This window comes from Amphiura filiformis, chromosome 1 (genome assembly GCF_039555335.1).
Source record: "Amphiura filiformis chromosome 1, Afil_fr2py, whole genome shotgun sequence".
Classification (NCBI taxonomy): Eukaryota; Metazoa; Echinodermata; class Ophiuroidea; order Amphilepidida; family Amphiuridae; genus Amphiura; species Amphiura filiformis.
Window position 1 is genome coordinate 38442201 of NC_092628.1, and position 138418 is coordinate 38580618.

Consider the following 138418-nt stretch of genomic DNA (forward strand, 5'->3'; position numbering starts at 1 on the left):
TGTTATATAGACATGTGATTGAATATTCTATACAAGCACCTGGATCTTAGGTGAATGGGCTAAATGTGTTCCTTTATATAATTGTAAATTCTCAAAATTAAATATATCACAATTTTTATTTACGATTTAAAAATTGTTACTTATAAAATGCAGTAAAACATATCCACATCAAACAGCAATGGCCGCTAATTAGTGTATTTAATATCAAGTTAGTGTAATAAAAACAAAACCTGGGTTTTACCTGAAAACAAATCGAATTTTCTTGTAATAGCAACATCATATGGGGTACTAGAGCATACGCAATTCGTAATAATGTGTAGAATAGAAACTTGGTGGTATCTCATATGATAGTCGTATGGTGTAAATGGTATGCTTAGCCTGAGTCGCTCGGCCTATCTCGAACAAAATCGCCATGCGTAGCTATTGAAAAACGAGAGGATTCGCCATACTATCACGGCAATTTTTGACACGAAGATATAGGGATGATACTGATGATGACGCTGTGCCACGACCTCTTACCTCCAGACCTCATCGACATAGACTTCTGTAACACTCAAATGCCATCCCATGATTACAATACCAGACATGCTAACGACCCCATCTTCAAAATCACTAAAACAGTCCTCGCTAGGTACATGTCTAAATCCCAAGGCCCTCTCCTCTGGAAAAACATGCCAAAACATCTACTCACATACCATTCTCTAGCTTCAATCAAAAATAACTTGAAGAAGACTCTTATTGGTTTATATGGTACTGATATGCCCCCTTAATTATATTAAGTTTCTTCATAATATATTAATTCATTGATTCCATTGTAATATTGCTGAATAAAATTGAATTGAAATTGAAATTGAAATTGAAATCGTCAACTTTATGTGATGCGATCAAGCAAAATCAGTCAGAACTCGGAAATATTAAATTTTCAGGTTCTTGTTGGATAGTAAAAAGCATTTACAAAGCTGGATTTTGCAAAAAATAACAATTGAAATTGAACAACCAGTTCAAGATTTTCCAAAACAACAGGTAACAAAAGAAAATATTTCTTTGTTTGGCTATATCTCAAAATCTATATTTCCGAGTTCCGACTGATTTTGCATCACATATAGCGCACCCACCAATGACAGCGTTCCAGGCAGTTCGGTCAGAGATCAAGAACTCAATACATTTCTTTCCGTTGGTCATTCATCTGTTTGATCCATGTTATCCAATTCCAGAATTGTTATGTATCTTTAATGCGCCGATGCGATATTAATTTGTAAGGTTATTATCTTGTTATTGCATGATAAGCCAATATCCTATTACATGTTTTGCTTTATAAAATTAATTTCATGATTAATGATTGAATTAAATGAATAAAAAGTAGGTATGTAATGACAGTGATGCTATTGTTAAAACGTTATCTTGTTGGAAACGCTCAAATAAAAACATCAATTTGCTGTTGATGTTCAAAATGGGACAAGTTTCAAAAAGTGAGCCGCGGTGGGGGCTTTTTAAACTTGCTGCTTTCTTTACGTTGTTAACGTTTTTTTGTTTGTTTTTTGTAGATTTCCTTTCTTTTTTTGAATGTAGCCAAGCAGCTCCAAGCGTGGAAAGTCATCAGGTGACGAAGTACTTCACAAAACGAAAAAACCGAAAATTAGATGTTTGAAATTATGTTATCCTTGATTTAAGACAATAAATAATTAAATAAAACTTTATCAGTCGTTTATTTTTAAAAGCGTGACTGTGATGTTAATATGGATACATGATCAATATACATTTTAATATACTTTAATTATTCAAGGCTATTCAAAAATACCAGTATTATTTTCCAATAATTTTGGCTATAATACCGCGAGAAATGAAGTAAGAATGTCCGTTTATTGTCAAACAATGATTGACTGTATGATGATTGGTGTCACTTTTTGAATTAATGAGTTGTTAAAATATTACACTTTGAACAGTAAATAAGATTGAGCATGGTTTTAGATATATTTTGTACCCAGCGAAAAATATCATAGAACAATAGAACTGAAGAGGTTTAGTGTTTCGTGTAAATATGTGACCATACACCACGAATGAGCCGTAAATGTCCTAAATTGTATTCTGAGTTACAGTGTAAAATGTGCATGAAGGATGTATTCATAGGTATCTCAAGTTAGTGTTATTATACATGTAGCTCATTTTGATAGCGCTAGTCAAACACCTTTTAAACCAATCAATCATCCTATTGTTGCTGCAATCCAAGGGTCGCAGTACAGTGCTGTTAGATCGTGACACGTACAAAGATAAGGTCAATGCTCTTTTGAATGATGGTAACACCTACTCTCGGTTAGATAAAGACCCAACACAACAATACAAAACTGAGTTGAAAGATATCCTGAAAGATCTGAAGGGTGAAGGTGCTATTGATCAATCGTTATATTATAAGCTGCTTTCTCCCACTGCTTGTGACAAACCCAAGTTGTATGGTCTGCCTAAAATCCATAAAAAGGATGCCCCGCTTAGACCTATTGTGTCTAGCATCGGTTTAGTGACCCATGACATTGCTCGATTTGTAGCGGACATTATTTCACCACTTGTCGGAAAGTCGGAACACCACGTTCAGAACACTCAAGATTTCGTTGATCTAGTCAATGACTTACATGTTGATGAGGATGAGTCTGGTTTCCTACGATGTTTCAGCCCTGTTTACCAGCATCCCGATTGATAGCGCTATAGTTGCCATCAAACGCGCACTCGAGGAGGACGACACATGGAAAAAGCGGACTTATTTGAATATTGATCAAGTTCTTCGACTGCTTGAATGCTGCCTCTCCACAACTTACTTCGTGTTCGACGATCAATTTTACAAGCAATGTCATGGCGCGGCAATGGGTTCAGCGTGCTCGCCCTTGGTTGCGAACCTGTTCATGGAACGTTTTGAGAAGGAAGCTTTAAAATCCGCTCCTTGCCCACCGAAAATTTGGCTTCGTTATGTCGACGATACTTTCGTGGTGTTAAAAGACATAGACACTGACATCAAATTCACCATCGAGCCTGAGAACAATAAACAACTTCCGTTCTTATACACTCTCATCACACGAAAGGAAGACGGTAACCTAAAGGTACAAGTATATCGCAAACCCACGCATATGGACCAATATTTGCACTTTGAAAGCCACCATCCACTTCAACACAAACTTAGTGTGGGCAAAACACTGTTCCACAGAGCGGATAATATCGTCACCGAGAAAGAGGATCGCGATCAGGAACTTTCGCATATAAAGGGTGCTCTTTCCAGATGTGGATACGAGAACTGGACTTTTTCTAAAGCCAATCAGAAAAAGAAACCTAAAACCAACAGCACTGCCACATCTGGTTCTGGCTTTAAAAGAAAGTCGCCCCTCACGCTTCTTCCGTGTGTGAAAGGAGTTTCAGAGAAACTTAAGCGCATTTTTGGCACTTATAACGGTCAGACCGCTTTAAACCGCTCAGTACTCTCCGTCAACAGCTTGTTGCTCCTGAGGACAAGTCCAAGATTGTAGGTCAATCAGGTATGGTGTACCGGATTCCGTGCTCGGACTGCAACAGTGTGTACATCGGGGAGATTGCACGGGCTCTGGGTGATCGGCTGAAAGAACACACGTCACAGAGCAAAGGTACGGTTAAGAGTTCTACTGTCGCAGAACATCTTAAGAACACGGGTCACAAATTGGACTGCCCCAATATCAGGATTGATTAAAAGGAAAGCAAGTTCCTAAATCGCAAGATAAAGGAATCCATAGCCATCAGACAGGAGAAACAAGTCAAGCTCAACAGAGACGGGGGCCGGGATCTTCCCAGAATTTACGACTGTCTTCTAGAAACACCAAAGTCATCTAAGTGTGAAGAAGACAGTCAGCCAGTCATTACTGCCTGAGGATGGTAACAGTCGGTTACCGAAAATATTAGCAGGTAAATATTTATTTATTTGCCTTTAAAATTTTCTTGGTTAATCCTATTGTTGTTTGCTTTGGCTAAATCAAGTGGGGGTTACAAAGTATTGTATTTTGTCTAGGTATGTATAACCAACAATGAACAATGAGAGGACATTCCTGAACCTCGTTGACTTGGGGATGATTTGAAATGACCGCCAATTATAACTGTTTGATATTTATTACCAGCAATGTGGGAAAAGAGACACATGTAGAATCGAAAAAGGTATACCATTTTGTTGAAGAAGCAAATTCCAATAAACCATAACCCCTTACCCCGCTTCTAGATTTCGTTTGAAATCAAATGATATACCATTTTAAAGCTTATGATATATCATTTTTAAACACGAAATAAAACAAAATTGACCAGGCGGAATTTACGGCTCATTCGTCGAGTACGGTCACATATGTGCTGCGATCAAGTAAAATCAGTCGGAACTCGGAAATATTGATTTTCAGATATAGCCAAACAAAGGAAATATTTCCTTTTGTTTTCTCTTGTTTTGGAAACTTTTTAATTGCTCATATCTTTGGAACTGGTTGTTCAGTTTCAATGGGGTTTACTTCAAAATCCAGATTTGTAAATGCTTTTTACTATCCTATAAGAAAATTTATATTTGCGAGTTCCGACTGATTTTGCTTAGTCTCGCGGGAGCATCTGTTCATTTTTCTTTATCAGCCGGTTTTTTTAACTTGCTGGTCACGGCTACCGCGTGACTTTTAAATAAGCGCAAACCTTCATTGACTTTCATAAGATAATGACGTTTCCTTGCAATCTCGCATTGCCATAAAGCACTTAGTAAATATTTGAGAGCAACTTGTATCTAAAACACGGCACTTGTCAAATAATGACAATATTATGTTTTATTCAAGAAGGCCATTTCCTCCATTTCTTAGTTACGCTTCTCATAATACTTCCTTACGTGATTTCCCATTGCATATGTCACCTTCTAAATTGTAAAGAACTACCTGACAAACTTATTGATTTATGCTTCGTAATTAATCGGCAGACATGAATTTATTTATTAAGAAATATTTTTATGTTGATATCAAAAAAAAAATATAATAATAATAAATAATAATAATAAAATGCATTTATAAAGCGCATAAAACTAAAAGATTACTATGCGCTGAACAACTTAATTACACTTAACTTACTTTTAAAAATGCATGAAAGAGCAATATATAAAACAGCAAACAAAATAAACGAGTGTCCAAGTGTCCAAGAAATTAACGTTTATTTTAGGGCCATAATCGATTAGTCTCCATCAAACAGGTCAGCAGGTTAGCAGGTCAAAGGAAGTTACAACTATATACTGCCCAAAACTATGCGTCAATATAACATGTTTTCTTCAATAAACCCCCCACATTAAATTAATCAAATGTAACATATCGGTCTAGGTGTCATATTTACTCATTTTATTTTAAATCTACGGTATTGTGTGAAACTACCATATCTAGTCACCTTCACCCATCTTCACACATACTCTCTGGGCCAAATTTAGCGTATTTTGGTATTCTCACCAATAAATGAATACCACCGTAGCATAATATCACATAGGCGGTTAGCTCAGTTGGTTAGAACGTCGTGCTAATAACGCCAATGTCATGGGTTCGAGCCCCATACTGGCCAGTAACGAACGGATTTTTTTTTTTTTTTTAAATTGTCACTTCTGTTTTTCTACTTATTTATGTATTGCAATGAATTTCTGAATGGAGTTACTAAAATGAATATAAGGATTAATTATATATTTTCGGCTGCAAACTTCATTATTTTAACTTCAAAGAAAAGTTTTAAGCAAGGAATAAATTTGAAAAAAAAAATCCCCGCGGCTCAAATTGTCGAACCAGGGAGAGCTTTTTATTCTACATTGAATCCAGACTATACGATCTAATTGACTTGCAACTTGAGATACATGTCACCCAAGCATTTGCACATTGCTTTACGCGTGACCTACATTCAGCCAGTAGTTTTACACGTTCACTTTTCTAGGTAACGGTATACTATCCTATGGAGACTTCGGAGAGTTCCTAAAAACACCAGATTAATTAACGTGTTCTGCTGACCATACTGATATGTAGTTACTGACAGTCCAATACACTAATACCAAGTTATGGTTATATGACTGACAAATGAAATAATATGTACGACGTATGTCCGAGTGACCAAGTCCAGAAGTTAGGCTTGTGTCGGCAGCGTAGTTTTCATGCCCCGGATGCTCGCGCAAAAATAAACCATCACAATCTCAGGGCAACTGTGATCAAAAATGGGATTAACCCAAGTAAAGTCACTAATCTGGATTAAAATCTAGAGTAGTCTGACATGAGATTTTTCTGGCCTTGGTGAGCATAAGTACGAGGGGGTATCCAAAAGTTTTTGACATCACCAAGAAGCGAAGGAGCTATATCGATGAAATTTTGTCAGTGTAATTACTGGTCCTTCTCTACATTATGGTCCAAAAAATGGTCTCATAAGTATGTTTACTTTTTTTACATGTGGCGCTAGATGGGCAGTAGGCGCATAACCTGTAAAATGGTGAAAATTGAGGCACGCAGCGTGATTAAGTTCCTGCATTTGAAGGGTTAGGCCTACAATGCTCAGAAAATCTATGATGAAATGAAAGCTATCCGCTACGGTGATGATTGCTCATCATATGGCACTGTTGCTTTTTGTAAAAGGAATTTCCAAACTGGCCACATGTCCCTCACAGATGAGCCAAGAAGTGGACGTCCATCACTTTCGGATGATGCGGCCACAGTGAAGAAATTCAAGAAAGTGGAGGATCTTATCATGAAAAGGTTATGCGCCTACTGCCCATAGCGCCACCTGTAAAGAAAGTAAACATACTTATGAGACCATTTTTGGACCATAATGTACATAAGGACTAGTAATTACACTGACAAAAATAGTTGGGTATGTTGATTATGATCATCAGGTGGTGGGTAAGTTGAATCCGGAGTCATAGCAAATACCGACATTTTAATGTAGTGACATTTTTCAAACTGTTAACTTTATTTAGATACGCCCTTTACATACGATGAGGTTTTTAATTCCACTAACATATATACCAGATTATGAATGACAAAAGAAACGAGCTCAGTCACAACTAGCGTCCATCATGACCAGTTGACTAGCACCAAATGTAGTTAGGCTTGTGTTGGTAGAGTAGTTTTTCCATGCCCGGGATTCTCGCCCAAAATGAACCATCATTTTTGTCAAGGAAATTGTAAAGCCAATCTCAGAGCAAACATATGCACCGTGACTCGTGAGCTTCAGCAGCAAACATTAATGGTTCGTATTTAAGATTTTAAACTATTCTTAGATTCACAAATCGAGGTAGACCAAAATAGAGTTCGTTTCAAATATATCTATCATTAAGCTAACTTAATTTGCGCAACATCCTTAGGCCTAGAGTATAATGAACGTATTTCTGAGGCTTTGAGTGTCTAATTTTAGACTCAGTGCTATAATAACGACCTAAATGAAGGTAGCGCCGTACTCGTGGAACTTGGGGCTGGCATTTTAGATGAAGATTTTGTTATCACATGGTATTTTCCTGATATTTTGTACTCAGCTCGATCAAAGTAAGACGACAAAATGTAATTCAAGTTCAGTGCCAGGAAAAAAAGGTTTTTAAGAATGCAAAAAAAGCGCCATAAGCTCCCACAAATTATCTCTCCCGTTCGAGTTTTAACATAGACCATCAAAATCCTGTCAACAGAACTCGTATTCAATATCGTCAATGCACCACGTTGATCAATACATGCTCTATACAGGAAATGTGAAAGGTAAAGTAAGTAAGGTAAGGTATGTAACCGTATGTTCACCCCGCAAACATGCCCAACCGATTCAAAGAAGAACTTTGACATGTTGTTTCCTTTCACGATATGAAGAGAATTAAATTGACGATTGCCTGGAGAGGACTGTCACATTATAGTTGTAGCATAGAAACAAGTTTGGCAACAAAAATGAACCTTCCTTGTGGGCTTCTATGCTTCCCAGGGTCTACTTTAACTTATTTAATCTAACGTTGTAAGCTGTTGTACTGTGTCATGTGACAGATGATATTAATATCCAGGTATGTGTGGTACATATACTATCACATCGGTGTATTTATGTCATATAATTTGTTTCATGCACACTGATATTCCTTGTTATTTGCAATGTGTGTATTTTATACAAACCTTAAACACTATTATAGTTTTTTTGTATATACTTACATGATAAGCCACTGAACCAATAATGTTTGGCAGGATATTACAGAACAAATGGGAACTAGCTCTGTTTTCCAAAAATACATTGCATCCCGTAAAAGATTCCGTTACGGAATGTACGGTCTCCATCAGATCAGGTCAGTGACTCAGCTGTGCACTTGAACAATAAACAACAGACACGAAAACTTTACAACTACATATCTAATAATTTCTTTGATACTCTCTTTTACGAATTGTGGCTGAAATTTCAATTCGTCAAAATCTAGACAAGCCCAGTTTTAGTATTGCCGCTGTGTTATATTATTCCTATGCATGGTCTGAATAAAGATTTACTATATATCAGGCAATATACCAAATTTGTTAAGGGGTGCTACACCCCTGTGGTAAATTTGTGACTATTTTGCATTTTTCTCCAAAAATAATAAGACACTGGTAACAAAAGTTATGTATATTATTGGGGCAAGGAATTCAATTACTACACTGAAATTTCAGTGACTCAAGACAAGCGGTTCAGTATATATGATAGAAAATGAGGTACATCGTAGCGGTACCTTATTTCTTATCATAAATATCGAACCGATTGTCTTGGGTCACTGAAATTCCAGTGTAGTAATTGAATTCCTTGCCCGTATAATATACATAAATTTTGTTACCAGTGTGTTATTAGTTTTGAGAAAATGCAAAAAATAGACACAAATTTATCGAGGGTGTAGTACCCCTTAAATCTTTCACATGGAAAAAAAATAGTGTCGCAATTTATATGACTCAGGAGTGCAATGTAGATCTAGAATGTCAAGGCGATGAATTTATAATGTATGTATGGATTACTTCGGGCGTACAAGGGACTTCAAAATCAAGAGACATTTAATACAGTAAAGTACTTAGAGTAATGATAGAATTGTTATTATATTTCCAGACTGGATCATGTCTACATAATTCAATGCCAGACAATTAATCTCAGCCAAGTTCAGGGCAACATGAGATACGAAGAATCTGTAAGACATGGTCAAACCCGGGGTCAAACAAAGACCAGTAATGATATCTTATTAATCAAACTCAAGATCATGTCTACCCAAGTATATTAGAATAAGTACCAGACGACAAAACAGGCTAGGTTCAAGGCAACATGATAATATGATGACAGCCTTTAAGACATTACATCATGAATTAATTTTGCTTCCAGGAAGCTGGAAAGTAAAGTTGAAGTTATAGTCTAGTCGCTAGCAACGAGCGATTGGTAATTGATCAATGAACTAAATATCTCTTTTTAAAACCCAATGAACAAACATTGCTCATTGGTCGAACCCTAGTATTCGAGAGCGACTTGTGTATAAATTTAGCTTATAGATTTGTCTATACATTGAACTATGCACACGATACTTTCAGATTCAGATCGATGTGGATCTGTGATCAGTGATCTTCTTTGTCCATGGTGGGTTTATACGATATCGCTTGGTGAATAATTACATCTCACATGGGCACTGGCGTACCGTGGTTTTAGTAAGGAAGGGCACAGCACGCGGCACGGCATGGCCTGCAAAATTCCCTGTGTAAATCGAATGCAACTTTTAGTGACTATCACTCACTTGTGGACCGCTCTCTTCCGAAGGGCATTAAAGTTAAACCACTTGACGGATATTTCTTGTACTTGCTGTCAATCAAGAATAATGTATGGGTTGGGGGATTTCAAGTGGGTGATTATTGATTGGCAAGTGTCATATTTGGGCATAAGTGCAGTTCACAATTCAATGTGGCGGATGGGTTAAACTTTATCGATTGATTTCGCTGGAGTAATTTCCTGTTAACCAGGTTTAAGTACTGCAAAGGTCGAATCATACTTGCTCTGCAGCATAACTGCACTATGGGCTGAAAATTATGAGGAACAAAACGTAGGGTTTTAGGTTTGGGTTATATAGGGTTAGGGTAGGTATACTGTTAAGATTATCATTCAAGTTATGGTTAGAGTGACTTATAATGCGATAAAAGGTATGGTTAGAGTGTGGGTTGGGACACATATCGCTCTCTAAAGATCCATGGGATGGATTAAAATCGAGATTAAGACTAGTGCCAAAAACAAGGATTAGAGATAATATACATGCTACGTACGTTCACAACATCGCTTGCTCATCGCTTGCATTTGATGTGGATTATGAAACCAAACTGGGGTGGATTTAAAGGCTTTGTATGGATAGTCCATATGATTGAATTTCTTGGGTAAGCTATCATAGATCTATAAATTATTACTTGTTGGAACAAGCACGCTCCTTGCATATTATATAGGCACAAACTAAATTATGGCATAGCCATATTACTTACCGGATACCTATTTTTAAACGCGCCGCGAGCGGAGTAAGTTATAAATTAGAAAAAGAAAATATCACTGAACTTTCTCTTTATATTTCTAATTTACTAAATAATATTCTGTACTTAATTTCCAAGTCATGTTTGTTATTCTTTAAATATGAAATTTAATTATGAATCATATTTTTAGATTTCGTGGTTAGATTTGCAAATTAAAGAAAACATATTTTTATTATGTCGGTTATATTTTCCAAGAATCATTTAAACTCCCGTGAACGGGTATTTCATTTTAAGTCTCCGCAATATTTTGCAGTAATCACGGTAATGGAATTCAGAGTAGTGCCGAAGGATTTACAATCTTAGAGGAGGATGGTTCAAGCAACAGCCGCATCTCATATTTAGCTCCATCAAAATTTTTCTTATTCATCCGCTGATATTTTAGGGTTAAGATATGTCTTGTTTTGATTTTTAAGTAAACGTGGGTAAAGTGACTTTCAAGTACTGGTATAAACCTCCATAAGCGTTGTTGATGCCAAGGAAATCAAATTACATGAAAAACTATATTACATTATTAACAGTGGTGTAGGGGCAAGAGGTAGGAACTTCCCTCCCCATGATAGGTCTTGTCCTCTTTAGGCCCTTTTTTGTACTTTTAGCTACTACACTTTTCATCAACGTTTCCCCCTTGAAAATTGCCTTACCCCATGCCCCCCCCCCCCCCCCGCCCTCTTCCCTCCCCTCTGAAGTGGTCCTGGCTAATGTCACGCCACTTCTCTGTAGGTTTTTGAACGTTCTTTTGTACGTTTCAAAATCTCTTCTGTTTTGTTTCAGAAGCAAGAATGGTTATTGAATGTACTTCCGTATAATATATTGCTGAACTACTCAGATATACCAAGACCAGGTACATACTATACAGAAGGCAGACAACAAAAAAGAAAAACAAAACGCTTTAACCGGTATATGATTGAAATGTTTCCAAAACATGGATGATATCAATATTGCACTTCGTGTGGGCCCTATACATGTATTTTTCCTGCTGATTCGAAAAGGCGTTACGTCTTGACACTTTGTGTCAAATTTAAGTCCCGATATTCCGTTCAGTTAAAACATACATCAGGTACAACAAGAAACGGGAAAGCCCCATATCACTTATATGTATTCTCCATGCAATTCACGACCTCACTACTAGCTCACAGCTCACCTAGCAATAAACGACTTCAAGAGAACGTGACTCTGTATCTATGCATCAATGAACTAAAATCATTAATTATTTAACAATGACGTCAGAAACTTAACTAAGTGAACACGCTCAGTTTTAACAATTAAAATACATGTTTTTTCTCTTAACAAGTTCTGCAAACTTGATTAGCCAATATTTAGATTATGTGAATTAAAACAAGCAATTGCTTGTTTTAATGAGATTTATGCGATCAAGATCAATATACCTTCTTTTAAAAGTCATGTTACTTGCATTTATAAGGATACTGTATCTTGTTTAATTGATCATTATGAGTTTAGACTTCACATTGTAACTTACGCAAAAGACATTTTTCTCAACCCAAAGTCAATATGAAGAAAAAAATTAAGCATTACAATATTGCACCATTAAAAAGCTTGGGTTTCTTTTTAGAAAATGAGCTATGCGATATGCGATTTTTTTACAGTCAAGGCACAATGCTTATGTCCTTTTAGATATTTAAAAACAGAAACAAAGTAAAATACATATACACAATGAATGCTTTTGTTTGTATCCTTCACAATCATGGCGAAATATGTAGAAAAAACAACCAAACTGCAGAAAAAGACACAAAATAACAACAACAACAATTGAACATATGGAGGAGGAGAATTTTACTGCCAACGCGTAGCGTTAAGCGCTAATTGGAGTTCATATCGAGGGCTTAGAGCCAGAAGCAGCTATGTCCATTTGTTTTCTCAATTACATATTACTCATTTCGGCAACAAATGTACGGTTAATTATGCCCTCCATAATAAATGCAAGTGACTTTGGGGTATATGCATGGACACTTGAACAGTTAGACGCAAGTGACCATGCATATACCCCAAAGTCACTTACATTGTCTTATGGAGGGCAGAATTAACCGTCCATTTGGTACCGAAATGAGTAACATGTAATTGAGAAAACAAATGGACATAGCTGCTTCTGGCTCTAAGCCCTCGATATAGTGATGCGCGCGGGTGTCTGAAAACAGACTTTCTTTCTCTCTTTTTTGGCCTTATTTTCTTCTATATTCTTCTATATATAAAATCTCTGTAAGTGCATCGTTTCCGCTGTTTTCTGTGTGTAAAACAACACGAGCATTATAAAAAAAGTAACAAAAGTTAGAATATCGCTAGCAGGCGAGTGACCTTCCTTGTCTCGTACAAGACAGTGACGTTTCCTTGCCATGCTTACTATCTCGACTTTACTTGCCTAAAGCATTGAAAAGCACTTAGTAAGATATTTGAGTACATCTTAAAACACTGACAATGTCAAATAACAGCATTATACATAGTACATGTTTTAATCAAAAAGGTTATTATGCCATTTCTTACCAGAGCCGCAACATTCCATCACGCCAACAATCAACATATTTTTACCTTTTGTTGCCGCTTGTCAAAGACTTCATTACGTGCTTTTCCGTTGCATATGTCACGTTCGAAATTTCAAAGAACTGATTGACCAGCTTCTGCATAAGTAATCTTCATGCATGAATATATTCATTAAAATACATTTTCATGTTGAGATCAAAAGTGACCAAAAAATTCACAATCAGATGTTCTTTTAATTTATGGAGATGATTGAGCCCGTCTTCAGCAGGTCGGTGGTTAAGGAAGTTTATAACTCCGCGCTACGCTCTGCGTTAAGGGGGTACTACACCCCTGGCCAATTTTGAGGCTATTTTTGCATTTTTTTCAAAAATTATAGCGCATTGGTGACAAGTAAGATATGTATATTATAGGGGCAAGGACTACAACTACTGCACTGACAATTCAGCAACTCAAGGCAAGTAGTTATCGATTTATTGATCAAATATTGGTTTTCCCTCGTTTTTGACTGTAACTCCACAACTGTTGTTGGTGTTGAAATAAAATTACCAGTGCAGTGGTTGTAGTCCTTGCCCCTATAATATACATCTCTTACTTGTTACCAACGGGCTGTAATTTTTGAGAAAAATGCAAAAATGAGCACAAAATTGGGCAGGGGTGTAGTACCCCCTTAATACAGCATTTTTCCTTGAATAAATTCCACGCAAATAAATCAATCAAAAATTATTATTTGACATGTTTGATGTTGGTCTTTATTTCAAATTACTCATTTTAGCAGCAGTGGGAGGAACTGTCATAACTATTCTATTCATCTTCACCCATTATATATTTTCGTATTTTTTCCGTTTGTATCATCTTCTCTGTTTTCTCGGCAGGAGGATTCGTCTATATCAAAGTGCTTTTTGTTGTTGTTTGTTTGTTGTTTTGTGTTGTATTTTCAATTTGATTATTATTTTGAATGAATACCATTGGAGGTATTCGATGTAATTATGGGTTATTCATCTTTAGTTTTGCTGTTTTGATATTTTGTTGTAATATGTGGGTGTGTATGTGTGTATGGATGTATCAATTTATTTTGTATGAGCACTCATGAATGAAATTTTCTCCTGTGGATCAAATAAAGTATTACTTGACTTGATTTGTGGTATGGCCGGTTAATTCAATTGGTTACTTATTTATTCATCTTTTTCATTTTGTGTTGTATTTTCTGTTTGTTTATCTATTTGAGTGAATTTCAGTTGGTTAATGTCATGCCTTGGTGTTTTTAAGCCATGACGGGCTGGGTGCCAAGTTTTATTTTTATGGGAGTCTCCACAAACCGTCAAGGCTTAAAAAAAACACATACAAGCTGCAAGCCTTACAGTGCTGGGGCAGTCGACTTCCATAGCAAAGACTTGCAACTAATGGAGTTATACCCTTCAATCTTGCTATCATCATGCCCTGATAAAAAAAAGTAAATGCACAAATAATTGGAAAAAAGACAATGTGTGCTTTATATGAACAAAATGAGTCATTTATGATTATCATTATCCTTTTAGATTTCATTGCAACAAACTCAGTTGGTTAGAGCGTCGTGCTAATAACGCCAATGTCATGAGCCAGATGAGAAATAAACATTTTGTGTATTTTTATTTTTCATTATATCGCGCGGCATGAAATGCCGCACTGACATAGTTAAGCAGGCGAATTTGCTGCTTCTTCTTCTGATTCTTTCGTCAAATCATCTTTTAAAATGCTAATAGTGCCAGACGCTTGCATCAACCTAGACCTAACTCGGTCCCAAGAAGCACTGACCCAAGCTCCTGCTAACTTTTGTACACAGTTAGGGGTCATAGGGGTTATTGGAGGTCATTGTGTGAGAAAAATTTAAATGCTACTAGTTCCAGGCGCTTGGTCTAGGGAACACGCGCTATTAATAGCGTATGGTAGCGCCGAGAGTTATATTAGATATTATTATGATAATACCATTCTGTGCGATCAACAAATCGATTACAAATCAATGAAAGATAATAGAACAGCACGACAGTTCAGGGTGGTACGTCTTTGAATAGTTTTCATGATATTAATGTGATTTTTGCGCTTAACAAAACAAATGGGAAACAGATATCAATAATAGGTAAACAAGACAATGAAACTTGAGTGGCCTCTCAACATGCTCTTTTCTGATATCACCTCATTCAAAATCAGTGAGCAATCTGACTAGTGAAATCTAGTGGTTTTCAATATACAATCAGTGCAGATATATTGGCACATCGCAGTCACACCGACAAAATGAAGTTCGCAATATTAGTGTGTTTCAATTCAATGCTTTATTATTTGTGGTTCACAAAATACCATCCATTACACCGAAGAGACGGGATAGTGTTAGTAAGTTTGTGAAAGAGGCAGTGGAATGCGATTCACCCGATACAAACAAACTTTCATTTTTTCAAACCTTTCCATTGGAGATGGACGCAAAATTGTTAATTTTTGTGCAACACCTAACGGATGCAAAGCGGCCTGGAATATCATTTCTAAAGATCATCTGTATGTTCTGAACATAGATTACAACGAGGTTCTGGATTCAAAACATCGCTCACATGGTATCATGTCCATAATGGCCACTAGTGGAAAACTAGTATTACCAAACTCATCAGAGACTCAAACTGGGACACATTCAGAGACAGAAGAACCGCCAATAGAATGTGTATTCTCCACAAAGCCAGACAGGGCCTCCTGGCCTTGCCGGTGGAACACCTACTTAAACCTAGCCTTCGTCAATCTCGGCACTCTCATCCAGACTCCTATCATATCATCACCTGTGCCAAGGACTGCTACAAATACTCATACTTTCCCAAAACGGTAATAGACTGGAATCACCTACCCCATTCAATTATTCAAATACAAGACTCAACCAGCTTCAAAGCAGCTGTGCAAGCACACCTAAAGCAAGACTAACACAGAGCAGCAAGCATCTTTTCATGCGCACACCAATTCCTGTTCGTATTATTCCACTTGGAGCGTTGTACAGTATTTACACAGATACAGATACAGATACAGATACAGATAATTTTAGTACCATCGCACACAGTTTGTCCTGAATGTCATGGTAACATTGTCGTAAGAAACCGCCCATCATTTCCTGTTGTCTAAATTTTATACGGATGTAGGACCATACGTTGGGGCACTCTAAAATGGTCAGTGTGATAATGAAGCTTGCATAATGAAATAAACACAAAATGGCGAGACCTTCTTCTACGATCCAGATGAAAACAATCGGCATTTTTTTTCACGTAACCTCAACAACGGTGTTTTCAACAAACTATCACTTATAACATAGTGTTTAGTGGGGTATCCTTCCAGTCAAGAGCGGAAGTCTACAACGCGCAATATGCTGACATAATAAGGTCTTGCGTACAGAGAACAACTGCTTAGCAGCACATTGTACTACTGGCCATCTCAATAATATGAGAGTACAAGAGGTTTGAAACCAAATGTAAAGAAGCATGCACTTTCATAACAGATCAACCAAATAAGTAGATTAAGCATGTTTGTAATGTGGGCGGTTGTAAGGAAGGTTACCTCACTGTAGATGGCAACGAAAAACTGAAAAGACCAATGTGCGCTGCTCCTCATGTAGCTTCATGTAACCGAAAAAGGGTATGCCACAGACTGGCCTGTTGTCCGAACACACCAGTGTATGGAAACAAACAAACAAACAAACAAACATTGCATGCATCACGCACATCTTAAAAAGACAAGCAACCAACATGAAAATCAAGGAACCACAGAATGTGGAAGTCACAGCGATAAACAACACGAAGCTGTAGGTGGTGAGTGCAGTAGTAAATAACAGCTTACCTACTGCAGACGTCCAAGTGGGCTACCTAGTTGAGATTCGGGAGAAGACACATCTTCTGTATATAGTTGGCTGTAAGAAAAACAGTAACGTCGCAAAATATTATATACCACAGCTGGAATTTTGGCACTCATTCGCCCTTGTGGTATAGACTTGGTCTATCTGTGTGAACTTCAGGGAGAATTGTGAATTAGACTCGCTGGTTTTACTGGGTGGGACGATCAAGCTAGTCGAATACATAATTGGACCGTGTTCTTTTCATCATCGTCCCCTTGAATCACTGAAGAATGAAAAGGTCATTCATAAACCAGGTAATTGAGATGAGCGGTAAATTAGCGGTATTCGATGCTATTGTTATAAAATCAATAACATGGTTTATAAAAAAACCTAATCCAGTTACGATCAATGTAATCGGTGACCAAAGTAACTGACCACTTGAGCAAAGCATTTGAAATTGGCCACCACAAATTGCTTTTTCAATGCACGATCGATCGCAGGGTCAAGCTTCTTCCGTCCAGGTCTATGAATTTCATCGGGTAGCTAAGGGAGCTAGGCTTGTTTCGTCCAGGGTCCAGGCAGCTGTATCGGGTCTAAAACGCAACTGTCCCTTACACATGGGAGTCAGCCACTCAGGTGTTTCTGTTCTTGTTGAGAACATTCTGCAAGCCTCCACAAGACGCATCTTATTTCCAACGTCTGCGCTATCTTGGCTATGACCGATCATGTGACCTCCACCCATACCTAAAAATCAGGTAGGGCCTATGTAATGGAAGTGCCGGGGCAAAGCTTTTAGTAGATAATGTGGACTTTGCGACATTTCAAGTGTATAAACGCCCATGAAATTTGTGGTAACCGTGCTTTGAAACGAAAACTGCATGGTACGAGAGCACAATCTCATATTTCTTGCTACCAGTTTGTGATTCGTTGTTGAAGTGTCATGTCTTTCTGCTAATTTCAACCAAATACGGTTAAATGCCGACTGCAATCCGCACAAGAAAAAGTCCTCGCTTTATCTGACGTTTGGTTTTCTACTCTGGTTTTCTACGGTATGCAAGGCTATTGTGGCCGGATTTATGGGATTTCGGACGAAGATACAAGAGTGGTATAAACCTGAAAAGGAGAGAAGAAAACCCAGCTTGCTCGCGTCTCTTGAAGCTCATTTTTCAATATCCAAGAACATATGCGGGAGGCGGCAAATGAGGGCAAACCTCATTTGAGGAACTGCACACTGTACTCACTAACAACGGAGGGCTGGTAATGGCTATGTACGGTAAGTTATTTTGGCAATCCCTGGATGTTAACAAACCAGCTGGTTGTAGCATGGACCGTAAGATACTACTGAAGCTTATGGGTACAGCTGGGAGATAAGCTATAGATCCGTCAAAGGGATTTCTCACCAGAACGTGTTTGAACATCGCAGGCTTTAGTCAACCCCTTTTTGTCATTGAGTTAATAAACAACAACGACGCTGATGGTTTCACCCGAGGGTTTCACCGAGGTATGTAAAGATCAAGAAAATTTGAAAACATTGAAAGTATTTACGACTATGGACCCAATTTGAGAAGATTTTGAAACTATTAAAATAAGGAGAGGCCGGTGATTATGCGATGTGCAGTTTTCAAAATTTCGTTTCCACTGAAATTCTTGAATAATTTCAATTAGTTTAAAAGTGTCATGTTTTGTTAACAACGATTGGTGACTTTTTGACCAAAAACAAAGAAGAAAAACTATAAGAAAGACCATAAAACAAAAACAATGAAACAAAATCCGGCCTTCAAAGAGGAAGCGGCGGGGACGTCAAACATTTTGTTCTTTTACTTGGCCTTATTTATAATGATATTATAGATTGCATTATATATATAGTTGTATTTTTTTATTTATATTTTGTTAACATTACAGGCAAGCTACAAATTCGATGACCTGCAGATACCCGTTCCTGATGATATAGCCCCATAATTATTACTTGCAATGCATGGGTGCGATAATGAAGAATACAAAGATCTACCACCTGCCATATACACGTTCAGTGCAGAGGCTCTCGCTGTCTTTGCCTCACAGCACGACGAATATATCCAGCGTAAAGATGACATCCCAGATGATGATCAAAGACGTGAAATTCTATCTAAAGCAATTGGGCAACTTGCCCGTATGTGTGGGGTGTTACATGCAATGGAACGAGCCTTTGGAGTTGCTGATGACAACGAAGACTTGGACGTCAATACTTGGGAATTTGATATAGACGAATCCTCCTGCCGAAAAGCAGTACTAATTGTGGATTACCTTGTTGTACAAAAATTCTGTCTGATGCCCCCTGAGATAAAATTCATATTCAAGGATTTCGGTAAAAATCAAGAAGACGCTCGGGCTCGAAAGCACAAAAGGGCTCAAGTGTAAAATAACTCCAAGTGCAACTGTTCAAGCAAGATTGTTGATAGCACCAAAGAAAAATGGAAAGGGGGAGAACACAACTTCAAATGTCACGCAGTTCCTTGCGAAGCTATCCGATGTTGGGTTTGGTCACATGGAGATGGAGAAGAATAGGAAAACTAATATGTTCTGTAAAAGAAAGTGGTAAGATTTGGAGGATAAGCAGCTAAGTATAATAAAGAAATTGAAAGTAGATGAAGACAAGTATAAATTGTTCTTTGCTTAAAAAGGACAGCATGATGCAGTCATGTCTACAGTAGAATTCATCTCGACCTTTGCAGGACTTAACCCCATTAAAAGCTATTAAACCAAGATAACACTCATTGAAACAGCTCAACTGATTAAATCGGATCTTCTCTGGTTGTGCACAAGTGACTGTTTTCATGTGCGATATCGCAATAAAGCTGGTATTCATAGCTTCAGTTGGGTAACCGATTATAAAGGAAACGAAAGGAAACAATGTTATGTGTGGCTTTGTTCACGAAATCAGACAATGGCGTGCTTTTTGTAAACCAGCATTCTTGAAAATGAGCAACATAATGATTTTTGACTTAACACGGTTTGGAAATAATTTCTTCATATTTTTGGTGTTATCTGTCGTTTACATGTCCTTCCTAAAACACAAAAGTACGACCCTCTCCAAACACCTAAATTAGCTAAAAATTTAGGACATGTTACAAAACTATATTGTCTAGAATTTTAGAAGAGTACTTTTAATATTGGCCGGTTATTTTTCACACAGCGACGTTAACTAGGCAATGTACTATTACCTATAACATTAACTAAAACACCAAAGTACGAATATTTCCAAACATCTAAATTAGCTAAAAATTTAGGACATGTTAAAAACTATATTTTCTAGAACTTTAGAAGAGTACTTTTAATATTGGCCGGTTATTTTTCACACAGCGACGTTAACTAGTCATATCCCCATACTGTTAACGTAGGGCTATTTGTAAAGGTCACGCGTCAATGGGAGAGAGCACTGTGTATTGTGTATAGGAAAACGGACAGTAACTGCAGTATGGGGAGAATAATATAGACATATTATACAGGTGCATCAAAATAAAGTATACAATTTAAAAAATGCCAATAGATTGTAAAGTATAGGGTGCGCAGCTATAAGTTTCCCCCTACAGGCTAACATTTTTAAGTGCAGTTTTAAAATCTTATCACATCCTTTCATCATTTTCCTTGGGGAAAAGGGGGAAGTTTTGCTCTAACGAAGGCTCTTTTATAGGGCATGGTACACTAATTGCATCAATGAGCTATCACATGACCGGTTAGCTCAATTGGTTAATGGTTAGAGCATCGTGCTAATAACGCGAATGTCGTGGGTTCGAACCCCATACTGGCCAGATGGTAAATTAATATTTTGTGTATTTTTATTTTTTCTTGTCTTTTTCTGTTTGTTTATTATGTTTCAATGTTAACAGGTAAAAACCTTTTAAGTGCAGTTTTAAAATCTGATTTAATCCTTTCATCATTTTCCTTGGGAAAAGGGGGAAGGTTTGATCTAACGAAGGTTCTTTTATAGGTCATGGTACACTAATTGCATCAATTAGCTATCACATGGCCGGTTAGCTCAGTTGGTTAGAGCGTCGTGCTAATAACGCGAATGTCGTGGGTTCGAGCCCCATACTGGCCAGATGGTTAATTAACATTTTGTGTATTTTTATTTTTCATTTCTTCTTGTCTTTTTCTGTTTGTTTATATGTTTCAATGAATTCTAACGGAGGACGTTAATAACGCCTATTACCACATCATTTCCATATACTATCGAGGATTAATAAATAAATTTCGGATTTATATAGCGCCTTTTTCCATCTAGATCTTGAAGGATTCAAAGCGCTGTAATTTCGCTGCCATGGTGAATCATCACAATCAGATCGCATCATCTAGGCCAGTTGCAGCCGAACCTTAGGCGCATACCTATCCGCACTTAGATTGTAACATCCACCAATTATATGTGCAGCTCCCCAAATTCCATTGGGTGAAGGAAGTTTTTGATAACCAAACAACATTACTAATCACCGATTTTTTGAAAGCAGGAGGAAACCGGAGATCCCGGAGAAAACCTGCGAGAGCGAGCATGGAATCGGGATAAAGCAAGTGCACATGAGTCCTGAACGTGATGAAACTTTGAATTCTGTTTTATTTTCTCTTTTGCTGACAAAAGACAAAATGCTGACTTTCTGTTTAAATTGTGACCCTTCATGTACATTTTGTTAACAGGTTAACCTTTTTAAGTGCAGTTTTAAAATCTGATTACATCCTTTCATCATTTTCTTGGGAAAAGGGGGGAGTTTTGATCTAACGAAGGTTCTTTTATAGGGCATGGTACACTAATTGCATAAATTAAGCTATCACATGGCCGGTTAGCTCAGTTGGTTAGAGCGTCGTGCTAATAACGCGAATGTCGTGGGTTCGAGCCCCATACTGGCCAGTTGGTAAACTAACATTTTGTGTACTTTTTATTTTTCATTTCTTCTTGTCTTTTTCTGTTTGTTTATATGTGTCAATGAATTCCAGGCGTTATTAACGCTTTAAATATTACCACATCATTTCCATATAACGCTCATTAGCGTGAAATGTATCAATAAGGTCTTTAGCACGTCATTTAAAAAAACTTGTTCAAAACTGAAAATGTTCTTGGTTTGAAGCTATTTTAAAACATAAAAATATAAATACACAAATGTTTGAAGAAAAAAGACAGTGTGTATTTCATATTATGCACAAAGGAGTTATTATTATGTAATTGTTCTTACGTGACAAATAGGGGAAAAAATAAGTAATAGTCTCCCCGACGGGGAATTGAACCCCGGTCTCCCGCGTGACAGGCGGGGATACTCACCACTATACTATCGAGGATTGACGTGATTAAACTTTCCTACAAAACTAGTGATATAACTATATAGTATTGTAATAGACAAGTTAATCTTTTTAGCTCCTTTGATTTTTTTTGTATTTTCTCTTTTGCTAACAAAAGACAAAATGCTGACTTTCTGTTTAAATTGTGACCCTTCATGTACATTTTGTTAACAGGTTAACCTTTTTAAGTGCAGTTTTAAAATCTGATTACATCCTTTCATAATTTTTCTTCGGAAAAGGGGGAAGTTTTAAACGAAGGTTCTTTTATTAATTTTATAGGGCATGGTACACTAATTGCATAAATTAAGCTATCACATGGCCGGTTAGCTCAGAGGAAGGTGCGGGATTGGCTCTTAGCAGAATTAGCGCTATTTTGCTAAAACTGCTATTAGCACGAAATTAGTGTATAGAGTCTATGAAAAATAGCGCTATTAGCACTATCCAAAAAAGCGTTAATTCTGCTAAGAGCCACTCAAGAATTAGCATTAATTAGCGTATTATTAGCGTCATATGCAATTGTGCTAAATTTGAAAATAATCTAACTATAGGGAAAGTGCGCTATTAGCGCTAATAGCGCTAATAGCAATTAATAGCATGTCATATGCAATTGTGGTAAATTTAAAAAGATTCTAAGTCTAGGAAAGTGCGCTATTAGCACTAATAGCGCTATTAGCGCTAATAGCGATTAATAGCACGACATATGCAATTGTGCTAAATGTGAAAATATTCTAGCTCTAGGGAAAGCGCGCTAATAGCGAGTAATAGCACGTCATATGCAATTGTGCTAAATTTAAACAGATTCTAAGTCTAGGGAAAGCGCGCTATTAGCGCTAATAGCTAATAGCGCTAATAACGAGTAATAGCACGTCATATACAATTGTGCTAAATTTAAAAACATTCTAAGTCTAGGGAAAACGTACTATTAGCGCTAATAGCGAGTAATAGCACGTCATATGCAATTGTGCTCAATTTGAAAAGATTCTAACTCTAAGGAAAGCGTGTTATTAGCGAGTAATAGCACGTCATATGCAATTGTGCTAAATTTAAAAGATTTTAAGTCTAGGAAAAGCGGGCTATTAGCGCTAATAGCGATTAATAGCACGTCATATGCAATTGTGCTAAATTTGAAAATATTCTAACTCTAGGGAAAACGTGCTATTAGCGCTATTAGCGCTAATAGCGAGTAATAGCACGTCATATGCAATTGTGCTAAATTTAAACAGATTCTAAGTCTAGGGAAAGCGCGCTAATAGAGATTAATAGCACGTCATATGCAACTGTGCTCAATTTGAAAAGATTCTAACCCTAAGGAAAGCGTGCTATTAGCGCTAATAGCGAGTAATAGCACGTCATATGCACTTGTGCTAAATTTAAAAATATTCTAACTCTAGGGAAAACGTGCTATTATCGCTAATAGCGAGTAATAGCACGTCATATGCAATTGTGCTAAATTTAAACAGATTCTAAGTCTAGAGAAAGCGCGCTATTAGCGCTAATAGCGATTAATAGCACGTCATATGCAATTGTGCTCAATTTGAAAAGATTTTAACTCTAAGGAAAGCGTGTTATTAGCGAGTAATAGCACGTCATATGCAATTGTGCTAAATTTAAAAGATTTTAAGTCTAGGGAAAGCGCGCTAATAGCGATTAATAGCACGTCATATGCAATTATGCTAAATTTGAAAATATTCTAACTCTAGGGAAAGCGTGCTATTAGCGCTAATAGCGCTATTAGCGCTAATAGCGAGTAATAGCACGTCATATGCAATTGTGCTAAATTTAAAAGATTCTAAGTCTAGGGAAAGCGCGCTATTTGCGCTAATAGCGATTAATAGCACGTCATATGCAACTTTCTGTTTAAATTGTGACCCTTCATGTACATATTGTTAACAGGTTAACCTTTTTAAGTGCAGTTTTAAAAACTGATTACATCCTTTCATCATTTTCTTGGGAAAAGGGGTGGGGTTTTGATCTAACGAAGGTTCTTTAATAGGGCATGGTACACTAATTGAATAAATTAAGCTATCACATGGCCGATTAGCTCAGTTGGTTAGAGCGTCGTGCTAATAACGCGAATGTCGTGGGTTCGAGCCCCATACTGGCCAGATGGTAAATTAAGATTTTGTGTATTTTTATTTTTCATTTTTCTTGTATTTTTCTGTTTGTTTATATGTTTCAATGAATTCCAACGGAGGACGTTATTAACGCCTATTACCACATCATTTCCATATACTATCATTACCATATACTATATGTGGCCAGATGGTTAATTAACATTTTGTGTATTTTATTTTTCATTTCTTCTTGTCTTTTTCTGTTTGTTTATATGTTTCAATGAATTCCAACGGAGGACGTTATTAACGCCTATTACCACATCATTTCCATATACTATCGAGGATTAATAAATAAATTTCGGATTTATATAGCGCCTTTTTCCATCTAGATCTTGAAGGATTCAAAGCGCTGTAATTTCGCTGCCATGGTGAATCATCACAATCAGATCGCATCATCTAGGCCAGTTGCAGCCGAACCTTAGGCGCATACCTATCCGCACTTAGATTGTAACATCCACCAATTATATGTGCAGCTCCCCAAATTCCATTGGGTGAAGGAAGTTTTGATAACCAAACAACATTACTAATCACCGATTTTTTGAAAGCAGGAGGAAACCGGAGATCCCGGAGAAAACCTGCGAGAGCGAGCATGGAATCGGGATAAAGCAAGTGCACATGAGTCCTGAACGTGATGAAACTTTGAATTCTGTTTTATTTTCTCTTTTGCTGACAAAAGACAAAATGCTGACTTTCTGTTTAAATTGTGACCCTTCATGTACATTTTGTTAACAGGTTAACCTTTTTAAGTGCAGTTTTAAAATCTGATTACATCCTTTCATCATTTTCTTGGGAAAAGGGGGGGGAAGTTTTGATCTAACGAAGGTTCTTTTATAGGGCATGGTACACTAATTGCATAAATTAAGCTATCATATGGCCGGTTAGCTCAGTTGGTTAGAGCGTCGTGCTAATAACGCGAATGTCGTGGGTTCGAGCCCCATACTGGCCAGTTGGTAAACTAACATTTTGTGTACTTTTATTAGTCCAGCCGAGCAACGGCTGGACTCTTGAATCCCAGTGGTTTCTTCTTCTTTCTTTCTTTCTTTCTTTCTGTCAACATTTAACATAATTGGCTCTAGCTCCCTAATTATTTGACCGATTCTGACCAAACTTGGGCAAAGGCTCCACTACACCAGGTTTTACATTTGACATGGCCAATTTGGGGTCAAATGTCTCGCATGAGTAATTTTGGCTAAAAATGCGATTTTTACCAAAAATGCTTCTTCTTTTACAGATTACATGGTAGCGCAATGAGACTTGGTCATCGGCATCGACTATAGTTGGAGTCTATGGGGTAAACACAGATTTGGGGTCAAAGGTCATTAAGGGATTTTTTCTGCACATAACCAAATACTTTCAAAATGCTTCCTTTCCTACAGATTACATAGTACAGAGATGAGATTGACACATATGCACTGACATTAGCTGGTGTCTATAGGGTAAACACGGATTTTGAGTTCAAGGTCATGAAGGGGTAAAATAGGGTTGATTACTGAAAATCACCTTAAAGTTCACTTCTTCCTGCATATTAAGTTCTGTGATCATCAGAATAATGCCAAAATGACTATAGCATTGGGTGCATATAGGGTTATTATCAGATTTGGTTTGAACATAGGGAGGGGTCTGTTTTGGGGTCAAAAGGGGTAATATTTAAAAGTTTATCCAATTTGAATAAAAATTGTTATTTGTAATTCTAGTATGATTCAAAATATAATGGAGGTCTTTTCAAGGTCACCAGAGGTCAACCAAAGGTCAAAAGGGGGTAAAATTGAACATTTTATCCAATTGGAATGATATAAAATGAAAATTGCAATTTCGCAAACCAGACACTTTCTAACGGTGATTGTAAAACAATTTGCCTAACTTAACAGCCAATATAACAGAGTTAGGCACTAATGCAGGCTACTCTACACACCGTTAAAAATCATAAGATGTATAGTTAGGCAAAAATGTGAGAGCATACTGCACTAAACGACAGAGTAGATCACAAGTTATTGATACTGTTACATAATCATCTTATAGACAGCTATTCATAGAAGATAATCTATGAATGTAGATTGTCCCGCTTTGGTAAACAGATAATTGTCCTTTCTATTCAGAGGTTCTATTTACTCTTGGTCAGTCATGCATGTTAATAATACTAAAGAAACTGACTTGATGCACTTTATTTAAATCCATACAGAGTGCTTGCACGGAAGGTCATTAGTTCAAATCATCCTCCAGACACGCTCCAGAAGATATGCAAATGCATGGAGTACAAAAGAATTACTTTGATCAATACCAGTTACACAGGTGATTGGTATTGTGCTGCATGCATTTGCATGTCTTCTGGAGCGTGTCTGGAGGATGATTTGAACTAATGACCTTCCGTGCAAGCACTCTATAGCACTCTATGGCACTGACCGATTACCATCACATTATTAATTTTCTAAAGTCGGACGCCATGGTACATTTTTCTATTGCAACACATTGCTATATGCTATGAGCTCTCGTATAAGGTATGTACATTTTTGCTGTGTTCTTTTTATACCGTCTTTCAAGGAAAACAACAACACGATTACGCCTTATTATATTAATGTTAGAGATATGTATGTTATAAAAATCACAATAATTAACTTCATTATGACTAAAGAATTAGCGTATATGGGATCGGAGGCACCAATTTCAAACACTGCATGTCAGATAACTGTGAAGTCACTTCAAGGTCACGGCTGGACTTCGCAGCCTTCTGAGGATGCAATATATCTAGTTTTTCATTTCTTCTTGTCTTTTTCTATTTGTTTATATGTGTCAATGAATTCCAGGCGTTATTAACGCTTTAAATATTACCACATCATTTCCATATAACGCTCATTAGCGTGAAATGTATCAATAAGGTCTTTAGCACGTCATTTAAAAAAACTTGTTCAAAACTGAAAATGTTCTTGGTTTGAAGCTATTTTAAAACATAAAAATATAAATACACAAATGTTTGAAGAAAAAAGACTGTGTGTATTTCATATTATGCACAAAGGAGTTATTATTATGTAATTGTTCTTACGTGACAAATAGGGGAAAAAAAATAAGTAATAGTCTCCCCGACGGGGAATTGAACCCCGGTCTCCCGCGTGACAGGCGGGGATACTCACCACTATACTATCGAGGATTGACGTGATTAAACTTTCCTACAAAACTAGTGATATAACTATATAGTATTGTAATAGACAAGTTAATCTTTTAGCTCCTTTGATTTTTTTTGTATTTTCTCTTTTGCTAACAAAAGACAAAATGCTGACTTTCTGTTTAAATTGTGACCCTTCATGTACATTTTGTTAACAGGTTAACCTTTTTAAGTGCAGTTTTAAAATCTGATTACATCCTTTCATAATTTTTCTTCGGAAAAGGGGGAAGTTTTAAACGAAGGTTCTTTTATTAATTTTATAGGGCATGGTACACTAATTGCATAAATTAAGCTATCACATGGCCGGTTAGCTCAGAGGAAGGTGCGGATTGGCTCTTAGCAGAATTAGCGCTATTTTGCTAAAACTGCTATTAGCACGAAATTAGTGTATAGAGTCTATGAAAAATAGCGCTATTAGCACTATCCAAAAAGCGTTAATTCTGCTAAGAGCCACTCAAGAATTAGCATTAATTAGCGTATTATTAGCGTCATATGCAATTGTGCTAAATTTGAAAATAATCTAACTATAGGGAAAGTGCGCTATTAGCGCTAATAGCGCTAATAGCAATTAATAGCATGTCATATGCAATTGTGGTAAATTTAAAAAGATTCTAAGTCTAGGGAAAGCGTGCTATTAGCGCTAATAGCGCTAATAGCGCTAATAGCGATTAATAGCACGACATATGCAATTGTGCTAAATGTGAAAATATTCTAGCTCTAGGGAAAGCGCGCTAATAGCGAGTAATAGCACGTCATATGCAATTGTGCTAAATTTAAACAGATTCTAAGTCTAGGGAAAGCGCGCTATTAGCGCTAATAGCTAATAGCGCTAATAACGAGTAATAGCACGTCATATACAATTGTGCTAAATTTAAAAACATTCTAAGTCTAGGGAAAACGTACTATTAGCGCTAATAGCGAGTAATAGCACGTCATATGCAATTGTGCTCAATTCGAAAAGATTCTAACTCTAAGGAAAGCGTGTTATTAGCGAGTAATAGCACGTCATATGCAATTGTGCTAAATTTAAAAGATTTTAAGTCTAGGAAAAGCGGGCTATTAGCGCTAATAGCGATTAATAGCACGTCATATGCAATTGTGCTAAATTTGAAAATATTCTAAGTCTAAGGAAAACGTGCTATTAGCGCTATTAGCGCTAATAGCGAGTAATAGCACGTCATATGCAATTGTGCTAAATTTAAACAGATTCTAAGTCTAGGGAAAGCGCGCTAATAGAGATTAATAGCACGTCATATGCAACTGTGCTCAATTTGAAAAGATTCTAACCCTAAGGAAAGCGTGCTATTAGCGCTAATAGCGAGTAATAGCACGTCATATGCACTTGTGCTAAATTTAAAAATATTCTAACTCTAGGGAAAACGTGCTATTATCGCTAATAGCGAGTAATAGCACGTCATATGCAATTGTGCTAAATTTAAACAGATTCTAAGTCTAGAGAAAGCGCGCTATTAGCGATTAATAGCACGTCATATGCAATTGTGCTCAATTTGAAAAGATTTTAACTCTAAGGAAAGCGTGTTATTAGCGAGTAATAGCACGTCATATGCAATTGTGCTAAATTTAAAAGATTTTAAGTCTAGGGAAAGCGCGCTAATAGCGATTAATAGCACGTCATATGCAATTATGCTAAATTTGAAAATATTCTAACTCTAGGGAAAGCGTGCTATTAGCGCTAATGGCACTATTAGCGCTAATAGCGAGTAATAGCACGTCATATGCAATTGTGCTAAATTTAAAAAGATTCTAAGTCTAGGGAAAGCGCGCTATTTGCGCTAATAGCGATTAATAGCACGTCATATGCAACTTTCTGTTTAAATTGTGACCCTTCATGTACATATTGTTAACAGGTTAACCTTTTTAAGTGCAGTTTTAAAAACTGATTACATCCTTTCATCATTTTTCTTGGGAAAAGGGGTGGGGTTTTGATCTAACGAAGGTTCTTTAATAGGGCATGGTACACTAATTGAATAAATTAAGCTATCACATGGCCGATTAGCTCAGTTGGTTAGAGCGTCGTGCTAATAACGCGAATGTCGTGGGTTCGAGCCCCATACTGGCCAGATGGTAAATTAAGATTTTGTGTATTTTTATTTTTCATTTTTTCTTGTATTTTTCTGTTTGTTTATATGTTTCAATGAATTCCAACGGAGGACGTTATTAACGCCTATTACCACATCATTTCCATATACTATCATTACCATATACTATATGTGGCCAGATGGTTAATTAACATTTTGTGTATTTTTATTTTTCATTTCTTCTTGTCTTTTTCTGTTTGTTTATATGTTTCAATGAATTCCAACGGAGGACGTTATTAACGCCTATTACCACATCATTTCCATATACTATCGAGGATTAATAAATAAATTTCGGTTTATATAGCGCCTTTTTCCATCTAGATCTTGAAGGATTCAAAGCGCTGTAATTTCGCTGCCATGGTGAATCATCACAATCAGATCGCATCATCTAGGCCAGTTGCAGCCGAACCTTAGGCGCATACCTATCCGCACTTAGATTGTAACATCCACCAATTATATGTGCAGCTCCCCAAATTCCATTGGGTGAAGGAAGTTTTTGATAACCAAACAACATTACTAATCACCGATTTTTTGAAAGCAGGAGGAAACCGGAGATCCCGGAGAAAACCTGCGAGAGCGAGCATGGAATCGGGATAAAGCAAGTGCACATGAGTCCTGAACGTGATGAAACTTTGAATTCTGTTTTATTTTCTCTTTTGCTGACAAAAGACAAAATGCTGACTTTCTGTTTAAATTGTGACCCTTCATGTACATTTTGTTAACAGGTTAACCTTTTTAAGTGCAGTTTTAAAATCTGATTACATCCTTTCATCATTTTCTTGGGAAAAGGGGGGGGGAGTTTTGATCTAACGAAGGTTCTTTTATAGGGCATGGTACACTAATTGCATAAATTAAGCTATCATATGGCCGGTTAGCTCAGTTGGTTAGAGCGTCGTGCTAATAACGCGAATGTCGTGGGTTCGAGCCCCATACTGGCCAGTTGGTAAACTAACATTTTGTGTACTTTTATTTTTCATTTCTTCTTGTCTTTTTCTATTTGTTTATATGTGTCAATGAATTCCAGGCGTTATTAACGCTTTAAATATTACCACATCATTTCCATATAACGCTCATTAGCGTGAAATGTATCAATAAGGTCTTTAGCACGTCATTTAAAAAAACTTGTTCAAAACTGAAAATGTTCTTGGTTTGAAGCTATTTTAAAACATAAAAATATAAATACACAAATGTTTGAAGAAAAAAGACAGTGTGTATTTCATATTATGCACAAAGGAGTTATTATTATGTAATTGTTCTTACGTGACAAATAGGGGAAAAAATAAGTAATAGTCTCCCCGACGGGGAATTGAACCCCGGTCTCCCGCGTGACAGGCGGGGATACTCACCACTATACTATCGAGGATTGACGTGATTAAACTTTCCTACAAAACTAGTGATATAACTATATAGTATTGTAATAGACAAGTTAATCTTTTTAGCTCCTTTGATTTTTTTTGTATTTTCTCTTTTGCTAACAAAAGACAAAATGCTGACTTTCTGTTTAAATTGTGACCCTTCATGTACATTTTGTTAACAGGTTAACCTTTTTAAGTGCAGTTTTAAAATCTGATTACATCCTTTCATCATTTTTCTTCGGAAAAGGGGGAAGTTTTAAACGAATGTTCTTTTATTAATTTTATAGGGCATGGTACACTAATTGCATAAATTAAGCTATCACATGGCCGGTTAGCTCAGAGGATGGTGCGGGATTGGCTCTTAGCAGAATTAGCGCTATTTTGCTAAAACTGCTATTAGCACGAAATTAGTGTATAGAGTCTATGAAAAATAGCGCTATTAGCACTATCCAAAAAAGCGTTAATTCTGCTAAGAGCCACTCAAGAATTAGCATTAATTAGCGTATTATTAGCGTCATATGCAATTGTGCTAAATTTGAAAATAATCTAACTATAGGGAAAGTGCGCTATTAGCGCTAATAGCAATTAATAGCATGTCATATGCAATTGTGCTAAATTTAAAAAGATTCTAAGTCTAGGAAAGTGCGCTATTAGCACTAATAGCGCTATTAGCGCTAATAGCGATTAATAGCACGACATATGCAATTGTGCTAAATGTGAAAAGATTCTAGCTCTAGGGAAAGCGCGCTAATAGCGAGTAATAGCTAATAGCGCTAATAACGAGTAATAGCACGTCATATACAATTGTGCTAAATTTAAAAAGATTCTAAGTCTAGGGAAACGTACTATTAGCGCTAATAGCGAGTAATAGCACGTCATATGCAATTGTGCTCAATTTGAAAAGATTCTAACTCTAAGGAAAGCGTGTTATTAGCGAGTAATAGCACGTCATATGCAATTGTGCTAAATTTAAAAGATTTTAAGTCTAGGAAAAGCGGGCTATTAGCGCTAATAGCGATTAATAGCACGTCATATGCAATTGTGCTAAATTTGAAAATATTCTAACTCTAGGGAAAACGTGCTATTAGCGCTATTAGCGCTAATAGCGAGTAATAGCACGTCATATGCAATTGTGCTCAATTTAAACAGATTCTAAGTCTAGGGAAAGCGCGCTAATAGAGATTAATAGCACGTCATATGCAACTGTGCTCAATTTGAAAAGATTCTAACTCTAAGGAAAGCGTGCTATTAGCGCTAATAGCGAGTAATAGCACGTCATATGCACTTGTGCTAAATTTAAAAATATTCTAACTCTAGGGAAAACGTGCTATTATCGCTAATAGCGAGTAATAGCACGTCATATGCAATTGTGCTAAATTTAAACAGATTCTAAGTCTAGGGAAAGCGCGCTATTAGCGCTAATAGCGATTAATAGCACGTCATATGCAATTGTGCTCAATTTGAAAAGATTTTAACTCTAAGGAAAGCGTGTTATTAGCGAGTAATAGCACGTCATATGCAATTGTGCTAAATTTAAAAGATTTTAAGTCTAGGGAAAGCGCGCTAATAGCGATTAATAGCACGTCATATGCAATTATGATAAATTTGAAAATATTCTAACTCTAGGGAAAGCGTGCTATTAGCGCTAATGGCACTATTAGCGCTAATAGCGAGTAATAGCACGTCATATGCAATTGTGCTAAATTTAAAAAGATTCTAAGTCTAGGGAAAGCGCGCTATTAGCGCTAATAGCGACATGTATGCTAATAACGATATTATATTTTCTACGGATGGTAGGTGCTATTAGCGCTATTAGCGCTAATAGCACTAATAGCACTCATTAGCGCGAGGTGCGCTATTAGCGCTAATAACGTAAGGTGTGCTACTAGCGCTATTAGTGCTAATAGCGTAGTGTGTGCTAATAACGATATTAGCGCTCATTAGTGTATCGTTTGCAAATTTTAAAATTGACCATTTTCTACGGATGGTAGGTGCTATTAGCGCTATTAGCGCTAATAGCGCTAATAGCACTCATTAGCGTGAGATATGCTATTAGCGCTAATAGCCTAAGGCGTGCTATTAGCGCTATTAGCGCTAATACCGACAGGTATGCTAATAACGATATTATATTTTCTACGGATGGTAGGTGCTATTAGCGCTATTAGCGCTAATAGCACTCATTAGCATGAGATGCGCCATTAGCGCTAATAGCGTAAGGCATGCTATTAGCGCTATTAGCGCTAATACCGACAGATATGCTTATAACGATATTATGACTCATTGTATTATGTGCCAAATTGTTCATTTTCTGCGAATGGTAGACGCTATTAGCGCTAATAGCACTCATTAGCGCGAGGCGCGCTATTACCGCTAATAGCGTAAGGTGTGCTACTAGCGCTATTAGCGCTAATAGCGTAGTGTGCGCTAATAGCGATATTAGCGCTCATTAGTGTATCGTTTGCAAATTTTAAAATTGACCATTTTCTACAGATGGTAGGTGCTAGCGCTAATAGCACTCATTAGTGTGAGATGTGCTATTAGCGCTAATAGCGTAAGGCATGCTATTAGCGCTATTAGAGCTAATAGAGACAGGTATGCTAATAACCATTTTACAACTCATTGTATTATGTGCCAAATTGTTCACTTTCTGCAAATGGTAGACGCTATTATCTCTATTAGCGCTAATAGCGTAGTGTGTGCTAATAGCGATATTTGCGCTCATTAGTGTATCGTTTGCAAGGCCGCAGGGCCGGCAGGCCAGAGGCCGGAGACTCCCATACGACAACTAAACACTCTAAGTGAGTTCCAATATAAAAGGGCCCCGCAGGGCAACAAAGCTAGTGTGACCACTGTCCCCACCATCAACAAAAAACATCAAGGCCGCAGGGCCAGCAGGCCCGAGGCCGCAGACTCCCATACGACAACTCCAACACTCCAAGTGAGTTCCAATATAAATAGGCCCCACAGGGCAAGAAACTTAGTGTGACTGCTGTCCCCAACATCAACCAAAAACATCAAGGCCGCAGGGCCGACAGGCCCGAGGCCGGTGACTCCCATACGACAACTAAACACTCCAAGTGAGTTCCAATATAAAAGGGCCCGCAGGGTAAGAAAGCTTGTGTCACCGCTGTCCCTACCATCAACAAAAACATCAAGGCCGCAGGACCGGCAGGCCCGAGGCCGGTGACTCCCATACGACAACTAAACACTCCAAGTAAGTTCCAATATAAAAGGGCCCCGCAGGGCAAGAAATTTAGTGTGACCGCTGTCCCCACCATCAGCAAAAACATCAAGGCCGCAGGGCCGGCAGGCCCGAGGCCGGAGACTCCCATACGACAACTAAGCACTCCAAGTGAGTTCTAATATAAAAAGGGCCCCGCAGGGCAACAAAGCTAGTGTGACCGCTGTCCCCACCATCAACAAGAAACATCAAGGCCGCAGGGCCAGGAGGCCCGAGGCCGCAGACTCCCATACGACAACTTCACATTCCAAGTGAGTTCCAATATAACTAGGCCCCACAGGGCAAGAAACTTAGTGTGACTGCTGTCCCCAACATCAACAAATAACATCAAGGCCGCAGGGCCGACAGGCTCGAGGCCGGTGACTCCCATACGACAACTAAACACTCCAAGTGAGTTCCAATATCAAAGGGCCCCGCAGGGCAAGAAATTTAGTGTGACAGCTGTCCCCAACATCAACAAAAAACATCAAGGCCGCAGGGCCGGCAGGTCCGAGGCCGGTGACTCCATACGACAACTAAACACTCCAAGTGAGTTCCAATATAAAAGGGCCCCGCAAATCAACAAAGCTAGTGTGACCCCTGTCCCCACCATCAACAAAAAACATCAAGGCCGCAGGGCCGACAGGCTCGAGGCCGGTGACTCCCATACGACAACTAAATACTCCAAGTGACTTCAAATATAAAAATGCTCCGCAGGGCAGGAAACTTAGTATGACCGCTGTCCCCGCCATGAGCAACAAACATCAAGGCCGCAGGGCCGGCAGGCCTGAGGCCGGTGACTCCATACGACAACTAAACACTCCAAGTGAGTTCCAATATAAAAGGGCCCCTGCAAATCAACAAAGCTAGTGTGACCGCTGTCCCCACCATCAACAACAAACATCAAGGCCGCAGAGCCGGCAGGCCCGAGGCCGGTGACTCCCATACGACAACTAAACACTCCAAATGAGTTCCAATATAAAAGGGCCCCGCAGGGCAACAAAGCTAGTGTGACCGCTGTCCCCACCATCAACAACAAACATCAAGGCCGCATGGCCGGCAGGCCTGAGTCCGGTGACTCCCCATACGACAACTAAACACTCCAAGTGAGTTCCAATATAAAAGGGCCCCTGCAGGGCAAGAAAGCTAGTGTGACCGCAGTCCCCACCATCAACAATAATATTAGAGCCACAGGGCCGGTAGGCCTGAGGCCGGAGACTCCATACGACAACTAAACACTCCAAGTGAGTTCCAATATAAAAAGGGCCCCGCAGGTCAAGAAATTTAGTGTTACCGCTGTCCCCACCATCAGCAACAAACATCAAGGCCGCATGGCCGGCAGGCCCGATTCCGGTGACTCCCATACGACAACTAAACACTCCAAGTGAGTTCCAATATAAAAGGGCCCCGCAGGGCAAGAAAGCTAGTGTGACCGCAGTCCCCACCATCAACAATAATATTAGAGCCACAGGGCCGGTAGGCCCAAGGCCGGAGACTCCCATACGACAACTAAACACTCCAAGTGAGTTCCAATATAAAAAGGGCCCCGCAAATCAAGAAATTTAGTGTTACCGCTGTCCCCAACATCAACAAAAACATCAAGGCCGCAGGGCCGGCAGGCCTGAGGCCGGTGACTCCCATACGACAACTAAACACTCCAAGTGAGTTCCAATATAAAAAGTGCCCCGCAAATCAAGAAAGCTAGTGTGACCGCTGTCCCCACCATAAACAAAAATATTAAGGCCGCAGGTCCGGCAGGGCCGAGGCCGGAGACTCCCTTACGACAACTAAACACTCCAAGTGAGTTCAAATATAATAAGGCCCCGCAGGGCAAGAAACTTAGTATGACCACTGTCCCCACCATCAGCAACAAACATCAAGGCCGCAGGGCCGGCGACTCCCATACGACAACTAAACACTCCAATTGAGTTCCAATATCAAAGGGCCCCGCAGGGCAAGAAATTTAGTGTGACAGCTGTCCCCAACATCAACAAAAAACATCAAGGCCGCAGGGCCGGCAGGTCCGAGGCCGGTGACTCCCATACGACAACTAAACACTCCAAGTGAGTTCCAATATAAAAGGGCCCCGCAGGGCAACAAAGCTAGTGTGACCGCTGTCCCCACCATCAACAAAAAACATCAAGGCCGCAGGGCCGACAGGCTCGAGGCCGGTGACTCCCATACGACAACTAAATACTCCAAGTGACTTCAAATATAAAAGGGCCCCGCAGGGCAGGAAACTTAGTATGACCGCTGTCCCCGCCATGAGCAACAAACATCAAGGCCGCAGGGCCGGCAGGCCTGAGGCCGGTGACTCCATACGACAACTAAACACTCCAAGTGAGTTCCAATATAAAAGGGCCCCGCAGGTCAACAAAGCTAGTGTGACCGCTGTCCCCACCATCAACAACAAACATCAAGGCCGCAGAGCCGGCAGGCCCGAGGCCGGTGACTCCCATACGACAACTAAACACTCCAAATGAGTTCCAATATAAAAGGGCCCCGCAGGGCAACAAAGCTAGTGTGACCGCTGTCCCCACCATCAACAACAAACATCAAGGCCGCATGGCCGGCAGGCCCGAGTCCGGTGACTCCCATACGACAACTAAACACTCCAAGTGAGTTCCAATATAAAAGGGCCCCGCAGGGCAAGAAAGCTAGTGTGACCGCAGTCCCCACCATCAACAATAATATTAGAGCCACAGGGCCGGTAGGCCTGAGGCCAGAGACTCCCATACGACAACTAAACACTCCAAGTGAGTTCCAATATAAAAGGGCCCCGCAAATCAAGAAATTTAGTGTTACCGCTGTCCCCACCATCAGCAACAAACATCAAGGCCGCATGGCCGGCAGGCCCGAGTCCGGTGACTCCCATACGACAACTAAACACTCCAAGTGAGTTCCAATATAAAAGGGCCCCGCAGGGCAAGAAAGCTAGTGTGACCGCAGTCCCCACCATCAACAATAATATTAGAGCCACAGGGCCGGTAGGCCCAAGGCCGGAGACTCCCATACGACAACTAAACACTCCAAGTGAGTTCCAATATAAAAGGGCCCCGCAGGGCAAGAAATTTAGTGTTACCGCTGTCCCCAACATCAACAAAAAACATCAAGGCCGCACGCCGGAGACGCCCATACGACAACTAAACACGCCAGGTGAGTTCCAAAAAAAAAAGTGCCCCGCAGGGCAAGAAAGCTAGTGTGACCGCTGTCCCCACCATAAACAAAAATATTAAGGCCGCAGGTCCGGCAGGGCCGAGGCCGGAGACTCCCATACGACAACTAAACACTCCAAGTGAGTTCAAATATAATAAGGCCCCGCAGGGCAACAAACCTAGTATGACCACTGTCCCCACCATCAGCAACAAACATCAAGGCCGCAGGGCCGGCGACTCCCATACGACAACTAAACACTCCAATTGAGTTCCAATATAAAAGGGCCCCGCAGGGCAACAAAGCTAGTGTGACCCCTGTCCCCACCATCAACAAAAAACATCAAGGCCGCAGGACCGGCAGGCCCGAGGCCGGAGACTCCCATACGACAACTAAATACTCCAAGTGACTTCAAATATAAAAGGGCCCCGCAGGGCAGGAAACTTAGTATGACCGCTGTCCCCGCCATCAGCAACAAACATCAAGGCCGCAGGCCGGCAGGCCCGAGGCCGGTGACTCCCATACGACAACTAAACACTCCAAGTGAGTTCCAATATAAAAAGGGCCCCGCAGGGCAAGAAAGCTAGTGTGACCGCTGACCCCACCATCAACAAAAATATTAAGGCCGCAGGTCCGGCAGGGCCGAGGCTGGAGACTCCCATACGACAACTAAACACTCCAAGTGATTTCAAATATAAAAGGGCCCCGCAGGGCAAGAAACTTAGTATGACCGCTGTCCCCGCCATCAGCAACAAACATCAAGGCCGCAGGGCCGGTAGGCCCGAGGCCGGTGACTCCCATACGACAACTAATTACAAAACGACAAAACTAGTGATATAACGAGTATTGTAATAGACAAGTTAATTTTTTTAGCTCCTTTGATTTTTGTTGTATTTTCTCTTTTGCTGACAAAAGACAAAATGCTGACTTTCAGTTTAAATTGTGACCCTTCATGTACATTTTGTTAACAGGTTAACCTTTTTAAGTGCAGTTTTAAAATATGATTACATCCTTTCATCATTTTTCTTGGGAAAAGGGGGAGTTTTGATCTAACGAAGGTTGTTTTATAGGGCATGGTACACTAATTGCATAAATTAAGCTATCACATGGCCGGTTAGCTCAGTTGGTTAGAGCGTCGTGCTAATAACGCGAATGTCGTGGGTTCGAGCCCCATACTGGCCAGATGGTAAATTAAGATTTTGTGTTTTTTATTTTTCATTTCTTCTTGTCTTTTTCTGTTTGTTTATGTCAATGAATTCCAAGCGTTATTAACGCTTTAAATATTACCACATCATTTCCATATAACACCCATTAGCGTGAAATGTATCAATAAGGTCTTTAGCACGTCATTTAAAAATTTGTTAAAACTGAAAATGCACAAATGTTTGAAGAAAAAAGACAGTGTGTGTTTAATATTATGCACGAAGGGGTTATTATTATGCAATTGTTCTTACGTGACAAATAGGATAAAAATAAGTAATAACCTCCCCGACGGGGAATTGAACCCCGGTCTCCCGCGTGACAGGCGGGGATACTCACCACTATACTATCGAGGATTGACGTGATTAACCTTTTCTACAAAACTAGTGATATAACTAGTATTGTAATAGACAAGTTAATCTTTTTAGCTCCTTTGATTTTTGTTATATTTTCTCTTTTGCTGACAAAAGACAAAATGCTGACTTTCTGTTTAAATTGTGACCCTTCATGTACATTTTGTTAACAGGTTAACCTTTTTAAGTGCAGTTTTAAAATCTGATTACATCCTTTCATCATTTTTCTTGGGAAAAGGGGGGGGGTGATCTAACGAAGGTTCTTTTATAGGGCATGGTACACTAATTGAATAAATTAAGCTATCACATGGCCGGTTAGCTCAGTTGGTTAGAGCGTCGTGCTAATAACGCGAATGTCGTGGGTTCGAGCCCCATACTGGCCAGATGGTAAATTAAGATTTTTGTATTTTTATTTTTCATTTCTTCTTGTCTTCTTCTGTTTGTTTATGTCAATGAATTCCAAGCGTTATTAACGCTTTAAATATTACCACATCATTTCCATATAACACCCATTAGCGTGAAATGTATCAATAAGGTCTTTAGCACGTCATTTAAAAAATTTTAAAACTGAAAATGTTCTTGGTTTGAAGCTATTTTAAAACATAAAAATATAAATGCACAAATGTTTGAAGAAAAAAGACACTGTGTGTTTAATATTATGCACAAAGGGGTTATTATTATGTAATTGTTCTTACGTGACAAATAGGATAAAAATAAGTAATAACCTCCCCGACGGGGAATTGAACCCCGGTCTCCCGCGTGACAGGCGGGGATACTCACCACTATACTATCGAGGATTGACGTGATGAAACTTTCCTACAAAACTAGTGATATAACAAGTATTGTAATAGACAAGTTAATCTTTTTTAGCTCCTTTGATTTTTGTTATATTTTCTCTTTTGCTGACAAAAGACAAAATGCTGACATTCTGTTTAAATTGTGACCCTTCATGTACATTTTGTTAACAGGTTAACCTTTTTAAGTGCAGTTTTAAATAAAATCTGATTACATCCTTTCATCATTTTTCTTGGGAAAAGGTGGGGTGATCTAACGAAGGTTCTTTTATAGGGCATGGTACACTAATTGAATAAAGTAAGCTATCACATGGCCGGTTAGCTCAGTTGGTTAGAGCGTCGTGCTAATAACGCGAATGTCGTGGGTTCGAGCCCCATACTGGCCAGATGGTAAATTAAGATTTTGTGTATTTTAATTTTTCATTTCTTCTTGTCTTTTTCTGTTTGTTTATATGTGTCAATGAATTCCAAGCGTTATTAACGCTTTAAATATTACAATATCATTTCCATATAAGCGTGAAATGTATCAATAAGGTCTTTAGCACGTTATTTAAAAATTTGTTAAAACTGAAAATGTTCTTGGTTTGAAGCTATTTTCTGTATAAATTGTGACCCTTCATGTACATTTTGTTAACAGGTTAACCTTTTTAAGTGCAGTTTTAAAATCAGATTACATCCTTTCATCATTTTTCTTGGAAAGAGGGGTGGGGTTTTGATCTAACGAAGGTTCTTTAATAGGGCATGGTACACTAATTGAATAAATTAAGCTATCACATGGCCGGTTAGCTTACGTGACAAATAGGATAAAAATAAGTAATCGCCTCCCCGACGGGGAATTGAACCCCGGTCTCCCGCGTGACAGGCGGGGATACTCACCACTATACTATCGAGGATTGACGTGATGAAACTTTCCTACAAAACTAGTGATATAACGAGTATTGTAATAGACAAGTTAATTTTTTAGCTCCTTTGATTTTTGTTGTATTTTCTCTTTTGCTGACAAAAGACAAAATGCTGACTTTCAGTTTAAATTGTGACCCTTCATGTACATTTTGTTAACAGGTTAACCTTTTTAAGTGCAGTTTTAAAATATGATTACATCCTTTCATCATTTTTCTTGGGAAAAGGGGGAGTTTTGATCTAACGAAGGTTGTTTTATAGGGCATGGTACACTAATTGCATAAATTAAGCTATCACATGGCCGGTTAGCTCAGTTGGTTAGAGCGTCGTGCTAATAACGCGAATGTCGTGGGTTCGAGCCCCATACTGGCCAGATGGTAAATTAAGATTTTGTGTTTTTTATTTTTCATTTCTTCTTGTCTTTTTCTGTTTGTTTATGTCAATGAATTCCAAGCGTTATTAACGCTTTAAATATTACCACATCATTTCCATATAACACCCATTAGCGTGAAATGTATCAATAAGGTCTTTAGCACGTCATTTAAAAATTTGTTAAAACTGAAAATGCACAAATGTTTGAAGAAAAAAGACAGTGTGTTTAATATTATGCACGAAGGGGTTATTATTATGCAATTGTTCTTACGTGACAAATAGGATAAAAATAAGTAATAACCTCCCCGACGGGGAATTGAACCCCGGTCTCCTGCGTGACAGGCGGGGATACTCACCACTATACTATCGAGGATTGACGTGATTAACCTTTTCTACAAAACTAGTGATATAACTAGTATTGTAATAGACAAGTTAATCTTTTTAGCTCCTTTGATTTTTGTTATATTTTCTCTTTTGCTGACAAAAGACAAAATGCTGACTTTCTGTTTAAATTGTGACCCTTCATGTACATTTTGTTAACAGGTTAACCTTTTTAAGTGCAGTTTTAAAATCTGATTACATCCTTTCATCATTTTTCTTGGGAAAAGGGGGGGGGTGATCTAACGAAGGTTCTTTTATAGGGCATGGTACACTAATTGAATAAATTAAGCTATCACATGGCCGGTTAGCTCAGTTGGTTAGAGCGTCGTGCTAATAACGCGAATGTCGTGGGTTCGAGCCCCATACTGGCCAGATGGTAAATTAAGATTTTTTGTATTTTTATTTTTCATTTCTTCTTGTCTTCTTCTGTTTGTTTATGTCAATGAATTCCAAGCGTTATTAACGCTTTAAATATTACCACATCATTTCCATATAACACCCATTAGCGTGAAATGTATCAATAAGGTCTTTAGCACGTCATTTAAAAAAATTTTAAAACTGAAAATGTTCTTGGTTTGAAGCTATTTTAAAACATAAAAATATAAATGCACAAATGTTTGAAGAAAAAAGACAGTGTGTGTTTAATATTATGCACAAAGGGGTTATTATTATGTAATTGTTCTTACGTGACAAATAGGATAAAAATAAGTAATAACCTCCCCGACGGGGAATTGAACCCCGGTCTCCCGCGTGACAGGCGGGGATACTCACCACTATACTATCGAGGATTGACGTGATGAAACTTTCCTACAAAACTAGTGATATAACAAGTATTGTAATAGACAAGTTAATCTTTTTAGCTCCTTTGATTTTTGTTATATTTTCTCTTTTGCTGACAAAAGACAAAATGCTGACATTCTGTTTAAATTGTGACCCTTCATGTACATTTTGTTAACAGGTTAACCTTTTTAAGTGCAGTTTTAAATAAAATCTGATTACATCCTTTCATCATTTTTCTTGGGAAAAGGTGGGGTGATCTAACGAAGGTTCTTTTATAGGGCATGGTACACTAATTGAATAAAGTAAGCTATCACATGGCCGGTTAGCTCAGTTGGTTAGAGCGTCGTGCTAATAACGCGAATGTCGTGGGTTCGAGCCCCATACTGGCCAGATGGTAAATTAAGATTTTGTGTATTTTAATTTTTCATTTCTTCTTGTCTTTTTCTGTTTGTTTATATGTGTCAATGAATTCCAAGCGTTATTAACGCTTTAAATATTACAATATCATTTCCATATAAGCGTGAAATGTATCAATAAGGTCTTTAGCACGTTATTTAAAAATTTGTTAAAACTGAAAATGTTCTTGGTTTGAAGCTATTTTCTGTATAAATTGTGACCCTTCATGTACATTTTGTTAACAGGTTAACCTTTTTAAGTGCAGTTTTAAAATCAGATTACATCCTTTCATCATTTTTCTTGGAAAGAGGGGTGGGGTTTTGATCTAACGAAGGTTCTTTAATAGGGCATGGTACACTAATTGAATAAATTAAGCTATCACATGGCCGGTTAGCTTACGTGACAAATAGGATAAAAATAAGTAATCGCCTCCCCGACGGGGAATTGAACCCCGGTCTCCCGCGTGACAGGCGGGGATACTCACCACTATACTATCGAGGATTGACGTGATGAAACTTTCCTACAAAACTAGTGATATAACGAGTATTGTAATAGACAAGTTAATTTTTTAGCTCCTTTGATTTTTGTTGTATTTTCTCTTTTGCTGACAAAAGACAAAATGCTGACTTTCAGTTTAAATTGTGACCCTTCATGTACATTTTGTTAACAGGTTAACCTTTTTAAGTGCAGTTTTAAAATATGATTACATCCTTTCATCATTTTTCTTGGGAAAAGGGGGGGGTTTTGATCTAACGAAGGTTGTTTTATAGGGCATGGTACACTAATTGCATAAATTAAGCTATCACATGGCCGGTTAGCTCAGTTGGTTAGAGCGTCGTGCTAATAACGCGAATGTCGTGGGTTCGAGCCCCATACTGGCCAGATGGTAAATTAAGATTTTGTGTTTTTTATTTTTCTTTTTTTCTTGTCTTTTTCTGTTTGTTTATGTCAATGAATTCCAAGCGTTATTAACGCTTTAAATATTACCACATCATTTCCATATAACACCCATTAGCGTGAAATGTATCAATAAGGTCTTTAGCACGTCATTTAAAAATTTGTTAAAACTGAAAATGCACAAATGTTTGAAGAAAAAAGACAGTGTGTGTTTAATATTATGCACAAAGGGGTTATTATTATGTAATTGTTCTTACGTGACAAATAGGATAAAAATAAGTAATAACCTCCCCGACGGGGAATTGAACCCCGGTCTTGCGCGTGACAGGCGGGGATACTCACCACTATACTATCGAGGATTGACGTGATTAACCTTTTCTACAAAACTAGTGATATAACTAGTATTGTAATAGACAAGTTAATCTTTTTAGCTCCTTTGATTTTTGTTATATTTTCTCTTTTGCTGACAAAAGACAAAATGCTGACTTTCTGTTTAAATTGTGACCCTTCATGTACATTTTGTTAACAGGTTAACCTTTTTAAGTGCAGTTTTAAAATCTGATTACATCCTTTCATCATTTTTCTTGGGAAAAGGGGGGTGATCTAACGAAGGTTCTTTTATAGGGCATGGTACACTAATTGAATAAATTAAGCTATCACATGGCCGGTTAGCTCAGTTGGTTAGAGCGTCGTGCTAATAACGCGAATGTCGTGGGTTCGAGCCCCATACTGGCCAGATGGTAAATTAAGATTTTTTGTATTTTTATTTTTCATTTCTTCTTGTCTTCTTCTGTTTGTTTATGTCAATGAATTCCAAGCGTTATTAACGCTTTAAATATTACCACATCATTTCCATATAACACCCATTAGCGTGAAATGTATCAATAAGGTCTTTAGCACGTCATTTAAAAAAATTTTAAAACTGAAAATGTTCTTGGTTTGAAGCTATTTTAAAACATAAAATTATAAATGCACAAATGTTTGAAGAAAAAAGACAGTGTGTGTTTAATATTATGCACAAAGGGGTTATTATTATGTAATTGTTCTTACGTGACAAATAGGATAAAAATAAGTAATAACCTCCCCGACGGGGAATTGAACCCCGGTCTCCCGCGTGACAGGCGGGGATACTCACCACTATACTATCGAGGATTGACGTGATTAACCTTTTCTACAAAACTAGTGATATAACTAGTATTGTAATAGACAAGTTAATCTTTTTAGCTCCTTTGATTTTTGTTATATTTTCTCTTTTGCTGACAAAAGACAAAATGCTGACTTTCAGTTTAAATTGTGACCCTTCATGTACATTTTGTTAACAGGTTAACCTTTTTAATTGCAGTTTTAAAATATGATTACATCCTTTCATCATTTTTCTTGGGAAAAGGGGGGGAGTTTTGATCTAACGAAGGTTGTTTTATAGGGCATGGTACACTAATTGCATAAATTAAGCTATCACATGGCCGGTTAGCTCAGTTGGTTAGAGCGTCGTGCTAATAACGCGAATGTCGTGGGTTCGATCTCCATACTGGCCAGATGGTAAATTATGATTTTGTGTATTTTTATTTTTCATTTCTTCTTGTCTTTTTCTGTTTGTTTATGTCAATGAATTCCAAGCGTTATTAACGCTTTAAATATTACCACATCATTTCCATATAACACCCATTAGCGTGAAATGTATCAATAAGGTCTTTAGCACGTCATTTAAAAATTTGTTAAAACTGAAAATGCACAAATGTTTGAAGAAAAAAGACAGTGTGTGTTTAATATTATGCACAAAGGGGTTATTATTATGTAATTGTTCTTACGTGACAAATAGGATAAAAATAAGTAATAACCTCCCCGACGGGGAATTGAACCCCGGTCTCCCGCGTGACAGGCGGGGACACTCACCACTATACTATCGAGGATTGACGTGATTAACCTTTTCTACAAAACTAGTGATATAACTAGTATTGTAATAGGCAAGTTAATCTTTTTAGCTCCTTTGATTTTTGTTATATTTTCTCTTTTGCTGACAAAAGACAAAATGCTGACTTTCTGTTTAAATTGTGACCCTTCATGTACATTTTGTTAACAGGTTAACCTTTTTAAGTGCAGTTTTAAAATATGATTACATCCTTTCATCATTTTTCTTGGGAAAAGGGGGGAGTTTTGATCTAACGAAGGTTGTTTTATAGGGCATGGTACACTAATTGCATAAAATAAGCTATCACATGGCCGGTTAGCTCAGTTGGTTAGAGCGTCGTGCTAATAACGCGAATGTCGTGGGTTCGAGCCCCATACTGGCCAGATGGTAAATTAAGATTTTGTGTATTTTTATTTTTCATTTCTTCTTGTCTTTTTAAATTTGTTTATGTCAATGAATTCCAAGCGTTATTAACGCTTTAAATATTACCATATCATTTCCATATAACACCCATTAGCGTGAAATGTATCAATAAGGTCTTTAGCACGTCATTTAAGAATTTGTTAAAACTGAAAATGTTCTTGGTTTGAAGCTATTTTCTGTATAAATTGTGACCCTTCATGTACATTTTGTTAACAGGTTAACCTTTTAAGTGCAGTTTTAAAATCAGATTACATCCTTTCATCATTTTTCTTGGAAAAAGGGTGGGGTTTTGATCTAACGAAGGTTCTTTAATAGGGCATGGTACACTAATTGAATAAATTAAGCTATCACATGGCCGGTTAGCTTACGTGACAAATAGGATAAAAATAAGTAATAACCTCCCCGACGGGGAATTGAACACCGGTCTCCCGCGTGACAGGCGGGGATACTCACCACTATACTATCGAGGATTGACGTGATGAAACTTTCCTACAAAACTAGTGATATAACAAGTATTGTAATAGACAAGTTAATCTTTTTAGCTCCTTTGATTTTTGTTGTATTTTCTCTTTTGCTGACAAAAGACAAAATGCTGACTTTCAGTTTAAATTGTGACCCTTCATGTACATTTTGTTAACAGGTTAACCTTTTTAAGTGCAGTTTTAAAATATGATTACATCCTTTCATCATTTTTCTTGGGAAAAGGGGAGTTTTGATCTAACGAAGGTTGTTTTATAGGGCATGGTACACTAATTGCATAAATTAAGCTATCACATGGCCGGTTAGCTCAGTTGGTTAGAGCGTCGTGCTAATAACGCGAATGTCGTGGGTTCGAGCCCCATACTGGCCAGATGGTAAATTAAGATTTTGTGTATTTTTATTTTTCATTTCTTCTTGTCTTTTTCTGTTTGTTTATATGTGTCAATGAATTCCAAGCGTTATTAATGCTTTAAATATTACCATATCATTTCCATATAACACCCATTAGCGTGAAATGTATCAATAAGGTCTTTAGCACGTCATTTAAAAATTTGTTAAAACTGAAAATGTTCTTGGTTTGAAGCTATTTTCTGTATAAATTGTGACCCTTCATGTACATTTTGTTAACAGGTTAACCTTTTTAAGTGCAGTTTTAAAATCTGATTACATCCTTTCATCATTTTTCTTGGGAAAAGGGGTGGGATTTTGATCTAACGAAGGTTCTTTAATAGGGCATGGTACACTAATTGAATAAATTAAGCTATCACATGGCCGGTTAGTTTACGTGACAAATAGGATAAAAATAAGTAATCGCCTCCCCGACGGGGAATTGAACCCCGGTCTCCCGCGTGACAGGCGGGGATACTCACCACTATACTATCGAGGATTGACGTGATGAAACTTTCCTACAAAACTAGTGATATAACTAGCATTGTAATAGACAAGTTAATCTTTTTAGCTCCTTTGATTTTTGTTGTATTTTCTCTTTTGCTGACAAAAGACAAAATGCTGACTTTCAGTTTAAATTGGGACCCTTCATGTACATTTTGTTAACAGGTTAACCTTTTTAAGTGCAGTTTTAAAATATGATTACATCCTTTCATCATTTTTCTTGGGAAAAGGGGGGAGTTTTGATCTAACGAAGGTTGTTTTATAGGGCATGGTACACTAATTGCATAAATTAAGCTATCACATGGCCGGTTAGCTCAGTTGGTTAGAGCGTCGTGCTAATAACGCGAATGTCGTGGGTTCGAGCCCCATACTGGCCAGATGGTAAATTAAGATTTTGTGTTTTTTATTTTCATTTCTTCTTGTCTTTTTCTGTTTGTTTATATGTGTCAATGAATTCCAAGCGTTATTAACGCTTTAAATATTACCATATCATTTCCATATAACACCCATTAGCGTGAAATGTATCAATAAGGTCTTTAGCACGTCATTTAAAAATTTGTTAAAACTGAAAATGTTCTTGGTTTGAAGCTATTTTCTGTATAAATTGTGACCCTTCATGTACATTTTGTTAACAGGTTAACCTTTTTAGGTGCAGTTTTCAAATCAGATTACATCCTTTCATCATTTTTCTTGGAAAAAGGGGTGGGGTTTTGATCTAACGAAGGTTCTTTAATAGGGCATGGTACACTAATTGAATAAATTAAGCTATCACATGGCCGGTTAGCTTACGTGACAAATAGGATAAAAATAAGTAATCGCCTCCCCGACGGGGAATTGAACCCCGGTCTCCCGCGTGACAGGCGGGGATACTCACCACTATACTATCGAGGATTGACGTGATGAAACTTTCCTACAAAACTAGTGATATAACGAGTATTGTAATAGACAAGTTAATTTTTTTAGCTCCTTTGATTTTTGTTGTATTTTCTCTTTTGCTGACAAAAGACAAAATGCTGACTTTCAGTTTAAATTGTAACCCTTCATGTACATTTTGTTAACAGGTTAACCTTTTTAAGTGCAGTTTTAAAATATGATTACATCCTTTCATCATTTTTCTTGGGAAAAGGGGGGAGTTTTGATCTAACGAAGGTTGTTTTATAGGGCATGGTACACTAATTGCATAAATTAAGCTATCACATGGCCGGTTAGCTCAGTTGGTTAGAGCGTCGTGCTAATAACGCGAATGTCGTGGGTTCGAGCCCCATACTGGCCAGATGGTAAATTAACATTTTGTGTTTTTTATTTTTCATTTCTTCTTGTCTTTTTCTGTTTGTTTATATGTGTCAATGAATTCCAAGCGTTATTAACGCTTTAAATATTACCATATCATTTCCATATAACACCCATTAGCGTGAAATGTATCAATAAGGTCTTTAGCACGTCATTTAAAAATTTGTTAAAACTGAAAATGTTCTTGGTTGGAAGCTATTTTCTGTATAAATTGTGACCCTTCATGTACATTTTGTTAACAGGTTAACCTTTTTAAGTGCAGTTTTAAAATCAGATTACATCCTTTCATCATTTTTCTTGGAAAAAGGGGTGGGTTTTGATCTAACGAAGGTTCTTTAATAGGGCATGGTACACTAATTGAATAAATTAAGCTATCACATGGCCGGTTAGCTTACGTGACAAATAGGATAAAAATAAGTAATCGCCTCCCCGACGGGGAATTGAACCCCGGTCTCCCGCGTGACAGGCGGGGATACTCACCACTACTATCGAGGATTGACGTGATGAAACTTTCCTACAAAACTAGTGATATAACGAGTATTGTAATAGACAAGTTAATTTTTTAGCTCCTTTGATTTTTGTTGTATTTTCTCTTTTGCTGACAAAAGACAAAATGCTGACTTTCAGTTTAAATTGTAACCCTTCATGTACATTTTGTTAACAGGTTAACCTTTTTAAGTGCAGTTTTAAAATATGATTACATCCTTTCATCATTTTTCTTGGGAAAAGGGGGGAGTTTTGATCTAACGAAGGTTGTTTTATAGGGCATGGTACACTAATTGCATAAATTAAGCTATCACATGGCCGGTTAGCTCAGTTGGTTAGAGCGTCGTGCTAATAAATCGAATGTCGTGGGTTCGAGCCCCATACTGGCCAGATGGTAAATTAAGATTTTGTGTATTTTTATTTTTCATTTCTTCTTGTCTTTTTCTGTTTGTTTATGTCAATGAATTCCAAGCGTTATTAACGCTTTAAATATTACCACATCATTTCCATATAACACCCATTAGCGTGAAATGTATCAATAAGGTCTTTAGCACGTCATTTAAAAATTTGTTAAAACTGAAAATGCACAAATGTTTGAAGAAAAAAAAGACAGTGTGTGTTTAATATTATGCACAAAGGGGTTATTATTATGTAATTGTTCTTACGTGACAAATATGATAAAAATAAGTAATAACCTCCCCGACGGGGAATTGAACCCCGGTCTGCCGCGTGACAGGCGGGGATACTCACCACTATACTATCGAGGATTGACGTGATGAACCTTTTCTACAAAACTAGTGATATAACTAGTATTGTATAGACAAGTTAATCTTTTTAGCTCCTTTGATTTTTGTTGTGTTTTCTCTTTTGCTGACAAAAGACAAAATGCTGACTTTCTGTTTAAATTGTGACCCTTCATGTACATTTTGTTAACAGGTTAACCTTTTTAAGTGCAGTTTTAAATAAAATCTGATTACATCCTTTCAAAAAAAAATTTAAAATATGATTACATCCTTTCATCATTTTTCTCGGGAAAAGGGGGGAGTTTTGATCTAACGAAGGTTGTTTTATAGGGCATGGTACACTAATTGCATAAATTAACGCGGCTGTGTACTCAAGACGTTGTTTCTTTCGCAAAATTGAGCTTTTTTGATATTTGTTACTTTGTTATGTTTTTTATAAATACAAGAAAAGAAAATCCAGATTTATAAACTCCAACTGCGCTATTTTATGGATTTTATTTCACTATTTCATTCGTGTTTGCAATTTTTAAAAGAGAGAAAATCTTTGTTGTATCAGCGGTGTGACACGCGCGCAACAACACATCGCGCTGCGTATCGCGCAATTTGTTAACGCACAGATACGCTACGCATACGCGACGCTTATCTGCATGCGTGGCGCATCCTTTGGAAACACTAATTTCAAGTGGTCAAATGGCTCCGTTTTAGCTGATAAAATGTGGGTTTTTTCAAGTTCTTTTCCTCGATTTGAATATCAAGTTATGAATGGATTTCGCTCAAACTTCTCAACGGGCTGTGGATTTACCCGATGTTCACATAATATAAGGTAGAAAAACGAAAACTGCCGCATTCTCCTGTGAGATTCGATGAAAGGGCAAAATGTGACCACTTTAAACTTTAACGGCCATTATTTCAATGTTCATTTTCTCGGTAAAATGACGATTTAGGTACACGATAACTCAATAAATACAGCATCTATAGGTAAGCAAATATGATCATCGTAAAAAGCATGATCGACTCAAGAAACGATTTTGGTCTATTTCCGATTTTAGGCATCATTTTGTGCAAATAGACCTTTGTGAATTTTAAAAAGTTCAATTTGATGCCTTATATGGTCAATATCTCAAAAACTAAGGCCAATATCAAAAAAATAAAAAAACGTTTTTGGAATGGAGCCTCAAGATTGAGCTAAATACAAAATAAAATATTTTGGAAAGAGTGTTTTTTTGTTATGATGTACCTAACAAATATTGCCAAAAACTCACTTTTTTGTGATTTTCTTCATAATTGTTGTTTTTACCCCAAAACTGTATTTATATTAAGATTTATTGATGTCTTGCCTTTATAAAAATGTATACTTTTATATGTCTTGCGCGAATAATTACAAAGTTGTTGCACTTTTACTACATGCATGTCTGAGAGTACACAGCCACCTTAAGCTATCACATGGCCGGTTAGCTCAGTTGGTTAGAGCGTCGTGCTAATAACGCGAATGTCGTGGGTTCGAGCCCCATACTGGCCAGATGGTAAATTAAGATTTTGTGTATTTTTATTTTTCATTTCTTCTTGTCTTTTTCTGTTTGTTTATATGTGTCAATGAATTCCAAGCGTTATTAACGCTTTAACGCTTTAAATATTACCACATCATTTCCATATAACACCCATTAGCGTGAAATGTATCAATAAGGTCTTTAGCACGTCATTTAAAAATTTGTTAAAACTGAAAATGTTCTTGGTTTGAAGCTATTTTCTGTATAAATTGTGACCCTTCATGTACATTTTGTTAACAGGTTAACCTTTTTAAGTGCAGTTTTAAAATCTGATTACATCCTTTCATCATTTTTCTTGGGAAAAGGGGTGGGGTTTTGATCTAACGAAGGTTCTTTAATAGGGCATGGTACACTAATTGAATAAATTAAGATATCACATGGCCGGTTAGCTTACGTGACAAATAGGATAAAAATAAGTAATCGCCTCCCCGACGGGGAATTGAACCCCGGTCTCCCGCGTGACAGGCGGGGATACTCACCACTATACTATCGAGGATTGACGTGATGAAACTTTCCTACAAAACTAGTGATATAACGAGTATTGTAATAGACAAGTTAATCTTTTTAGCTCCTTTGATTTTTGTTGTATTTTCTCTTTTGCTCACAAAAGACAAAATGCTGACTTTCAGTTTAAATTGTGACCCTTCATGTACATTTTGTTAACAGGTTAACCTTTTTAAGTGCAGTTTTAAAATATGATTACATCCTTTCATCGCTAATAGCGCTAATAGCACTCATTAGCGCGAGGTGCGCTTTTAGCGCTAATAGCGTAAGGTATGCTAATAGCGCTATTAGCACTAATAGCGTAAGGTGTGCTAATAACGGTATTAGCGCTATTAACGTATCATTTGCAAAATTGTTTATTTTCTCAGGATGGTATGCGCTATTAGCGCTATTAGCGCTAATAGCGCTAATAGCACGCATTAGCGTGAGGTGCGCTATTAGCGCTAATAGCGTAAGGTATGCTAATAGCGCTATTAGCACTAATAGCGTAAGGTGTGCTAATAACGGTATTAGCGCTATTAACGTATCATTTGCAAAATTGTTTTTCTCAGGAGGGTAGGCGCTATTAGCGCTAATAGCGCTAATAGCACTCATTCGCGTGAGGTGCGCTATTAGCGCTAATAGCGTAAGGTATGCTAATAGCGCTATTAGCACTAATAGCGTAATGTTTGCTAATAACGGTATTAGCGCTATTAACATATCATTTGCAAAATCGCTTACTTTCTCAGGATGGTAGGCGCTATTAGCGCTATTAGCGCTTATAGCGTAAGGTATGCTAATAGCGCTATTAGCAATAGCGTAAGGTATGCCAGAGTCCGGAGAGGCCGGAGACTCGAATATGACAACTAAACACTCCAAGTTAGTTCCAATATAAATGGGCCCCGCAGGGCAAGAAAGTTAGTGTGACCGCTGTCCCGATCATCAACAAAAACATCAAGGACGCAGGGCCGGCAGGCCCGAGGCCGGAGACTCCCATACGACAACTAAACACTCCAAGTGAGTTCAAATATAAAAGGGCCCCGCAGGTCAAGAAAGCTAGTGTGACCTCTGTCCCCACCATCAACAAAAAACATCAAGGCCGGCGACTCCCATACGACAACTGAACACTCCAAGTGAGTTCCAAATATAAAAGTGCCCCGCAGGGCAAGAAAGCTAGTCTGACCGCTGTACCCACCATCAAGAATAAAGATCAATGCAGCAGGGCCGGCTGGCCTGAAGCCGGAGACTCCCATACGACAACTAAACACTCCAAGTGAGTTCCAATATAATAAGGGGCCCGCAGGGCAAGAAATTTAGTGTGACCGCTGTCCCCACCATCAACAAAAAACATCAAGGCCGCGGAAACGACAGGCCCGAGGCCGGAGACTCTAATATGACAACTAAACACTCCAAGTTAGTTCCAATATAAATGGGCCCCTGCAGGGCAAGAAACTTAGTGTGACCGCTGTCCCCATCATCAACAAAAAACATCAAGGCCGCAGGGCCGGCAGGCCTGAGGCCGGAGACTCCCATACGACAACTAAACACTCCAAGTGAGTTCCAATATAAAAGTGCCCCGCAGGGCAAGAAAGCTAGTGTAACCGCTGTCCCCACCATCAACAGCAAATATCAAGGCCGCAGGGCCGGCAGGCCTGAGGCCGGAGACTCTCATACGACAACTAAACACGCCAAGTGAGGTCCAAGATAAACGGGCCCAGCAGGGCAAGAGAGCTAGTGTAACCGCTGTCCCCACCATCAACAAAAAGATCAAGGCCGCAGGGCCGGCAGGCCCGAGGCCGGAGACTCCCATACGACAACTAAACACTCCAAGTGAGTTCCAATATAAAAGTGCCCCGCAGGGCAAGAAAGCTAGTGTAACCGCTGTCCCCACCATCAACAACAAACATCAAGGCCGCAGGGCCGGCAGGCCCGAGGCCGGAGACTCCCATACGACAACTAAACACTCCAAGTGAGTTCCAATATAAAAGTGCCCCGCAGGGCAAGAATGCTAGTGTGACCGCTGTCCCCACCATCAACAAAAAAGATCAAGGCCGCATGGCCGGCAGGCCTGAGGCCGGAGACTCCCATTCGACAACCAAACACTCCAAGTGAGTTCAAATATAATAAGGGGCCCGCAGGGCAAGAAATTTAGTGTGACCGCTGTCCCCACCATCAACAAAAAACATCAAGGCCGCGGAAACGACAGGCCCGAGGCCGGAGACTCTAATATGACAACTAAACACTCCAAGTTAGTTCCAATATAAATGGGCCCCGCAGGGCAAGAAACTTAGTGTGACCGCTGTCCCCATCATCAACAAAACATCAAGGCCGCAGGGCCGGCAGGCCTGAGGCCGGAGACTCCATACGACAACTAAACACTCCAAGTGAGTTCCAATATAAAAGTGCCCCGCAGGGCAAGAAAGCTAGTGTAACCGCTGTCCCCACCATCAACAAAAAAGATCAAGGCCGCAGGGCCGGCAGGCCTGAGGCCGGAGACTCCCATACGACAACTAAACACTCCAAGTGAGTTCCAATATAATAAGGCCCCCGCAGGGCAAGATATTTAGTGTGACCGCTGTCCCCACCATCAACAAAAAACATCAAGGCCGCGGAGACGACAGGCCCGAGGCCGGAGACTCTAATATGACAACTAAACACTCCAAGTTAGTTCCAATATAAATGGGCCCCCGCAGGGCAAGAAACTTAGTGTGACCGCTGTCCCCATCATCAACAAAAACATCAAGGCCGCAGGGCCGGCAGGCCTGAGGCCGGAGACTCCCATACGACAACTAAACACTCCAAGTGAGTTCCAATATAAAAGTGCCCCGCAGGGCAAGAAAGCTAGTGTAACCGCTGTCCCCACCATCAACAACAAACATCAATGCCGCAGGGCCGGCAGGCCCGAGACCGAAGACCCCCATGCCCGCCGCTCACACCGAAGTAGTTCCAATATAAAAGTGCCCCGCAGGGCAAGAAAGCTAGTTTGACCGCTGTCCCCACCATCAACAAAAACATCAAGGCCGCAGGGCCGGCAGGCCTGAGGCCGGAGACTCCCATACGACAACTAAACACTCCAAGTGAGTTCCAATATAAAAGGGCCCCGCAGGGCAAGAAAGCTAGTGTGACCGCTGTCCCCACCATCAACAAAAAACATCAAGGCCGCAGGGCCGGCAGGCCTGAGGCCGGAGACTCCCATACGACAACCAAACACTCCAAGTGAGTTCCAATATAAAAGGGCGCTGCAGGGCAAGAAAGCTGGTGTGCCCGTTGTCCCCGCTATTAAGAACAAAGATCAAGGCAGGAGACTCCCATACGACAAAACACTCCAAGTGAAAACTAGTGTGACCGCTGTCCCCAACATCAACAAAAACATTAAGGAGCTTTCCCTACCGTTAGAATATTTTCAAATTATTAGCGCTAATAGCACGGTTTCCCTAGACTTTAGCACAATTGCATATGACGTACTATTTCTCGCTATAAGCGCTATTATCGCTTTCCCTAGACCTAGAATAGCTTCAAATTTATCACAATTGCATATAACGTGCTATTACTCGCTATTAGCGCTAATGGTGCTATTAGCGCTAATAGCGCGCTTTCCCTAGACTTAGAATCTTTTTAAATTTAGCAAAATTGCATATGACGTGCTATTACTCGCTATTAGCGCGCTTTCCCTAGAGTTAGAATAGTTTCACATTTAGCACAATTGCATATTACGTGCTATTAATCGCTATTAGCGCTAATAGCGCTATTAGCGCTAATAGCACACTTTCCCTGGACTTGGAATCTTTTTAAATTTAGCACAATTGCATATGACGTGCTATTTCTTGCTATTAGCGCTATTATTAGCGCTAATAGCGCGCTTTCCCTAGAGTTAGAATACTTTCAAATTTAGCAAAATTGCATATGATGTGCTATTACTCGCTATTAGCGCTATTAGCGCTAATAGCGCGCTTTCCCTAGACTTAGAATCTTTTTAAATTTAGCACAATTGCATATGACGTGCTATTACTCGCTATTAGCGCTAATTAGCGCTAATAGCACGCTTTTCCTAGACTTAGAATCTTTTAAATTTAGCACAATTGCATATGACGTGCTATTTCTTGCTATTAGCGCTAATAGCGCTATTATCGCTAATAGCGCGCTTTCCTTAGACTTGGAATATTTTCACATTTAGCACAATTGCATATGACGTGCTATTACTCGCTATTAGCGCTAATAGCGCTATTAGCGCTAATAGCACGCTTTTCCTAGACTTAGAATCTTTTTAAATTTAGCACAATTGCATATGACGTGCTATTTCTTGCTATTAGCGCTAATAGCGCTATTATCGCTAATAGCGCGCTTTCCTTAGACTTGGAATATTTTCACATTTAGCACTATTGCATATGACGTGCTATTACTCGCTATTACTCGCTATTAGCGCTAATAGCACGCTTTTCCTAGAGTTAGAATATTTTCAAATTTAGCAAAATTGCATATGATGTGCTATTACTCGCTATTAGCGCTATTAGCGCTAATAGCGCGCTTTCCCTAGACTTAGAATCTTTTTTAATTTAGCAAAATTGCATATGACGTGCTATTTCTTGCTATTAGCGCTAATAGCGCGCTTTCCTTAGACTTAGAATATTTTCACATTTAGCACAATTGCATATGACGTGCTATTACTCGCTATTAGCGCTAATAGCGCTATTAGCGCTAATAGCACGCTTTCCCTAGACTTAGAATCTTTTTAAATTTAGCACAATTGCATATGACGTGCTATTACTTGCTATTAGCGCTAATAGCGCGCTTTCCCTAGAGTTAGAATATTTTCACATTTAGCACAATTGCATATGATGTGCTATTACTCGCTATTAGCGCTAATAGCGCTAATAGCACGCTTTTCCTAGAGTTAGAATATTTTTTTAATTTAGCACAATTGCATATGACGTGCTATTACTTGCTATTAGCGCTAATAGCGCTATTAGCGCTAATAGCACGCTTTTCCTAGAGTTAGAATATTTTTTAAATTTAGCACAATTGCATATGACGTGCTATTACTTGCTATTAGCGCTAATAGCGCTATTAGCGCTAATAGCGCGCTTTCCCTAGAGCTAGAGTTAGAATATTTTCACATTTAGCACAATTGCATATGACGTGCTATTAATCGCTATTAGCGCTAATAGCGCTATTAGCGCTAATAGCACGCTTTTCCTAGAGTTAGAATATTTTCAAATTTAGCACAATTGCATATGATGTGCTATTACTCGCTATTAGCGGTAATAGCGCTATTAGTGCTAATAGCGCGCTTTCCCTAGACTTAGAATCTTTTTAATTGAGCACAATTGCATATGATGTGCTATTACTCGCTACTAGCGCTAATAGCGCTATTAGCGCTAATAGCGCTATTAGCGCTAATAGCGCGCTTTCCTTAGACTTAGAATATTTTCACATTTAGCACAATTGCATATGACGTGCTATTACTCGCTATTACTCGCTATTAGCGCTAATAGCACGCTTTTCCTAGAGTTAGAATATTTTCAAATTTAGCAAAATTGCATATGATGTGCTATTACTCGCTATTAGCGCTATTAGCGCTAATAGCGCGCTTTCCCTAGAATTAGAATCTTTTAAATTTAGCACCATTGCATATGACGTGCTATTTCTTGCTATTAGCGCTAATAGCGCGCTTTCCTTAGACTTAGAATATTTTCACATTTAGCACAATTGCATATGACGTGCTATTACTCGCTATTAGCGCTAATAGCGCTATTAGCGCTAATAGCACGCTTTCCCTAGACTTAGAATCTTTTTAAATTTAGCACAATTGCATATGACGTGCTATTACTTGCTATTAGCGCTAATTAGCACAATTGCATATGATGTGCTATTACTCGCTATTAGCGCTAATAGCGCTAATAGCACGCTTTTCCTAGAGTTAGAATATTTTTTTAATTTAGCACAATTGCATATGACGTGCTATTACTTGCTATTAGCGCTAATAGCGCTATTAGCGCTAATAGCACGCTTTTCCTAGAGTTAGAATATTTTTAAATTTAGCACAATTGCATATGACGTGCTATTACTTGCTATTAGCGCTAATAGCGCTATTAGCGCTAATAGCGCGCTTTCCCTAGAGCTAGAGTTAGAATATTTTCACATTTAGCACAATTGCATATGACGTGCTATTAATCGCTATTAGCGCTAATAGCGCTATTAGCGCTAATAGCACGCTTTTCCTAGAGTTAGAATATTTTCAAATTTAGCACAATTGCATATGATGTGCTATTACTCGCTATTAGCGCTAATAGCGCTATTAGTGCTAATAGCGCGCTTTCCCTAGACTTAGAATCTTTTTTAATTGAGCACAATTGCATATGATGTGCTATTACTCGCTACTAGCGCTAATAGCGCTATTAGCGCTAATAGCGCTATTAGCGCTAATAGCGCGCTTTCCTTAGACTTAGAATATTTTCACATTTAGCACAATTGCATATGACGTGCTATTACTCACTATTAGCGCTAATAGCGCTATTAGCGCTAATAGCACGCTTTTCCTAGAGTTAAAATATTTTCAAATTTAGCAAAATTGCATATGATGTGCTATTACTCGCTATTAGCGCTAATAGCGCTATTAGCGCTAATAGCACACTTTCCCTAGACTTAGAATCTTTTTTAAATTTAGCAAAATTGCATATGATGTGCTATTACTTGCTATTAGCGCTAATAGCGCGCTTTCCCTAGACTTAGAATCTTTTCAAATTTATCACAATTGCATATGACGTTTTAGCGCTAATAGCACGCTTTTCCTAGAGTTAGAATATTTTCAAATTTAGCACAATTGCATATGACGCTAATAATACGCTATTAGTCCTAATTTTTGAGTGGCTCTTAGCAGAATTAACACTTTTTTTGGATAGCGTTGCTAATAGCGCTATTTCTCATAGACTCTATACACTAATTTTGTGCTAATAGCAGTTTTAGCAAAATAGCGCTAATTCTGCTAAGAGCCAATCCCGCTCCTTCCTCAAATATTACCACATCATTTCCATATAACACCCATTAGCGTGAAATGTATCAATAAGGTCTTTAGCACGTCATTTAAAAATTTGTTAAAACTGAAAATGTTCTTGGTTTGAAGCTATTTTCTGTATAAATTGTGACCCTTCATGTACATTTTGTTAACAGGTTAACCTTTTTAAGTGCAGTTTTAAAATCTGATTACATCCTTTCATCATTTTTCTTGGGAAAAGGGGTGGGATTTTGATCTAACGAAGGTTCTTTAATAGGGCATGGTACACTAATTGAATAAATTAAGCTATCACATGGCCGGTTAGCTTACATGACAAATAGGATAAAAATAAGTAATCGCCTCCCCGACGGGGAATTGAACCCCGGTCTCCCGCGTGACAGGCGGGGATACTCACCACTATACTATCGAGGATTGACGTGATGAAACTTTCCTACAAAACTAGTGATATAACAAGTATTGTAATAGACAAGTTAATCTTTTTAGCTCCTTTGATTTTTGTTGTATTTTCTCTTTTGCTGACAAAAGACAAAATGCTGACTTTCAGTTTAAATTGTAACCCTTCATGTACATTTTGTTAACAGGTTAACCTTTTTAAGTGCAGTTTTAAAATATGATTACATCCTTTCATCATTTTTCTTGGGAAAAGGGGGGAGTTTTGATCTAACGAAGGTTGTTTTATAGGGCATGGTACACTAATTGCATAAATTAAACTATCACATGGCCGGTTAGCTCAGTTGGTTAGAGCGTCGTGCTAATAACGCGAATGTCGTGGGTTCGAGCCCCATACTGGCCAGATGGTAAATTAAGATTTTGTGTATTTTATTTTTCATTTCTTCTTGTCTTTTTCTGTTTGTTTATATGTGTCCATGAATTCCAAGCGTTATTAACGCTTTAAATATTACAATATCATTTCCATATAACACCCATTAGCGTGAAATGTATCAATAAGGTCTTTAGCACGTCATTTAAAAATTTGTTAAAACTAAAATGTTCTTGGTTTGAAGCTATTTTCTGTATAAATTGTGACCCTTCATGTACATTTTGTTAACAGGTTAACCTTTTAAGTGCAGTTTTAAAATCAGATTACATCCTTTCATCATTTTTCTTGGAAAAAGGGGTGGGGTTTTGATCTAACGAAGGTTCTTTAATAGGGCATGGTACACTAATTGAATAAATTAAGCTATCACATGGCCGGTTAGCTTACATGACAAATAGGATAAAAATAAGTAATCGCCTCCCCGACGGGGAATTGAACCCCGGTCTCCCGCGTGACAGGCGGGGATACTCACCACTATACTATCGAGGATTGACGTGATGAAACTTTCCTACAAAACTAGTGATATAACAAGTATTGTAATAGACAAGTTAATCTTTTTAGCTCCTTTGATTTTTGTTGTATTTTCTCTTTTGCTGACAAAAGACAAAATGCTGACTTTCAGTTTAAATTGTAACCCTTCATGTACATTTTGTTAACAGGTTAACCTTTTTAAGTGCAGTTTTAAAATATGATTACATCCTTTCATCATTTTTCTTGGGAAAAGGGGGGAGTTTTGATCTAACGAAGGTTGTTTTATAGGGCATGGTACACTAATTGCATAAATTAAACTATCACATGGCCGGTTAGCTCAGTTGGTTAGAGCGTCGTGCTAATAACGCGAATGTCGTGGGTTCGAGCCCCATACTGGCCAGATGGTAAATTAAGATTTTGTGTATTTTATTTTTCATTTCTTCTTGTCTTTTTCTGTTTGTTTATATGTGTCCATGAATTCCAAGCGTTATTAACGCTTTAAATATTACAATATCATTTCCATATAACACCCATTAGCGTGAAATGTATCAATAAGGTCTTTAGCACGTCATTTAAAAATTTGTTAAAACTAAAATGTTCTTGGTTTGAAGCTATTTTCTGTATAAATTGTGACCCTTCATGTACATTTTGTTAACAGGTTAACCTTTTTAAGTGCAGTTTTAAAATCAGATTACATCCTTTCATCATTTTTCTTGGAAAAGGGGTGGGGTTTTGATCTAACGAAGGTTCTTTAATAGGGCATGGTACACTAATTGAATAAATTAAGCTATCACATGGCCGGTTAGCTTACATGACAAATAGGATAAAAATAAGTAATCGCCTCCCCGACGGGGAATTGAACCCCGGTCTCCCGCGTGACAGGCGGGGATACTCACCACTATACTATCGAGGATTGACGTGATGAAACTTTCCTACAAAACTAGTGATATAACGAGTATTGTAATAGACAAGTTAATCTTTTTAGCTCCTTTGATTTTTGTTATATTTTCTCTTTTGCTGACAAAAGACAAAATGCTGACTTTCAGTTTAAATTGTAACCCTTCATGTACATTTTGTTAACAGGTTAACCTTTTTAAGTGCAGTTTTAAAATATGATTACATCCTTTCATCATTTTTCTTGGGAAAAGGGGGAGTTTTGATCTAACGAAGGTTCTTTAATAGGGCATGGTACACTAATTGAATAAATTAAGCTATCACATGGCCGGTTAGCTTACGTGACAAATAGGATAAAATTAAGTAATCGCCTCCCCGACGGGGAATTGAACCCCGGTCTCCCGCGTGACAGGCGGGGATACTCACCACTATACTATCGAGGATTAACGTGATGAAACTTTCCTACAAAACTAGTGATATAACGAGTATTGTAATAGACAAGTTAATCTTTTTAGCTCCTTTGATTTTTGTTGTATTTTCTCTTTTGCTGACAAAAGACAAAATGCTGACTTTCAGTTTAAATTGTAACCCTTCATGTACATTTTGTTAACAGGTTAACCTTTTTAAGTGCAGTTTTAAAATATGATTACATCCTTTCATCATTTTTCTTGGGAAAAGGGGGGAGTTTTGATCTAACGAAGGTTGTTTTATAGGGCATGGTACACTAATTGCATAAATTAAACTATCACATGGCCGGTTAGCTCAGTTGGTTAGAGCGTCGTGCTAATAACGCGAATGTCGTGGGTTCGAGCCCCATACTGGCCAGATGGTAAATTAAGATTTTGTGTATTTTATTTTTCATTTCTTCTTGTCTTTTTCTGTTTGTTTATATGTGTCCATGAATTCCAAGCGTTATTAACGCTTTAAATATTACCATATCATTTCCATATAACACCCATTAGCGTGAAATGTATCAATAAGGTCTTTAGCACGTCATTTAAAAATTTGTTAAAACTAAAATGTTCTTGGTTTGAAGCTATTTTCTGTATAAATTGTGACCCTTCATGTACATTTTGTTAACAGGTTAACCTTTTTAAGTGCAGTTTTAAAATCAGATTGCATCCTTTCATCATTTTTCTTGGAAAAAGGGGTGGGGTTTTGATCTAACGAAGGTTCTTTAATAGGGCATGGTACACTAATTGAATAAATTAAGCTATCACATGGCCGGTTAGCTTACGTGACAAATAGGATAAAAATAAGTAATCGCCTCCCCGACGGGGAATTGAACCCCGGTCTCCCGCGTGACAGGCGGGGATACTCACCACTATACTATCGAGGATTGACGTGATGAAACTTTCCTACAAAACTAGTGATATAACGAGTATTGTAATAGACAAGTTAATCTGTTTAGCTCCTTTGATTTTTGTTGTATTTTCTCTTTTGCTGACAAAAGACAAAATGCTGACTTTCAGTTTAAATTGTAACCCTTCATGTACATTTTGTTAACAGGTTAACCTTTTTAAGTGCAGTTTTAAAATATGATTACATCCTTTCATCATTTTTCTTGGGAAAAGGGGGGAGTTTTGATCTAACGAAGGTTGTTTTATAGGGCATGGTACACTAATTGCATAAATTAAGCTATCACATGGCCGGTTAGCTCAGTTGGTTAGAGCGTCGTGCTAATAACGCGAATGTCGTGGGTTCGAGCCCCATACTGGCCAGATGGTAAATTAAGATTTTGTGTATTTTTATTTTTCATTTCTTCTTGTCTTTTTAAATTTGTTTATGTCAATGAATTCCAAGCGTTATTAACGCTTTAAATATTACCATATCATTTCCATATAACACCCATTAGCGTGAAATGTATCAATAAGGTATTTAGCACGTCATTTAAGAATTTGTTAAAACTGAAAATGTTCTTGGTTTGAAGCTATTTTCTGTATAAATTGTGACCCTTCATGTACATTTTGTTAACAGGTTAACCTTTTTAAGTGCAGTTTTAAAATCAGATTACATCCTTTCATCATTTTTCTTGGAAAAAGGGGTGGGGTTTTGATCTAACGAAGGTTCTTTAATAGGCCATGGTACACTAATTGAATAAATTAAGCTATCACATGGCCGGTTAGCTTACGTGACAAATAGGATAGAAATAAGTAATCGCCTCCCCGACGGGGAATTGAACCCCGGTCTCCCGCGTGACAGGCGGGGATACTCACCACTATACTATCGAGGATTGACGTGATGAAACTTTCCTACAAAACTAGTGATATAACGAGTATTGTAATAGACAAGTTAATTATTTTAGCTCCTTTGATTTTTGTTGTATTTTCTCTTTTGCTGACAAAAGACAAAATGCTGACTTTCAGTTTAAATTGTAACCCTTCATGTACATTTTGTTAACAGGTTAACCTTTTTAAGTGCAGTTTTAAAATATGATTACAGCCTTTCATCATTTTTCTTGGAAAAAGGGGTGGGGTTTTGATCTAACGAAGGTTCTTTAATAGGGCATGGTACACTAATTGAATAAATTAAGCTATCACATGGCCGGTTAGCTTACATGACAAATAGGATAAAAATAAGTAATCGCCTCCCCGACGGGGAATTGAACCCCGGTCTCCCGCGTGACAGGCGGGGATACTCACCACTATACTATCGAGGATTGACGTGATGAAACTTTCCTACAAAACTAGTGATATAACGAGTATTGTAATAGACAAGTTAATTTTTTTAGCTCCTTTGATTTTTGTAGTATTTTCTCTTTTGCTGACAAAAGACAAAATGCTGACTTTCTGTTTAAATTGTGACCCTTCATGTACATTTTGTTAACAGGTTAACCTTTTTAAGTGCAGTTTTAAAATCAGATTACATCCTTTCATCATTTTTCTTGGAAAAAGGGGTGGGGTTTTGATCTAACGAAGGTTCTTTAATAGGGCATGGTACACTAATTGAATAAATTAAGCTATCACATGGCCGGTTAGCTTACATGACAAATAGGATAAAAATAAGTAATCGCCTCCCCGACGGGGAATTGAACCCCGGTCTCCCGCGTGACAGGCGGGGATACTCACCACTATACTATCGAGGATTGACGTGATGAAACTTTCCTACAAAACTAGTGATATAACGAGTATTGTAATAGACAAGTTAATTTTTTTAGCTCCTTTGATGTTTGTTGTATTTTCTCTTTTGCTGACAAAAGACAAAATGCTGACTTTCAGTTTAAATTGTAACCCTTCATGTACATTTTGTTAACAGGTTAACCTTTTTAAGTGCAGTTTTAAAATATGATTACATCCTTTCATCATTTTTCTTGGGAAAAGGGGGGAGGTTTGATCTAACGAAGGTTGTTTTATAGGGCATGGTACACTAATTGCATAAATTAAGCTATCACATGGCCGGTTAGCTCAGTTGGTTAGAGCGTCGTGCTAATAACGCGAATGTCGTGGGTTCGAGCCCCATACTGGCCAGATGGTAAATTAAGATTTTGTGTATTTTTATTTTTCATTTCTTCTTGTCTTTTTCTGTTTGTTTATGTCAATGAATTCCAAGCGTTATTAACGCTTTAAATATTACCACATCATTTCCATATAACACCCATTAGCGTGAAATGTATCAATAAGGTCTTTAGCACGTCATTTAAAAATTTGTTAAAACTGAAAATGCACAAATGTTTGAAGAAAAGAGACCGTGTGTGTTTAATATTATGCACAAAGGGGTTATTATTATGTAATTGTTCTTACGTGACAAATAGGATAAAAATAAGTAATAACCTCCCCGACGGGGAATTGAACCCCGGTCTCCCGCGTGACAGGCGGGGATACTCACCACTATACTATCGAGGATTGACGTGATGAACCTTTTCTACAAAACTAGTGATATAACTAGTATTGTAATAGACAAGTTAATCTTTTTAGCTCCTTTGATTTTTGTTGTATTTTCTATTTTGCTGACAAAACACAAAATGCTGACTTTCTGTTTAAATTGTGACCCTTCATGTACATTTTGTTAACAGGTTAACCTTTTTAAGTGCAGTTTTAAATAAAATCTGATTACATCCTTTCAAAAAAAATGTTTTAATATGATTACATCCTTTCATCATTTTTCTTGGGAAAAGGGGGAGTTTTGATCTAACGAAGGTTGTTTTATAGGGCATGGTACACTAATTGCATAAATTAAGCTATCACATGGCCGGTTAGCTCAGTTGGTTAGAGCGTCGTGCTAATAACGCGAATGTCGTGGGTTCGAGCCCCATACTGGCCAGATGGTAAATTAAGATTTTGTGTTTTTTAATTTTCATTTCTTCTTGTGTTTTTCTGTTTGTTTATATGTGTCAATGAATTCCAAGCGTTATTAACGCTTTAAATATTACCATATCATTTCCATATAACACCCATTAGCGTGAAATGTATCAATAAGGTCTTTAGCACGTCATTTAAAAATTTGTTAAAACTGAAAATGTTCTTGGTTTGAAGCTATTTTCTGTATAAATTGTGACCCTTCATGTACATTTTGTTAACAGGTTAACCTTTTTAAGTGCAGTTTTAAAATCAGATTACATCCTTTCATCATTTTTCTTGGAAAAAGGGGTGGGGTTTTGATCTAACGAAGGTTCTTTAATAGGGCATGGTACACTAATTGAATAAATTAAGCTATCACATGGCCGGTTAGCTTACGTGACAAATAGGATAAAATAAGTAATCGCCTCCCCGACGGGGAATTGAACCCCGGTCTCCCGCGTGACAGGCGGGGATACTCACCACTATACTATCGAGGATTGACGTGATGAAACTTTCCTACAAAACTAGTGATATAACGAGTATTGTAATAGACAAGTTAATCTTTTTAGCTCCTTTGATTTTTGTTGTATTTTTTCTTTTGCTGACAAAAGACAAAATGCTGACTTTCAGTTTAAATTGTAACCCTTCATGTACATTTTGTTAACAGGTTAACCTTTTTAAGTGCAGTTTTTTAATATATGATTACATCCTTTCATCATTTTTCTTGGGAAAAGGGGGGAGTTTTGATCTAACGAAGGTTGTTTTATAGGGCATGGTACACTAATTGCATAAATTAAGCTATCACATGGCCGGTTAGCTCAGTTGGTTAGAGCGTCGTGCTAATAACGCGAATGTCGTGGGTTCGAGCCCCATACTGGCCAGATGGTAAATTATGATTTTGTGTTTTTTATTTTTCATTTCTTCTTGTCTTTTTCTGTTTGTTTATATGTGTCAATGAATTCCAAGCGTTATTAACGCTTTAAATATTACCATATCATTTCCATATAACACCCATTAGCGTGAAATGTATCAATAAAGTCTTTAGCACGTCATTTAAAAATTTGTTAAAACTGAAAATGCACAAATGTTTGAAGAAAAAAGACAGTGTGTGTTTAATATTATGCACAAAGGGGTTATTATTATGTAATTGTTCTTACGTGACAAATAGGATAAAAATAAGTTATAACCTCCCCGATGGGGAATTGAACCCCGGTCTCCCGCGTGACAGGCGGGGATACTCACCACTATACTATCGAGGATTGACGTGATGAAACTTTCCTACAAAACTAGTGATATAACAAGTATTGTAATAGACAAGTTAATCTTTTTAGCTCCTTTGATTTTTGTTGTATTTTCTCTTTTGCTCACAAAAGACAAAATGCTGACTTTCAGTTTAAATTGTGACCCTTCATGTACATTTTGTTAACAGGTTAACCTTTTTAAGTGCAGTTTTAAAATATGATTACATCCTTTCATCATTTTTCTTGGGAAAAGGGGGGAGTTTTGATCTAACAAAGGTTGTTTTATAGGGCATGGTACACTAATTGCATAAATTAAGCTATCACATGGCCGGTTAGCTCAGTTGGTTAGAGCGTCGTGCTAATAACGCGAATGTCGTGGGTTCGAGCCCCATACTGGCCAGATGGTAAATTAAGATTTTGTGTATTTTTATTTTTCATTTCTTCTTGTCTTTTTCTGTTTGTTTATATGTGTCAATGAATTCCAAGAGTTATTAACGCTTTAAATATTACCATATCATTTCCATATAACACCCATTAGCGTGAAATGTATCAATAAGGTATTTAGCACGTCATTTAAGAATTTGTTAAAACTGAAAATGTTCTTGGTTTGAAGCTATTTTCTGTATAAATTGTGACCCTTCATGTACATTTTGTTAACAGGTTAACCTTTTTAAGTGCAGTTTTAAAATCAGATTACATCCTTTCATCATTTTTCTTGGAAAAAGGGGTGGGGTTTTGATCTAACGAAGGTTCTTTAATAGGGCATGGTACACTAATTAAATAAATTAAGCTATCACATGGCCGGTTAGCTTACGTGACAAATAGGATAAAAATAAGTAATCGCCTCCCCGACGGGGAATTGAACCCCGGTCTCCCGCGTGACAGGCGGGGATACTCACCACTATACTATCGAGGATTGACGTGATGAAACTTTCCTACAAAACTAGTGATATAACGAGTATTGTAATAGACAAGTTAATCTTTTTAGCTCCTTTGATGTTTGTTGTATTTTCTCTTTTGCTGACAAAAGACAAAATGCTGACTTTCAGTTTAAATTGTAACCCTTCATGTACATTTTGTTAACAGGTTAACCTTTTTAAGTGCAGTTTTAAAATATGATTACATCCTTTCATCATTTTTCTTGGGAAAAGGGGGGAGTTTTGATCTAACGAAGGTTGTTTTATAGGGCATGGTACACTAATTGCATAAATTAAGCTATCACATGGCCGGTTAGCTCAGTTGGTTAGAGCGTCGTGCTAATAACGCGAATGTCGTGGGTTCGAGCCCCATACTGGCCAGATGGTAAATTAAGATTTTGTGTATTTTTATTTTTCATTTCTTCTTGTCTTTTTCTGTTTGTTTATGTCAATGAATTCCAAGCGTTATTAACGCTTTAAATATTACCATATCATTTCCATATAACACCCATTAGCGTGAAATGTATCAATAAAGTCTTTAGCACGTCATTTAAAAATTTGTTAAAACTGAAAATGCACAAATGTTTGAACAAAAAAGACAGTGTGTGTTTAATATTTTGCACAAAGGGGTTATCATTATGTAATTGTTCTTACGTGACAAATAGGATAAAAATAAGTAATAACCTCCCCGACGGGGAATTGAACCCCGGTCTCCCGCGTGACAGGCGGGGATACTCACCACTATACTATCGAGGATTGACGTGATGAAACTTTCCTACAAAACTAGTGATATAACAAGTATTGTAATAGACAAGTTAATCTTTTTAGCTCCTTTGATTTTTGTTGTATTTTCTCTTTTGCTCACAAAAGACAAAATGCTGACTTTCAGTTTAAATTGTGACCCTTCATGTACATTTTGTTAACAGGTTAACCTTTTTAAGTGCAGTTTTAAAATATGATTACATCCTTTCATCATTTTTCTTGGGAAAAGGGGGGAGTTTTGATCTAACGAAGGTTATTTTATTGGGCATGGTACACTAATTGCATAAATTAAGCTATCACATGGCCGGTTAGCTCAGTTGGTTAGAGCGTCGTGCTAATAACGCGAATGTCGTGGGTTCGAGCCCCATACTGGCCAGATGGTAAATTAAGATTTTGTGTTTTTTATTTTTCATTTCTTCTTGTCTTTTCTGTTTGTTTATATGTGTCAATGAATTCCAAGCGTTATTAACGCTTTAAATATTACCATATCATTTCCATATAACACCCATTAGCGTGAAATGTATCAATAAGGTCTTTAGCACGTCATTTAAAAATTTGTTAAAACTGAAAATGTTCTTGGTTTGAAGCTATTTTCTGTATAAATTGTGACCCTTCATGTACATTTTGTTAACAGGTTAACCTTTTTAAGTGCAGTTTTAAAATCAGATTACATCCTTTCATCATTTTTCTTGGAAAAAGGGGTGGGGTTTTGATCTAACGAAGGTTCTTTAATAGGGCATGGTACACTAATTGAATAAATTAAGCTATCACATGGCCGGTTAGCGTACGTGACAAATAGGATAAAAATAAGTAATCGCCTCCCCGACGGGGAATTGAACCCCGGTCTCCCGCGTGACAGGCGGGGATACTCACCACTATACTATCGAGGATTGACGTGATGAAACTTTCCTACAAAACTAGTGATATATCTAGCATTGTAATAGACAAGTTAATCTTTTTTAGCTCGTTTGATTTTTGTTGTATTTTCTCTTTTGCTGACAAAAGACAAAATGCTGACTTTCAGTTTAAATTGTGACCCTTCATGTACATTTTGTTAACAGGTTAACCTTTTTAAGTGCAGTTTTAAAATATGATTACATCCTTTCATCATTTTTCTTGGGAAAAGGGGGGAGTTTTGATCTAACGAAGGTTGTTTTATAGGGCATGGTACACTAATTGCATAAATTAAGCTATCACATGGCCGGTTAGCTCAGTTGGTTAGAGCGTCGTGCTAATAACGCGAATGTCGTGGGTTCGAGCCCCATACTGGCCAGATGGTAAATTAAGATTTTGTGCATTTTTATTTTTCATTTCTTCTTGTCTTTTTCTGTTTGTTTATATGTGTCAATGAATTCCAAGCGTTATTAACGCTTTAAATATTACCATATCATTTCCATATAACACCCATTAGCGTGAAATGTATCAATAAGGTCTTTAGCACGTCATTTAAAAATTTGTTAAAACTGAAAATGTTCTTGGTTTGAAGCTATTTTCTGTATAAATTGTGACCCTTCATGTACATTTTGTTAACAGGTTAACCTTTTTAAGTGCAGTTTTAAAATCAGATTACATCCTTTCATCATTTTTCTTGCAAAAAGGGTGGGGTTTTGATCTAACGAAGGTTCTTTAATAGGGCATGGTACACTAATTGAATAAATTAAGCTATCACATGGCCGGTTAGCTTACGTGACAAATAGGATAAAAATAAGTAATCGCCTCCCCGACGGGGAATTGAACCCCGGTCTCCCGCGTGACAGGCGGGGATACTCACCACTATACTATCGAGGATTGACGTGATGAAACTTTCCTACAAAACTAGTGATATAACGAGTATTGTAATAGACAAGTTAATCTTTTTAGCTCCTTTGATTTTTGTTGTATTTTCTCTTTTGCTGACAAAAGACAAAATGCTGACTTTCAGTTTAAATTGTAACCCTTCATGTACATTTTGTTAACAGGTTAACCTTTTTAAGTGCAGTTTTAAAATATGATTACATCCTTTCATCATTTTTCTTGGGAAAAGGGGGGAGTTTTGATCTAACGAAGGTTGTTTTATAGGGCATGGTACACTAATTGCATAAATTAAGCTATCACACGGCCGGTTAGCTCAGTTGGTTAGAGCGTCGTGCTAATAACGCGAATGTCGTGGGTTCGAGCCCCATACTGGCCAGATGGTAAATTAAGATTTTGTGTTTTTTATTTTTCATTTCTTCTTGTCTTTTTCTGTTTGTTTATATGTGTCAATGAATTCCAAGCGTTATTAACGCTTTAAATATTACCATATCATTTCCATATAACACCCATTAGCGTGAAATGTATCAATAAAGTCTTTAGCACGTCATTTAAAAATTTGTTAAAACTGAAAATGCACAAATGTTTGAAGAAAAAACACAGTGTGTGTTTAATATTATGCACAAAGGGGTTATTATTATGTAATTGTTCTTACGTGACAAATAGGATAAAAATAAGTAATAACCTCCCCGACGGGGAATTGAACCCCGGTCTCCCGCGTGACAGGCGGGGATACTCACCACTATACTATCGAGGATTGACGTGATGAAACTTTCCTACAAAACTAGTGATATAACAAATATTGTAATAGACAAGTTAATCTTTTTAGCTCCTTTGATTTTTGTTGTATTTTCTCTTTTGCTCACAAAAGACAAAATGCTGACTTTCAGTTTAAATTGTGACCCTTCATGTACATTTTGTTAACAGGTTAACCTTTTTAAGTGCAGTTTTAAAATATGATTACATCCTTTCATCATTTTTCTTGGGAAAAGGGGGAGTTTTGATCTAACGAAGGTTGTTTTATAGGGCATGGTACACTAATTGCATAAATTAAGCTATCACATGGCCGGTTAGCTCAGTTGGTTAGAGCGTCGTGCTAATAACGCGAATGTCGTGGGTTCGAGCCCCATACTGGCCAGATGGTAAATTAAGATTTTTTGTATTTTTATTTTTCATTTCTTCTTGTCTTTTTCTGTTTATGTCAATGAATTCCAAGCGTTATTAACGGATAAAGGTGCGATGATGGTTATTTAGCGCGTTAGCGCTGCTCACTAGCAAAATTGCAAATTGCGCGGTATTTGCAATTTTCTGTTTTTTCCACGCTAATAGCGCTAATATCGCCGATTGCGTGATAATAGCAAACCTCTGCTATTTCGTGCTAATTGTGGTGAACCAATTGCGCGCTATTACCAAAAGTGCTAAAACTGTTCTCGTCAAGGTAAGCGATATTAGCGCTAATATCGTTAATAGCGGCCATTAGCGTAATGCGAGTTATTAGCGCTATTAGCGTGAGTCGTGCTATTTTCATCACTAACGCTATTAGCACTCATTAGCATATCACTTGCAAAAGTTCTAAAAATGCTCTCAATCGCGCAAGGTGTGCTAATAGCGCTATTAGCGCTAATAGCACTCATTTGCGTGAGATGCGCTATTAGCGCTAATAGCGTAAGGCGTGCTATTAGCGCGCGCTATTAGCACTCATTAGCGTGGGATAGGCTAATAGCGTAAGGAGTGCTAATAGCGCTATTAGCGCAAATACCGACAGGTATGCTAATAACGATATTACAACTCATTGTATTATGTGCCAAATTCTTCATTTTCTGCGAATGGTAGACGCTATTAGCGCTAATAGTGCTAATAGCACTCATTAGCGCGAGGTTCGCTATTAGCGGTAATAGCATAAGGTGTGCTACTAGCGCTATTAACGCTAATAGCGTAGTGTGTGCTAATAGCGATTTAGCGCTCATTAGTGTATCGTTTGCAAATTTGAAAATTGATCATTTTCTACGGATGGTAGGTGCTATTAGCGCTATTAGCGCTAATAGCGCAAATAGCACTCATTAGCACGAGGTGCGCTATTAGCGCTAATAGCGTAAGGTGTGCTACTAGCGCTATTAGCGCTAATAGCGTAGTGTGTGCTAATAGCGATTTAGCGCTCATTATTGTATCGTTTGCAAATTTGAAAATTGATCATTTTCTACGGATGGTAGGTGCTATTAGCGCTATTAGCGCTAATAGCGCTAATAACACTCATTAACGTGGGATGCGTAATTAGCGCTAATAGCGTAAGGCGTGCTAATAGCGCTATTAGCGCAAATACCGACAGGAATACTAATAACGATATTACAACTCATTATATTATGTGCCAAATTGTTCCAATATAAAAGGGCCCCGCAGGGCAAGAAAGCTAGTGTAACCGCTGTCCCCACCATCAACAAAAATATCAAGGCCGCACGGCCGGCAGGCCTGAGGCCGGAGACTCACATACGACAACTAAACACTCCAAGTGAGTTCCAATATAAATGGGCCCCGCAGGGCAAGAAACTTAGTATGACCGCTGTCCCCACCATCAGCAACAAACATCAAGGCCGCAGGGCCGGCAGGCCTGAGGCCGGTGACTCCATACGACAACTAAACACTCCAAGTGAGTTCCAATGTAAAAGGGCCCCGCAGGGCAACAAAGCTAGTGTGACCGCTGTCCCCACCAAGGCCGGAGACTCACATACGACAACTAAAAACTCCAAGTGAGTTCAAATATAAAAGGGCCCCGCAGGGCAAGAAACTTAGTATGACCTCTGTCCACACCATCAACAAAAAACATCAAGGCCGCAGGGCCGGCAGGCCCGGGGCCAGAGACTCCCATACGACAACTAAACACTCCAAGTGAGTTCCAATATAAAAGGGCCCCGCAGGGCAAAAAACTTCGTGTGACCGCGGTCCCCACCATCATCAACAAACATCAAGGCCGCAGGGTGAGTTCCAATACAAAAGGGCCCTGAGTGAGTTCCAATATAAAAAGGGCCCGCAGGGCAAGAAAGCTAGTGTTACCGCTGTCCCCACCATCAACAAAATATTAGGGCCGCAGGGCCGGCAGGCCTGAGGCCGGAGACTCCCATACGACAACTTAACACTCCAAGTGAGTTCCAATATAAAGGGGCCACGCAGGGCAACAAGGCTTGTGTGACCACTGTCCCCACCATCAACAAAAAAAATCAAGGCCGCAGGGCCGGCAGGCCTGAGGCTCCCATACGACAACTAAACACTCCAAGTGAGTTCCAATATTTATGGGCCCCGCAGGGCAATAAAGCTAGTGAGACCTCTGTCCGCACCATCAACAAAAAACATCAAGGCCGCAGGGCTGGCAGGCCCGAGGCCGGAGACTCCCATACGACAACTAAACACTCCAAGTGAGTTCAAATATAAAAGGGCCCCGCAGGGCAAGAAACTTAGTGTGACCGCTGTCCCCACCATTAGCAAAAAACATCAAGGCCGCAGGGCCGGCAGGCCTGGGGCCGGTGACTCCCATACGACAACTAAACACTCCAAGTGAGTTCCAATGTAAAAGGGCCCCGCAGGGCAACAAAGCTAGTGTGACCGCTGTCCCCACCAAGGCCGGAGACTTACATACGACAACTAAAAACTCCAAGTGAGTTCAAATATAAAAGGGCCCCGCAGGGCAAGAAAGTTAGTATGACCTCTGTCCCCACCATCAACAAAAAACATCAAGGCCTGGTACACTAATTGAATAAATTAAGCTATCACATGGCCGGTTAGCTTACGTGACAAATAGGATAAAAATAAGTAATCGCCTCCCCGACGGGGAATTGAACCCCGGTCTCCCGCGTGACAGGCGGGGATACTCACCACTATACTATCGAGGATTGACGTGATTAAACTTTCCTACAAAACTAGTGATATAACTAGTATTGTAATAGACAAGTTAATCTTTTTAGCTCCTTTGATTTTTGTTGTATTTTCTCTTTTGCTGACAAAAGACAAAATGCTGACTTTCAGTTTAAATTGTGACCCTTCATGTACATTTTGTTAACAGGTTAACCTTTTTAAGTGCAGTTTTAAAATCTGATTACATCCTTTCATCATTTTTCTTGGGAAAAGGGGTGGGGTTTTGATCTAACGAAGGTTGTTTTATAGGGCATGGTACACTAATTGCATAAATTAAGCTATCACATGGCCGGTTAGCTCAGTTGGTTAGAGCGTCGTGCTAATAACGCGAATGTCGTGGGTTCGAGCCCCATACTGGCCAGATGGTAAATTAAGATTTTGTGTATTTTTATTTTTCATTTCTTCGTGTCTTTTTCTGTTTGTTTATATGTGTCAATGAATTCCAAGCGTTATTAACGCTTTAAATATTACCACATCATTTCCATATAACACCCATTAGCGTGAAATGTATCAATAAAGTCTTTAGCACGTCATTTAAAAATTTGTTAAAACTGAAAATGTTCTTGGTTTGAAGCTATTTTAAAACATAAAAATATAAATGCACAAATGTTTGAAGAAAAAAGACAGTGTGTTTCATATTATGCACAAAGGAGTTATTATTATGTAATTGTTCTTACGTGACAAATAGGATAAAAATAAGTCATCGCCTCCCCGACGGGGAATTGAATCCCGGTCTCCCGCGTGACAGGCGGGGATACTCACCACTATACTATCGAGGATTGACTTAGTACATAATTCCTATAAAACGGGTGATATAACGAAATATTGTAGGCCTACTGGTATTGTAGTATAAATTCTGTCTCTGGAGTTAAGGCCAAAAATATCTTCAATGGTTTATTGTTTTTAATAATTTTTTTTTTTTAAACCCACAATATCCTCTTAGCTGCGATTATTCCTTGAAATATATCTAAAACTTAAAAATATAGGCCTATTATGTTGGACCTTCTTTATAGGTCAATTGAAAAACATACAAATTAACCTTGTTTAGGAGACGAAAAAAGAAAACCCTGTTCTACGGGCCCGACCGACCCAGATTTTGAACAAATTGGGAAAAAACATTTCCTGTACAATGAATGCCGACCCAAATTTCGGAAATTTCAGGAACAATTTTTTTTTTGTATTTTCCCAAATTGCAAATTATTTATAGATTTTTGTGATCTTTTGGGTCATTTAAAAAAAAAATTGTCCTTATAAAACTGTGATCTGAAAAGAAAATAGCTAATATTTACACTATGATACCATTTCGAAAGTTTATAGGCCTAATAACAATAATGTCAAACTCACTTGTCTTATTATTAAACGACCAATAGATAATAAATGACGACTATCATGTAAGACTTGAGTTCCGCAGTCTACTTGTCTTTGGGGTCTTTGCGTTAATCCGGGGCGTTAATATTAAAATGTCCCAAATGCGTTAATAAATTTGTTCCTTTTCCAAGAAAAATCGAAAGGACCTAGGGCTATTACAATATATGTTGACCTCTATAAAACTTTATGGACGCTTAAACCATAGACAAGCTCCAGATAAATACTTGTTTTGCATTTACTATCTTAAATTATCTTTTTCTGAAATACGTTACAGATAAATAAGTCGATTTACCCTTCGCTCGTGGCTACGATATGGACATTGCACAATGCACTGTGAGCAATGGTGAGATAACACACGTATTGCACAATATGAAGATAAAATTGCTCACTAGTCATGCTAGTATTATTGTTGTTTATCATCGCTTGCTCGCTCCACATGGCCGGTTAGCTCAGTTGGTTAGAGCGTCGTGCTAATAACGCGAATGTCATGGGTTCGAGCCCCATATTGGCCAGAAAATATATCTTTTATTGCATTATAAATATTTAATGGAAGAACAGAAAATGGGTCATTTGTGGGGCAAAATTGTATTTATTTTTTGTTGTTGATATTTTTGCCCATATAAAATTTTTTTTACCTGATTGACAGCCTCACTCCGGGAGCCTTAGGCCTACAGAAAACTCAGAAAAATTTTTCTCATCGGGTTATATAAAGAGTATATAAAGGGTGCAAAGTCCAGAGGAATATTTTAGAATTGTTTTTAGTAAACACAATTTTAAATTTGACCCCTGTGTAGGCCTTAAACTCCCGGCCTAAACTTTGACCATGGATATTTTGGAATGTCCACTAGGCACCCGTTACCCGGCAAACACAAAACGTTTTTGACATTATTCGCAACAGGATAGAAAAGGTTGTCAGAAAACGTTTAAATGTTGGGTTAATATATAGGCCCTAACGGGTATAATTTATAAAGCGTTTTCATAACATTCAAAAACATTTTTTGAAAACTTACTGCAAAATATTCTAACACAATTAAAGTGTTGACAAAATATTTGACAAAAAAGGTTTCCTAAAAATATTTTCAATAACACTTTAACAACATTTTTTTTAAATGTTATAGTGTGTTTTCATACAAACGTTTTCATGACCTTTAATAACTCAACATTTAATGTTATTAAAACGTTTTTACCAAACCAAAATATAACCCGTTTAAAATGTTCTAAAAACTTTTTTGTTTGCTGGTTAAATACCTCAGACGTCAACATTAAAGCAAAAACTGTTAGTAATACATTTACAGTCTCAAGTTCCACACGACTAATACACACACAAAATAATTTTGAACACAAGGCACAAGTATAGTATGTTCTTGTTTTTACCAAAAAAAATGCATCAACGAAATTTTACTTACATTACAAAATCTACTATTTTTACATGTAGGCCTAGTGTGTATATAAGTTAGGCCTAAAAAATGTTTGATTGGCATACCATTAAAAAAAATTAGGGTAGGTAGGTCGGGATTTTTTTACTTTTTAAGCTGCAAAATTTCGTTTGATAAAGGCTTTGGAACTATTTTTCTTCTTTTTTAAATTTTTATTATTATTATTATTATTATTATTATTATTGTGGATTTTATTTATTAAAAAGAAAAAAGTCAGGATCGGGTCTACTTTTGGGGTCGGTTGGGTTACGCCAATCAAACATTTTTTAGGTCTTAGTATTGTTTAATGATTTGACATCATTAATTAGTCCAGGAGGAAAGGAAGAGGAAAAATGGAAAAGGGAAAAAAGAGATGAAAATGGAAGACAAGGTGGAAAGAGATGAGAAAGGGTTCTTAAGTGTCCTTCTGGGAGAACCTTCACACTTTAAGCCTCAAAAAGGTCCCCTTTAAAGAGCTATTACAGAGAACCTTAGAGAACCAAAAAAGGTCTTCAAAGTAACCAAAGATCATTTCATGGTTCCCAGATGGTTCCTTTTAAGAACCACGAAATTTTTACCCCCTCCGTAATGACCTTTGACCTTGGTTGACCTCGATTTTATTTTGAGCATTATATTCCCCTCGTATCAAGGATTCCACCTACCAAGTTTGGGCCCGATTGGACAAAGTTGAAATTTTGACCTTTGACCTTGACCTCCGATGACCTTTCAAACCACCCCATAAACGTGGAATGCCCGATATCGATCTATATGCGAAATATCGGATCGATGCCTCGAAGCATAGGGCCTGCACTTTGGCTCGACATTTGAAAGGGGTGTGAATTCATTTTTGGATACGCCCCTATTATAATTAGGTAATACTTGAACACATTCCCTATATGTATATACATGTACCACATGTAGTAAATCTGTCTGCTTTATCTGTATTTTTCATCAAACATTATAACAATAGCTCTTTTACAGTGTGCAATCATCCCGGGCAATAATTGGGCAATAATAGAGGATGTGCGTGAAATTATTGATTAGCTCCATACAAAGGATTTGAACCGGTGTCCTTCACCGTAATCATGGCGCAATGCAGTGCATTCAATCAAACGTTGTCGTCAACCTATTTGATCCTATAGTGCATTTGTTATGTGTGTGAGACGAGCTGTCGCGGTAGATTGCAATAGCTTGTAATCATGCTTTTGTTGAATGAATTTGAGTACTCCGCCATATTTACGGTATGAACGTCATAATCTAGGTGATTATTTGCATTGGATGTCTTGAATACGCTGGCGAAGTTGTGTAATAATCGGATTAATGCTATAACAGTAGGTGAATACAAGTTTTGAATATATCGCGTTGCAAAGCCCCATTCAGTGATCCCAGCGAAAGTGAAAAAAAAATCAAATTGTTACTTTTATAAATTTTTTTAATGGAAAAACCCAAGAAAACGGCAGTATCGACGAAGTTGAAGCCCCATTCAAATAGGCCTACATGTAGCTAATTTATATATACTGTCAGTATATAAATTAAATCAGTTCAATTCACGCCGAGTGTCCTTGAATTGAACTGATGAACCTTGTTTTTTGCCTTACAAGGACCCCAATGGAATTAAGCTTTCTTCGGAAGGCTTTTTGGGCTATCCTTGGTACTCATTGGTATTTATTCCATTGTCACCTCGTGCAATAGTTTATTCTGGTACCCTGAATTACATACATGTACAGTAGATTTTAAAGTATTTTATCCATAATGTGCAATCTATTGTATTTTCTTTTTGTTTGCAATTTTTGATGTATATTGAGTGCTAAATAAAATGAAAATGAAAAAGACAGGTTTGACTCTGCTTCAGCGGTCATGAAAGAATTCAAAAGATAACCTCTGCCCCAACAATCCCAAGCAATTGTCTGAAACTGCTCTTCGGATGATGATAGTCATATAATGATCAAAAGATTATTACTGACTATATCATTGTACAAAATCTGAATTTCTGAAAAAATCACTGAATGGGCCGTTAGTTCCCTCCACTCCTTACCCTGGCAATATGAATCAAAGAAAAATAAAGAAAAAATTAAATAAAACAAGAAAAAAAAAAAGACAAAGAAAAAGAAACAATAAAAGAAAAACAAATATGAAAAGTTCAAACAATATTTGGTTTATAAAATTAATGTGACCGTGATGAGGCTCGAACTCACCACCTTCCGATTTAAAGTTCGAAGCGCTCGTGTACCAAATTCTGACGCCTTACCAAGTGAGCTGTGCTCCTGAGACGAAATAAAAATAAAATAATACACTGTATACCTGCTTGTGTCGGTAATTGATTTGCTCAAATTCCATAATGGTACAGTGCAACAGAGCAAAAATGCCCAAAATTAAAAGCTATATAATTTATGAACAATATACACTACACATAAAAATATTAATACAAGGGAATTTCAACATAAGAATCCAAACAATTAAGTACCAACATGCACAGCTTTGTCCTTATATCACATTTGGGTTTTTAACAAAATGTTATCAAACCTCTACTGTGATTGGCAGCTGCACAAGGCATCTCTTTGATAGCTGATAATGGCCATCCATTCAGCAAGTGGCTACTAACTGACCTTGACAGGCTTGAATGAGCACTGTCATCTGCTACAAAACCATCACACTCTAGGACCTGGTCGCCTATATTAATTTACTAGTCAACATTTGCATAGGAACCGCATAGTCGGAGGCAAGGTTCATTATTGATTGGAGATTATATACGTATTTATTACTAATAGACAAGTAATATATATATATATCGTGTGTTTGCGATTTATTCCGTAATCAATAAGTATGATGAACAAACGCATTTCTGGCAGAAGTACTCACAGCGTAGTGGTATTCGATCTCGACTGTTAAATAAAAGGTTGTGGGTTCGAACCCTGGTAGAATTTTAATTGGAATAAATTTGTTTTTCTTTTTTGTTAAAGGGGCATTTCGTGATCCACAGCCTCATCCCCCACTTTTCCCCAAAAAGTTGAGATTTTTACACCACTGGATACCTCTGGCTACATAATGTTTATGTACCAAATATTTCTTGCAGATTAATTCGTTTAACAAAAATATCGTTAAATTTGAATTTCGTTCTGGTGCACCAGAACGAAATTACAACACATTGTCTATGGAGCAGTGTAATACACATAATCATGCATAACTCGCAAACGCAAAATCGGAATCAACTGAAATTTTGGAAATAAGCTTTTTTCGTGGATATCTACTGAAAATGTCATAAAAAGAGGATGCTAGGATCACGAAATCCTCCTTTAAGTAAGAGGTAATAATTATGGCAATAAATCCGCCGTATAAAACTGAACACAGCTCAATCCAGCCTCATATAGGCCTATATCATGTAAATGTATTATGTGATGCAAATGTTGACTAGGAAAAAAATATCGCGACCTGGTCACTATAATGCTACAGGGAGCACAGTACTTTGACAATGGAGTGAAAGACTATTATTATTGATTAGGCGCGGATTCTAAAAGTACAGCTCCTATGCGTGTGTAGCAAAAAATTGGAATAGAATGTTTGGAATCATGTAACTAAAATACTAAATGCATTCTGCAAAATGTGCTCTTACCAATTTATAAAGCATTTCATTAGCTTTAATTTGACATATTGTTTGACATGTTTGGAATTATGGTAAATCATTAAATAAAATATTTATTAATTAATCAATTATGTCAATTAATAAAAATTTAATGCAAATATGCATATTTTCTCTGACAGAATTGTAGGATTTGACAAGAGCCATCTTTCTTGTAAGTTTGATTCTTATAACATACCGGTATCGTATTGCGTCCCGTTATAGTTGCAGAAAAATACGCGTGCAGGACACACATACGCACCCCCCCACACCCACACACACACACACCCAGAGGATCGTACCGCTTTACAATCGTATAACATTCATTGGCGCTAGTAGTAGTAAATTCCAATTTTCTTTGCTTTACCTCACTTGTTCTGCTCAAAATTAAAAGGGGATATATCTGACAGTAAAAGCTTACATTTTATGGAAATTATGTTTAAATTTGCTTAAACAGCACAAAACAGATAAAGCAGACTAATGTACTATACATAGGCCTATACATGTATGGTGTGCCAGGGACTGTTTAAGAATATATCATTAGATTTATGATATTTACTTCGAGGACTGTTATATATCAAAAATGTGAAAAATATCAAATTTTAATAATTTGTCATAAAATTTGTATTATATCGTGAATTCCAAACAATGAAATTTATTTGATATCAGAAAGACATTCTTCGTATTCAGAATGCGTTTTCTTTGTCTTTTTTTTTCTTTTCTTGTTTTATTTTTTTTTCTTTATTTTTCTTTGATTTATATTGTCAGGGTAAGGAGAGTAGGGAACTAAAGGCCCATTCAGTGATTTTTTGATTTTTTTTTTTCATCCCGACGATCGTAAAAATCATCAAAATACAGATTTTGGATACTAGACTGCGGAACTCAGTCTTCAATGATAGTCAGTAATTTTTATATTTTGGACATTATTATGACTATCATTTGAGGACTGAGTTCTTGTGATCCGAGGAGCAGTTTCAGATAATTGCCTGGGATTATTGGGGCAGAGGTTATCTTTTGAATTCTTTCATGACCACTGAAGCATAGTCGAACCTGTCAAGGACACTCGGCGTGAATTGAAAGACCATGTCACTCGCCACAAAAGAATGTCAAAGGTCATAAAAGGCCTATGGCTGATTTTGTACGTTTCGTCATTGTCATAGATGTGCTAACATAGCTTGCTAGTGTAGTGGTTCAGCCGAAAGCCGTGTGTCTAAGACAAAAAAAATAATGCGGTTACGTGAGTCTGTAATTTATATACCGGTACTGACAGTATATAAATTAGCTACATGTATTTGAATGGGGCTTCAACTTCGTCAATACTGTCGTTTTCCTGTGTTTTTTTTTTTTTTTGCCATTTGTTTTTCATTAAAAAATTTATACACAATTTGATTTTTTTTTCACTTTCGCTGGGATCACTGAATGGGACTTTGTAGCGCGGATTATTCAAAACTTGTTTTTACCTACTGCTATATAGTATTAATCCGATTATTACATAACTTTGCCAGCGTATTCAAGACATAGGTTATGTAAGGGATAAACTGTACATGGGTATAGGGTATAGAGGCCCTGCATGCTTTTATCGATTGGCTCCAAACAAAGGATTTGAACCGGTGTCCTTCACCGTAATCACGGCGCAGTCCATTCAATCAAATGTCGTCACTGTGCGAGACGAACGATGTATAAATCTGGAGGTCACATCATCACTTATCATGCTTATTGTAAAAAGTTTGTCCAATGCATATACTGTGTGTATTGTTCCCGGGTATTGTCAATGCAGTCAAGCAAACAGGTATTATATTTTGAAAAGGCCGCTATAGTATATTCACAGGGGTGTCTTGAATGGCCAATCATATGGGACATAATCAAATTGCAGTGACTGCTTCCTTTGTTACCACATGTCAGTCATCTTGTGATTATTGGACCATGTAAACCTGCAAAAACGAGCCAAAGTGCAGGCCCTATGTGTGGCGAAACGCATTGCCGGACAGACAGATACACAGAGCTCATTATTTTATTAGTACTAGTTCACCCGTTGCTGTGAGAGTTACTGATAGCCATGCTATTTGACCCCTGATGACCCCTTTTGACACTAATATAGGCTGATACCATTTCATGGTTCAGCAAAAATATGAAGAAATTATTTCCAAACCGTGTTAAGTCAACAATCATTATGTTGCTCATTTTCAAGAATGCTGGTTAACAAAAAGCAGGCCATTGTCTCATTTCGTGAACAAAGGTCCACATACCATGGTTTCCTTGCGTTTCCTTTATAATCGGTTACCCAACTGAAGCTATAAATACCAGCTCATTGCGATACCGCACATATAAAACAGACACATGTGCACAACCAGAGAAGATCTGATTTAATCAGTTGAGCTTTTTCAATGAGTGTAATCTTGGTTTAATAGCTTTTAATGGGGTTTAAGTCCCGAAAAGGTCGCGGTGAATTCTACTGTAGACATGACTGCATCATGTACGCTATTGAGAGCATTTTTAGAACTTTTGCAAGTGATATGCTAATGAGTGCTAATAGCGTTAGTGACGAAAATAGCACGACTCACACTAATAGCGCGCATTACGGTAATGGCTGCTATTAACGATATTAGCGCTAATATCGCTTACCATGCCGAGAACATTTTTAGCAGTTTTGGTAATAGCGCGCAATTGGTTCACCACAATTAGCACGAAATAGCAAAGGTTTGCTATTATCACGCTATCGGCGATATTGGCGCTATTAGCGTGGAAAAACCAGAAAATTGCAAATACCGCGCAATTTGCAATTTTGCTAGTGAGCAGCGCTAACGCGCTAAAAAACCATCATCGCACCTTTATCGGTTTTGATCTAACGAAGGTTCTTTAATAGGGCATGGTACACTAATTGAATAAATTAAGCTATCACATGGCCGGTTAGCTTACGTGACAAATAGGATAAAAATACGTAATCGCCTCCCCGACGGGGAATTGAACCCTGGTCTCCCGCGTGACAGGCGGGGATACTCACCACTATACTATCGAGGATTGACGTGATGAAACTTTCCTACAAAACTAGTGATATAACTAGTATTGTAATAGACAAGTTAATCTTTTTAGCTCCTTTGATTTTTGTTGTATTTTCTCTTTTGCTGACAAAAGACAAAATGCTGATTTTCTGTATAAATTGTGACCCTTCATGTACATTTTGTTAACAGGTTAACCTTTTTAAGTGCAGTTTTAAAATCTGATTACATCCTTTCATCATTTTTCTTGGGAAAAGGGGGGGGGTGATCTAACGAAGGTTCTTTTATAGGGCATGGTACACTAATTGCATAAATTAAGCTATCACATGGCCGGTTAGCTCAGTTGGTTAGAGCGTCGTGCTAATAACGCGAATGTCGTGGGTTCGAGCCCCATACTGGCCAGATGGTAAATTAAGATTTTGTGTATTTTTATTTTTCATTTCTTCTTGTCTTTTTCTGTTTGTTTATATGTGTCAATGAATTCCAAGCGTTATTAACGCTTTAAATATTACCACATCATTTCCATATAACACCCATTAGCGTGAAATGTATCAATAAAGTCTTTAGCACGTCATTTAAAAATTTGTTAAAACTGAAAATGTTCTTGGTTTGAAGCTATTTTAAAACATAAAAATATAAATGCACAAATGTTTGAAGAAAAAAGACAGTGTGTTTCATATTATGCACAAAGGGGTTATTATTATGTAATTGTTCTTACGTGACAAATAGGATAAAAATAAGTCATCGCCTCCCCGACGGGGAATTGAATCCCGGTCTCCCGCGTGACAGGCGGGGATACTCACCACTATACTATCGAGGATTGACTTAGTACATAATTCCTATAAAACGGGTGATATAACGAAATATTGTAGGCCTACTGGTATTGTAGTATAAATTCTGTCTCTGGAGTTAAGGCCAAAAATATCTTCAATGGTTTATTGTTTTTAATAATTTTTTTTTTTTAAACCCACAATATCCTCTTAGCTGCGATTATTCCTTGAAATATATCTAAAACTTAAAAATATAGGCCTATTATGTTGGACCTTCTTTATAGGTCAATTGAAAAACATACAAATTAACCTTGTTTAGGAGACGAAAAAAGAAAACCCTGTTCTACGGGCCCGACCGACCCAGATTTTGAACAAATTGGGAAAAAACATTTCCTGTACAATGAATGCCGACCCAAATTTCGGAAATTTCAGGAACAATTTTTTTTTGTATTTTCCCAAATTGCAAATTATTTATAGATTTTTGTGATCTTTTGGGTCATTTAAAAAAAAAAATTGTCCTTATAAAACTGTGATCTGAAAAGAAAATAGCTAATATTTACACTATGATACCATTTCGAAAGTTTATAGGCCTAATAACAATAATGTCAAACTCACTTGTCTTATTATTAAACGACCAATAGATAATAAATGACGACTATCATGTAAGACTTGAGTTCCGCAGTCTACTTGTCTTTGGGGTCTTTGCGTTAATCCGGGGCGTTAATATTAAAATGTCCCAAATGCGTTAATAAATTTGTTCCTTTTCCAAGAAAAATCGAAAGGACCTAGGGCTATTACAATATATGTTGACCTCTATAAAACTTTATGGACGCTTAAACCATAGACAAGCTCCAGATAAATACTTGTTTTGCATTTACTATCTTAAATTATCTTTTTCTGAAATACGTTACAGATAAATAAGTCGATTTACCCTTCGCTCGTGGCTACGATATGGACATTGCACAATGCACTGTGAGCAATGGTGAGATAACACACGTATTGCACAATATGAAGATAAAATTGCTCACTAGTCATGCTAGTATTATTGTTGTTTATCATCGCTTGCTCGCTCCACATGGCCGGTTAGCTCAGTTGGTTAGAGCGTCGTGCTAATAACGCGAATGTCATGGGTTCGAGCCCCATACTGGCCAGAAAATATATCTTTTATTGCATTATAAATATTTAATGGAAGAACAGAAAATGGGTCATTTGTGGGGCAAAATTGTATTTATTTTTTGTTGTTGATATTTTTGCCCATATTTTTTACCTGATTGACAGCCTCACTCCGGGAGCCTTACAGAAAACTCACAGAAAATTTTTTCTCATCGGGTTATATAAAGAGTATATAAGGGTGCAAAGTCCAGAGGAATATTTTAGAATTGTTTTTAGTAAACACAGTTTTAAATTTGACCCCTGTGTAGGCCTTAAACTCCCGGCCTAAACTTTGACCATGGATATTTTGGAATGTCCACTAGGCACCCGAACGACCCGGCAAACACAAAACGTTTTTGACATTATTCGCAACAGGATAGAAAAGGTTGTCAGAAAACGTTTAAATGTTGGGTTAATATATAGGCCCTAACGGGTATAATTTATAAAGCGTTTTCATAACATTCAACAACATTTTTTGAAAACTTACTGCAAAATATTCTAACACAATTAAAGTGTTGACAAAATATTTGACAAAAAAGGTTTCCTAAAAATATTTTCAATAACACTTTAACAACATTTTTTTTAAATGTTATAGTGTGTTTTCATACAAACGTTTTCATGACCTTTAATAACTCAACATTTAATGTTATTAAAACGTTTTTACCAAACCAAAATATAACCCGTTTAAAATGTTCTAAAAACTTTTGTTTGCTGGTTAAATACCTCAGACGTCAACATTAAAGCAAAAACTGTTAGTAATACATTTACAGTCTCAAGTTCCACACGACTAATACACACACAAAATAATTTTGAACACAAGGCACAAGTATAGTATGTTCTTGTTTTTACCAAAAAAAATGCATCAACGAAATTTTACTTACATTACAAAATCTACTATTTTTACATGTAGTGTGTATATAAGTTAAGCCTAAAAAATGTTTGATTGGCATACCATTAAAAAAATTAGGGTAGGTAGGTCGGGATTTTTTTACTTTTTAAGCTGCAAAATTTCGTTTGATAAAGGCTTTGGAACAATTTTTCTTCTTTTTTTAATTTTTTATTATTATTATTGTGGATTTTATTTATTAAAAAGAAAAAAGTCAGGATCGGGTCTACTTTTGGGGTCGGTTGGGTTACGCCAATCAAACATTTTTTTGGTCTTAGTATTGTTTAATGATTTGACATCATTAATTAGTCCAGGAGGAAAGGAAGAGGAAAAATGGAAAAGGGAAAAAAGAGATGAAAATGGAGGACAAGGTGGAAAGAGATGAGAAAGGGTTCTTAAGTGTCCTTCTGGGAGAACCTTCACACTTTAACCCTCAAAAAGGTTCCCTTTAAAGAGCTATTACAGGTTCTGCAGCCTCTTTAGAGAACCAAAAAAGGTCTTCAAAGTAACCAAAGATCATTTCATGGTTCCCAGATGGTTCCTTTTAAGAACCACGAAATTTGACCCCCTCCGTAATGACCTTTGACTTTGGTTGACCTCGATTTTATTTTGAGCATTATATTCCCCTCGTATCAAGGATTCCACCTACCAAGTTTGGGCCCGATTGGACAAAGTTGAAATTTTGACCTTTGACCTTGATCTCCGATGACCTTTCAAACCACTCCATAAACGTGGAATGCCCGATATCTATCTATATCCGAAATATCGGATCGATGCCTCGAAGTGTGGCGAAATGCATTGCCGGACAGACAGACACACACAGCTCATTATTTTATTAGTACTAGTTCACCCGTTGCTGTGAGAGTTACTGATAGCCATGCTATTTGACCCCTGATGACCCCTTTTGACTTTTTGACATGTTCCCGTCATGCTTTTTACTACTTGTAAGCCCAATTGGGCATACTGATCCCATTTGATCTTCGCCCTCGAGTGACATCGGTTTGATTTTGTTCATGCTCCCGTGATATTAAAATGTAGCCCTTGGATGACCTTTGACCTCGGTTGACCTTGATTATATTTTTTACGTGTTCCCCTCATATCGAAGATTCCACCCACCAAATTCGAGCCTGATCGGACAAAAATTGAAATTTGAACCCTCCGTGATGACCTTTGACCTCGGTTGACCGTGATTTTTTATGCATATCTTCCCTCGTATCAAGGATTCCACCCACCAAGATTGAGCCCGATCGGACAAAGTTTGAAATTTGAACCCTCCATAATGACCTTTGACCTCGGTTGACCTAAATTTTATTTCGGGCATATATTCCTCTCGTATCAAGGATTCCACCCACCAAGTTTGAGCCCGATCGGGCAAAGTTTAAAATTTGACCCCTCCGTAATGACCTTTGACCGGGGTTGACCTCAATTTTATTTCGGGCATACATTCCCCTCATATCAAGGATTCCACCCACCAAGTTTGAGCCCGATTGGACAAAGTTTGAAATTTTGACCTTTTGACCTTCAAAACCACCCGGTCAAAATGCTTTTCCCGATACATATCCAGCGCGGCGAAACGCATAGCCGGACAGACAGACAGACACACTTCGCTGGTTATTTTAGTATAGTAGATATATGTTCGGAGGCAACTTTTGATTTTTTTTTTAATGTCTTTAAAATGTTGCATAACTTTTTTTTTAATTACCCAACGTTTTCTGCACCTGACCAGTGGTGGCATCAGGGGGGAAATTCCCCAGTCAGAACTCTAATTGCCCCCCCCCAGTAAAAACTCAAAATTACACAATTTTCCACTTTTTGCAGCAATTTTGGGCCAATTTTGTTGATCCCCCTGAAATTAATTTTGCCCCCCAAAAAAAAATTCTGGCGCCGTCACTGCACTTGACAACCTTTGTGCACCCATTTGAAAATGTTATGAAAACAGATTGTTTGCTGTGAATAATTAGAAAAGTCACATGTTCAATATTTTTCGGCTTTAAATACTTTTATTGTGTGGAGAAGGCTCAACTCTAGGGTGAATTTTTTGTGGGGGTGTGTGTGGGGGTGTGTTCACTCAAATTTCAATGCGTTTTGGTAAAAAGATCCAAAAATTAGTGTCTATTTCAACAACAAAAAATATAATAATATAAAATATAAAACTTAATGCAGTAAAAACATGTATTTTTGTGATTTTCTAAAAAAATAAGCATTTATTTATTAATCTGATGCCAAAAGAAACCAGGTTTTTTTATGGAAACCCTGGTTTCTTGATTGACAAATTGTGACCTGCTTTTCGGATCAAGAAATCAGGATTTTTTTATCAAGACACCAAGCTCTTCACCGAGTAAACCAGGCTTCTCTTTTATTGCTCAAAATATATGCCATATGACATTATAGCTCAATCGATAAGGCGTTCAACTATGGTGCGAAAGGTTGCGGGTTCTAACCCTGGCGTTGCCTTGTACGATCTTGTGGAAAAATTGAGTTAGCTTGAAATTCCCCTGGACAAGGATCTTACTGCTAATTGTCTCGTTGTAACCCGTACGAAACTCAGGGAGCTGATCCTGGTTGCGAAGGTCTAGGTGTTGTACCTGTGCGTAGCGCACTATAAACCACTGCGCTATGTCAGTGGCGTAGCCCGAGTCATCTTATTGGGGGGCACCGACCATGATTGGGGGCACATGGCCATGGGCTGAATGGGGGCACAAACAATTTTTTTGCAATTTCCTCTGGGATTTTCTAAATTGACTGGGGGCATATGCCATGGGTGGCCTCTCATTTTACCTCATTGTTTCAGCTTTAAATTTTTGGCAACATAAAAAAATCATACATTTATGGCTTTAAGAATGTGTGTTACTTACATCAGGAAAAATAAAAATGTCAACAACATTTCCCTTATTTCTGCACAGCAGGTTCACATCATTTGTGTGTAAAATAAACTGGTTAATTACATTATCAAAAATATCAAAATCATTATCAAAAAATCCATGGAAATCAGAAATTATTATTCCTGTCCAAGATTAAAAATCACTGTTGTTCTGTATAATTATGATGCTTAAAGAATAAAATGATATGTGATCATAATTGTTAAGTTAGTCATGTTAAATCCATAACAAAAGGAACATAATTTTAAAAGATTTAGAAAGGGGAACTTAATATTTAGATAGTTTCACCCTTTATTGTAGAGTTCAGATTCATTTGCGCACATATTCAAGACAAGATACAAGGTGCGTAAATGGGCACACACATGATATCTATCCTTTCAATACAGGCCTGGATTCTTATTGATCCAAAAGTCTGGCTTAATTAAACCTTAAGGAATCTGCTTCAGTTTGGTCCTATCAGGACTTGAGTCTGTTTCCGCATGAAAAACTGGTTTCACAATCCAACTACTGTTTTAAAACTGCCAACTGAACTGACTTCTCCCTCTCACGTGACAGCCATTTTGTTGGTGATAAGTAGAAACTGAATGGTGTGGTCTCCGGGTAGATTTGATCCCGCCAAATGCGGTTCATCCGCATTGAACATCCCTAGCGGTATGTGTGTACATTGCAGGTCAAATTTTGTCAGCAGATGCTCGATGCTACGATCCGAGCTGTGATGCAATGAAGGAAAAAAACAGTTTGATCAAGTTAGTGAAAGCAGTAATGCTTGGAATTTTATTATCAATTGCTGCCTTGTGTCGTATTGTGTGATGATAACATGCATAGTGAATATATTTTATTGTGTAAATACCAAGGGGGTACTCAAGTTTGGTTTGGGTAGGGGTGTGCCATTGAGAATCTGAAAATAGACCCTTCAATATACCAATTTTTCAAGAAATTTGGACCCATAAATATACCAAAAGTCAAAATTTTTGGCCAAATTTAACACAAATTGTCTTAGTTTTTACAACTTTTCCACCAATTTTTTTTTAATTTCCCCCAAATTTGGATAAATTTCAAACGTTTGGGCTACAGTGAGGCAAAACTGGGCCTATTTTCTGAAAAAATTGAGAACATTTTGAAGAAAAAAAAGACCCATCCATATGCCAAAATTGGCCTAGATAAAGGGGTCATTGATATACCAAAAGCTCAAAAATGCTAGCCATGTTTGTGGCACATCCCCACATCACCGTCATTTGTACTGAGTACCACCCCCCCCCCCATGTCTAAATATCCAAAGTTTGCACATGTCGGTAGATTACAAAGGGACTTTCACATTTTGTTCTACAGATAATCAACTGATTTTGATGTTGATCTGCTTGAATTGTGTTAGGAACCTCATTTTGGGATGAATGAGTTTTGACAACTTAAAGTTGCACAGAGTCTATATATTTTTGGCTTAAGCATTTTGTGTGAGCCTGGTCCCATCAGGACCCAAGTGTGTCTCTGCAAGGAGCAACAGTTGAAAAAATGTCAATTTAAAAACAAATTAAGCTGACTGTCTATGTTTGTAAATCATGGCAGCCATGGAGGCCACAGTGCCTAGACTAAAGGGGGAGATCTAATTAATCATTGGAAAAATATAATCAATTAAATACACCACTGGTAATTTCATTAACTACTTGAATTGTTAGCCTCCGTTATTTTTCTTGTCAGTCAAATGACTCATTTGTTTCTCCTCCAGAGGAAGGTCAATTTGATTTACCTAGTAAGTAAATATTTTATTTGTTATTTTGCCGGTGTTTATTCACGGCTTGGTATAAACACGTTCACACAGTGAAAAATGTCTTAAATAGCTTAGTCCAAGGCTTGGCATAATCATGTTCACACAGTGAAAAAGTCTTAAATAGCTTAGTTCTAGGCTTGGCATAATCACGTTCACACAGTGAAAAAGTCTTAAATAGCTTAGTCCTAGGCTTGGCATAATCTCGTTCACACAGTGAAAAAGTCTTAAATAGCTTAGTCCTAGGCTTGGCATAATCACGTTCACACAGTGAAAAAGTCTTAAATAGCTTAGTCCTAGGCTTGGCATAATCACGTTCACACAGTGAAAAAGTCTTAAATAGCTTAGTCCTAGGCTAAGTTTGGTAACAAGTCTAACAAAGGGACTCAGTTTTAGTTTAGGTAGGGATGTGTGGCAAGTTTCTGAAAACTTACCCCCGAAAATATGTGACGAAAAGAAACCTGAAAATGATCTGAATTGAAGTGAACTATGAAATGATTTCTACACAAAATGAAGCTAAATTTGTCAAATTTGTTTGGATAAAGTCACAAATTGTAAACACTACCATCATCATCATCCTTCAGCTGCAGAGCAAGCGACCACAAGATTTCTTCATGTACAGCGATCTTTGGTAAATGCAGCTACCTGTTCTGCTTGAATGCCATGATCATACCCTGGCACACATTGAATATAGGTTAAATAGTTCATGGATGTCTCTTTTGCCATGAGAACTTGAAATTGTAGAAAACTCTACATATCAATGTAGAGTTTTCTACAATTTCAAGTACAACAGCTGCTCAGTGCCAGAAGTGGGTAAGTGCAATAGTTGCCATGTGTAGCTACCATGTGTAGATGAGTACAATATACTCTGTGTAAATTGTCAAATGTTCAGAGGGCAGCTATTGCACTTACCCACTTCTGGCAATGAGCAGTTGATAATTGCTTAACCTGAGAGCATGACAATGCTACTCTTGTCAGCATTGGTCTCAACTAGCCAACTGCCTGCTTATCATTTTAAATGGGAAATTTGCTCCTGGGACAGGCAAAATGAATGCCTTTGACAGATGCTTAATCTTTGTTGTTGAGAAAATCAATTTAACTTTGAAATAGATTTATAAAACAAGTCAACAGTAGCACTCTTTGAACCCACAAGTGGATGGAGAAGTCTAGCAAGTCTATGACACTGCTTCTCCACTGTACAGTTACCTTCCCCCCCCCCCGTCCACTTTCTCATTCTTACCTTCGTTCTTGGTAGGTAACCCAACACTGAGCATGTTTGTTCTTGTTCAATAGATAACAGAATGTAGCTAACACATCTTCAAAATCTGTCAAGAAAATAATAAAGTTTCAGAAATGAACTTGAATTTTAGGCCCATTCAGTGATTTGCTCATCCAGACAATCATAAAAATCATCAAAATTCAAATAATATAGCCTAATTGTCCACTGAATTAAGCTTAGCAAAGCTGAAAACCTCTGCATATGGATGAATACTTGGATGTGAAATCTGATGCTCCAAACTGCTTAGCCTGTAAGAATCATTGTGTGCCTTCTGATACTCTATGTTGATGTGTGAGTCTGATAGTCAGTTACATCTTACAAAGTGTCACTTAATGTGGACCAGTGTAACATCATATTATACATTTGAGTTTGGGCCCATGACAATTGATGAGTGCCTGTAGATTTTGGCTTATATTAAACACTGATATTATCTCTTATTTTTTTAAAATATATTTCAAATCAAAATGTCCAATTTTGGCCTGAATGGGTCAGAGCACAATACTACTCACAATCTTTCTAACTACGGTACTATAGAAAAATTATATAATTTGTGTACATCGTGGAACATTCAACTACGCTTGTTACTCCGCGACTAGTCATGCTAATACACGAGTGTACAATGCTTCTCTATGCGTCCATATTAGCGAGGTTATCTGCGTACAACAGCTTACTACGCACAGCCACGATAAAGGTACGTTCCACGATGTACATTATGTATATTTCAACACTACAACTATAAATCCACAATGTTTTCAACACTCAATAAATTGTGTCTCGTGTCTTTTTTTTTTTTTCTTCCTCTGCAAAATGTAGGTTAACAACTTGACTGCATTCTTCCTACATGTAGTTAAGGCATAGGGTAGTATAAAATGTCAAAGGCATGCAATTTCACTTGTTATGCACCATACATAATGTCATGAATACTGTGAAACGAAATAGAGGGCTCACTTCATAACAGACACTGAGAATGAGGAACTTTATATTGTGTCTCAGAAATATGGTCCCAAATGATTGAAATTGGAACAAATTTGTATGAAACATACAAATTTTGACACTTTTTAAACTGAAATGGTCAAATATGAGATAAATTTGATCATAATCACACACACACAGTCATCAATTTTGGCCCCCTCTACATTGTGGCCCACTTGGCCCTGTGGTAAATCTGGCTCTGTGATATAATACATGATAGTGTTACTCTCACATGAGATGAGACACACTATAACTTAGAAGAGGCGAGGCGATAGGGCAGCAACACCATGTCATCCTCTGAAGGAAAGATTATTTTATTTTTTAATTTATTTATTTAATTCAGTATTTTTCCCCAAGTCAATACCTCAACAAGTCACCACTGCTGCCCTGGATTAAACTAGAGTCCGAAGTTTTCCGGAAAACGGAAGAAAATCACGGAATCGGAGGTACAACACGGAAAATGACATTTTTTTATGATGTGACAAAAATTGTTTAAAGATAAGAGAAATAAATGTTACAAACAATCATGAGTTGTGACATGTCAATTTTTATGATAAAAATACTGCTTATAATACTGAAATAAAGGTATATTACCAAGGCATGACCCCCCTATATCCCACCAAACATCGTAATATCGGCCTATTATCTTGCGAATATTCCAATCAGAGCATCGCGATATTGAACACTTTATTGTGACATTAATATCATTGTTTATACATTTAAAGCTTTATTCATGACACGGATTTACACATTTTACAACATGGTCATGGATTACAACACGGAAAATGGATTTAGAAAACGGTAAACTTCGGACTCTAGATTAAACCCAGCACCTCATACAACAGAGGCACATACCCTACCCACTACCCCACACTCACCCTCCCAGTAAGTTAACCTACCTTTGGTATCATAAAAGCAATCTGAAGCCAATACAACATCTACAGCTGGTAAGCTGATGACATCGGCTGAAAATCTACCCCATGTGATGCCGACGACCTCAACGCCAACTAGCCCATTTGCAGAGCAACTTTTGCGACAGTTCTCCAGGCATTTTGGTAAGCGTGCATCATCACTGAGGATCACTTTGGCACCACATTTTGATGCCACCACACCTGGTAAGCTTGTTCCAGCTCCAACCTGAAGAATGAAAAACAAAATTGCAATTGAGCTGTCCACTATCTAGGGTAGACATGTCCACATTGCTTATTATAGAGGGCGACATTCAATCCAAAAAGTTGTGTCCACAGTAGCTCACAGTCAATGGCTTAACTGTGTAATCCCCATAGGGAAATACAAAAATTTGAAATTTGGACACCAGAAACTTGACGATGTAGTCTAAAAAGTGCTGGTACTTTATCCTTGATACAGAAACTCAGCATGCAGTGAAAGTTAGATTTCATAAAATAAAATCGCCTTTGTGTAAAATGGATCATCGTGGTAAAAAATGGTGCATTACATGCTTTTTTGTACATTAAGTCAGTGTAAGGCATTGTCAATGATGGGCGCAGAAAAGTGCAGTTTTTTAAAAACAGACATTTGCCCATAACTTTGTTAATTTTTGACCTACAGACATGGTTGACCCCTCATTTTTAAGTTAAATAATCACCTTTTTAAACAAAATAATTTCAATGTGAAATATCCTACTTGAAAATTTTGTGAACATGCCTATCTAGGGGCATAGCAAATGGGTGGACAGAGTGGATGAAGTCCAGGGGCCCTGAGAGCCCCTAGCAAAAGCGAAAATGTAGTGGGTTAGGGATAGGGCTGATAAAGGAGATGTTAAAAGGGTCCCGCATTGCTCCTTGTCCATGGGCCCGAGGCTCTTGCTACGCCACCTGCCACCATTAGCTTGATATTTTGGGAGCCAGATGTCACAGCAAGATTAGATTTTGAAAATGGCAACTCCCATGAGCAGGGATGAAAGTGGCCTGAAGTGACTTGGCAGGAAAAGCCTGAAAAAGCGCGTAAATTTGGGCTATAAAGCCTCAAAACGGGCTGAAAATAAATAAAAGTGCATAAATTTGGAGTAGTAAAAGGCAATTGCCTGAAAACTGACATCCCTGCATGAGTGCCCACCCCTGTTCTGCCTCAATTCTTACTAATCAACTTCCTATCAGATATGGCCCCAAAATGCACAAGTACTATTATTTACTTAGGCAATGGAGCCAAGTGTGTTTGATCTGTTGATCAACTATCGATGCTTGATCTATCTCTATGCTTGATCTATCTAAATAATTTGTGAAATATTAATTTATTGGCAATTGTTCATTTTAATAACATTAATATTTGTATGTTTGGCCAATGCCATTCTACCATTAATTAGTTTAAGAGCCAGTCTCCCTTATTATGTACCCAAATCAGGGGGGTTGTGATACAAAAAAAAATAGAATTTTCTCTAAAAAATAATTTTGGTACATATTAGCACCAACAACTCACATGTAAAATATGAGCGTGCACAGCGCCCTCGTTCAGCTGAAAAAAATTCTTGAAATTTCAGCCTCTCTGAGCCTTACTTGCAAATGGTAAACTTTGGAGGTGCATAACATCGTATGCCATCATCATCCCAACCTGCATTTTGCATTTTTTTAAAGTACCAAATGGTTACATTACAAAAACCAAGAAAAAAAAATTGGGATCTTGATGGCGCACAAAATCAGCCAATCCAATGCTTTGATGAAAAGCGCCCTTGTGCACACTTCAAAGCATCATAACGGGCTGCGCCATCAAGATCCCAAGTCCGAACAAGTTTGAAATTAAAGACCTCCATGGCAAGTTTCATTTTTCAGCAAAAATTTTTTGGGATTTTGTTGGCGCGCAGCGTTAACAGAGGTCAAAGGTCAAAATTTCCTATTTTCGCACATTTTTGCACGCCTGTATTATTATGCATAGCGTCACCTGACTCTCCGAATAGGATTTCATCAAAGAAGAGGTAATTCTCTGCAAGAACTGAAAAAATTAGCTTGGGATCTCTTGATCTTCATATTTTTCTGATTTTTTTGAAAATGGACTTAGCCTCATTTTGGAGGTCAATTTGACCTCTTTTTTCCCACTCGCTGCACAATGTGGGCTTTTTACTGCATCACAAAAAGATGCGCCAACAAGATCCCAATTTTATTTTTCATCGTCTAGCTTCTTTGGCGACCAGTAGACAAAAAACAAGCAACAGCTAATTGGGATCATGTGGGCGCACTAATATAAAAGAGGTCAAAGGTCACGCTTTGTGCCAAAGTGATGCATATTTGCCTATGTGCAGCACAAAAGTGGAACTTTGACCATAATAAAAATATCGCCAACAAGATCCCATCTTACTTTTTGGATGATTGGATAAAGGGGCTTATGTATAACTGATAACAAGTAAAAAAAAAGTGGGATCATGTGGGCGCACTAATTCAATAGAGGTCAAAGTTCATACTTTGTGCCGAATTGGCATTACTTTGCCTATGTGCAGCACAAAAGTAGAACTTTGACCCGCAATAAAAATGTAATAGCCAACAAGATCCCATCTTACTTTTTGGATGATTGGATAAAGGGCTTATGTATAACTGATAACAAGTAAAAAAAAAAGTGGATCATGTGGGCGCACTAATTCAATAGAGGTCAAAGTTCATACTTGCTACAAAATTAAACGATTTTTAGCCTAAAGTTGCCGAATTCAGCAACCTTTCACTCAAATTTTGCAAAATATGACTAAGTATTTTGACAAAAATTTTTTACTCTCACCAACTACCATGATGGAATCAGCATCATCTGAAATGCACTCACACAAGTTTCTATGAGACATGTCTGGTGATCCCCATTGAAAAAAAATTCGCACAAAGTATGAACTTTGACCTCTATTGAATTAGTGCGCCCACATGATCCCACTTTTTTTTTTACTTTTATTAGTTATACATAAGCCCCTTTATCCAATCATCCAAAAAGTAAGATGGGATCTTGTTGGCGCACATTTTTATTCCCGGTCAAAGTTCCACTTTTGTGCTGCACATAGGCAAAATAATGCCAATTCGCCACAAAGTATGAACTTTGACCTCTATTGAATTAGTGCGCCCACATGATCCCACTTTTTTTTTACTTGTTATCAGTTATACATAAGCCCCTTTATCCAATCATCCAAAAAGTAAGATGGGATCTTGTTGGCGCACATTTTTATGTGGGTCAAAGTTCCACTTTCGTGCTGCACATAGGCAAATATGCATCACTTTGGCACAAAGCTTGACCTTTGACCTCTTTTATATTAGTGCGCCCACATGATCCCAATTAGCTGTTGCTTGTGTTTTATCTACTGGTCGCCAAAGAAGCTAGACGATGACTAATAAAATTGGGATCTTGTTGGCGCATCTATTTGTGATGCAGTAAAAAGCCCACATTGTGCAGCGAATGGGAAAAAGAGGTCAAATTGACCTCCAAAATGAGGCTAAGTCCATTTTCAAAAAATCAGAAAAATATGAAGATCAAGAGATCCCAAGCTAATTTTTTCAGTTCTTGCAGAGAATTACTTCTTCTTTGATGAAATGCTATTCGGAGAGTCCGGTGACGTTGGCGCGCAATAATACAGGCGTGCAAATATGTGCGAAAATAGGAAATTTTGACCTTTGACCTCTGTTAACTCGGTGCGCCAACGAAATCCCAAAAAATTTTTGCTGAAAAATTAAACTTGCCATGGAGGTCTTTAATTTCAAACTTGTTCGGACTTGGGATCTTGATGGCGCAGTCCCGTTATGATGCTTTGAAGTTTGCACGAGGCGCTTTTCATCAAAGCATTGGATTTACTGATTTTGTGCGCCATCAAGATCCCAATTTTTTTTCTTGGTTTTTGTAATGTAACCATTTGGTACTTTAAAAAAATGCAAAATGCAGGTTGGGATGATGATGGCGCACGATGTTATGCACCTCCAAAGTTTACCATTTGCAAGTAAGGCTCAGAGAGGCTGAAATTTCAAGAATTTTTTTAAGCTGAACGAGGGCGCTGTGCACGCTCATATTTTACATGTGAGTTGTTGGTGCTAATATGTACCAAAATTATTTTTTAGAGAAAATTCTATTTTTTTTTGTATCACAGATGGGTACATAATAAGGGAGATTGGCTCTTAATTAGTTGATAGTTCATAACAAGGATCAAAACATCATTGACGGTCAGACAAACTTGACTGTTGTGCCTTAATTACCTCTAATACAGTCCTATCTCTGATACTGTGTCTATTGAACCATACATACTGTGCTAATACTGGAGCACATGGCCACACATACATGCCATAGCTGGGATCAACAACCTGAAATGTAAAACACAAAAGACGTATAATAATTCCTCCTTGAGAGAAGTTTATCAAGCTAAAAGTACCTTAACCAGTGGCGGTGCTATGGGGGGGGCAAGGGGGGACCCAATATTTTTCTTGCCCCCAGTCCCCCCTCCCACTTTTGAGGCAAAATACCCCAAATTACGTAAATTTCCACTTTTTGGGCAATTTTATGCAAAACTTGTCAATTTTGCCCCCCCCTGAAATTCACTTTGCTCACCAATGCTCCCCGAAAAAAATTCCTGGTGTCACCTCTGACCTTAGGCTTGCTACCACAATATTTGTCAAAACTAGTAGTATCTATAATATATGCACATCATATAAATATAATCACACACGGACATAAAGAAGTATAATTATGCAGATAATATGGGGAGTAGAGATTGTGAACATTTAAACAAGCCCAGTTCTACAAATAATACACCTGACCCATGCAGGTAAACAAAAAAGGAGAACAGAGCAGGGAATTGAAGAAAGGTTAGACGAGGTATTGCTGGTCGAAGCAACCTAAAAATCGATTTCCATTATCTAGATCAATAGCCTATATTATTGAAAATTAACAACTTGATGTTTTGCAAAAGTTCATTCTGTATATATTCTTTTGTAAAGCGCTCCGTTCTTTGTGGGGCGCTCAATAAATGCCTATTATGTTATGTTATGTTATTCTACAAATCGTATACGTTGCAAACTTGCTTAATTTATTGTTGTTAATGAGTTATGTATGTTTTACAAAAGTGTTGTTGTTTCAGCCCTCTTTACAACGTAACTCAAGTACCGCAGCACCTATAAAAGTTTATCTGTGATATTTTAATTCTTCTGAATTGAGCAATGCAGATTTTACCAAACCTCACTACCATTCGTAAGATGCTGTGAACTACCAAATCACAACAGTTAAAAATAATTAATAACCTTAAGCACCCAGGGGTACTAATTAGGTGGAATACAATAACCTACTTCCGGTATTTTGATGTCAATGGTTTCATCATCATCTTCAAAGTGGAAGAATTTGTGACTTTCCATCAGTGGTGTTTCATCTTGACCTTGGCTGCTACTGCTACTTGCATCTATGCCAGTGTGTTATACATATTGCATACCGGTACATGTATTGTCCACTAGCCTGCATTGAAATAAATGTTAAAATAAAAATGTAAACATTGATCAATAAAGCCCTTCCTCTACAGGCCTGTGCATATATCTGAAAAATGTACATTTTTATGTAAATTTAATTTGAGTATAATGTTATGTCAGGCCTTGCAGAATTTTAAAATTTATATGTATTTGATCTGTTCACTCAAGCTTCATTATAATATCCAGGGGTCAGAAAATGCTTGAAAAGCTTTGAAAAACTTTCCGACAGGTTTTAGGCTGTTCTTTTGATTGGAAACATCTCTTTTTTCATGAACCTATTGGACCAAAAGCTTCATTATTTATTGTAGTAGGGCCTACCGTATAAAATATAATTTGCATCTTGTGTAAAATTTTTGCTGTTCCCAAGTTTTGCCAAATTTCCTGTGGTGTGATCGTTTTTAGTCCATAAGTTCCTCTACATATAAATCCAACAGTGTGAATGTAGGGCTTTTTCGGACAAGAGGGCCATCATTTCAACAAGAATTTTAGCTAAAAGAGACGATTTTCAAAAAAATTAAAAACCTTCCCCAAGTTCATGTCTCTTCTCCATGAAAAGCTAATGGAATTTTTTTACTCCGAACAATTTTTTTTAAAGTTGTCCCAAAAAAAAATCGGATTCCTGACTCATTTCCTTTCCAAAAATGTATAGTTTAATATATACTTTGGACATACAATTCAGAAATATTAAATGATGCTTGAAAAGGTCCATGTTCTCTCCCATTACTCTGGCGTTAAGTCTAAGATCAGCAATTTCTACCAGTCGGTATATATTGTACTGGTGTAATAACTGTCACAGTCCAAATTCTTTACCAACTCAGCCCCAAGACTCGACTTCCTTCAATCAAAATAACCTTGCTAATTTAAGCTGAATTTATACTCGATCGCCGAGCGATTGTGATTAAGGGCAATCGCCGAATTTTGCCATGCATCGCTCGTCGCTTTTGCATTTAATATACTTATCACGGCGATAGCGATTGCAGACGACAATTAAAATATTCTAAATGCCTCAAAATAAATTTTAAAACATCAGATGCTGTCAATAATTAATATTGCTTTGAATTAATTCATTATCAAAAGTTAATAATCGAGAGAGGTAAATTAATTAGCAAAATAATAGATCCAGTTGGTTGAAAATGATTGGTTGACGCATTCATGTGTCAAGCGATATCGCTGGGAAGTTGAGATTTCTTCAACTTGCAAAAGCGACGTCATTTTTGCCTCCGCGATTTGAATCGATTGATCGGCTTGACGCTCTGGAAATGTAAGTAAACACTGAGCATGCGTGAGAATCGCTTTTCTGCAAAAGCGATCGAGTATAAATTCAGCTTTAGATACATATTATTGTAACACAAAGGTTATATCAGTTGCAGCAAACGGTGTTTGATGCATCATTTGCTGATCAAGCTTATTACAAAATTTAGGTTTATTTTGCAACCATCGGTTTCACACATGCTTTTACACAGAGATCATCAGGCAAAATGACCAGTTTTTGCATGGAAAAGTAGAACTAGCTCTGCCCCCCCCCCCTCCCCCGGTGAAATTCCACAATTATAGATGTGGGACTTTTTTTTATTTGCATTTTTTAAGTTAAAAATCATTCCAAAAACAGGTTGATGTTTGGAACTCACAGCTCCGACCGCGAGTTCCAAGGAGCTATGTGTATGTGTCGCCACGATTTAACGTGCATTCATCACCATATTCACATGTACATAGTCGTGGAGTGGACTTTTCGCTGCTCACAAAAATCGCTCAAAAATCATCTTTTTAAATATTTCTTTGGACAAAAGGTGGTGCATAGAATAAGTTTAGCAATCACAGATGACATACATCAGTGACACAGGTTTCTGAAGTGAGTATTTTACCAGATAAACTAATGCAAACTTGCCAAAATAAAACCCTGGAGGCACCCTGCCTACGGGAGTACCTACAACTTGAGAAGAAGTCCTCAAACGTTCGAAATTTGTACAAGGAAATATTTCGCACCATTTTGCTATGATAAAGCGAAAAGTCACCAGCATGGAGACCATTTCCTGAATACGGTGCAGTATTTGTTAAATATTAAACCATACAGTACACATGCATGATACGATACCTAAAATCATCAAAAACAGCCTACATGTAATTCATTGCCCCTTGACTTAGTCTTAGACTTAGTGTCTGTGTGAGTGTTTTCTCCTGACTTGAAAATGAAATTGCCATCAAAATAGGCCATACCGTACTTTGACATGTTTGAGTGCTTTTAAAATAATGGACTACATGCAGTATGATCAAGAGTATTTTCAAGATATAAACCACCAAGTTACCATTTACACCTGCTGTACAACCAATGCATATAATGATCATTCCACCTTGTTGACATGTGCAGTTTGCCGAGCAGAAAATTATTGATCATTCATCTGGCAATTTTTTTATTGGGCGTAAAATTGGGCTAAAAAGTTTATAATATTAGTGGTTATACGTATGCCTATAATTCGCTTCCGTTCAAAAATTCCACATTCCCCCCATATTTCATGAAATTTCTCCATTTAAAACTTAACATTCGTACATTCTTTCCAAGAAAAAAACTACTAAAGCAGCCGAAGCAGAGTCAGGGGAGTGCACTATCTTAGGGAGCGGTCATTATTTACACCAGAGGGGGAATGGAGGATTTTAGGGGGAATGCGAAATTTTTTGGTGAGCAAATTTTTTTCTAGGAAAGAGGGGGGAATGTTAAGTTTTAAATGGAGAAATTTCATGAAATAAGGCGGGAATGCAGAATTTTTGAACTGAAGCGAATCTAAGGCATGTATACTTTTCTTTTACTGTCACTAATTAGTTAATTAATTAATTAATTTTCATAAACATCAGTATAATTTTGAGTTCAACGGAATGCGTTCATCATGATTAATAATAATATATTTTTCAAAATTCGACTATGGCATCTAGGGGGATGGGGCCTGGGGAGGTCGCGCCGTGCGGAGGCTCTCACCAACGAGCAGGCTGCGCCATGATGATGGCCATTGATGGGACTATAATAAAAAAATCCTTTTAAAGTACTCCAAAAAGCGAGATGTGAGATGTGGTTTTTTTTTTGTTCTTTTTTTTTTGCTTTATTTGTTTCATTATTTTGTTTTTGGTTTATTTTGTTTCATTATTGGTTTTTGATTTATTTGTTTGTTTGCATTTTTCCATGATTTATAATTGGTTACATATCATTTTTGTGTACGGAAATAAATAAGTTGAAAAAGTAAAGTTTTGGGATCTCAGCCTTAAATATAGGAAAGATGTAGATTTTAAGAAAGTTTCCGGATTTGACAAATAAAGATACTATTTCGGTATGATTGGTACCCACTATGCCCACGAAAAGTGGTAAATATATTTTGTGTGAGCCTGTCCCATCAGGACACAAGTGTATCCACATGGAGTTTATAACGAAAATGCGTGCGCCGAACCAATTATTTTTAGCCTGAGTTGTAAATCTATGGTTGTAAGTCGGAGTACCAGTTGAGTTTGCGCACAAAACCGCACAATCGGGTGGCAACCAGCATCACTGTAATCGATATATCGGCACGCATTCTGCTCAGCTAAGTCAGCTTATGTGAGTAAAGTCGAGTTGCTTACCAGTTGCTTTCGGGAAAGAAATTTTTTACATCAGAAGTGCGTATTTTCTATTAAACAAAATGGGGCGTCGCTCCATTAATACCACGAAAAGTGGTAAATATATGAACCCCACAGATCAAGCAAGTAAGTATGCCGTTTTATTGTATTTATCATGTCGAAATTATCTAGTCAAAATGTAAATTCGGTCGCGATTTGGATTTTGGGTTCCGAATTTTGCACCCTGGTCAACAAATATGTGGTGTGATCAAGCAAAATCAGTCTGAAGTCGGGCATATTCAATTTTCATTTTTCTACATGATTGTATAAGGTATTTGTAAAGCTACATTTTGCAGAAAACCCCATAGAAATTGAACATTCCCATGATTCCAAAGAAAGATCGAACGTTACAGACTACAGTTGATCTTCACTTCAACTTGAAATGTTATTTTTCCAAAACAAAAGACAGCAATTTAACTTAAGAAATTTCTTTTCCCAAACAAATGCTGTATCTGAAAATCAATATTTCCGACTTCTGACTGATTTTGCTTGATCACATCACAAATGATTACTTGAGAAGTCTAGCCAAGAATTTGCTCAACGATAGCTTCACATTCTGACCATTGCATTCAAAATCTAGTCGGATTCGCTGTTAAGCACGACACCGTGTAAGCAATGGAAGTTAAGAAGTAAACACAGCCGATCACGACAGGCGATTGCATCAAAAATGTTGCTAAAATTACACTTCAGCAAAATTTTAGATTGTCCAAAATAGGCAAATCTTGCTCAAAAGATACAGTTGACTCATCAAAATAACTTTCGTCCAAATTTCAACATTAACAGAATAAATAACCCCCGGTGCAAAAAATTGCACCGCTGTCCGACCAAAAAATGATAGCAAAGCACTCTAGTATTGAATGCATATTGTGTGATTGTGTGCAAATTCCAAGCTAGAGTTCATGAGTAAGGGAAATCATCAGATGTGTCATTTATCAGTAGTAGTACTAGTAGTGTAGTGCATTTTCGTTTTATTGTGTTAGATAAAGTGCGATCTTTTATTTAGACCACCCGAGCTATGTTACGGTTAAAATTACAAATTTATCAAATTAAAATAAAGGTTAGACATGTTTTTGGCTATACAAACATGCCTTTATTTCATCATACAAGCTTTAGTTTGTTCCAAAATCCATGTTTTTGTTGCTATTTAGGGGTCAGTGACACAAAGATGTAACTCCGTTGGCCATTCTGAGGAAAATGAGTTTAAAGACAATGGTCCACATTGACTTATGTAGTTAAATCTATGTTTCACTTGCCATTGATTTCAATGGGGTGCTAAATGGAGTTACTTCTATATGTGGCTGGACGCGGCGAATGAGCCGTAAACTCGGCAAACTTCATTTCGAGCTACAGGTGAAAATATATGCAAATCTCGTATTTTGGCGAAGTTGAGATTTTTGCAGATTTGAAATGTTTTTAAAAGCTTTCTTCTAAACACATACAAAGTTTTATTTTAAAGAGATAAGTGGAAATATGAAACAATCCACATTTTCTGAAGCCCATCTGATGAACGGTCATTTTGCTTCCATAACTTTGAACGCGTTTTTCTCGGTTTCGCGTTTTGATTCATGACAACCTATAACAAGCCATAACTTCGCTTCTGATTGTCATATGAAGTTCATTGAGGTGTCATTTTAATCCCTGAAACATGCTCTTTGCAAATATGTAAAAAGGTAAAAATAACCAGAGAGGGACTTTACGGCTTATTCGAGGTGTCCAGGCACATATGTTTATTTGAAAGTGCTTAATCCTAATTTTTCTGAAAATTTGATTTCAAAATCTCATTTTCGTAAAAAATGGAGTTACGTGTCAATGACCCGTCGATATGTGTATTCAAATTATCTCTCCTCTTCCACTTATGAACTTGATGAATAATATCACTCTATTCATGATCATAACGCCAAAAAAAAAGTTGTTGTTTTTTTGCCCAAAAGAGACAATTTTTCCCCATGGGCATTTCCACCCATTTTCATCTTACAGCGTTACTAAAGCTATTGAGCATTAGATGTGGTGTTTAGTTGATTGTACACTCAAAATATTTCTTAGAAATTGTTATTTCACTTTTGGGAGAGAAAACATGCAAAACTTATGAACTTTTATGAGTTTTTTTGGGTCAGTCGGAAAGGGCAAACACTTCTTTTTGGCCTCATGACAGACATACAAATGTAGTCATAGTGGTTGTGTTGCAATTTATAATACAGTCCAACCTCTCTTATCCAGACCTCTTTTATATGGATCTCTCTGTTATCCGGCTGTGAAATCTTCACAGGAAAACATGTTTTTGATGATTTAACACCTTAATTCCATGCTCTGAATGCTTAGAATGACATATCTATGTTGCATTTAAGGGCTGGGGTATGAACGTTTGGACAGTATTTATTTTGGGACATTAGAGCACATCAGACATATCGAATTGCATTCTGAATACGGAGAATGTCATTCTGATATCAAATAATTTTGATTTTTTGAAATTCGCAATTTAATACACATTTTATGGCAAATCATTAAAATTGATATTTTGATATGTAACAGTACTTGAAGTAAACTTTATAAATCTGATGATTTATACTTAAAAGTATGTAGGTGGGATGAAAAGCCGACGATCAATTGAAAATTTTGACCTTTCAGTATTGAAGATATGGATTTTTTTTTCCAAAACACCAAAAAAAAAATAGGTCTTTTTGGGAAAAAATCCATATCTTCAATATGAAAGGTCAAAATTTTCAACTGACCGTCGGCTTTTCCTCCCAGCTACATACACTTTAAGAATATATCATTAGATTTATATAATTTACTTCGAGGACTTTTATATATCAAAAATTGGAAAAATATCAAATTTTTATAATTTGTCATAAAATTTGTATTATATTGTGATTTTCAAAAATGAAAATTATTTGATATCAGAAAGACATGCTTCAGATTCAGAATGCAATTCGATAGGTCTGAGGTGCTCTCATGTCCCACAAAAATACTGTCAAAACGTAATAAACGCTCATTCTAGATCCCTTAAGCCATCTTTTAGTGTTTATTACCCCATGTTAAAACAATATTTTGTTGTCACAATTTCAGTACTTGGGACATTCAATGCAGAATTACATGTAATTCACTTATCTGGATTTTTCACTTTTCCAGACAGTGCTTAGTCCCATCATGGCCGGATAAGAGAGGTTGGACTGTAAATAATCATTTTCAGTGGGGGATACATGGCCTCTTTAATGGCAGTGGAAGTAAATTCTTGATTTTAAACCTGAAACTAATATCAGTTTTGTTTCATTTTTTTTGCAGGAAAAGAAGCCAGAAAAAGGGAACTAAAAAAGGTAATTAAGCATGTGTTCATTGTGTCACAGTAGCACTAGGTAATTTTTGTTGAACTTGAGTGTTATAGCAGGAGCCATCAGTTGGTGAGCGCAATGCATTCTCTAAATTCAGTAAATTTCCTTTGTCAGCCGTGTAATTGAATGGGTTTATTTTGAAATTTTAAAATGCTTAAAATATCACAAACAAGGAGGCCTAAGTTAATAAATAATATTATTACAAGCTAAAACCGTTGGGGTTCGATAATGAACCCCACAAAACTAACCTTCAAATTAATTAAATACAGTAAAATTTGATTATTACTGGGTGAGAGTCGCCAAAATTCGCCGTGTTGGTTAGGCTTTGATCACTCAGTGTGTAAATTGAATGGGGCGTACCAGTGATCACGGCAGCTGCGAAATTCAGATCCGATTTACTTCCGTATTCCGATTGTATGGAAAGTGCATACTGCATATGGCTGAGCAGTTTTGCCGTCTCTCTCTATCATGTCATCCGCGGCCTGGAGCCATATAGTTCTCCCCGTTTTAGCCATAACTGAAAATTGCAGTGTATCAAGTAATAATGATCCTCAGGAAGGGAGCCAATTATCATACTTATTTTTCCATAGTTCTTGCAGTTCTTGAGTTAAGTCCAATAATATAATAATAATAAGGGTTTGTACATTCCCCCTTCCGAGAAAAATCATGCACATGGGGCGGAAATTACACCACTTATATTGAGCCTAGGGATCTTCTTATTATGCATTAATAATAAAGTCAGCCATTCCCTCATTTATGAAGTGCTTTATCCTCATATTCTTATTTTACATTTACAGAACAAAAAGCAGCGTATGATGGTTCGTGCAGCAGTATTGAAAACCAAAGATCCTATCCAACTCATCCATGATCTGGAGTTGTTGGATGAATTAGGTATGGTAAACTTGATTATCTTTAGCTTTTGTAGTCTTGAGTATGATACAGTATCACCAAAAAAATTTTGTACACCTTGCATGCGAGCTAATAAGATACTCATGGACTATTGTATGTCTCCTTCCCAGCTGTTTATTATAGACATAGAAATGATGACATTAAATGAAACTCACAATAACTTTAAAAGAATTAATGCGTTTTCTGTGGGATTTTTTTTAGCTGCGGGTAGCAGCTCTATAAGTCACCATGTCTCTCCGTTAGTCCGTTAGTCTGTTAGTCCGTTAGTCCGTCCGTCCGTTAGTAACAAACGCTAAAAGATGCTGTTACGTCAACATCGTTTGTCGCATGGCTATGGTACTTGTTGAGGGGGGAGGGCCTATACCGCCCCATACTGGAAAAGAGTTTCATCCCGAAATATGCTAATTAGGTCATTAAAGGGCATTACACGATTTTCAACAATTTCTAAAAAATGCTGTTACGTCAACGTCGTTTGTCGCATGGCTATGGTACTTGGTGAGGGGGAAGGCAGGTACCGGCCCCATACTGGAAAAGAGTTTCGTCCAGAAATATGCTAATTAGGTCATTAAAGGGGCATTACACGATTTTCAACAATTTCCGCTTGTCGCATGGCTATGGTACTTGGTGAGGGGGAAGGCAGGTACCGCCCCATACTGGAAAAGAGTTTCATCCAGAAATATGCTAATTAGGTCATTAAAGGGCATTACACGATTTTCAACAATTTCTAAAAATGCTGTTACGTCAACATCGCTTGTCGCATAGCTATGGTACTACTTGGTGAGGGAGAGGGCCTATAGGGCAATTAAGGGAAAAGTGGGGAACATGAGGGAAATTGGGGGGAATGGGAGAAATTAAGGGCAATTTTGGGGGAATTAAGGGAAATTCAGGTGAATTAATTGATTTTGTGGGCAATTAAGGGAAATTGAGGGAAATTTGGGAAAATAGAGGGAATTTAAGGGAAATTTGGGAAAATGAGGGGAAATTGAGGGAGAATTGGGAACATTGAGGGAAGTTAAGGGAAATTGAAGAGAATTAAGGGAAATTGAGGGAAATTCAGGTGAATTAAGGGAAATTGACAAGAATTAAGGGAAATTTGGGAAAATAGAGGGCAGTTAAGGGAAATTTGGGAAAATGAGGGAAATTGAGGGAAATTGGGAACATTGAGGGAAGTTAAGGGAAATTGAAGAGAATTAAGGAAATTCTGGTGAATTAAGGAAATTGACAAGAATTAAGGGAAATTAGGGATTTAACACTTGATGTCAAGGCGCTTTTTTCCCGAAAATCGTGTGGACATCAAAAGTGTCCGAAATCGGTTTCCGAACACTTTCGATGTCAAGACGCTTTTTTCCCGAAAATCGTTTGGACATCAAAAGTGTCCGAAATTGGTTTCCGAACACTTTTGATGTCAAGACGCTTTTTCCCGAAAATCGTTTGACATCAAAAGTGTCCGAAATCGGTTTCGAACACTTTCGATGTCAAGACGCTTTCTTCCGAAAATCGTTTGGACATCAAACGTGTCCGAAATCGGTTTCCGAACACTTTCGATGTCAAGACGCTTTCTTTCCGAAAATCGTTTGGACATCAAAAGTGTCCGAAATCGGTTTCCGAACACTTTTGATGTCAAGATGCTTTTTCCCGAAAATCGTTTGGACATCAAAAGTGTCCGAAATCGGTTTCGAACACTTTCGATGTCAAGACGCTTTCTTTCGAAAATCGTTTGGACATCAAAAGTGTCTGAAATCGGTTTCAGAACAATTTTGATGTCAAGACGCTTTTTCCCGAAAATCGTTTGGACATCAAAAGTGTCCGAAATCGGTTTCGAACACTTTTGACGCTGCCGCTTTTTCCCGAAAATCGTTTGGACATCAAAAGTGTCCGAATCGGTGTCCGAACACTTTTCGATGTCAAGACGCTTTTTCCCCGAAAATTGTTTGGAAATCAAAAGTGTCCGAAATCGGTTTCCGAACACTTTTGATGTCAAGACGCTTTTTCCCAGAAAATCGTTTGGACATCAAAAGTGTCCAAAATTGGTTTCCGAACACAATTTTTCAAATTTTGATTTTTTTTTTGGTGTGGATGGAAATACCCTTTCTGGCATTATTTTAAGATGAGCGCCCTCAAAGGTTAAGCTCACAGAGGGGTTACAGGTCAAAATAGGGGTCAAACTTGAACCTGCTTCAAAGACACCAACACTGCAAAATTGAATTCCTTGTCCCGCAGCGACCGCTACGGATCCGACGGTACTTGTTTTTTTATAAAAAGGAGAACTATGGGAGCACATTTTAATTCATTTCTGCACAAGTTTGCCTTTCATTACACTGTCTGATGACAGTAATGTTCACCATGTGTATTTTTGTACTTATGGCCAAGTGGATCTTCACCTTGGTACTGTGTGGCTTCTCAGTAGGAACTGGGTACTGATTTGGCTGGTTTTCAATTAATTGATTTTTCCATGCTGCCAAAATCTGTCCTCAAAAATCTTATTATTTCAAAAGATTTTTTGTCTATGTCTTTAGATATCATCAGTGAGGTGGAACACCAAGTTTTTCCACACTCTGTACTCTATCGCCTCATAGAACACTGGCTCTTAATGACAACTGTTTAAGACCTTTTTTTTATTAGGAACAGTCCATCAGTCCAAAGGGTCATTAGTCAAAAAAGGGTTGCAGTAAAGGGTACAGGATAGTTTATGTTAAGATTAAGGTTAGGGATAAGGTTATGTTTAACATTAGGGTTAGTGTTGAGAATGTGGAGGTAAGGGTGGGGGGTAAGTGTTAGAATTAGAGTTATGGTTAAGTTTTGGGTTACAGTTTGGATTAGGAATAGGGCTTAGGTTATAGGTTAGGATTAGGATTTATAACTAGGTTTCCTGACTAATGACCCTTTGGACTATTGACCTGTAACCATTTTATTTACATGCTGACAAAATTGTTAACTTTAATATTTCATGCTTTTTCCACATAAAAGAACTGAATCCAGAAACCAAGACTGAATTGAATGAGAAAGTACTGAAAGATAAGAGGAAGAAGATCAAGGAGACATATGAGCGAGTCCTCAGACTGTATGTAAGTATGCATTATTGATCCTTGACTGTGGTATGGCATTAGCCAGTGTAGCAAACTTACTGTTAAAGGTGTTCAGTTCTAAGAACCACCAGAGGTACCCCAGTGGTACTTCTTTTATTGAGGTAGTAGCTATATAGGTATGGTTGAATCGAATACTAGAAATAAAATAAGCAACTTACGTGCTACAGGTAGTAGCTGTTATTGACAGAATGTGCACCCAGCCTCATTTTAATATATCATCAGAATATTCTTTTCTACAAAATATATGTTTATAGTGTTACTTACATTGAGTTATCAATATCATCAAGCCCTAGTAAATAATATGTCAAGCTAATTTTGCCAATTAAATGATTATGAAATTCATTTTCCCCATGCCTTAAATAATTGCATAAGAGTTATACAATCCAATATGGCAATGTCTCATAGTATTACACACAGAACTGTATGGAGTCTTACCTCTCCGATCAAATCACCTCATGTAATTCAAGTCATATGTAGTACCCACTAACACCCCCCAACAAGAGCAGCAAGGTTGTAACAAGTCACCAACAATTTGCTTGAGTCAGGTCATTCAGCCTGTTTTTTAGCTCAAGTCAAGCCAAGTCACCAGTCAATGGGATTGAGTCCGCTGAATATCACTTGAGTCAGTCACCTCATTTTACCTAGAGTCACAAGTCATGAAGAGCAGTCATAAATCTAGTTTCATTTTGACCATAGCAGAGGCTATCATGTTTGCTTGTACATACCTAACAAAATGCAAAAGGAATGTACAAAACGACTTGTCTGCAAATGATCCTCCTTAAAGCTAAAACCCATGTGTATAACATTTTATGGTTTTCTAAAAGGATATGAATATTTATCACTCCCTCTTTTAATCAGTGTTTGCCCTTCTGTATATGACAGGGACGTGAAGATCCAGATAGATACTTGGAATATAGAGGAATTGAAGCAGAATACGAGAAGAAAAGGAATGAGAAAATCAAAGAATATGGTGAGTCTATGAATAATTGGCCTTAACTCAAGTAAAATTTTGTAATTAAGGTTAAATGTTGCATCACATTTGAGTACTTGTTCCAGGTAACCTAATTAAACATTTACTTTGTTATTAAGCCATGGAATGGCATTTAAGATCAACTAGACTTTAAAATCATATTTGAGACTGACGGTTTTACCTCATACCCAGGCTGCTGTTTCATGATGCCAGTTATTGCTTGGTAAGGTTTTGTGTTCACTGTAGAACTGCATACATGATGATGGTGATGATGACAACAACAATGGAGATGGCGATAAAAGTGGCGATAACGATGACAACTGGGCTCTATAAATCGTATTATTTTCTTTACAATTTTATAAATTTTACACTTTATGCTTGTCTGATGCTGTAAATTGAAGCTCTCTTTATGTTGCAGCTCAATTTTCGTAAATATTCATAATTGTGTTTTGTGTTTGTATTTCAGAGGCCATCCGTGATGCTCACCAGGTCAAAGTGGATTCCATCCCTCTACCAGAAACACCTGATGGTAAGTCGTTTTATCCAACAAGGACTTCATGTTACTTTTGTGTGTAATGCAATGGAAAATTGTTGTATTACACTTCTTTCGTGCTTCAAAATCTGAAAACATATACATAGCACATGATGAAATAATTTGGTTCTCTATTTTGCATTCCATGAGCAACACATCACTAATATGATTCATTAAGTTTAATTTCTTTGATCAACGCAAAGCTGTTATGCTTAAAGGGACTAAGAATTTATTTAAAATGTTTCTTAACAGTTCTGTTTTGCTCTTTCCCTTTCAGCTTTGATACCCTCCATGATTCCCTTACCGGCTGATATCCCATTGCCAGGAGCACAACCACCATCTATACTCAAGAAAACATCAGCGTATGGGTGAGTTCAGGGGTATCGTAGATTAATAAACACATAGATTGAAATGTTCCATGCCTGTGCCCCTCTAAGCGTACTTGAATGCAGTTGACACCGGTACAGTTAACAGTTAAAATACCTTCTTTTGTACACAGTTTATTAAGAACATATTCATCAAAGCTGAAAGTAATATTTTTTAAAGATTGCCATTTGCATGGCTATTATATATTGTGTGTTAGTGCAAGAAAATCATATAAACCATTGTGGTCATTTTGCAGAAGTGCTTTTGTGTATCGATGTTGTTACGTATAGACCTTTTCATATCGAAGTTTTCCAAAGTGATGACCCAGTTTTTAAAAACGGGTCATCATTATACGCAGTTCTTGAGCGTGCACTTACGCCAGTTGTGCATTGCATTAATGCACGCAGTTGAGGAGCATTTATATGTATTTACGCGGGCGTGTAAAGACGCTCGCATCCATGTGATTATTTTGCGAACATTTCCGATGCTGATTCACACAATATGAATAGGTCCTTTTTTTCTTGTGAAGTAACTTAAAATATGTACATTTACCTCTATGTTCACATGATCCACCAAAAACTCAATTTTGACAAAATGGTACATACAACCTTCTTACACTTAACTGACAATTTGTTTAAGAAGAAGGTAAAACAAAAACTCTTTATTTTAAAAAGTTACTGATTGGAAAAATGAATTGTTGTAATACATACTGCTCACTGTGTGTAATCTCAGTTATGAAAGATTCAATCTGATGTGATCAAGCAAAGGGATTTGAATGTTTTGAAAATCAATTTTTGGTATATGACCAAAGCCAATCATGCTGGGCCTTTTATTCTCTATCAAGAACAACATTACTGTCAGCAACTGGTGTAATTTGATGTTGTTTTCATCCACAAAAAAGTAGTGTTTACAATTTAAAAATTAAAGAAAGCCAGATTGTAATATGATCATGGTGTTACATTTCTTATTTGTACCTATCCATTTCATGTTTTATACCATATTTAAAAACATTGTCACCATTTTGATATTATTTTTTTCATTCTCAGAGGAGCTCCTGGTCAGTTGAAGCCTCCTCCAGGCCCACCCCCAGGACTACCACCAGGCCTTCCATATGGCCCTCCAGCAGGCAAGAAACCACCAGGTCCTCCACCAGGTCTGCCTCCTTACGTGTTGGCAAGTATGCAGCCACCTGTATCGCCTCCTCATTGGTCTCAAGATGAGGACGAGGAGGAGGAAGAAAAGGATGAGAATATGGAAGTGAAAGATGATGAATACACTGAGGATCAAGGTAAGCTCAAACTAAATAAAAGGTAATTAATTCCCTACAAGTTGTATTCCATGCTAGGTATGACCACATTTGCTTTTGTTTTAAATGGAAACCATATTGAAACACATTGTAATTTGGAAGAGTTGGGAGTAATGTGGCTCTTTTCATCAGCATGGGAATTGTACCTCACCTGGTTAAGAAAAAAAAAGCAAGCAAAAAAACAAATAGCCTGAAGGGAATTGACATTAGGAAAGGGTGTGTAATGTGAGTCATGCAGTTGTGGATTGGAAAATTTACAGATTTGGGTCCTGATTATGGGACCGGATCTGTTTCATCAAGATCTTGTATATAATCCATTTGGATTCCTGGAGACAGTAGCGTCCATGTGTGTACACGCACAATCAGTGGTGGTGTATTATGTAGGTCACAGTTGCCTCACACCACATCGCATTCCCTCGGTCAGACATCCGGGAACATTGCAACCAGCTCGAGAAAGGGGGACTGCACATGCGCACACTGGTTTTACAAGGCTATTTCCCCTTTGTGATGTCAGCCCGACCAAGAGAATGCTGCAAATGCACTACCTGTGATCGCACATGTATCACACATGGATGCTACTGTTTCGAGAAATTTAGTATAGGCTGCCTGTTAATCCCTAAACATATTTTCAACTTATTAGTATATTGCTGAAGAATTTGAATTGTTTTGCATGGTGAAAGAGAAAATTTTTAAATTCTGAACACTAGTGAATAGTTAAAAATATATGCAGTGAATGAGAACCATAGACCATTGTCACTGGAAATTATTACAGTTTAGAAGAAGTAGATTAGAAATATACCACTCACCATTGGTACAGTTATCACTTAACCCCTTAGACACTACCTGCCGATCTAACATTGCCTCTGATTGGTCAATGACATGATATCTTCATCCTAATCACTAATCAGAATGAAGCTTTGCAAATAATTCACCCCAATTGTTTTGAGTTGTGAAATTATTCTAACAATGTTGCTGATTGGTCCAATTGGTAATGAATACTTCTTTTGGCCAATCGGCAGGTAGTTCTCATGGGGTTAATTCTGCACAGGAATGAAATCCAATTCTTGCTGACAAATTTAATGCAAATCGTAAGATTTTCATCACTTTGCTGACCATATATTTATGGAACATTCATGGCGAATATGATTTAACCATTTATTTTCAAATTTTTACAGATATGGAAGATTCTGATGCCGACAAAGATGACAGTGACAAAGAGAGTGACAGAAGCGAGAAGATGAGTGAAGGAGAGGACAGCGACAGCGACCATGGGGACATTGATGAACGAAAGAAAGATGTAGATGAAAGAAAAGGTGAGTTCACAAAGCTAACAAACATTAGACAAAAAACCAAGGCAAAGTTTGGCAGTGAGGAAGTGATGAAGTTTGCCATGGTGGCAAGGGGACAGCAGGAATTTAGCAATGATGATGATGAAGTTTGCCATGGTGGCAAGGGGACAGCAGGAATTTAGCAATGATGATGATGATGATGACTAGTGATAAAGACTAGTGACTAGTGATAAATCCTAGTTCATTGCACTATTCCAGTTATAATCTATCCACCCTCTATGGAAGACATGACCTTCATCTCTCACACAGGGAATGTGAATTACAAATGGGATTACCTGAATAGGAGACTCTCATTTGAAATCTACACCCCCTCTATGAGATTAAGGTCAGGTCTTCCATTTAATGGTGTATGGATTTCAACTGGAATAGCCCAAATCATTGGGATGGCTGTGACAACTACAGTATTCTAAACATCCTTTTATAACTACTGGGTAATCAAGACAATAAGCAGTTAGATCCTTGCCAAGGCGACTTTCAAGTTAGCTCAATTATTTAACCAGAACAAACTAAGGACTGCGCTGGGGCTCAAACCCGCATCACCATACACCTGAGTGTAACAACGCCTCACTGATTGAGCTAATTTGACTGCTATTTAACAACTTTGTCTGGGGTTTTAATATTAGTATGTGAATCACAATGAATGAAATCAGATGAGTACACATACTGACAGTCAAATAAACAAATACCAGAGTACTATAACCAGTAAACTTGCCTTTTGGGAATTTTTCAAGGGATCATTGTGGCAAAAACAACTGCAATATATTTGATAATGTTGCCCTCTATAGTCATTGTAATACAATGGGAATGGTTAATAGTTTGCCTGGGGTTTGTCAGTATGTGTGAATTATTGAAATCAGATGAGTGCACATGACATGCTCACAATCAAAGAAACAAAAGCAAATACTTCTAGTGATGGAGTGAGTTACTGAGATGATGTGATGAGTGGAAGAGGAGGACAGTGATGAATGATGACAATGATGAAAAAAGACTAAACTTTGAAGAAATAACCTATAGATGATATATTGATAACCGGGGGGTACTCAAGTTTGGTTTTGGTAGGAGTGTGCAGTGTGCTGCTGAGAATTTGAAAGTGAACCCATCAATATACCAATTTTTCAAGAAATTTGGAGGTATTGGTATACCAAATGTCAAAAATTTCAGCCGAATTTAACCCAAATTGTCTTATATTTTACTAATTTTCCCCCACATTTTGGGGAAAATTTAAAAAATTTGGCTAGATGGAAGCAAAATTGGGCTATATTCCGAGAGAAGTTTCAAAAAAGGACCCATCCATATACAAAAATTGGCCTAGAAAAAGGGTCATTGATATACCAAAAGGCCAAATGCTACCCATGTTTTTAGTAATTTGTACTGAGTACCCTCCCAGGTTGATTACTAACTAATGATTCCTTGTTGCGGTTTGACTTACAGGAAAGAAGAGACTCGTACGATTTGCTGATGAAGATAAACCAACCACCAAAGAACAGAAGCTGCCACCAGGAATGACGGCTTTACAAGCAATGATGTTGCGGATGGCCGGCCAGAAGATTCCTGATCTTGAACCAGAGGAAGAGGATGATGAATATGAGGAAGGTGACGAGGAGGATGATGGTGAGGAAGACAGACATGAGAAAGAAGATGAAGATGAAGCCGAAAGCAGTAAGAAAGAACCGGAGCGTAAGATACCAACTTTGGAGCAAGCATTGGCACAGAGACTATTACCTCCTGGTCCTCCTCCGGGTGCACCACCAATCGGTGGACCTCCACGAGCACCACCAGGTCCCCCTCCTGGTCCACCTGCAGGACCTCCACCAGGACCACCACCTGGTTTTCCAGCAGGATTACCACCCAATTTCGCCAGACCTCCTCCACTACGTCCTCCCCCTCCTCCGCCCAGGATGATGGCCAGAGCACCACCCCTGGACGACCGCCAGCACCTCCACCTGGTCCTCCACCAGGTATTCCACCTATGTTGAGAGGTGGTCCACCTCCTCGTTTGCCACTGCCTCCCGGCATGCCTCCGATGCAGAGAGGCATGCTACCGCCAGGCATGAGGCCACCAAGTTTATTGCCAGAGAACCCTAATATCATTAGTGCACAACCAAGTATTCATCGTAGACCGATGAAAGTACCGGACACTATGTCAGAAAAGAAATCGTCGGCTACGATCGAAGCTAAACCACAAATCAGAAACATGCAGGCAGAGGTGACCAGATTCATGCCTGTATCGGTCCGTGTGAAAAGAGATCAGAAAGGCAAAGGCAAGGGTGGCAAGACCACTCAGGAAGAAACTAATCCCGTACCTGGGCCGGCACCAAAAGCCAAACAAACTGTTCCTGCACCAACAAAGGACGATGCTTACGATGCTTTCATGAAAGAAATGCAAGGCTACTTTGATTGAAATTGTTGTCAGCATATTGTAAGTAAACTGAATTTGACTGACACCCAGTGCCTCAATGCCATGCACATGGAGAGGCACTTTTTAGCAAGGTTACATGACTAAGTTGACTATGTTATTGTAGTTGTGACTATTAACGGTAGTCACAACTTTCAACTATGACCTGGTGTTATAGTCTGCTATATATTGGGCTATTCCAGTTGAGATTCATACTCCCTCTATGGAAGACATCAGTCACATGACCGTTATTCTCCTGCACAGCACAGGGGTGTAGATTTGAAATTAGATGACCCATTCAGGTAACCCCATTTGAAATTCACACTCCCTGCTTGGAAATAAAGGTCTTGTTTTCAATAGGGGGTGTATGGATTACAACGTACTGGAATAGCCCATAGTGTCCTTTCCATATAATTTGGAGAAGTTTACACAACATGCAGAATTGAGTTGTGGGTGTTTCTATAATATGATGCTTGCACAATCCCTTCTTTTAATCATATCTCAATAGATTACTTTGACTTTTTAGTCAGATTTTACCAGCAAATAGTCATCATAGTCACAATTTTTTGGTACCAACTAGTGCTGAAGAGCTGAAGTTGTGCAACCCTACTTTTTAGTGTAAATCAGTGGGTCTATGATCACATAGTGGCATATGTCAAATATGAAATACAATTTAGATCAAATCAAATTTAAAGAAAATATCAAAAGCAGATTTCAGATTTTTCATTGACTAACTGTATTTGGAATTGAAGTTACAACATTCTTTTACTACAATGGAGTAACATTTATGATGAGGAAATAATATGCAAAATTAGCATGGACATACATCACCAGTGACAAACCAGACAATTCCATGTTTTTGGCACACTTTTGTCAGATATGTTGCAGGTGCATCGCCATGTGATGCGCAGTTTCAGATGTAATTCCCAGATATTGTAAGGATATGCCGTAGTATCAAACATTATGTCATGAGCTTGTTTTAAGCAGCCACCAAACTTGTGCCAGTTTCCTTCTACTTATGGATATATGCAGTATTTGTCTCTTTTAAGATTTCATCAAAAAGAATTTTTGCCATATTACTAAATGACATATATCTGGAACATCATCAGTATGTGAAAATATAATACCAGAATTGACTAACTAACGTAATCAATTAGTTGGCTATTATTTCTAGCTTTCGTATATACTTGTGGTGCTTGAACATTGTTTGTGCCATAAAAATTACCAATATCAAAAATCATCACTAAACTTTGGTTCACCTCGAGTTCAATAATGATGTCAATGCTTTGACGTAGTTGCGGCGCAAGCATGCTGACAAACTGCCCTTGTATGTGTCCATGAACGCTCTGTACGATATACTTTATGGGCGTGATTTAATACTGCGATCAGCAAAATACGCACCTACGTCACTACTGAACTTGAGGTGAACCAAAATAATGTGATGCACCTGATGATTTAGTCTCAATCAGCAGTGAAGAAGGTAAGTACTGTGACAATTTTCATGTGATTATTTCTTTGCAATTTTGAACTGTTTCACTTGTATTTGATTAAAATATATAAACTTACATTAACTTATAAACAAAGGGTAGTTCATTGGAATATTAAAAGTGTGAAAATAGATGTAGCACAATTTCCACTTTTACTGTATTCCATAGACCCAATGAAATCAATGCAAACTAAATTAGCAAAACAAGTCAAGTGGGTAAAAATGGGTGGTTTTAGATTATTTTTGTTTTTGGTGTTTTTTTTCTTTCAAAATTTAAACATTACTATTGTCGTTATCACTACTTTCGGGCTCTATTGCTTTTATATACTATCCAGAGAGGTTGCTCGCGCTACGCGCATGCTAAGTCCATGAGGACCACAAACTGCGGATATATTATCGTATGTGAACAATTACAAGGCTTCAAGCAGCCCTATATTTCTTATTTTTTCTATTTTTGAACACTTCGTATTATTTTTTCAAAGTGTCCTATAAAGCTATAATTCCTGTATTTTTTTTCCAAATTTAGAGAAATTAGCAATTTTTTTTAAAAATTTGCACTAATGAATATTATAATATACAATTGAAAGTGTCTGTGTGGGAGATTTTTCCACTTCTTGTCACTGATACCCACTGTATTTGACTTTAGCTGACCTATATTTGTCCTATATTTTCATTCAAAATGTTCCTAGATATTTTTTTGCCAGGGCTGGCTTGAAGCCCTGCAATTATGCAAGTGAGGACTTTTACTTTAATTGTCAATGTGAACAATTCTTCAAAGATTTTGAATTAACCATTGTACTATGAAGATAAAAAATTAAAGAATGTTTTTCTAAAACTCAGTCAATCCAACATATTATTACTCATTTACTTTGTAATGAGCCACTATTTTATTAAAAACTGAACATCTTATAATTGTGGACTAGTCACATTAATATTAATTTAACCTTCTCAAAAGCAATCACCAGCACTTTCATTGGGAATATACCACTGGCTGTGAGTATTAGTAAAATGATGAACATGGTGGAGGTGGACTGAGAGGAAAAAACACTCTTCAATTTGTTGGACCTACAAATCATCTTGTTTTCTACCCACTGTAGGCTAGCTTTATTGTTGGTGAAATTGTTTTGTATGGCTGCCAAATATGTTGTAGCGCCTCTATTGAAATGACATCCAAACCATAATCAAAATAATGCAACAGTCATGAAATAAAATCACAGATCAATAGTGAATAAAAGAAATGCAATTATTGTACCCTATTTTGTAATGTGATGAAGTTTTGGTATGCCACTAGATAAAATGCCAATTGCAATATTTTATTACTTTCAGTGATAGCTTTAATTAGCATTTTTCTTCTTGTTTATGTAATTATGTTTGATTGCATCACAAAATTTACAAGTTGGAAGTTGTCAACACAATTAAATCTCTCTTTGGGCTTGTGAGCAACAAACATAAAAACAAAGTTAGTTTTACTGTGTTTTTAGTAAATGCTCCCATCTTACAAACATAGACTACACTTTTTAAGGCAAAATATTATATCAAATGTGAAAAACCACTTAAAATAGCAGAAATGTCTGAGTAACATAAAATGTATTTAGTTGTGTATGGAAATAGTGGTTTTGATTAAAAAATAATGCCTCCAAATGACTTTTCATCTGTTTTGAAAATGTAGTGCCCATGCCCAGGCATTCATTAGGCTGAGTTCACATAGAAGTATACGGTATTAGCTATACGAAATCGCTCATTCGATCAGGCTGAGTTCATATAGGAGTATACTATATGAACTCAGCCTGATCGAATGAGCGTATTTCGTATAGCGAATACCGAGTCTGTCAGTTTACCCATTTTCTTCGTCTTATCAAATGCTTGTAACTTTACTTCTTGAGGTCACATTGCATTCAATGAGGTGTCATAATGTGCAGAATTAGACAGTGCATCTATTAAAAAAATGAATTTACCCACATATGGTTTAGGTTTTTTAAATTAGGACGGTATACGTTGCACTAAAATCGAACATGCACGATTCCCACTATACTAGCTTATACTATACTATACCCAGGTATACGGCCTTTTCGAATAGCTCTAATGTGACCCGGTACTATGAAATTACCTTGCTCGATTTCAGCTATACGCGTGCACCTGCAAAACCAGCATCGTATACCCGAATAGTATACTTCTATGCGATCGTAGCCTTATGTGACCCGGTACTATGAAATTGCCTTGCTCGATTGAAGCTATACACATGCACCTGCAAAACGTGCACCGTATACCCGAATAGTATACTTCTATGCAGCGTTCGAAATTTTGGTTGTCCGTTCGCCCGGGACAACTAAAAATGTCGCTGGACAACCAAAAATACTGATTCGGTTGTCCGCCGGACAATCATAAATCTGTAGCCAAGTCACCTTTGTAGGCCTACAGACAACCAAAAACTTAGACGGACAACCAGAAATTGTAATCTGGTTGTCCGTGGGACAACCATTTATTTTTCCTTAATTCGAACACTGCTTCTATGTGAACGCAGCCTGAGAGACAGTGTAGACGGTGTCATATTTTTTAATCACTTAGCAATATACAGCATGGTGATCCTGTGTTATTCTCATAAATTGCTCATTTAATGCACTGTGTGCAATACAAGTTATGTAACACACATGCCACTATGAAAATTTCATATCTGGAATAATAAAATGTGTCACTCTTTTGTAATAAAATCTTTGGTCTCTAACAGTTGTATAATTTCAACCTGTAAAAATTAATTTTTGTTCCCAAAATAAGACTGCTCAAAAGTACACATATTTGATGTGTTCAAGTGGTGGAAGGGGAACAAGGACATTACAACCACCCAGGGCCCAGGCGTAAAAGGGGCTTCTGAACATGCAGTGTGTCCAAATGGCACATCTGATTGACAATTTCAGTGTAATTAATCTACCTGTTCCGCGCATATATCAACTGCTCTGTGCCAGAAGTGGGTGAGTGCAGTAGCTGCCCTGTGAACCTTTGGCAATTTACACACAGTATTTTGTACTCATCTACACATAGCAGCTAGCTACAAATGGCAGCTATTGCACTGACCCACTTTAATATGTCACTGAGCAGTTAATATACCAAACTATAGGGGTTACTTTGGTGTGTCTCTTTGTTTTGTTGAACCTGAATCCCCCACCCTGCTATAGTTTGTTCGGCTTATAATTCAGTTTTTGTTGCTGCGCTCATCAATATAGTTCCAGCTTACGCTTGCATAAATTCACATTCACGCTTTACTAGGAGAAGTGCAGTACCCAATTGCATGCATGCCAGTCTATATCAATACACAATGTTACGAGTCTTCATTTTTGCCAATTATAAGCCGAACAAACTGTAGTACATTGTAGGGTGGGGGTTGGTCATGCTCTTGGCAGCTCTGGAACCTGGATGTATGTTTGAATGTACTCTTCACAAAACAATGTAGCCAATTTGAGTGAACTACAACCATAGAAATGTTGGAGTGTGTCATCATTGATATTTTATAATGGTACCATAATTGGTATTGTAAATTTCAAACATTTCTGAATTTATGAGGGAAATTGACTTTGGTACATGAAAGGAAACCAGTTTATTTGCCTAGTGTCAATTTCAAATAGAGAGACATTATTCAAACAGTTTACCTACATATAAATTGTTTATACATGGTCTGAAAAAAGCTCAAAGGTCATAAACATTGAGATATTACAGATATTGAACAGAACAACTAAATGTGAATGCAGCTGGTGGTTTATGATGTCAGAGAGTCTTTTGAATACTTGTGGTCAAGTGGAAACACCTAGACACTACAGTAATTGTGTGGAATTTAGTTTGGATGTTATACTTTTGAGTAATTTGCTGCTAGAAATCAATTTTCAGATACTGGTTACTGATAAAAAATATTGGCAACAGCGGGAAAAAATAATGTGTTGTAGATTCCAGGTCCATTATTTTAATAGTATTTTCAGAATGCAAAATGATAATTCTTGATTAAATTTGTAAAACAAATGTCTTGTGTATAGTCATATGCCTGGCAATTATTGAATTAGGCGGAACCAGGGTAATTGGCCCATTTGAGCTTTCAAGCTGACATTCTGGCAAAGTTAACATTATGCAGGCCCTAATGGTCTGGATATTTTTTTGCATTTTTTTGGCTTAATTTTAGGCCTGTATAGCCTGATGGGTACTTAGCGGAACAGGGATGTGCGTTAGCTTTGGTGTGCATTTTCAGGCTTTTTGGTATAACTTTTGAGGTGCAATTTTCATAAAACTGATTTAGAGATGGGGTAAATTTGTAAACAGAAATCATTTTTAAAAATTGTATAGTCTAAATCTGCATATCCCTACCTATAAATACAAAATGAAGTACCCCCGGTAGCTCCTGGTTGACTGCATAAGCACAATATATTATTCACTAATGTTATGACTCGTGCAACCAGTAGCAAATAGCATCACCTAATGTCAGTAACCCCTGGTGCAATATTTCAATCATCTCAATAATATTCTGTTGTCTTCTTCACCAGAAGAAAATAGTTTCCCCTAGTACCAGTAACCCTTAGCTTGTATTATAACTGTGCTCAGACAGGCATGAAACCTTTGAGGTTTCAAGTACTCAAATTCCTCTTAGATTTTACAATGGTTTCAACCACTGAAACCCTGAATCACCCTGAGTTTACAACGACCTGGTCAAAGATAAACTGAAGTGCAAAATTATTAAGCTCGCATGTGATTTTATTGCCCTGGTGCTGAAAACCAGGGGGGTAACTCAAGTTTGGTTTGGGTATGGAGCACAGGGTAAAGAGGTGCCACTGAGAATCAAGGTGGACCAATCACTATTCCAATTTTCGGACACATGTCGCTGTACCTTAAAGTCTCAAGTTTTTAATTTAACACAAATTGCTAGGAGTTTTACAACTTTTCCCCAGATTTTTTTTTTTTTCAAGAACATTCTGGAAAAAAAAACAAGCCATGCACCAAAATTGGACTAGAAAAGGGGTTCATTTTCCAAAGATTCCACTTCTCAGGTTTCAGCATGAATTTAGATTTTTTTAGTCCAAATTCCCCATGTTTTCATTTCACTTTTTCAACCCGTTTTGTGGCTTTTTGGCCAGCATTCACTCACATGCTTTTTCAGGTTTTTCTCACCAGTTACAGGTTTTTTGAGTGAAACAGAGTAGCATCTCTGATTGTTATTGATATAACGAATGACCGAAAATGTAGCCCATGTTTGCGGCACATCCCCATCCCCATATGTTCATTTGTACTGTTTTACCCTTACCCCCTCCCTTGAAAAGCTTCAAGTGTTGCCTTACTGGCAATACAAATTGTTGGGGATGAAACTCCAAGTGAATCTGAAATCCCAAATGAAACCTTACATTTTCAATCTCCATATGGACATACCTTATGTTATTTACTCAGCTTTGTTGAATTTAAGTCTCATCTTCTGTTAAGTGTAGTTCACTTACTTCAATTATTATTATTGTTTTTCAAGGGCTATCATGGAAGCCTGAGATCTTTAAGACAACGTACCAGCTTTTGTATTAGTTGTAGTTGGATGCGGTTTGGATGCTAGTAGTTTGTGCTATTTGTAAATGTTGTGTTCTATATGATCATGTTGTGATGATGGTACTTCAAACCCTTTACTTTATTTAGCCAGGGACTGTGTAGATACTTACTGCTAATACTGCGGCCAAAAGAGCTTACAAGAATCAATATATTTGATGGACCAGTGTTGTAGCCAGAGGGGTGGAGGTGTGTTACTCCACCTGGACCCCACCTTTCCAAGTGCATCATTGGCCAAAGCTAGGGGTAGTTAAAAGGAAATTGTGGTCAAAATTTGCCATCAAAGTCCTTGTCACTGGTTGAGGCTAGCCCTCCTTCAGAGCCTTTCCATTCATACTATCCCAAAATATGCTATATCCAGGAACTGCTAAACACTGTGACTGCTCTCCCCCTCCAAAAAAAGCCTTGTTTTGGTGGAGCGGTCACTGGAATTATAGGGGTTCTCATGCCCTATAGTAGGGCTAGTTGAGGCCAGTTCTTTTTCTCTATAATCAGAAAGCAACCACATTATCCAAGGGCTACAAGTTTCACCTAAAACAAGAACATTTAACACCAAATTTGGCCTAAAAACATATGCTCTTTGGACTTGATGTTACAAAATTTGAAAAAAAAAATCAGTGTTTTTAAACCCTTAAACCATTGTAAACATTTAACTTGACTTGACTTGAATATCAGCATTTTCTGTTGGAGTAAAAAAGCCAGAATACTTTGGTTTACGGATAAAAAAAATCCCAGTAGACAAAGTCATCCTCCAGCATTTGCCCGCTAATACCGATGGATATTCAGGTACTAAGTATTTCTGCCGAACTTATCCTTAAAAAAGTAGATTAAAGCCAATAGAAACGGACAATGTTCTGCATCAATGATCAGTGCCAATCCCGGTGATACGTAATGCATGGGCATTATACCTGCAGATAACCTTGCTCCTGTAACTGTTTCCAGTGGCGTAGTGTGGGTCATCATGGGGTACCGGGTCTGATGGGGGGGGGCACAAGCCATTTTTGGCCATTTTCTTATGGGATTTTCTAAAATTTCATATAAATTGGGGGGCACTATGAATGATGCCATGCCACTGATTGTTTCTCCTGCAATTTTGAGCATTTCTCTGGTTCGCTTAAAAAGTCTTGGTTGGCAGTGACGTAGTCCCGGGGGGGGGGGGTTCACTCCCATTGTGGCCTGTACACCATCCACGATAATCAACTTTTGAAAAGCACCCTAAAGAAGGATTTAACCCTTGGTTAAAACGATTCCCTAAACAGGTAAACGCACCTGTTTTCACACCCTAAACAGGGATTTTATTCCTTGCATCAAATTTCATACCCTAAATTTCATTTCCGCGTAATAGCAATTGCAATTTTGCCACCCTTTTTTCCAATTTTTCATGTTTTTGACACCCTAAACACGATACGCCACAGATCGTGCCTACCCACCTGAAAAAACTACCCTTTTACGCGCTTTTTATTATCGCGGATGGTGTATCTGGCCACAATGGGAGTGACCCCCGGATGTAGTTTGCAACTGTATCAAAGCATCTTCATTCAGTGTAGGGTTTACAATCCTGGAATTTAACACAGTAATTTAACATTGTTAAAAACACCTTCAGCTGCTATTTTCTTGTTTGCTTCTCATCTGGAAAAATACCGTATGACCAATAGAATCACTATTCACTATAAATGTTTTTTATTTGGTCACATGTGAGCAGCGTATTTCTTAAGTACCCCCATCCATGGACAACATAACCATGATATCTGAAGTAGAATCTGTGCTTAATTTTACACCCAATAATATGATGAAAGTACTTCATTAGCGGTGACATGGCGCCAATAACATAATGACGTCATTCAAGTTAAATTATTAGTGGATGAATTCCCGAAATGTCACAGTCTCAATATCAATATATTACTAGTCAATTACCAAACTGTTTGTAGTGTCATTTAAACTGTCATAATGTCAATGACAGAGTTCATAATGGGCTATTCCAGATATTATTGGCACCCCCAGAAGACATGTAAATTTTTACCATCAATTTTAGGGAGTTTCCAGAACAAAATTTTATCCAAAAAATGGGAATAAAAATGATTTAAAAAATTGGGAATTCCCAGTGTACCTAAAGAAGACGGTCAAATTTTTGCCAACATTTTTGGGAATTCTCAAGCCTAAAAGAGGATATTTTTTCTTGGGAATTAAAATGTGCTCTGTATGGTTTTGAGAATAATGACCATTTGGGGGGATTCCCAGAGCAAAAAAATAGTGAAAATTTTTGGGAATCCCATGGCTTCTTTAGGGGGAGTGCCTTTAATTTCTGGAATAGCCCAGTATGGCCAAATCAAAATGGGTATGGAGCACAGGGTAGTGTTGAATGGCCTTTGTGGAGAAGATTTAATTTGTTTGGAAAAGAAATATGGCTCATTTGGCATTTGGCTTGATCTGTGTTAACGTACAGGAAATTGAATTCTCTGTAGATTGAGTCGGTCATGATGGTACAGTTTTCACTGTTGAGATTTCAAGTACAGATATCAAATTCCTAAGGTGGGACAGGTGTAATTGACACTTTTTTGTGGGAAGATCATAGAAATATATAACTTGGACCAAAGTAACAGGTATATAATGAAATCACAAAAATTGCTCCAACTCAGATTTTATGCATATTTAATTAACTAATTTGCATATTTAATTAGCAAAAATTGGACGTACTAATAAAAATGTAGCTTCACTATACAATGTCGTATCAGAACACTTGAGGTGTCAGATTAAAGCTCTTGCAAAGATCTAGTACATGGACCTGTTTCTGCTAACATCAGGGGTATTATAGCACCTGCAATCAAGGAAAAAAGTCTTGGAACGCTTGCGTGTAAATAACGGAAAACTGTCACCCCCTCTCCCCCGTGCAATGTTCAGAAATGCCAATGTCTTCAGCGGTTCCCCAATGTGTTCCAACATTGCTTGATGGGGATAGGGGAAGGGTAAATCATTGTTGTAGATGTCATGTTTCTTCCCAAACACAATATAGGTCATTTCCATGAACATAAGAAATTCTGCACGAATTTCGACAGAGTGTGCCAAGCGTTCCAAGGACTTTTTTCCTTGATTGTCTCTACCGAATGCAAAATATTTCATCTAAATTTCGTTTTTGTCTCATAACTCAAAAACGGAATGTCGTATGAGCTTCAAATTTCACACGATTTGAGAGTGGATTATATGCTTTGTAATCATAATAAAATTGTTGATAACAAATTTGGTTTATTTAGGGAATGGTCACCGAAAACACCCCGTATGCTAAATTACACACGTTTCAAAATTATGGCTCTAAACTGCTCTAAAATGTCGTTTTTGTCCATAACTAAAAAACAGAATGTTGTATGAGCTTCATATTGCACACGATTTGAGAGGGGATTATATGCTTTGCAATCGTAATATAATTGTTGATAAAGAATTTGGTTTATTTAGGGAGTGGTCACTGAAAACACCCCATATGCTAAATTACACACTTTTCATAATTATGGCTCTAAACTGCTCTAAAATGTCGATTTTGTCCATAACTCAAAAACAGAATGTTGTATGAGCTTCATATTGCACACGATTAGAGAATAGATAATATCCTTTTGAATCATAATAAAATTGTTGATAAAATGTTGAGTTATTTAGGGAGTGGTCACTGACAACACCTCCTATGCTAAATGACACAAGTTTTGTAATTATGGCCCTCTTCTGTATGATACTGAGTCAGTTTTCGTTTTTGTCTCATAACTCAAAAACACTACAAATGCATTTTTCGTACAATATCACAATGTTTTGCAGCATGTTTTCCAAAAAATTTTTTTTATGTTATTAAAACGTTATGTACCCTTTATGATATAACCTAACGTGTAAAATTTATGTTTTCTCTAAAACCTGTGTTTGCTGAGTATAGGCACATCCGGCGAATCAGAAAGATTATGATGTAACGATTTGAAACAACTCATTTCTGAATATTATTTATAACAAAATACGCTTTTGCGATGAGAAAAAAATAAAGAAAAAAAAAACAACAATTTAATACACTTAAAGAAAAAATATAGACCACCATCGGGACTCGAACCATGCACATCAGTCAATAGCCAAAAGGTTAACAGTCGGAGGAAAAGGAATAATCCTTATGTGAATTTGTTAACGCTTTTACCATTTTGAATTGAAATAAATATATATTTGTTCTTTTAATTCAAAATGGTAAAGTGTTAACAATTTTATATATGAAATCAATGCTTCATTCCTTTTAATTAAAACATTCTCAATTGGTATAGCAAATGTAAACTAACGTGACGCTTCATGAGATGCGGCCTCAAAAACATAAAATGTCGATTTTGGACCATTTTGTCATTATGGTTAATTGATACATTTGCCATTTCTACTATACAAAGTTTACACTTTCCCGATACCTGACTACTATAAAATTTGAACACAACTTGTTACTTCATTTTGAAATGGCAGCGTATGCAAAGCGGATTAGTCCTCAGACTGATAACCTTTTGAATATTGACCGATGTGGTTCGAGTCCCATTGGTGGTCTTTTTAAAAGTATATATATTCAATTGTTGTTTTCTTGTTTTCTTTTCTTGGTTTTTTTTCTCATCGCATTTGCGTATTTTAATATAAATAATATTCAGAAATGAGTTGTTTCTGCGTATTTATTTCAATTCAAATTGGTAAACTTAACTGTTAACAAATTTTATATATGAAACGAATGTTTCATTCCTTTTGCAATAAAACATTTTCAATTGGTATAGCAAATGTAAACGAACGTGACGCTTCGTGAGATGCGGCCTAAAAACATAAAATGTCAATTTGGGACCATTTTGTCATTATGGTAAACTGATACATTTTGAGGTTTCTACTATAGGGTGCTTGTATGGAAGATAACAAAGTTCAAACCATCCTAAAGACACGCTCCAGAGGACATGCAAATGCACGGAGTACAATACCAATCACCTGTTTAACTGGTTTTGATCAAAGTAATTCTTTGTACTCCATGCATTAGCATATCTTATGGAGCGTGTCTGGAGGATGATTTGAACTCATGACCTTTCGTGCAAGCACTCTATACAAGTTTACACTTTCCCGATACCTGACTACTATAAAAGAACAAAACTTGTTACTTGATTGCGAAATGGCAGCGTGGCGTAGCGGATTAGTCCTCAGACTGATAACCTTTTGACTATTGACCGATGTGAATGGTTCGAGTCCCAGTGGTGGTCTTTTTTTTTTAAAGTATATTCAATTGTGTTTTTTTTCTTGTTTTTTCTCATCGCAAAAGTGTGTCTTAATATAAATAATATTCAGAAATGAGTTGTTTCAAATTGTTACATCATAATCTTTGTGATTCGCTCGGATATGCCTATACTCAGCATACACAAGTTTTCCAGGAAACATTTATATATGCCTATACTCAGCAGCAAACACAAGTTTTAGACAAAACATTTACATGTTGGGTTATATCATAAAGGGTACAAAATGTTTGAAGTTTTAATAACATTGAAAATATTTTGGAAACATGCTGCAAAACATTGTGATATTGTAAAAAATGTATTTGTAGTGTTTTTGAGTTACGAGACAAAAACGAAATTTGACTACAGTAGAGGGCATAATTACGAAACTTGTGTAATTTAGCATAGGAGGTGTTTTCAGTGACCACTCCTGAATAATCCAACATTTTATCAACAATTTTATTATGAATCAAAAGGATATTATCTACTCTCAAATCTGGTGCAATATGAAACTCATACAACATTCTGTTTTTGAGTTATGGACAAAAACGACATTTTAGAGCATTTTAGAGCCATGATTAAGAAACGTGAGTAATTTAGCATAGGGGGTGTTTCTAATGACCACTCCTAAATAAACCAAATTCTTTATCAACAATTTTATTATGATTACAAAGCATATAAGGCACTCTCAAATCGTGTGCAATTTGAAGCTCATACGACATTCCGTTTTTGAGTTATGAGACAAAAACGAAATTTAGATGAAATATTTTGCATTCGGTAGAGACAATCAAGGAAAAAAGTCTTGGAACGCTTGCGTGTAAATAACGGAAAACTGTCACCCCTCTCCCCGTGCAATGTTGAGAAATGCCAATGTCTTCAGCGGTTCCCCAATGTGTTCCAACATTGCTTGATGGGGATAGGGGAAGGGTAAATCATTGTTGTAGATGTCATGTTTCTTCCCAAACACAATATAGGTCATTTCCATGAACATAAGAAATTCTGCACGGAATTTCGACAGAGTGTGCCAAGCGTTCCAAGGACTTTTTTCCTTGATTGTCTCTACCGAATGCAAAATATTTCATCTAAATTTCGTTTTTGTCTCATAACTCAAAAACGGAATGTCGTATGAGCTTCAAATTTCACACGATTTGAGAGTGGATTATATGCTTTGTAATCATAATAAAATTGTTGATAACAAATTTGGTTTATTTAGGGAATGGTCACCGAAAACACCCCGTATGCTAAATTACACACGCTTTCAAAATTATGGCTCTAAACTGCTCTAAAATGTCGTTTTTGTCCATAACTAAAAAACAGAATGTTGTATGAGCTTCATATTGCACACGATTTGAGAGGGGATTATATGCTTTGCAATCGTAATATAATTGTTGATAAAGAATTTGGTTTATTTAGGGAGTGGTCACTGAAAACACCCCATATGCTAAATTACACACTTTTCATAATTATGGCTCTAAACTGCTCTAAAATGTCGATTTTGTCCATAACTCAAAAACAGAATGTTGTATGAGCTTCATATTGCACACGATTAGAGAATAGATAATATCCTTTTGAATCATAATAAAATTGTTGATAAAAATGTTGAGTTATTTAGGGAGTGGTCACTGACAACACCTCCTATGCTAAATGACACAAGTTTTGTAATTATGGCCCTCTTCTGTATGATACTGAGTCAGTTTTCGTTTTTGTCTCATAACTCAAAAACACTACAAATGCATTTTTCGTACAATATCACAATGTTTTGCAGCATGTTTTCCAAAAAAATTTTTTTAATTTTATTAAAACGTTATGTACCCTTTATGATATAACCTAACGTGTAAAATTTATGTTTTCTCTAAAACCTGTGTTTGCTGAGTATAGGCACATCCGAGCGAATCAGAAAGATTATGATGTAACGATTTGAAACAACTCATTTCTGAATATTATTTATAACAAAATACGCTTTTGCGATGAGAAAAAAATAAAAGAAAAAAACAACAACAATTTAATACACTTAAAGAAACAATATAGACCACCATCGGGACTCGAACCATGCACATCAGTCAATAGCCAAAAGGTTAACAGTCGGAGGATTACCAGCATTGTTAGGACTAATCTGAATTGAAATAAATATGCCATTGCACTTTCAATTCAAAATGTAACAAGTTTGTTCTTTTATAGTAGTCATTAAAACATTGTCAATTGTATATAGCAAATGTAAACTAACGTTAACGCATAATGATGAGATGCGTCAAAATAAATTTATGTTTTTGAGACCATCTTGTCATTATGGTTAACTGATACACTTTACATTTCTATACTATACAAGTTTACACTTTCCCGAATATGACACCTGACTACTATAAAAGAACACAACTTGTTACTTCGATTGCGAAATGGCAGCGTGGCGTAGCGGATTAGTCCTCAGACTGATAACCTTTTGAATATTGACCGATGTGGTTCGAGTCCCATTGGTGGTCTTTTTTAAAAGTATATATATTCAATTGTTGTTTTCTTTTTTCTTTTCTTTTTTTTTTTTTCTCATCGCAAAAGCGTATTTTAATATAAATAATATTCAGAAATGAGTTGTTTATGAATATTTATTTCAATTCAAATTGGTAAACTTAACTGTTAACAAATTTTATATATGAAACGAATGTTTCATTCCTTTTGCAATAAAACATTTTCAATTGGTATAGCAAATGTAAACGAACGTGACGCTTCGTGAGATGCGGCCTAAAAACATAAAATGTCAATTTGGGACCATTTTGTCATTATGGTAAACTGATACATTTTGAGGTTTCTACTATAGGGTGCTTGTATGGAAGATCACAAAGTTCAAACCATCCTAAAGACACGCTCCAGAGGACATGCAAATGCACGCGAGTACAATACCAATCACCTGTTTAACTGGTTTTGATCAAAGTAATTCTTTGTACTCCATGCATTAGCATATCTTATGGAGCGTGTCTGGAGGATGATTTGAACTCATGACCTTCGTGCAAGCACTCTATACAAGTTTACACTTTCCCTGATACCTGACTACTATAAAAGAACAAAACTTGTTACTTCGATTGCGAAATGGCAGCGTGGCGTAGCGTATTAGTCCTCAGACTGATAACCTTTTGACTATTTACCGATGTGAATGGTTCGAGTCCCAGTGGTGGTCTTTTTTTTAAAAGTATATTCAATTGTGTTTTTTTCTTGTTTTTTCTCATCGCAAAAGTGTGTATTAATAGAAATAATATTTAGAAATGAGATGTTTCAAATTGTTACATCATAATCTTTGTGATTCGCCGGATATGCCTATACTCAGCATACACAAGTTTTCCAGGAAACATTTATATATGCCTATACTCAGCAGCAACACAAGTTTTAGACAAAACATTTACATGTTGGGTTATATCATAAAGGGTACAAAATGTTTGAAGTTTTAATAACATTGAAAATATTTTGGAAACATGCTGCAAAACATTGTGATATTGTAAAAAATGTATTTGTAGTGTTTTTGAGTTACGAGACAAAAAACGAAATTTGACTACAGTAGAGGGCATAATTACGAAACTTGTGTAATTTAGCATAGGAGGTGTTTTCAGTGACCACTCCCTGAATAATCCAACATTTTTATCAACAATTTTATTATGAATCAAAAGGATATTATCTACTCTCAAATCTGGTGCAATATGAAACTCATACAACATTCTGTTTTTGAGTTATGGACAAAAACGACATTTTAGAGCATTTTAGAGCCATGATTAAGAAACGTGAGTAATTTAGCATAGGGGGTGTTTCTAATGACCACTCCCTAAATAAACCAAATTCTTTATCAACAATTTTATTATGATTACAAAGCATATAAGGCACTCTCAAATCGTGTGCAATTTGAAGTTTTATACGACATTCCGCTTTTTGAGTTATGAGACAAAAACGAAATTTAGATGAAATATTTTGCATTCGGTAGAGACAATCAAGGAAAAAGTCTTGGAACGCTTATGCAAATAACGGAAAACTGTCACCCCTCTCCCCCGCAATGTTGAGAAATGCCAATGTCTTCAGCGGTTCCCCAATGTGTTCCAACATTGCTTGATGGGGATAGGGAAGGGTAAATCATTGTTGTAGATGTCATGTTTCTTCCCAAACACAATATAGGTCATTTCCATGAACATAAGAAATTCTGCACGGAATTTCGACAGAGTGTGCCAAGCGTTCCAAGGACTTTTTTCCTTGATTGTGGGTTTTGTAAATTTGACCAAATACTTTTATAAATACCCCAGATCAATTTGATTGTTAGTCCATGCACTAGGAAATAGTCTAAAGGCAACAATATGCAAAGTTTGAGGTCTATTGATGGTATAAACAAATCCGATTCCACACATTGCTACACCTCAATGGCAGCCATTGAAGTGGGCCATCCCACCTGAAATGTGAAATGATGCAGTTTTTGCGGGAATTTTAAACTGTTCCATTACCTGAGTGACACAAGGATGCTGGAAGTTTACAATGTAAGATTGATTTTGAAGCAGCGCCTTTCCACCAAATTGGGCAGTTACAACACCAGTTTGGTGTGGATGGCCCCCAGTAATGGCGGAATGAATTCTGACCATCACATGGCTTGTCAGATTAGTAAATACTTTTGGAGCTGCATTTTTTCTTAGGTCGAAATTTGGTGACAAAATGAAATGTGTATAAAACGCCAATAACCAATAATAAAGACTTATTATTTTTAAAGCCTTTTTATCCAATTTGCATATATCCTCATATTACAAATAAAATAAAAAATGTGTTTTGCATGTGGCAAAGGCTTTGGATCACCACTTTGACTTAGGCTTGTGAAGTTGAATACCTGACTGATTGAATATATTTTAATAATTTGTAATATATGCTATAAAGATTTGTCATTGATCCCACTTTGGAAATTCAATGATCCAACTATTGTGAAGGGGTATAAAGAAAAAAAAAAGCAAATAAGGGCACATTATATTATATAGAACACCAATTCCATGATCCAATCATTGTGAAGGGGTCTAGGTAAAAGATAAGCAAATAAGGGCACTCTTTATATAGAACGCCAATGTTTACATCAGAGCCTACTATTTTTGAATCCCAGGCTTCAACTTGTGGCCTAAATAATATTATGTGTTGTTTAACAACCAGTGCTTCTGCCCGGGGCTTCTGCAAAAAAAAATATCATAGAATCTCCTTGCTGAATACAACAAACAAGGACTTGGCTTTTGATGGGTGTTCAAAATATTTTTCAGGGGATGGAGAACAAAACTTCTTAAATTGCCCCAGTGCTTGGTGTGTTTTTTTCAGATATCCAAAAATATGTACACAACTTTAGCAGTAATTCAAGTTTCATCTTCATTGCCAACAAAATGGTAATGAGAATCAATTCATAATCATTTTTGATTTGCTGAATGAGTGTTATCTCCAAGTCCAAGTGCATAAAGTAAACTAAAAGTGTTGTATTGTCTCCTGCATGTGGCTTGGTGTTTTTTGCAACAAGATATACATGATAATTATGGCCCTCATTTAAATGTAACTGTGCACATTTATTAATTATGGCCCTCATTTAAATGTAACTGTGTACAGTTATAGTTCGCACAAAAGCTTTTTGTATAGGAAGCCATTTCATTTGTATAAGTAAGTAGAATAAATATAGATAGTAGTATAGTAAATGGGTTTGCCAAGTTATCATACACTCTACATGTGAAGCGCATGCAATATGGATTCCAATAATAATCGGAAATCAAAATTGGGTGAGGCTTATGTTATTCACTATACTATGATGACACCATTATATTGATTGAGTAGCTGGTTTTAAGGGTCTGATCTATGCTACTTGCATAGCTCAATTATTGCACAATTACAAGCAGCCACTGCATGCTTAAAGGAGAGGGGGCAGGGACCACAGCTCCTAATTTAATCATTCAGTTGGAATAAAAATGTATACCCAGTTCCGGGACCCAGTTGGGGAAATGCATCTAAATCGGGAAAATGTGTACCCCCCCCCCACACACACACTTTTTGTCAGTTGGTGGAAAAGCACATAATCTGGGAAAATGCCCCTAGTCTGGTGGGGGATGTATGGGGCTACCAATTATGCATGGATAGGGCCATCGCTAGAGGGGTGCAATAGGCAAAAATAACACGGTTAAAAAGTGTTGAAAAAAAATTTACTTATGGCAGTCAGGGATATGGTGACCTGTGTGCCCCCCCCTCGCCTTTTTCGAAAAACTTGTGTATGCCACTGCAGCCACAAATACGCAAGATTGACGTTGTCATCATTTCAGCTGTTATGCATGGATGTAGTTAACGTAGTTCATTTATTTAAGTCTGTTTGGTAATGTTTGAATTTTTTTACAGCGCTTTAAAACCTCAGAGATCTTGGAAAATGCGCTATATAAACACCAAAATTTATTTTATTTATTTATTTATTTATTTTACATGAAAGTGGTGACTCATTGGTGATGAAGACTGGCAGCTAGCTCAGATCTCAGCTTGAGACTCAATGACTCATCTAATCTGAGGGAAAAAATGCTTCATTTTTGGCCTAAATTATTATCTGCAGGTCCCATCTTCCAGAGGCCATGAAGCCTGGTATTTTGAAGGTCTAATCATGCTTTAAAGCATGATTCTCAAAATAGCAGCGCTTTATTTGATATTCAGAATAACAACACAACTGTAAATATAAGAAGAATGTTATCTCCAGAATAGTCCTTAGGTAAATTCAGGTCATTGGATAGAATAAGAATAAGAATGATAAACTCTTTTCTTAAGAAAGGCGGAACCTTTGACATGCTCTGGATTAGCTAGACTGCTCAGGACTGATGTCCTGCAAGGCAAGACTATGTCTTCAGACTTTGTGGGTAGGCCTATTCACAGTCAAAATATATATGGTACAAGGATACGCCCCTGATATTTGTTGAAGTATCAGCAGCATCTGCTGTGTGCCTATTTATTTAAAGAACATATTCCAGGGCCATTTTCTTGGGCATGTGTGGACATATCCATGCAGGTTTGCCCACCTTTTTACATATAAATCACAAAAGACACAAACCTTTGTTGGTTAAACAAGTTGATTTCTGCTATTCACCCTACCAAGACAAACCAAACTGCATACAAGTCTTAGGCAAATACCCCAATAAGAGTTTGGCTCTTATGTAAGTATTTACTTTATGTTAAAATAGAATTGGATAAAATCAGTCTGCAGAGTGGAACAAATATGTTTTGTGTACTCCTTAAAGTTTGTGTGTTTGATGTGTACATTTAAATGTCTTTGTATGGATGTAGTGAATGTTTAAACTGTTTTACTTTGGTACAGTTTTCATGTGGTACATTAATGTATAGTACTAGTAGCATCACCAGCTTGGTGTCATAGTATTTGGCTCATAATCATCTGTATGTTGTTTTGTAGTTTAATTTCTTTTAAGTTGAAAAAGTATACTCTATTCAGAGATATATATATCAACAACAACAATATTAAAACTTACGAACATGCCCGTACGCAGGGGGTGCGGCTGCATCACCCTAAATTTGCAGAAGTTTATAAAAAGTCCCATAATATCACAATTTGCGAGCGTAGCGATCAAAAATATCTGTTTTTTATGCTTTTTGGGTCAAAAAAGGTCCAAATTTTGGGAAGAAAGTCCTCTTTGCACAAAATCACCCACCCCCTCTTTAAAAAGTCCACTTTTTCAAAATCAGCACCCCCCCCCAAAAAACCCAATCCTGTGTACGGGTCTGGTGTACAGATAATCTGTCGCCCTCAACATTTTCCACTGCAGCCTGCGATGCCACCAACATGTGTAGAACAAGGCACAAGACCCCGGTGTCTGACAAATATAGTAGGCATGTATGCCGATACATTGGTAAAGAAGTTTCGATAGTTTGTCACATGAAAACTATTAATGGTGAAAAATTGCCTGAAATAAGTATTGTTGACATAAAGTTAAAACCGATGCGTCAGGGGTGCGACTCACACCTGGTTACTATTGGCTATTGATGTTTGGCTGGTTGTGGTTTTGCCATGGGTCTACTCAGGGGGCTCCACTAAACAAGAGCTACATGTTTGTATTATAATAGGTTGACACAAGTTACGAATAGTGCAGAAACATAAAATGACACCCCAGGATGCCTTGGTGTACTGAATTGTAGATGGGGCCAAGTGAGTTGACTGCATCTGGTGCATAGGATATTTGCCATTATACAATTAGAGAGTTCTCATCTTCTCTCGTATAATGTTCAGCATTACTTCATCTGAATGTTACTGTCAGACCAGATGTCCTCTTATGGTGTATGCACAATAGTCTTGTCGCGTATCAAGTAACGCCATGTTGGATTTTGCAGTTGCCAACTGAATTCAAATTGTGTGTCCGAACCTAATCCAGTGGGTAGTACACACACACATAGAAGGGCGATTTGTACATATGCTAGCGACACAACTGCGTAAACACACTGAACTTGAAACAAGACAGCCTTTAGCATGCATTTTTAAATGGATCTGGCTTGTGATTGGTCGCCCAGATCTCACTATGGTTTAAATCCTCCTGGCACGTGCCATTACCATTAAGGGTAGACGAGGTATTGTTGGTCGAAGCAACCGAAAAAATCGATTTTCATTATCTAAATCTATATATTATTGAAACATGATACCTTGATGTTTTGCAAAAGTTCATTCTACAAATCATATACTTTGAAAACTTGCTTAATTTATTGTTGTTAATGAATTATGTACGTTTTACAAAAGTGTTGTGGTTTCAGCCCTCTTTACAACATAACTCAAGAACTACTGGACCTACAAAAGTATATCTGTGATATTTGAACTCTTCTACATACTCGCTATGAAATGAGCAATGCAGTTTTTGCCAAAGCTCACTACCATTCGCAAGATGTTGTGAACTACCAAATCGCAACAGTTCAAAATTGTTTATAACCTTAACTACATTGTACACAACAATCTGTGGAATTTGCACCGCTTTGTGCTGGTGCAAAAGTTAAACTCTCACTTGGTGCATGGACGTACATTTAGCGCATCTTGTACTTTCATGCTTTGTGCTTGCAGTTAAATTGGATTGACAAACAAGTATGATTGAC

At 37.4% G+C, this 138418-nt stretch overlaps 3 protein-coding genes and 75 non-coding genes across 78 annotated transcripts; 41 read left to right on the forward strand and 37 right to left on the reverse strand.

The window, feature by feature from the left end:
* Nucleotides 1-2852: 2852 nt before the first annotated feature.
* Nucleotides 2853-3506, forward strand: LOC140158919 (uncharacterized). Its single transcript, XM_072182194.1, has one exon. The coding sequence runs from the start codon at nucleotides 2853-2855 to the stop codon at nucleotides 3504-3506; it is 654 nt and encodes a 217-aa protein (XP_072038295.1).
* Nucleotides 3507-20543: 17037 nt separating this feature from the next.
* Trnai-aau (transfer RNA isoleucine (anticodon AAU)) lies at nucleotides 20544-20624 on the forward strand. Its single transcript has one exon. It is a non-coding gene; the product is annotated as a tRNA-Ile (tRNA).
* Nucleotides 20625-20840: 216 nt separating this feature from the next.
* Nucleotides 20841-20914, forward strand: Trnai-aau (transfer RNA isoleucine (anticodon AAU)). Its single transcript has one exon. It is a non-coding gene; the product is annotated as a tRNA-Ile (tRNA).
* A 724-nt stretch (nucleotides 20915-21638) lies between these two features.
* On the forward strand, nucleotides 21639-21712 carry Trnai-aau (transfer RNA isoleucine (anticodon AAU)). The gene has a single exon. It is a non-coding gene; the product is annotated as a tRNA-Ile (tRNA).
* Nucleotides 21713-22065: 353 nt separating this feature from the next.
* Trnad-guc (transfer RNA aspartic acid (anticodon GUC)) lies at nucleotides 22066-22137 on the reverse strand. Its single transcript has one exon. It is a non-coding gene; the product is annotated as a tRNA-Asp (tRNA).
* Nucleotides 22138-24168: 2031 nt separating this feature from the next.
* On the forward strand, nucleotides 24169-24242 carry Trnai-aau (transfer RNA isoleucine (anticodon AAU)). Its single transcript has one exon. It is a non-coding gene; the product is annotated as a tRNA-Ile (tRNA).
* Nucleotides 24243-25123: 881 nt separating this feature from the next.
* On the forward strand, nucleotides 25124-25197 carry Trnai-aau (transfer RNA isoleucine (anticodon AAU)). Its single transcript has one exon. It is a non-coding gene; the product is annotated as a tRNA-Ile (tRNA).
* A 2124-nt stretch (nucleotides 25198-27321) lies between these two features.
* Nucleotides 27322-27393, reverse strand: Trnad-guc (transfer RNA aspartic acid (anticodon GUC)). The gene has a single exon. It is a non-coding gene; the product is annotated as a tRNA-Asp (tRNA).
* Nucleotides 27394-29415: 2022 nt separating this feature from the next.
* Nucleotides 29416-29489, forward strand: Trnai-aau (transfer RNA isoleucine (anticodon AAU)). Its single transcript has one exon. It is a non-coding gene; the product is annotated as a tRNA-Ile (tRNA).
* An 883-nt stretch (nucleotides 29490-30372) lies between these two features.
* Trnai-aau (transfer RNA isoleucine (anticodon AAU)) lies at nucleotides 30373-30446 on the forward strand. The gene has a single exon. It is a non-coding gene; the product is annotated as a tRNA-Ile (tRNA).
* Nucleotides 30447-30798: 352 nt separating this feature from the next.
* Trnad-guc (transfer RNA aspartic acid (anticodon GUC)) lies at nucleotides 30799-30870 on the reverse strand. The gene has a single exon. It is a non-coding gene; the product is annotated as a tRNA-Asp (tRNA).
* A 7473-nt stretch (nucleotides 30871-38343) lies between these two features.
* On the forward strand, nucleotides 38344-38417 carry Trnai-aau (transfer RNA isoleucine (anticodon AAU)). The gene has a single exon. It is a non-coding gene; the product is annotated as a tRNA-Ile (tRNA).
* A 302-nt stretch (nucleotides 38418-38719) lies between these two features.
* Nucleotides 38720-38791, reverse strand: Trnad-guc (transfer RNA aspartic acid (anticodon GUC)). Its single transcript has one exon. It is a non-coding gene; the product is annotated as a tRNA-Asp (tRNA).
* A 306-nt stretch (nucleotides 38792-39097) lies between these two features.
* On the forward strand, nucleotides 39098-39171 carry Trnai-aau (transfer RNA isoleucine (anticodon AAU)). Its single transcript has one exon. It is a non-coding gene; the product is annotated as a tRNA-Ile (tRNA).
* A 342-nt stretch (nucleotides 39172-39513) lies between these two features.
* On the reverse strand, nucleotides 39514-39585 carry Trnad-guc (transfer RNA aspartic acid (anticodon GUC)). The gene has a single exon. It is a non-coding gene; the product is annotated as a tRNA-Asp (tRNA).
* Nucleotides 39586-39894: 309 nt separating this feature from the next.
* On the forward strand, nucleotides 39895-39968 carry Trnai-aau (transfer RNA isoleucine (anticodon AAU)). The gene has a single exon. It is a non-coding gene; the product is annotated as a tRNA-Ile (tRNA).
* Nucleotides 39969-40403: 435 nt separating this feature from the next.
* Nucleotides 40404-40475, reverse strand: Trnad-guc (transfer RNA aspartic acid (anticodon GUC)). Its single transcript has one exon. It is a non-coding gene; the product is annotated as a tRNA-Asp (tRNA).
* Nucleotides 40476-40781: 306 nt separating this feature from the next.
* On the forward strand, nucleotides 40782-40855 carry Trnai-aau (transfer RNA isoleucine (anticodon AAU)). Its single transcript has one exon. It is a non-coding gene; the product is annotated as a tRNA-Ile (tRNA).
* A 300-nt stretch (nucleotides 40856-41155) lies between these two features.
* Nucleotides 41156-41227, reverse strand: Trnad-guc (transfer RNA aspartic acid (anticodon GUC)). Its single transcript has one exon. It is a non-coding gene; the product is annotated as a tRNA-Asp (tRNA).
* Nucleotides 41228-41533: 306 nt separating this feature from the next.
* Nucleotides 41534-41607, forward strand: Trnai-aau (transfer RNA isoleucine (anticodon AAU)). Its single transcript has one exon. It is a non-coding gene; the product is annotated as a tRNA-Ile (tRNA).
* A 344-nt stretch (nucleotides 41608-41951) lies between these two features.
* Trnad-guc (transfer RNA aspartic acid (anticodon GUC)) lies at nucleotides 41952-42023 on the reverse strand. The gene has a single exon. It is a non-coding gene; the product is annotated as a tRNA-Asp (tRNA).
* A 308-nt stretch (nucleotides 42024-42331) lies between these two features.
* On the forward strand, nucleotides 42332-42405 carry Trnai-aau (transfer RNA isoleucine (anticodon AAU)). The gene has a single exon. It is a non-coding gene; the product is annotated as a tRNA-Ile (tRNA).
* Nucleotides 42406-42840: 435 nt separating this feature from the next.
* On the reverse strand, nucleotides 42841-42912 carry Trnad-guc (transfer RNA aspartic acid (anticodon GUC)). The gene has a single exon. It is a non-coding gene; the product is annotated as a tRNA-Asp (tRNA).
* A 307-nt stretch (nucleotides 42913-43219) lies between these two features.
* On the forward strand, nucleotides 43220-43293 carry Trnai-aau (transfer RNA isoleucine (anticodon AAU)). The gene has a single exon. It is a non-coding gene; the product is annotated as a tRNA-Ile (tRNA).
* Nucleotides 43294-43970: 677 nt separating this feature from the next.
* Nucleotides 43971-44044, forward strand: Trnai-aau (transfer RNA isoleucine (anticodon AAU)). The gene has a single exon. It is a non-coding gene; the product is annotated as a tRNA-Ile (tRNA).
* A 344-nt stretch (nucleotides 44045-44388) lies between these two features.
* Trnad-guc (transfer RNA aspartic acid (anticodon GUC)) lies at nucleotides 44389-44460 on the reverse strand. The gene has a single exon. It is a non-coding gene; the product is annotated as a tRNA-Asp (tRNA).
* A 309-nt stretch (nucleotides 44461-44769) lies between these two features.
* Nucleotides 44770-44843, forward strand: Trnai-aau (transfer RNA isoleucine (anticodon AAU)). Its single transcript has one exon. It is a non-coding gene; the product is annotated as a tRNA-Ile (tRNA).
* A 303-nt stretch (nucleotides 44844-45146) lies between these two features.
* Nucleotides 45147-45218, reverse strand: Trnad-guc (transfer RNA aspartic acid (anticodon GUC)). Its single transcript has one exon. It is a non-coding gene; the product is annotated as a tRNA-Asp (tRNA).
* A 308-nt stretch (nucleotides 45219-45526) lies between these two features.
* Nucleotides 45527-45600, forward strand: Trnai-aau (transfer RNA isoleucine (anticodon AAU)). The gene has a single exon. It is a non-coding gene; the product is annotated as a tRNA-Ile (tRNA).
* A 438-nt stretch (nucleotides 45601-46038) lies between these two features.
* Trnad-guc (transfer RNA aspartic acid (anticodon GUC)) lies at nucleotides 46039-46110 on the reverse strand. The gene has a single exon. It is a non-coding gene; the product is annotated as a tRNA-Asp (tRNA).
* A 306-nt stretch (nucleotides 46111-46416) lies between these two features.
* On the forward strand, nucleotides 46417-46490 carry Trnai-aau (transfer RNA isoleucine (anticodon AAU)). The gene has a single exon. It is a non-coding gene; the product is annotated as a tRNA-Ile (tRNA).
* Nucleotides 46491-46934: 444 nt separating this feature from the next.
* Trnad-guc (transfer RNA aspartic acid (anticodon GUC)) lies at nucleotides 46935-47006 on the reverse strand. The gene has a single exon. It is a non-coding gene; the product is annotated as a tRNA-Asp (tRNA).
* A 308-nt stretch (nucleotides 47007-47314) lies between these two features.
* Nucleotides 47315-47388, forward strand: Trnai-aau (transfer RNA isoleucine (anticodon AAU)). Its single transcript has one exon. It is a non-coding gene; the product is annotated as a tRNA-Ile (tRNA).
* A 442-nt stretch (nucleotides 47389-47830) lies between these two features.
* On the reverse strand, nucleotides 47831-47902 carry Trnad-guc (transfer RNA aspartic acid (anticodon GUC)). The gene has a single exon. It is a non-coding gene; the product is annotated as a tRNA-Asp (tRNA).
* Nucleotides 47903-48210: 308 nt separating this feature from the next.
* Nucleotides 48211-48284, forward strand: Trnai-aau (transfer RNA isoleucine (anticodon AAU)). Its single transcript has one exon. It is a non-coding gene; the product is annotated as a tRNA-Ile (tRNA).
* Nucleotides 48285-49103: 819 nt separating this feature from the next.
* On the forward strand, nucleotides 49104-49177 carry Trnai-aau (transfer RNA isoleucine (anticodon AAU)). The gene has a single exon. It is a non-coding gene; the product is annotated as a tRNA-Ile (tRNA).
* A 305-nt stretch (nucleotides 49178-49482) lies between these two features.
* Trnad-guc (transfer RNA aspartic acid (anticodon GUC)) lies at nucleotides 49483-49554 on the reverse strand. Its single transcript has one exon. It is a non-coding gene; the product is annotated as a tRNA-Asp (tRNA).
* A 1421-nt stretch (nucleotides 49555-50975) lies between these two features.
* On the forward strand, nucleotides 50976-51049 carry Trnai-aau (transfer RNA isoleucine (anticodon AAU)). The gene has a single exon. It is a non-coding gene; the product is annotated as a tRNA-Ile (tRNA).
* Nucleotides 51050-51501: 452 nt separating this feature from the next.
* Trnad-guc (transfer RNA aspartic acid (anticodon GUC)) lies at nucleotides 51502-51573 on the reverse strand. Its single transcript has one exon. It is a non-coding gene; the product is annotated as a tRNA-Asp (tRNA).
* Nucleotides 51574-58911: 7338 nt separating this feature from the next.
* On the reverse strand, nucleotides 58912-58983 carry Trnad-guc (transfer RNA aspartic acid (anticodon GUC)). Its single transcript has one exon. It is a non-coding gene; the product is annotated as a tRNA-Asp (tRNA).
* Nucleotides 58984-59291: 308 nt separating this feature from the next.
* Nucleotides 59292-59365, forward strand: Trnai-aau (transfer RNA isoleucine (anticodon AAU)). Its single transcript has one exon. It is a non-coding gene; the product is annotated as a tRNA-Ile (tRNA).
* A 441-nt stretch (nucleotides 59366-59806) lies between these two features.
* On the reverse strand, nucleotides 59807-59878 carry Trnad-guc (transfer RNA aspartic acid (anticodon GUC)). The gene has a single exon. It is a non-coding gene; the product is annotated as a tRNA-Asp (tRNA).
* A 308-nt stretch (nucleotides 59879-60186) lies between these two features.
* Trnai-aau (transfer RNA isoleucine (anticodon AAU)) lies at nucleotides 60187-60260 on the forward strand. The gene has a single exon. It is a non-coding gene; the product is annotated as a tRNA-Ile (tRNA).
* A 441-nt stretch (nucleotides 60261-60701) lies between these two features.
* On the reverse strand, nucleotides 60702-60773 carry Trnad-guc (transfer RNA aspartic acid (anticodon GUC)). Its single transcript has one exon. It is a non-coding gene; the product is annotated as a tRNA-Asp (tRNA).
* A 352-nt stretch (nucleotides 60774-61125) lies between these two features.
* On the reverse strand, nucleotides 61126-61197 carry Trnad-guc (transfer RNA aspartic acid (anticodon GUC)). Its single transcript has one exon. It is a non-coding gene; the product is annotated as a tRNA-Asp (tRNA).
* A 308-nt stretch (nucleotides 61198-61505) lies between these two features.
* On the forward strand, nucleotides 61506-61579 carry Trnai-aau (transfer RNA isoleucine (anticodon AAU)). Its single transcript has one exon. It is a non-coding gene; the product is annotated as a tRNA-Ile (tRNA).
* A 442-nt stretch (nucleotides 61580-62021) lies between these two features.
* On the reverse strand, nucleotides 62022-62093 carry Trnad-guc (transfer RNA aspartic acid (anticodon GUC)). The gene has a single exon. It is a non-coding gene; the product is annotated as a tRNA-Asp (tRNA).
* A 308-nt stretch (nucleotides 62094-62401) lies between these two features.
* Trnai-aau (transfer RNA isoleucine (anticodon AAU)) lies at nucleotides 62402-62475 on the forward strand. Its single transcript has one exon. It is a non-coding gene; the product is annotated as a tRNA-Ile (tRNA).
* Nucleotides 62476-62915: 440 nt separating this feature from the next.
* On the reverse strand, nucleotides 62916-62987 carry Trnad-guc (transfer RNA aspartic acid (anticodon GUC)). Its single transcript has one exon. It is a non-coding gene; the product is annotated as a tRNA-Asp (tRNA).
* Nucleotides 62988-63341: 354 nt separating this feature from the next.
* On the reverse strand, nucleotides 63342-63413 carry Trnad-guc (transfer RNA aspartic acid (anticodon GUC)). Its single transcript has one exon. It is a non-coding gene; the product is annotated as a tRNA-Asp (tRNA).
* A 354-nt stretch (nucleotides 63414-63767) lies between these two features.
* Trnad-guc (transfer RNA aspartic acid (anticodon GUC)) lies at nucleotides 63768-63839 on the reverse strand. The gene has a single exon. It is a non-coding gene; the product is annotated as a tRNA-Asp (tRNA).
* A 308-nt stretch (nucleotides 63840-64147) lies between these two features.
* Trnai-aau (transfer RNA isoleucine (anticodon AAU)) lies at nucleotides 64148-64221 on the forward strand. The gene has a single exon. It is a non-coding gene; the product is annotated as a tRNA-Ile (tRNA).
* Nucleotides 64222-64524: 303 nt separating this feature from the next.
* Nucleotides 64525-64596, reverse strand: Trnad-guc (transfer RNA aspartic acid (anticodon GUC)). The gene has a single exon. It is a non-coding gene; the product is annotated as a tRNA-Asp (tRNA).
* A 344-nt stretch (nucleotides 64597-64940) lies between these two features.
* On the forward strand, nucleotides 64941-65014 carry Trnai-aau (transfer RNA isoleucine (anticodon AAU)). Its single transcript has one exon. It is a non-coding gene; the product is annotated as a tRNA-Ile (tRNA).
* Nucleotides 65015-65456: 442 nt separating this feature from the next.
* Trnad-guc (transfer RNA aspartic acid (anticodon GUC)) lies at nucleotides 65457-65528 on the reverse strand. Its single transcript has one exon. It is a non-coding gene; the product is annotated as a tRNA-Asp (tRNA).
* Nucleotides 65529-65838: 310 nt separating this feature from the next.
* Trnai-aau (transfer RNA isoleucine (anticodon AAU)) lies at nucleotides 65839-65912 on the forward strand. Its single transcript has one exon. It is a non-coding gene; the product is annotated as a tRNA-Ile (tRNA).
* A 306-nt stretch (nucleotides 65913-66218) lies between these two features.
* Nucleotides 66219-66290, reverse strand: Trnad-guc (transfer RNA aspartic acid (anticodon GUC)). The gene has a single exon. It is a non-coding gene; the product is annotated as a tRNA-Asp (tRNA).
* Nucleotides 66291-66598: 308 nt separating this feature from the next.
* On the forward strand, nucleotides 66599-66672 carry Trnai-aau (transfer RNA isoleucine (anticodon AAU)). The gene has a single exon. It is a non-coding gene; the product is annotated as a tRNA-Ile (tRNA).
* A 444-nt stretch (nucleotides 66673-67116) lies between these two features.
* Trnad-guc (transfer RNA aspartic acid (anticodon GUC)) lies at nucleotides 67117-67188 on the reverse strand. The gene has a single exon. It is a non-coding gene; the product is annotated as a tRNA-Asp (tRNA).
* A 308-nt stretch (nucleotides 67189-67496) lies between these two features.
* Nucleotides 67497-67570, forward strand: Trnai-aau (transfer RNA isoleucine (anticodon AAU)). The gene has a single exon. It is a non-coding gene; the product is annotated as a tRNA-Ile (tRNA).
* Nucleotides 67571-67873: 303 nt separating this feature from the next.
* On the reverse strand, nucleotides 67874-67945 carry Trnad-guc (transfer RNA aspartic acid (anticodon GUC)). The gene has a single exon. It is a non-coding gene; the product is annotated as a tRNA-Asp (tRNA).
* Nucleotides 67946-68253: 308 nt separating this feature from the next.
* Trnai-aau (transfer RNA isoleucine (anticodon AAU)) lies at nucleotides 68254-68327 on the forward strand. Its single transcript has one exon. It is a non-coding gene; the product is annotated as a tRNA-Ile (tRNA).
* Nucleotides 68328-68769: 442 nt separating this feature from the next.
* Trnad-guc (transfer RNA aspartic acid (anticodon GUC)) lies at nucleotides 68770-68841 on the reverse strand. Its single transcript has one exon. It is a non-coding gene; the product is annotated as a tRNA-Asp (tRNA).
* Nucleotides 68842-69150: 309 nt separating this feature from the next.
* Nucleotides 69151-69224, forward strand: Trnai-aau (transfer RNA isoleucine (anticodon AAU)). The gene has a single exon. It is a non-coding gene; the product is annotated as a tRNA-Ile (tRNA).
* Nucleotides 69225-69667: 443 nt separating this feature from the next.
* Trnad-guc (transfer RNA aspartic acid (anticodon GUC)) lies at nucleotides 69668-69739 on the reverse strand. Its single transcript has one exon. It is a non-coding gene; the product is annotated as a tRNA-Asp (tRNA).
* Nucleotides 69740-70047: 308 nt separating this feature from the next.
* Trnai-aau (transfer RNA isoleucine (anticodon AAU)) lies at nucleotides 70048-70121 on the forward strand. Its single transcript has one exon. It is a non-coding gene; the product is annotated as a tRNA-Ile (tRNA).
* A 306-nt stretch (nucleotides 70122-70427) lies between these two features.
* Trnad-guc (transfer RNA aspartic acid (anticodon GUC)) lies at nucleotides 70428-70499 on the reverse strand. The gene has a single exon. It is a non-coding gene; the product is annotated as a tRNA-Asp (tRNA).
* Nucleotides 70500-70806: 307 nt separating this feature from the next.
* Trnai-aau (transfer RNA isoleucine (anticodon AAU)) lies at nucleotides 70807-70880 on the forward strand. Its single transcript has one exon. It is a non-coding gene; the product is annotated as a tRNA-Ile (tRNA).
* A 2671-nt stretch (nucleotides 70881-73551) lies between these two features.
* Nucleotides 73552-73623, reverse strand: Trnad-guc (transfer RNA aspartic acid (anticodon GUC)). Its single transcript has one exon. It is a non-coding gene; the product is annotated as a tRNA-Asp (tRNA).
* Nucleotides 73624-73932: 309 nt separating this feature from the next.
* Nucleotides 73933-74006, forward strand: Trnai-aau (transfer RNA isoleucine (anticodon AAU)). Its single transcript has one exon. It is a non-coding gene; the product is annotated as a tRNA-Ile (tRNA).
* A 346-nt stretch (nucleotides 74007-74352) lies between these two features.
* Nucleotides 74353-74424, reverse strand: Trnad-guc (transfer RNA aspartic acid (anticodon GUC)). The gene has a single exon. It is a non-coding gene; the product is annotated as a tRNA-Asp (tRNA).
* A 1027-nt stretch (nucleotides 74425-75451) lies between these two features.
* Trnai-aau (transfer RNA isoleucine (anticodon AAU)) lies at nucleotides 75452-75525 on the forward strand. Its single transcript has one exon. It is a non-coding gene; the product is annotated as a tRNA-Ile (tRNA).
* Nucleotides 75526-82990: 7465 nt separating this feature from the next.
* Trnad-guc (transfer RNA aspartic acid (anticodon GUC)) lies at nucleotides 82991-83062 on the reverse strand. Its single transcript has one exon. It is a non-coding gene; the product is annotated as a tRNA-Asp (tRNA).
* Nucleotides 83063-83368: 306 nt separating this feature from the next.
* Nucleotides 83369-83442, forward strand: Trnai-aau (transfer RNA isoleucine (anticodon AAU)). Its single transcript has one exon. It is a non-coding gene; the product is annotated as a tRNA-Ile (tRNA).
* Nucleotides 83443-83788: 346 nt separating this feature from the next.
* Nucleotides 83789-83860, reverse strand: Trnad-guc (transfer RNA aspartic acid (anticodon GUC)). Its single transcript has one exon. It is a non-coding gene; the product is annotated as a tRNA-Asp (tRNA).
* A 1027-nt stretch (nucleotides 83861-84887) lies between these two features.
* On the forward strand, nucleotides 84888-84961 carry Trnai-aau (transfer RNA isoleucine (anticodon AAU)). Its single transcript has one exon. It is a non-coding gene; the product is annotated as a tRNA-Ile (tRNA).
* Nucleotides 84962-88182: 3221 nt separating this feature from the next.
* On the reverse strand, nucleotides 88183-99148 carry LOC140146732 (histone-arginine methyltransferase METTL23-like). Its single transcript, XM_072168611.1, has 5 exons — nucleotides 98989-99148; nucleotides 97906-98010; nucleotides 93640-93877; nucleotides 91730-91814; nucleotides 88183-89437 (listed from the first exon to the last, which is right to left on the reverse strand). Exons 1-5 carry the CDS (start codon nucleotides 99052-99054, stop codon nucleotides 89272-89274), a joined length of 660 nt encoding a protein of 219 aa, XP_072024712.1. The 5' UTR covers nucleotides 99055-99148; the 3' UTR covers nucleotides 88183-89271.
* Nucleotides 99149-102769: 3621 nt separating this feature from the next.
* On the forward strand, nucleotides 102770-121234 carry LOC140146743 (WW domain-binding protein 11-like). The gene is given in 12 exon segments (XM_072168621.1): nucleotides 102770-102885; nucleotides 106081-106112; nucleotides 106925-107018; nucleotides 110004-110101; nucleotides 111005-111092; nucleotides 111559-111621; nucleotides 111902-111992; nucleotides 113037-113278; nucleotides 114472-114609; nucleotides 116077-116562; nucleotides 116565-120219; nucleotides 121054-121234. Coding segments are annotated over 11 exon segments (1878 nt in total). The 5' UTR covers nucleotides 102770-102821; the 3' UTR covers nucleotides 117047-120219; nucleotides 121054-121234.
* The last annotated feature ends 17184 nt before the right edge of the window (nucleotides 121235-138418 follow it).

What these genes read in the sequence shown, in the direction of transcription:
- LOC140158919 (XM_072182194.1), top strand. Translation starts at nt 2,853, where the DNA reads ATGGGTTCAGCGTGCTCGCCCTTGGTTGCGAACCTGTTCATGGAACGT.
- LOC140146732 (XM_072168611.1), bottom strand. Translation starts at nt 99,054, where the DNA reads ATGGAAAGTCACAAATTCTTCCACTTTGAAGATGATGATGAAACCATT. An exon ending in GAGATAGGACTGTATTAGAG is followed by an intron (nt 93,878 to 97,905) that starts GTAATTAAGGCA and finishes TTCATTCTTCAG; the next exon opens with GTTGGAGCTGGAACAAGCTT. An exon ending in GTTACCTACCAAGAACGAAG is followed by an intron (nt 89,438 to 91,729) that starts GTAAGAATGAGA and finishes ATTGCATCACAG; the next exon opens with CTCGGATCGTAGCATCGAGC.